Source organism: Wyeomyia smithii, chromosome 1, assembly GCF_029784165.1.
Source record: "Wyeomyia smithii strain HCP4-BCI-WySm-NY-G18 chromosome 1, ASM2978416v1, whole genome shotgun sequence".
Lineage (NCBI taxonomy): Eukaryota > Metazoa > Arthropoda > Insecta > Diptera > Culicidae > Wyeomyia > Wyeomyia smithii.
This window is the reverse complement of record NC_073694.1, coordinates 64944207-65088385: the sequence shown is the minus strand read 5'-3', so window position 1 is coordinate 65088385 and position 144179 is coordinate 64944207. Positions and strand designations below refer to the sequence as shown.

At 40.3% G+C, this 144179-nt stretch overlaps 1 protein-coding gene across 1 annotated transcript; it reads right to left on the bottom strand.

Annotated features, from left to right (window-relative positions):
* Positions 1–49249: 49249 nt before the first annotated feature.
* Positions 49250–50308, bottom strand: LOC129716789 (uncharacterized). Its single transcript, XM_055666625.1, has one exon. It carries the CDS (start codon positions 50306–50308, stop codon positions 49250–49252), a length of 1059 nt encoding a protein of 352 aa, XP_055522600.1.
* Between the last annotated feature and the right edge of the window lie 93871 nt (positions 50309–144179).

Here is a 144179-nt window from a genome sequence, read left to right as displayed (position 1 = left end):
GCAGCTTCCCGAGAAATGGCAGTCCGAAGTACCTTCTTTACCCGAAACGACATCCACAAAACCACCTGGAGATCCTCTGATCAACGTACAGCGAACCAAACTGACGGGTGGTTCACCTCAGACATTACAAACTAACGCACCAATCGCGGTGCTGATGTTGGCTCGGACCACTACCTAGCTGCCGTATCTTTGCGCTCAAAATTGTCGACCGTATACCACGCGCGACATCGCCAAACCCCGAAGCTCAACACCGAGCAGCTCCGGGACCCCCGCAGAGGAATACGCGCCACAGTTTGAAGCTGTACTACCCACGGGTGAAAGGCTTGGCGCATCGCCTCTCGAGGACGGATGGATGGAAACCTCCTAACGGATGCCAGGGAGGTGGTCGACAGATGGAAGATACTTGAGTACCAGCCCCTGATGTTCATGAAGTTTTTTGTGAGATCGGGAAGCTGAAGAACAAAAAAGGCGCAGGCAAAGACAGACGCCGAGCGAGCTCTTTAAACATGGGAGAGAGGCGCTTGCAAGAGCACTGCAATGGGTCATTTCCTGGATTTGGAAGGACAAAAACCTGGATGGAGAAGTCATCTGCCCCATTTACAAGAAGGGCGATAAGATGGAATGCCGCAACTACCGCGGTATCTCGGTTATCAATACCGCCTACAAAATACTTTCACAGATCCTGTTCCGTCGTCTATCACCTTTAACCAGGAGGATCGTGGGTCACAGGCCGGATCATTTAAATCCGACAGATCTCACAAAAATGTCGCGAGTACAACATGCCCAAACATCACATCTTCATAGACTTCATGGCAGCCTATGATACAGTCGATCGAGAACAGCAATGACAGATCATGAATGACAACGGGTTTCTGGATAAACTGCCTCGACTGATCAAGGCCACCATGGCATGAGTGATGTGCCACGTGCGTGTTTCGGGGTACTCGCTAGCCTCTTCGAATCGCGCAGAAGGTTGAGACAACATGTTAGACTTCTCTGTTTGCTGTTTAACATCGCCCTTGAGGGTGTGATCCGGAGAACGGGCATCGACGCTAGGGGCACAACTTTCACAAGGTCCGTTTAGCTTCGCGGATGACTTTGACATCATAACACGTCACTTTGCGATGAAGGAGGAAACATACGCCCGATTGAAAACCGCATCCAGACGAATCGGCCTGTAATAAATGCGTCAAAAACGAAATACATAAGTGCGAGAGGCTCTAAGGAGAACAACAACATTGAGTGCGACGACGCACGAAGTTGACGCTGTACTAAATCCTGATAAAATCGATAGTTCTCTACGCAATTGAAACAGCAACCCTCGCAACCCCTTCTCGCGAAGGACCTTAACGCTCTTGGAGTTTTCAACCGGAATGTCCTGCGGAATGTTCAGACGGACGACGGAGAATGGCAACGGCGAATGAACCATGAGCTGCACGCTTGGAGAGAACCCCATTGTACATCTGGCAAAAGTCAATAGGTTGCGGTGGACCAGTCACGTCGCAAGGATCCCGGACGATAACCTTGTAAAATCACTTCTATTCAGCAACTCTGCAGGCACCAGAAATAGAGGGGCGCTGCATGCTCGAGCTGACCAGATCTAAGAAGACTGGCCGGTTATCAGACGCCTGGGGAACTGGCAAAACACAGCTCAAAATCGAACAACATGGCGACAACTTCTTGATACAGCACGAGCCACCCCAGTTCTCGTCTGATTGGTTAGGTAAGGTATGAAAATCGCCAAATATTTTCCAAGTGCAATATTTTTTGTATCATGTAAATTCATTTGTCACTTTTGTCATTTTGCCTTAGATTTTTTTATTTAGCTAGAGAGCAAAATCATTTCAAATCGTTCGGAAATACGCGAAAATTTAATCGACCATTTTTGATTTGAATGAAACTTTGCACACGTATTTGGCTTAGCAAACTGAGCATTTTTCACAGGTGGAGAGATTTTTTACACCCATGAGTTACATTTTAAAAGGGCGTATTTTTTGGCATAGGTTTTATTCGAAGCATTGTAGCCCAGAAACCGTTGGTTGTATAGAAAAACTGTCTGAGAATGAGTTGTAGGGAATTGAAAATGCACCATAAAAAAATATACACTGTACAAAAAAAAATTTTTTGACCAAAAAAAATTAAAAATAAACATTAAATTTCAATTTAGAAAAAGAGTTGAATTTTTTTTTTCATTTATTTTTAAAGAAACTTGACGTTAATACGCAACTTTTAAAAAAAAGTCCAGGATGGAGAAATGAAAAATAATTTTTTTATGGTAGATTATTTTTTTATTAAAAATCTAATTTAAACATTTTTCAAAATATTTGTATTCTGATGATTTTAAACGATGCAGAGAGTCATTTTGAATCAAAAAGCTTTTGGTAGTAAACATTCTAAAAGCATCGGTTTTCGAGTTATTTTGAATTTAAGCTCGAAAAATTATTAATATTTCGGAAAATACACGTTTCTCTTAATTTGTCTATGGTTCTCCAGCAAAAACCATACGTTCATTGGAATGCTTGATCAAAAATATACAATTCATTCTTTGACAACAAAATGGTTGGGCGAACGGTTCTCAAGAAAAGAGTTAATTGTTCTAAGTTATATAAGTATATATAAGAACCAAATATTTATTTTCGAGTTTTATTATCTTAAGAACATATTTTTTTGTCATGACCTAGATACTTAACAGAACTAGTTTCACCTTATATTTTATATACATCATAGGTGAATGATTCGTCATCTTTTGAAAACAGCTTCGTTTGTATCTTATTTTCTGAAATCGGAACAAAAGAGTAATACTTTTGTGTGGCAGCTATTATTATAGATTTTTTGAAAATATTGCTCCATTCTGTTACTCCTTGTTTATATTCTTTATATGATACCCAACTAAATGACATTTTTGATGTATTTTTATTACTTCTCTGATTAGACCAATCATACAATTCTTTTGCGCTTGTAATGGGATGTTCATGTTCTTTAGCTAAACTTGCATTTCTTGCCATTCATTTCAATATGCCACCAACTGCATCGCATAGGCCTTTTCCATGAGAAGTCGCAAAAAATGCCACTCTGCATCGACGTTATATTTTGTTTTGAACTTGCAAAGACTTGCTAAGTTTTTTCTATTTTTATATTATGAGGCAGCTCCATCAGACATTAATATCGCTTTTTTCAACTGTATTGTTGTCTTCAAAAAAACTCGTTAATTTGGCAATGAACACCTGAACCGCAACAGTATCATGATGGAGTACTTCCGATATTATGATGAAGCTGATATTCTTAAGCGTTCCAGATTCTGAATAGTAAACAACGAAGGAATGAATGGTGGCTTGACTATTATTACAATAACCACACGAATCACAAATTGATAAAGACGTATTAAAATGAGCTTGACTGTTCAATATTTTTAATTTTGCAATAACGTTTTCGTTTGATTTGCGTAAGCTTGATGAGCACCGATGATCAGGAAAGGGTTTACAGCATTTGGGATTGGTGTATTCCATTTTCACTTTATTCATCTTCACAAAATACAAACTGTGACTAACACATCTGGAGCAGTGCAATCGTATTTATATACGAAAACAAATATTATAGGTAACCCAGTAGTTATTGGTTGCATACATTACAAACAGTTATTATTAGTAAACAAGTAGGTAGTGTTGCACGACAAACATATATTTTAATAAAACATTCGGCAAGGGGGAACGTGTAGGTAGGCTAAGGTTTTGCGCTTGAGTTATTTATCCAATCGTTTTGTTGTCAAAGAATGAATTGTATATTTTTGATCAGGCATTTCAACGAACGTATGATTTTTGCTGGAGAACCATAGACAAATTAAGAAAAACGTGTATTTTCCGAAATATTAATAATTTTTCGAGCTTAAATTCAAAATAACTCGAAAACGGATGCCTTTAGAATGTTTACTACCAAAAGCTTTTTGATTCAAAATGACTTTCTGCATCTTTTAAAATCATCAGAATACAAATATTTTGAAAAATGTTTAAATTAGATTTTTTATAAAAAAATTAATGTACCATAAAAAAAATATTTTTCATTCCTCCATCCTGGACTTTTTTTTAAAAGTTGCGTATTAACGTCAAGTTTCTTTAAAAATAAATGAAAAAAAAATTCAACTCTTTTTTTTTAAATTGAAATTTCATATTTATTTTTAATTTTTTTTGGTCAAAAAAATTTTTTTTGTACAGTGTATATTTTTTTTTATGGTGCATTTTCAATTCCCTATTACTCATTCTCAGACAGTTTTTCTATACAAACAACGGTTTCTGGGCTACAATGCTTCGAATAAAACCTATGCCAAAAGACATACGCCCTGTTTGGAATGTAACTCATGGGTGTAAAAAATCTCTCCACCTGTGCAAAATGCTCAGTTTGCTAAGCCAAATACGTGTGCAAAGTTTCATTCAAATCAAAAATGGACGATATTTGACCATAGGTCATTTGGCGCGATCTTCTTCTAGAGTAACAATCTAAATTTTTAGCAAATATATCAGTTCTAATCCGAGTTCTTGCAGTTTTAGTAACGCCATTTTGGGGAAACAAATCATCAAAGAACGTTTTACCCCAAATGGTGTATCTTCTGGTAAGGTAGTGTAATTTTCTAAGTTTTGAGCAAAAGCTATCAAGTCTAGCGGGAAATATTGTAATTTTAGTGATTTCGACGGTTTTTTGGAAAAAAAAAACCTTTTAATGCCGTTTCATTCCATTTGGCGCATTAGGTTTGTAAGGGAATTGTTCCATTATTCATCTCAGTCCATATATTCATCTCATACAACATGAAAACACAATTGAAAACAGGAAAAACTCATATTTTCTAACTAAATCAATCTACTAATCCATGGAATGGATTCTTCTTAGTTCACTTTAGATTTCTCATTAAGTAGAATCTTCAAAAACTCACTTAAAAGCTCTAAATTTAATATTATAGACGGGCATTTGCACTCGAAAACTCATATATTGGGCAGCCAACCAAAGTTTATTTCATCACTAGCGGACCACTTTTCATTTTAAGCACTAAACAAAATCACTCACTACATTAGGAATACTATAATCATTGAAATGTTCACATCGAATTTCCAAAAACAAACATGAATTAGCAGATATATATGAGATGAATTTCTACAATTCCTAAACTTCAACTGTATGTAATTTCATCTGTTTTCACGGCGTTGAAGAAAATTAAAAGTTGCCAAATCAGTTTCTGTTAATACGAATAAATCATACTGAAAATGTTGAATTATCGGACATAATTGACATAAATCGACAGCACTGTAGTGGTTACCTAGTGTACCAATTTTGCACGTAAACAACTTCATCGGATATCTAGGTAACCTACTACGACGGTCTGCGGCTACGTTCATTCATGATAATGTGATTCATTCATGATTAACAGTGTGCTAAATATGGGGGTATCGTGAGATGAATAATTGTGCAGTGATTCAAGTTTTGAGATGGATATGGAAGCGTTGTGAAAAATAGTTTGTTTTACAAAATTCAGAATAAATCTAGCTGATTTGACTAAATATACAATGCTGAACGATTCCTAAGAGCACGTAAGCATATTTAGTTTATTTGTTTAATGATTTCGTGAAAATTTGGAGTTTAATCTGTGCATTTTTCGTGAATATCGGTTTAATGAGATGAATAATGGAGCCGTTAAAGCACTTGAGTTACTCCCCAAAACTCTATACGCAGATTTTTTTCCAGCGATAATGAGAAGTGTAGGAAGACCCTGAAAATTGAAATTTATTTCTTAAATGAATTTTTTTAATCATGCTATTTATCATATATTGCGACCATGTGTTTTGAAGTACTATTAGTGTGAAATACTAACACAAATTTTTAGAAAAATGCATTCAGCCTAGCAGAAGTTATTGACTTTTCTGTGATTTGCACATTTTTGCTAGGGCCGTTTTACCCCACTTAACCTCAATGAAAACAATTGAAATTTTGCAAAACATTCTACCGCCATAATTTAACTCATATCGTGTCGGCTTGGAAGAAAGACGATCAAATTGTTCTCGTGTCGGGTTGAATCAGATATCAAGAGTGCAACTGTTGCGTGTTGCATATATCCGATATGCGACTAGAGCAAAATTCTGTTCGTGCTGACGTTAACTGGTGGCAGACATCACTATGAAGTTCGAAACTCTGCTTTTTGTTTTCTCAATAAAAAATAGATTTTGGTTTTAATCTACGACAACAATATCGGAAATCGTAGGAATTCCCGTGGTGTTTGAGCTGAAGTAGAGATAAATGGGGAACGATTTGAAGTGATTGACAAATTCGTTTATCTTGGTACGCTTGTGACAACGATATGAGCCGTGAAGTGAAAGATGAGTTGCAGCTGCGAACCGTCTACGGTAACCAAATAAGATCCCGTAGTTTGCAAGCTCGCACAAAACTAGCGCTGTATAGGATGCTGATACTCCCGGCGCCCCTTTACGGACATGATAGTCATGCAATCATAGTAACCCATGAGTTAGCAAAAAAAAATTGACAGCTCTATCAGTTAAACTCTAACTGTGATGGCAAAAAAATGAAGCTACTTCGTTCAGAAGTGTGCACGTTCAAAGAACGGTACCTCGCCGCGTCGAAAACGTACATCGTGCGGCATTGTGTGGACGCCAGGTATGCCCGTTCCGCCATCTACAACATCTTGACATTATTGGACAAGCATCAGAGCATCGAAAGAAATCCCGGATCCGGACGGCCGACGACCCTGAGCGACAAGAATCTTCAAAGATGCTGGAGAGGAAGACCGAGGAAAAAGTGGCTGAATCGCTGCGTGCACTTGGCCGGGAGATTGGTGCGTGCGGTAAAACAGTGAAAAAGTATCGGGTGAAAATGAGCATATATGTCAGGAAGCGGCAGTCCCGTCCACTGGTCTTGGAGCTGCAGGCAATGACGCAGCGACAGCGGTTGAATAAGATGGTCAAGTCGATTTTCCCGGCGAATCGCTACGTGGCAGTGGTGATGGACGACGAGACCTATCTCACCCTGGATGGCAATGACTGGCCGGGTACTTCGTATTTCACTTCTCCCACGAAGCAAGTGAGCTCCAAGGTGAAATTTATTTCACACACCAAGTTCCCCAAGAAGGTGCCGCTGTGGCTGACAATCAGCGAGAAGGGGATGTCTACGTTGCTCTTCTGTCGCTCCGGGCTGGCCTTGAACGGGGATTTATATAGTAGTATAAATACAGCAAAAAAAAAAAAAAGATTAAAAACATGCCCATACGCGTGTTTTCTTCCGCCATGGCGAATGCTCCGCTTAACTGCCGGAAGGCCGCTCGCAAGAGCGTAGAATTTTTTTGCAAATATGATAACATAATTACCATTAATGGGAAATTTATTCAACTCAACTATCTTTGTCCATTTCTTTACCGCAAACGATACAAACACGCTGATATAGTGAAGGTAATACAGCAGGACATGTTTCAATGGGCTGGACATGTAGCCAGAATGCCTGAAGAGAGAGCCGCCAAAACTATCTTCAGTAGAGAACCAAGAAGAGGCCGTCGACTTCGTGGTAGGCCTCACACGCGGTGGATGTGCGCAGTGGAAGAAGATGCACGATCTGCTGGTGTACGAGGAGACTGGAGAACGGCTGCCCGAGACAGAAAAAGCTAGACATTTCTAAGAAATTATGAGCCATCCTTATGGAATATTACAAACCAAATGATAACAATGACCGACAATGATAAATGAAGGGTTTTATTGTAAAATATATTCGAAGTAGTATTCTTGTGTTTTTTATTTTAGAATTTTTATGTTATTTCTTAAAATAATTTGTCTTACAGTGTTATTCTTTCTGGAAGGTTAATATCATCATCTAAAACTTTACCGAAGCCATCAACCTATCAAACGTATCATTCCTCGAAGGTGAAGTATTACAATCGGATAGCAATAGTGTTTTTTTTTTATCTTTTTCGTGAAGTAATTAAAACATTCACTTCACTGTGCACTTCGTGGTCTAATTATTTGAATATTTTATCTGTGTTTTTACCTACTGTTATTTATATGAAAAAAATCTTAACGAATTCTGCAGTAAGCAATTTTTTCGCGTTTTCTGCGAAAATATGAAATTGAGTCACTAGTTCTAAAATTGAGCATTTCAAGTTTGATATGTGAAAATACAGGTTACACGCACATAATCTTGGATAATTATGTCAACAAAACCTCAAGCTTGTCTTGGGCAGTTGAAGCCCACTCGCTTTGAGCATAAACTTGAAGTCTGGGTTTGAAAAGCTCATGCACAATTTGCATACCAGTTTTTATATCGCATCTACTGAGCATGTGTCATCTCACAAAAAGAAACAAATGCACATCGAATGAAGCGATTCAAGCGAAAAAAATAATATGTGACATTCAATTTCAAACAGACCGACGGAAAAAGCAGAGACACAGAAATGAATGATTTTAAATTAGCGCATCAATTTTCGCCCAATCCGTTCGTACCAGCACAGCAGCCCTGACGGCGAAGTGTGTACAGAAACCGTACGCTTTCGTGACTACAAGCTGAGCAGGAAAAAAAATAACAAATCTCAACACAGCGTCACTCGGTGAAACTTGAGCTTCGCAGTTTTTATCGTTTGGCTGATTTATTTCCTCGCAATCGCTTGGGACGATTTTTTCGATACTGTTCCGTGTGCAACTTTTTCTGACTGATGATGGTTCCATCACAACACAACCGGAGAGGGGATCATTTAGTAGCATTCTTCCGGCGTGTTTCCGTCGTACCTATTGCGCGCTGTGCGCGTTCAATCAAGCGTGGACAATGGAGCGAAATTTTATTTCGATTGGTGGTAGCAATCTTTATTTTCTATTCGACCACTGTTCATTGATATTCCGTGCGAGTCCGTATTGTTGCGGGCTGGGATGTGCGGTATTTTATTCATTTACATTGTCCCCGCGCGGGCACAGAACTCACAGGAGGAATCTGTCCGCCGGAAACGGCAGCGAGATTAATTTTCAATCATGCCACGCTCGGCGGAGCGGTAATTTTTTACCCGGGGTGGTGCACGGGCTGCTCGCTTGCGATAGTAATGAACATGCCCTTTCCCTCATTACAAGTGGCCACTTTGGCTAGGCTTTACGGTCGATTGAAACGCATACCCACAAATCAATATCCGCGTTGTATTAATTACCTGAATTAGATGTAGAATTTATCCGCCTTGTACTGTGCCACCAACCGGGAGCCCATAAATTCCAGACCGCAGGGCTAAACAATTTAGCAGAATCGAATTTAATCACAGAAACTGCAATTGATGCACAAATCGAGCATCAGTCGGACCACAAATTCGTGGTGCTGCGAGTACAGTACAGTGAGTTTGGAATTGCGGAAATTGACAATCGCAAATATGTTTTGTGATCTATTGAAATTTTTGGTTTAATATGATATCAAATAATGTGCCTATTTTGAGAAGAAAACAAGTTTCCTATCTGACTTAACGCACACTTTGAAGCAGTTGATAGAACTATCCGCATGATTCCCCATTTGGGGCATGACTCTAGTTAGATAACTGAAACTCCCGGTTCAGTCTACGATGCTCCAATGTTTCCCAATGGGACGAAATTATTATTCCGGCTGCGGTTACTGGCGGGCAAATGAAAGTGCAATTATTTTTTCTACTATTAAGGCTTTTCATACCACGAGTTTTTAGGGATTGAGCAAGTCCAGGACAGGAAGTTCTATCATTCAGTGTGTCTGTGTGTGCCAATTGCAAATCATGCAGTAGCGTTTCCTGGGGCTATAAGCGCTTGCTAATGGATGTTGGTAGAAGTTTTGCCGTAATTCACACGTCGAGTATACCGATAAAGCTCAAGTCGTAATTTTTATGCAACCTTGCCGGACACATTCGGGCTATTATTTTTATTATCCTGGCATGGCTTGGGCGAGGAAGTTTTGATGTGACATTCATTCGTCTTAGTTCGTCTTAGTACAAAACTACTACGAATAGCTGCACAATTTAGTTAAAACAAATCAAAAGTACTACCTTGTTTACACCTTCCACACTCTTTCACGTGGGGAGGAATTTTGTAATTTTTCTCCTTGTTCACCCGTTCATATTTGCAAAGTCATTCATTACACACCCACGCAGGCTGACAGAAACGCTTGGGGCAAAAAAGAAACGCAAAACGCGAGCAACGCTGTTGCAGCAGTTGCAAACACAATTTCACGCCTTCGAGGCGAATTGCTGACGTCGAGTAAGCATTCTCGCGGCAAGAGCGGAAACTTTTATATTTATCTTCTACTTACGAATCGTCGGTCCCATTGCTGCGAGCAGAAACAGGCGCAATAAGTGGCGAAGTGAGCTTCTTGCTGGCTGCCTGTTTGTGCGCGATTTCCGGGAAATTAGTTCGAGTTTGCATGAAACTTGAAAACGGTTTCGAAAAACTGCTCAACTACTTTCGAGAGAAGTGATTTCGCATCACTCTTCTTCACCTGCCCAACTCACAGCGCCTGTTTCGGGCACTTTCAACAACCAAGCGTCTCCATTGGCTTCGTGTTGCATGGAGCCACCTTATAAGACACACAGATTCCTACCGGATCCATTAGTGACTAATCGTGCCGCCATATTGAGCGGCTATAATAGGTCTATAATCGATACTAATTAGCGGTATCATCTTCGTCAGACTCAAATAACACGTTCGTGTTATCTGAGATCCGATGAGTGAGATTCCAAATTATATCCGCATTTGCTAGTTAGTTAGTGTGTAAATTACAGGCTGATGACTGTTTAATAACGATTGTGTACATCGGAGTAACAGCACAGGACAGATAAGTTATGTTACAACCGAACGGGATCCTTCTGTTTATGATCGAACCATGTTGTACCAGAGAAGAGAATCATCCCGATTGGGTTTGAAGTTGTGCACTTTCGAAGGCTTATCATGAATTCACTTTGCTTGCTTTGGGGAATAGGAAACAACTTAATGGTTATGGCGTGGTTATGGTGGATGGATAACAAATTCCATACCTTGTTTGGTGCCGGTAATTGGATAAATCAAAGGCTATATTTTTCATCCAATCTCCTCGTATTAGTCGTTATAATATCAAGACTTTTTTTAGGTTAGATAGTTAGATTTCGCCTTTGCTGTCCTAATCCGTCAAACCCCACAACTTCAGCTGTCAATAGGCTTTTCAGTACTAAGCAATTCTGCATACTTTTGTATACGGAAAATTATCTTAGAATGTACTTGAAAAAGTCTAAAATTGGTAAACCAATTTTTTAGTAAATCGATATATCTAATAAATCTTTAATAAATCGATATAATTAAATAATAATAATGAGAAATTATCAATGGATGGCTTTTAAGAATTCTTAATCAGAATGTTGTATTTAAAAAATATTGTATATAATATTTTAAGATTCCTCACTAGAAGATCGATTCTAAAAACATAAAGTGCTTTGAAAAACGAAAAAGCAAATATTAATACTAATATTTCTCAGAGAGTCGTTTATAAAAACAAGCAAAATTTGTCACAATTCTAAATTTTTTGGCCTCTCAAGTCGAAATTCATCAGAATTTTAGAACTATTCCTTGAAAGCACTGATTGTCTGAAGGCCTGAAGACAATTTCTACACTTTGAGAGGTCCCGAATGCTTAAACTCCTATTTTTTCGCTAAAATTAAACGACGCGTTAGATGTATGGGGGGCAGTTGTTTTGACAGCATGCATATTGTTTTGTAGGAAAGCCGATTGTTTAACTCTGGTTGTTTAAGGAACCATATGTATAGTACTGTTACAGATTTGCCGCGTTTTCCTTTGAATGAAAATATAAGGTTAATCTCCATGGTAGAGGCGGCACACAACAACGTCTGACCCAGAGCGGACGGCTAAATCATGGAATGTGTTGCCAGCTATATCAAGGATGCCATCACGGTCCCATCACGATTATTGAAAACTCGTTACTTGAAATGTAAGGACTCTACTCGAAGTCGGTTTAATGCTGATTGGGAAACAGATGAAGGTCGATCAGTGACCGTACAATTTATTTATTTATTTGGTATTCTGCCATAATGACATGGCCTGATTTACAAAAATTCTCCAATTCACTCGATTATTAGCTGCCGCTCTCCAATCTCTGGGACACCGTGTACTATCTGCCAGATCTAGCTCCACCCGGTCTACCCATCTTACCCGCTGCGCCCCTGGTCATTTTCTTCCTACCGGATTCGAGGCAAACACCATCTTCGAGGGGTAGTTGTCCGGCATTCTTGCAGCATGCCCTGCCCAACGTATCCGTCCAGCTTTAGCCACCTTCTGAACTCTGGCTTCACCGTGGAGTTGCGCGAGCTCATGGTTCATTCTTCGCCTCCATAATCCGTTCTCCTGCACGCCGCCAAAGATCGTCCTTAGTACTCGTCGTTCGAAAACTCCGAGTACTCGCAGGTCCTCCTCGAGCATTGTACACGTTTCATGCCCGTATAGAGCAACCGGTCTTATGAGCGTTTTGTACAGGTTACACTTCGTACGGGGGCTCAGTCTGTTCGACCGCAATTGCTTGTGGAGCCCATAGTAGACACGACTTCCGCTGATAATACGTCTCCGGATCTCTCGGCTGGTTTCATGGTCCTCAGTAACCAGTGAGCCAAGATAGACAAACTCATCGACTACCTCGAACTCATCGCCGTCGATCATAATGCTACTGCCTGGGCGTTGTCGGTTGGCTTCGGTTCCACCGGCTAGCATAAACTTCGTTTTAGACGTATTTATCTGCAACCCAATCCTCACTGCTTCGCGTTTTAGTCTGGTGTTCTGTTCTGCCACCGCCGCAGTTGTTCTGCCGACAATGTCCATATCATCAGCAAAGCAAACGAATTGATTGGATTTGTTGAAAATCGTACCCTGCGTGTTGATGTCCGCTCGTTTCATTACACCCTGTAGCGCAATTTTGAATAACAGCCAGGAGAGACCATCACCCTGTCGAAGCCCCCTGCAGGTTTCAAATGGACCCGACAATCCAACCCGAAATCCGCACACAGCACTGCGTTCCATCCACCGTAGCCTTTATCAATCTAATCAGCTTCCCCGGAAAGCCGTTTTCGTCCATGACCTTCCATAGCTCTTTTTGGTTGATAGTGTCATACGTTGCTTTAAAGTCGATGAATAGCTAGTGCTTGGGGGTTTTTTATTCACGGCATTTCTGGAGGATCTGCCGTATGGTAAAGATTTGGTCCGTCGTAGACCGTCCCTCCACGAAGCCGGCCTGATAACTTCCCACAAATCTGTTGGCTAGGGGTGAGGAGTGGCGCAAAATGATTTGGGAAAGCACTTTGTAGGCGGCATTCAGAACGGTGATCGCACGATAGTTCCCACAGTCCAATTTGTCGCCTTTTCTTAAGATAGGACAGATAACCCCATCCTTTCACTCCTCCGGTAGCTGTTCTGTATCCCAAATTCTTGCAATCAGCCGGTGCAAACAGGTGGCCAGCTTCTTCGGGCCCATCTTAATAAACTCCGCTCCGAGGCCATCCTTCCCAACCGATTTATTGTTTTTCAACTGGTTGATGGCATCCTTAACTTCGCCTATCGTTGAGGCTGGCACGTCTCCTACATTTGCCGCACCGGCGGGATCGCTTTCTCCGCCGCCATGGTCTCCTACCTGGGTGCCATTCAGGTGTTCGTCGAAGTGCTGCTTCCACCTTTCGGTCATGTCACGATCGTCCGTCAGAATAGCACCACCTTTACCTTTACCAGCAAAGCCTGTGCGGGATGCGTGGATTTTCTGGTATAACTTTCGCGTTTCCTGAGAATGATGCAGCTGTTCCAGCTCTGCAAATTCCTCCTCCTCCAGGTGGCGCTTCTTCTCTCGGATAATTTGGGTTCCCTGCATCTTAGTCGCCCGCGCAGCATTCTCCTCATCCATCATACATTCGTCGTCAAACCACTCCTTCCGTCGGGTTCGTCCCACATGCCCGATGACGTTCTCCGCTACGCTGTTGATGGCTGTTTTAATTGTGTTCCAATAGTCCTTGAGAGAACCTTCCTGCAGCTGGTCCTCAAAGGACTTTAACATGGGTTCGTTGTCAGGTTCTCTACTATATACTCTTCCTTCAAGCTGAATTCTATAGTACCCCTGCTGACTTTCATCCTAACAAATAAGTCCCTCTTATAATAAAACTGGTCGGAGTAACGTATAATAGTTCTCTTCGAGAAATTGTAATTATGGCACAGTCTTGGCTGGAGGAATGAGGTTTCGATAAGACCTACTTTCCTACTTATGAAAAAAACTGACCAGAGGTGAAGCATTAAGTTCCTCTTCAGGAAAATTGTGATTGTGTCGCGGTGTTGGTAGGAGGAACGAGGTTTCGATAAGACTCCTTCCTCTTAACAAAATAGGTCCTTCATATAATGAAATTGATCTCAGCAATAATAATTTTCTCCAGGGAATTGTAGTTGGAGATATTGGCACGGAGAACGAGGTTTCTATAAGACGCCTTCCCCTTGATATCATAAGTCCCTCTTTGAAATAACCTGGCTGTTAGGAACGTTAGGTGTAGTCTCACTCCAGGGAATTGTAATTTGACGATATTGGTTGGATAGAAAGAGGCTCGGTATAGTAGAGCAGTAAGCTTGAAACGTAAGGGTTAACTCTCACACACAACAACAACAACAATTTCGCACGCTAGCCTGGGGGCTAATGCGGTCTCGATCAACTAGATTAGTTGAGAGAATTCGTTATCGATATTGTTTTCGGCACATTTTGCATGTTGTAGGATAAAATACAACGATACACCGTGTCCCAGTGCCCCAGTGCTGAGTCGAGAAAAATTCCAGCTAGAAAAGTTCCTCGACCTGATCGGGAATCGAACCTGATATCACAACCGTGTGGGAGAGCTAGCCGACCGACATCGCTAACCACAGAACCACGGGGACCAACTCTCACACACAAGCTGGGATATAAATGAAAAGCGTATCATTTACTGCAATAGTGATACTGCCGATAATATTAGGTGCGGGGTACAGAAAACACCTGGGCGATATCATAATAGATCAAATGTCTCTGGCCGCAGTTATGAGTTCACACAGAGAAAAAAATGGGTGAAAGCACTGTAACAAGTAATTCCTCAATAAATGACACTGCAAAAAGGAAAAAAAAGTGCGAACAGCGACAAACGTTCGGATAATGCTTAAAAACATCAAAATTACTAGACAATAGTAAACGCGATGCCTCAAAGGTGATTCTGTGTTCTGTGATCTCTTTTATGTACAGTGAGTGCCCAGGACACAACGCCAAAAATCGTCATCGGAGATGCAAATGCTCAGGTCGGGAAGGGACTACTTTCGCCTCGTATTTGGCAGAGAAAGTTTTAACTCCCCTACGAACAATAATGGTTTGACGCTTACTCATTTCGCTGCAGCCAGAGGTATGGTTCTCTGTAGCGCTCATTGTGCACGCCAGAATATTCGAAAGCACACCTGGAGGCATTCAAATGGGGTGGCCTGCTTTCAGAATGGCCACGATCGACACTTTCCAGAGGTTAAAGACGTCTGATCCTTCAGAGGACCAAACGTGGATTCGGATCATTATCTTATGGTATGCAATATTCGCCACCGGTTGTCCAACATATTGAAATCGAGAACAACGAGGTTGAACATTCAGCGATTAGTAACTGGAGGAGTGACTGCAGAGTATCCGCCGAAAGTTGACGAGCGAATCGATAAGCAAGTTAGAGGGAACCTTAACAAACAGTGTAAACTTATTCATAGTTTGATCAGCACCACAGCGCGAGAAGTGTTGGGTACAACTGCGACAACCACGTCCAATAAGTGGTTTATTCTGAGTGACAGATAAAATTAACCGCACCGAATGTCACATGTTGGGTACGGCTGTGTTACGAAAAGTCGCTGAAAAAATGACTCCATCACCTGAAGAAATGTCAGCATTGGGAGCGTGGCTGCTTCTTAAGGCACGATGCGAGGAGCTCCTACCAAAATTCCGAGAAAAACAACGCATCAAAATTTTTCCGCGCATCGCAAAAATCTGAACTACTCGCACACCAATTTGGCAGCATTGTTTAATGTGGCCATATCAAACGACTTAAAGGCAATTAAGGTGTTTGGAGAACGTTTGTCGACACAGCCAGCCGGACTGTCGACTTATAAAATGGTGGCGGCTCCAAATCGTGACGATAAGCAAAACAAGTCGTCCAGACAACAATCGCGAAAGCTGACACAGTTTGATTATATGGTTCAAGATGATGAAACTTATGTCAAGGTAGAAATGGAAGACGGAAGGTGACCGAGATTTTCAAACACATTAAACTCTCGAAGTTTGCAAAGAAATATCTCGTGTGGCAAGCCATCTGATCCTGTGGTTTGAAGAGTTGCATTATTGTCAAGAAAGGTTTCGTCAACTAGAAACTTTATGTGCAGGAGTGCCTGAAAAAACGTCTGTTGCCTTCCCTCAAGCAACACAGGTGCTCCGCCTTATACTCGGCTATCGTCAAGCGGAATCTCAAGAAGACAGGAAAAACAGTTGTAAACTAGTTCTGCGGCGAACAAAGTGATTAAGAAGGCTGTACAAAACTTAATGGAAGGAGCAAGAGAAGTTCCGGCAATTCGCATTCGCTAAAAAAGATGCTTGAGTAAATATTTTTCCTTTATTCTGCACGAATTGAACAATGGAACATGATTTGATTTTTTGACGTAGAGCTACGTCTCGCAGGAAGTTCGGTTACATACTCAGCAACATAAGGATGTAAAATAAAAATCTAAAACCAAAAAAAAAGGTAAAATATGTTCAATAGTTTGGAAAACCTTCTGAGATACCTCCCAAATGCAGAAACTGTAATTTTATTTTTCAAACTCTTGTACTAATGAAAATTGTCAAAACGCAAAATTTGACCTCTGATTGCTTTCCAAGCACGGTCGACAGAATTTTGTACCTAGTAATTGGGAATGTGTTCTTTGGCCTATATAAGAACTTGTTTCAGCCGAAACCGATGCTCACAGTTTGTCGGTAAAAAAACGAACTTTAAGCGTGAAAGCGTATGATTCTATCGTCAACTATGTATCATTGAAATGGTACAGGAGACAAGCGGCGAAGCAACCCAAAAATCTGTCACAACCGGAGAAACCTTGTATCATTGAAATGGTACAGGAGACAAGCGGCAATGCAACCCAAAAATCAAAATCGTTACTGGAACTTCCCGTTTGGCGCATTACAACAAACGTTCTACTATTACTTCCCGAAAAGTTCAGCCCGCCGTACGTTTCTGCTCCTAGTAAACTGTTTCATTCCTCCTGCCAAGTACAAATTTCAATCAGTCCTTCCCAGGGCCACAAACTCGTTCTTGAAGCAATACTAAATTTTTGATGTGGGAGACGTCTCACTTAAATAGGGTGGCATCACACTTTCGCTGAGAACAAGATGATGTAGTGTAGAATCATACGTGCTATATGCCGTTTTGAAGGCATGTAATGTTACTTTCATTAAACAGATTCTGAACATTAATGTCTTAATCGATTGGTGAAGTATTTCCCAAAATTTTAATAAAACGATTGGCATTTTTTTTCAATCAAACCAGTCAGCTCACAAGCTCACTTTCTATTCCGAACCGCTGCTGCGCATTTGCAGCAGTATCAAACCACAGTTACAGGTTAATAATAACCATTCATTATAATCTTCCGAACACTACAACGTTGCTACAACCTTGAAAAAGGCCCATTACTGCAATCACAATTTTCATTCACTTAGCGTATAAATGGGTCACATGGTCAGACCGCGTGCAATGTCCACTCTGACACAATCAGAAGGGTAACGCCTTTTCGGTTGACACTCGCATTTCCCCACGTACGTAAATTTTTTTATTAATATGTTGGAACACTAATATATACGCCGCAGTCAAATTGCATATGATATCCGCACTGACAGGTTAGCAAATGGCTGGACACGTGTAACTTGAGACCCTAATGTGGCCATTCACCTCTGTCCTGCAACTTCTATCCCAACCTCCACGTGGTGCCGACCGGCATACGAGCAACCTTAGCGCAGATCGGGTAACCAACCCCCGGTGGAAACTATGGCCTTATGCTACCTGGGAAGGGGGCCATATGCGGCTGTATCCCCATAGAAGCGGCGTACAACAGCGTCTGACACGGAGCGGGCGGCTAAATTATGGAATGCTGTATCCCGCCAGCTACACCTAAAATGGCAGCCCCATCAGCAGGATGCAGGTATCGCGACCCTGGTAAGGTAGCATACCGAAACCTTTCATCAACCACGAACAATGAATTTAGAAATACGGAACGGATCAATCGGCTAAGACCTAGGCTACGAACACGGAAAAAGATTAAGGTAAACGATTGGAAATTGGGTACTTGGAACGTCCGATCTCTCAATGAACCGGCGCGGGCTGGCTTGCTTGCTCGAGAACTACAGCGGCAGGGAGTCGAAATCGCAGCGATTCAGGAGGTTCGGTGGCCGAATTCCGGAGAAAGGGAATTCCGTGCAGGAGACCCTATTGCACACAGTTCTTAGTGGCGGCAAAGCAGCGGAACGGAGCGTCGGTTTCGTATTGCGCGTTTGTAACGTTGGATGGACTGAAGCAGGGGGATGCGCTCTCGAACTTACTGTTCAACATTGCTCTTGAAGGTGCAGTACGAAGAGCAAACGTGAAAAGAAACGGTACGATCATCACGAAATCTCACATGCTTCTTGGTTTTGCGGACGACATCGATATCATCGGTATCAACCATAAGGCCGTGGAGGAGGCCTTCGTACCTTTTAAGCGGGAGGCAGCGAGATTGGGACTTGTCATTAACTCTGCTAAAACCAAGTACATGGTAGCTGGCAGAGAGCGTGAGAGTCCCCGTGGTGTTGGTGCTGAGGTGGAGATAGATGGGGAACGATTTTAAGTGGTTGACGAAATCGTTTATCTTGGTACGCTTGAGACATGTGACAACGATATGAGCCGTGAAGTGAAACGACGAGTTGCTGCTGCGAACAGGGCCTTCTACGCTTCACTCCATGGTAGGCCTCACACGCGGTAGAAGAAGAAGATCGATCTGCTGGTGTACGAGGAGACTGGAGAACGGCTGCCCAAGACAGAAGAAACTGGACGTCTCTAATTCTTTCGGCCCTAGACCGATGAACGGTCCGTTAGCCAACAAAGTAAAGTAAAGTAAGTATCCACACTTAACTAATAAATGAGTCACACCTTTATTTCCAGTTATCTTACTCTCCAAGCTTCGAAATGTTTTATTTTGTGTGTTGGAATGCTCATGTACAGGAAATAAATCTCATTTCATTCGTTTTAGAGCTATCTTCTTAATTGCTCCGCCTTTTTGTTAAGTTTCCACAGTTTGTCTCAGTTTCGTAATATGGATGTACAAAAATATGCTTTCTTGTGGACATCTTGCCAAGCCGGACGGATAGAGCTTTCACAAAGGCAAAAGTATAACATGTATCGTGTCGTTCATTAAGTAGACAGTATGTGAAATAGAGAGAACGAAAAATAAGCGAACTGGAAATATGCTACAGATTTGGAAAAATATACCGCATCCCGACGGGACATGAATCTCCCTGTCTCCGGCATGGTGTTTTGATCAATTAAACTACGGGGGACGGTGGTACTGTTCCACAATCTATATCGTATCACATTCCGCTGCCGACTTATTCTATTGCTCATCCCTAACTTCACACACACACACACACACACTGCTGTGCAAGCGTTATTCATAGACTGAAAGGAATGTCTCATCACACACAGAAGAGTCAGCTGATGCTTATAACTCTGATAGACCTGTGTGATCGAGACCAAAGTCAGTCTGCGTCGAGCTTGCAAGTGCGACACAACTACGGAAGGTGCTCCGTACGGCTAAATTTTTCGAACTAAATTTTTATTTTTAACAACGGCTTTTTCCCGTTAACACGCAAGTTCATTAAGCAGACAGTATGTGAAATAGAGAGAACGAAAAATAAGCGAACTGGAAATATGATACAGATTTGGAAAAATATACCGCATCCCGACCGCATCGTGTCGAGTTGCGGCTCAAAAGGAGACAATGTTCCCGATCCCGTGTCGGATGGAAGCAGATTGTTGCGTGTTTGATAGTGCCGATGGTAGACATGAAATTTTGCAGTTTCACGTTTGCTAAACATGATGAAAAACTAGGGTAGGGAACATATTCTAAGCAGCTTTAGGAACCGCCTGTGTATTCAGACGAAATACTCGAAATGTGTTGGGTGAAATTCAAATAGAAGTATATCAATCTGTTCTCTATCTTTTTCTCTGTTCAAACTTGTTTTCAGATTGTAAAACTAAGTTAGCAAACTTTAACAATCATCAATTAAAATTACCAATTGGGGGACACTATTCCAATCACCTCGAACCTATTTTAAGCAATTTCCATTTGTTTTGCAGGCGTTTCTTTTAGCACCCGAAGTGGCTCCTGAATGGCTACAATATTGGCCGATTTGTTTAGAATGATGTTTGTTCACAGATTTCTTTTTGATTAACGGTATTCCTTATATTCGTAAGACAGCTAGACAATCAAAGTTTTCGTTTCAATCATTGAAATTGTCGATATTGATCAAAATTCAGGAGTTTGAGGACTATTTTCTTCGACTGATTAAAATAGGCGCTACTGCTTAAGCCGTTCCCTACCCCACTTAACTACTTCAATTACAAAATTGTAGAGCAACGTCCCTGTAGTAACGGTATATTCATGGAATGAATTATACATATAACACAAAGCGCGCATTCCCAGTTAACCAGGTATATTCTGTCGACCTTGTTAGAGAAGGAAGCATTAAGCGACCAATCAGAAGTCGACATTTGCGTTTCGACAAGGCTTGACAATTTTCAATAGTACAGTAGTTCCAACAATCCGATAACAATTTTCTGCATTAGGACGGGAATCGGTTGGAAACTGACTGAGTTTAACCCAATTCCGGCGGAGAGAAATCAGTTTTTACCTCTAAAAATAAAGTTTAAACTCTTATTACTCATCAACTATATACACAATTGACACAAACTGTATTGTATATTGAAGATCAATCTGTGCTCTAACCATTCTTAATAGTTTTAACGTGAAAATTTGCAGGTATAATCGGTTAATCTATATGGCATAACCCACCGGGAACTGGGTAAAACATCTGAAAGTGGGCAATTTTCGTGACGCTTTAGATGTTTTCGGTTTTTGAAATTCGATCCCTGTATTGAAGTTGAACCCTTGTATATGTTGCCGTAAGAAGTATTCTACGTTAAAATCTGACACTGAGTGGACAGTAAAATACAAATTTGTAAATTAGTTTTGATAGGGCTCCAAGCTACCAGAGCGGGGTAATCGGCTATTACAAATCAACATATCGCAGCTTGTTTGCGTAAATCAAACTCGACGCAACGCGAAAATCTTTTCTCGGTGCGCGCGTTGAACAATCAACCGAAAAGGTAACCATCCGAGCCATCCGATACCCCTATATCATCACTAGTAGCTCAAATTTAAAAGCAAACTTTCTCGTTTGCAAATCTTCATAACTGTACACAAAAGTGTAGACGGTACACTTGAAACACGTAGCGTACCATTCGAATGCGTACTCTTGTGATTTCTGCCAGAACGCCACCAGGCAACACCAGTTTGAGAGCAGCAGGAAAATGAAAAAAAAGTGTGCTGTTTATCTGGAACATAACAGCTCCAGCAAAGAGTAGAGGAGCAACTTGTTTCATAACTATCCGGCTGTGAAGCTCAGAAAGAATATTCATAGTTGTTGGGTTCGCATAAAATGTTGAGCAAAAAAACGTGTATGAAAGGTGTTCTGCAGAGCAGATTGAATGAAGAAAAACGAAGTAGAAACGAGAAAAGTCAGTCGCTTGATCCTATATACTTTTTTTTGTTATACACAAGCAAATGCTGAAAAATAGTAGTAACATCTTAGGCGTTTTGCCACTAGTCAGTAGCTAGTTGATGTATCACAGTACTGGAGGTACTGATTGTCCTGCTAGGTAAAAGATCAGCAATTACTCACGGGCTTTTGCAATATAGCGAAAATTTTTAACAAAAACTCGCATTTCTGGCAGTTTCTCATTATTTCCGAACTCTCGAAAAACTCATACACAATAACATAATTTGGCAATCACTTCAAATTGAGTCTTGTGCGTATGTAACTACAGCTTCCAAGAACAGGGTACGGATGATTGCCTCGGTGCAGTAAGACAAATTATCCGCCAAATGGAATGAGCTTTTACACGTCGATTTGCTACTGACCAGAACCGAACAAAGCTTCCGTTAATTAAAAGTGCTGTAAGCTAATTGTTCGCTTCCTACTCGCCGTGCTTTTTTCTGTTTCTGCTCTGGTTTCACATTGTTTTAACATCAGGGAAGCTCGTATTTTTTCTTCCATTCAGTACCTACAATAGAATGGCGTACAGAAATGCTTACTTCATAATAGTTTTCCTCAATACCAAAGAATGGTCAGAACGAACGAAGCGAAGAATCCGAAGAATCAATGCACGGCTTTCGAAGAGTCGAAACTCGAGCATGGATAAAACCACCAAATCAAGTGGACGAAGACAGCAAAAACTGCGATTCTCACCATGAAGCCATTCACAGTATGAAAAGAGAAATTTATGTTTTTCTAATTATCCTATTGTTTAGCATTCGTTCCTTCTCTTCAGTGAAATTCAACAGAGAAATGTACCTGACATTTGATTGACACACACACATCTGTAGAATGTTTAGTGTTCCCTCCCAGTTTGATCAATCTTTGATCTATCGCAACATAAAAATATTAGGACAAAAGCAACAGAAACATTGAAACACAATTTTGCACATTTTTAATCCCAGCAGGTCCCAACAGAGCTGCCATTGTTTTGCGAGCCATCAGGTGGAAACCACAGTCTATACCTAAAACTCGTCGTAATTTTCCTCTCCCAATTCCTTCGGCCCCTAAGCTCCCACAAACCAAGCCCCAGCCAGCTAATTATCCTTCTACAGTGTAAAATTAATTATCTCCAAAACCGATCAGGCACGAAAATTAAATTAGTTGTCCATAATCCTGCCGATAATGCCCGCAATGGCTTCGTCGTGCCAATATCCTCCTCTTCGGCGTGTCGATGTGGATTGACGACCCGAGAACCGGGATCCGCACTGGTCTCTTGCAACGGCTAAACCCGCCCATCACCTAACCGTCGTCACCGTCGTCACCGTCGCCGCCTTTTGGTTCGACCGACCGACCGGTCGACCGGTGATTGATGGAGGACGTAAAATATCTGTGTGACAAACTTGGAAGTTTCGATCCGCTACTAACGAAGCGATTGTTTTCCGACCTGCCAGACTGGATTTTGTTGGCGGCATGTGGGATGGGAGGGGCAGCAAGCTATTATTAATCAAATTGCCCAAATCAATCAAAATTTGTCAGCGAGCGTACAAACAGCGCTCAAGTGGTGTAGACTAAGGACGGATGTTTGTTTATTTTTATCGGCATCACGTGCGTCGAAACGACAACGTGAGCCTAGTTAAGAGGCACACGAAAGATGGTGCCGTGATTACGAGATTATATTTATGCTTGGTCCTGGAAATAGCGCCCACGTTACTGCTGCCGGCGAAGGGCAGATAATATAACTAGAAACTGCTTGATTGGTTGGTGGGAGGGTGAATCCGCTGGGTGGTGATAATTTGTGAATCACGGCCTACTAAGTCTGAGAGCCGGTAGCGGCCACATTATTAAAACAGAATTGAGCTATAAATCAAAAACTTTGGCCGGCGCGGCTGGACTAACAGATTGTTGCTTCTGATTGTGTTACCGGTCCGGCCCGGTATTGTGGTTAGGATTATGTGTTTACACAATGGTAGGATTTCTTTTCCCAACAAACAATGTACGAAGAGCTTTGGAATGATAACGAGCAAGCGTGAAAGATATTATAACGAATATTGCCGTTGGGAAATGGTGTTACATCAGCGGGGATATTCTCTGATTCCCGTGTATTTTATGTATCGGATAGTTTGTAATAGAGTAATCGCAATTTGATGTTTCTACCTCTAGTTTCATGAAATAACATCTATAACACAGTGCAACAAAAATTTACTTCTACTTCTGCCTTGGCTTCTATATTGGATTTTTTTATTTTTTTTTCTTGACACAAAAACAAATTTCCACGAGTTTTAACACATTTCACCTTAAGGGACAACAGTGGCGCCATTTTGAATTTTTGAGAAATCTGAAATTTTCGTTGTTTTTCCGACGCCATTTTGTTTTAAGACCAAATATCAAAATTCTAAGAGTTTGTAAGAGTGATCTTGAATCGGACAAAAACTGAGCTCAAAACGGTGGTTCTACGAAAACGGTTTTGGCATGGTTTTAGTATATTTCACAAAGCGAAATAATATTTAAAAGTGGTAATCACATTATGTCTTATATTGAGTAAAAAAAGTTTCAAAAACAAATTTCAAATAACTTAATCCAACGTCGAGATAAAGCTATTTTAGTATTGTAGGGAAATTGGGGCAAAATTGACTTGTTGCCATAACAAAATCGTTTTCGTAGAATTACAGTTTTGAGTTCAGTTTTAATCCGATTCAAGATCTGTTTTTTATGGGAAAGAAGATGCCGATATGTGGACAAACTCTAAGAATTTTGATATTTGGCTTCAAAACACAATGGCATCGGAAAAACATCAAAAATTTCTGACAAAAATTCAAAATGGCGCCACTGGTTGCCCCCTAAGGTAAAATGTGTTCAATCTCGGGTGGATTTGTTTTTGCGTCAAAATACATGAAAATATTATACATAGAAACCAAGGCAAAAAATTGTTGCAATGTGCAATCTGAATTGAATAAATGAAAATAAATTACATTGAACTCTGAACAAACAATAATATCCAAGAAATTTTAATACAGTGATCACCCGATTATATCGCACCCTTATGATTTTTGGCGTGATAAAATAGGGAAAGTGATAAAATCGGGAAATTTTAAAAATTTTATTTTTTTTATTGAGGATGTTGAATCAATAACTAAATACGTAAAATCAGCGATTTTAATTTTTTTGGAAAGTTTACCTGTACAAACATATGAAAAAAGCTGCAGTTGTTTTTTCATAAATCGATGTATCTTAATAACGACAAAAGATAGAGAAAAGTTGTCAAGGGATGAATTTGAGAAAACTGTCTGAGCTTTTATAAAAAATATTTAAAAAATTCAATTTGAGATCCTGTACTGGAAAAAAAAAATCAAAAACAAAAAGTGACTATAAAAAATCGATTATCACTATTTTTTAAAACATTTTTTTTTAGATAGATAATTCAAAAAAACCTAAAAAAAATCGATGTTAAGTTGCAAATTATTTACAATTAAGTTTTTTATTCGTTCATGTTTTTGTTTGAATTGGTAAAATGAATCACTTGCTTTTTTGTAGCGCAGTACCATAAGCAAAATATTAGATGTTCTCACAACACTAAACTTTGCCGAAGACAGCATGCTCATATCTCTCACATATTGCAACCAGAAAAATCTTAAAACGTAAATAACGATTTTTAATGCCTTCTCATAGAAAACTTTATGTTGCTTGCAATATATAATAGATAGAAACATGACGTCTTCTGTAAAGTTTCTTGTTTTGAGATCACCTAATACTTTGCCTAAGACACCAAGCGTCTATCTTTATCTAGTCAAAAAGTAAATATTCTATCTCACTTTCAGCAGCGTTCTTTGTAGAAGGTTCACCCGTAAAAATCTGGGCGTAGCTTTAATTCAAGAGCCTTGGTCCAACTACAATAGAGTTAAATGAATTTCTACACCAAATTGTAAGCTTATTTACGACAGTACACAAACTAGTCCTAGAGCAGCAATTCTAATACGGGAAAATTTATCTTTTATCCCCGTTACTGAATTCATCAGTAGAGACGTCGTGGAAATTCAAATGGAGGTTCCAACGACCCGAGGGATAACGGAGATCATCGTCGCTTCTGCTTATTTCCCAGGAGATAACGTTGAGATTCCTCCCAAAGAAGTTGCCGCGCTTGGTCAACACTGCAAACTGAAAAACAAACAGTTCATCATAGACTGTGATGCGAATGCCCACCACACGGTCTGGGGTAGCAATAACATCAATGTTAGAGGTGATTGTTTACTTCACTACTTGATTTCACATAACATAAACATTTGTAATCAAGGTCTAACATTTGTTACCAGTATTAGACAAGAAGTTATTGATCTAACGCTTTGCAGCTCAAAATTATCTGGTATGATTGAGAATTGGCATGGGTCAAAAGAACAATCATTATCGGATCATAAACAAATTTTGTTCAACTACGTTTCAGGGGAACTGGTGACTGAAAGATTCAGGGATCCAAGAAAAACAAATTGGAATAGCTATCATTCCACACTCTTAAACAAGAATTCTATTTCAATGGACGACATCTCTTCCACCGAGAAGCTTGAAACTGTTTCTTCATCTGTTCTAACCTTCTATTATAGAAGCCTTTAAAGAAAGTTGTCCGTTGAAACGGAAAACTTCTAGTAAGAACGTTTCTTGGTGGAACAATAAACTTGAAAGGCTTAGAAAATCATCCAGAAGGCTTTTCAACAAGGCCAAAACTACCGGCAATTGGACAGAGTATAAGAGCTGTCTAACAGAATACAATCGAGAGATCCGTAAATCAATGAGAAGGGATTGGAAGCTTACATGTGAGAAAGTTGAAACCCTGCCCGTTGTAGCTAGACTCCATAAAGCCCTATCTAAAGATCACACTAACGGACTTGGCCGCTTAAAGAACGAAAACGGTCAGTTCACAACAGATTCTCGGGAAACACTTAGTATAATGATGGTTACACACTTCCCAGGCTCGACTCAATTGACTTCTGTAAACGCACAGGACTTCTATATAGCTCATCCTAGCTCAATTCATGATAAGGTTAAAGCTAAAGAATTAGCCAGTGTAATATTCACGACGTCAAGAGTTGAATGGGCAGTGGATTCCTTAAAGCCATTTAAATCGCCAGGGCCAGATGGGATTTATCCAGTGCTTTTACAAAAAAGCAAGGATATTTTAGTCCCCTCTCTGGTGGAGATGTTCAGGGCTAGCATGGTACTAAGCTACATTTCTAGTAAATGGCGAGAAGTCCGCCTCATATTCATTCCTAAGGCTGGAAAACGTGACAGGACAAGTCCCAAAGCATACAGACCAATCAGTCTAACTTCTGTCATTTTGAAAACGATGGAAAGTCATCAATACTTACCTTACCTTACCAGTCAGCTCCAGGCCGAAGTGTCCCTTGCTGTTCGAAGAAGTCGTCTCCATTCAACTCGGTCCATGGCTGCAGCTCGCCAGCCATGTCGTCTGCGGAGGCCCCGCAGGTCGTCTTCCGCGCCCCGTCGCTTGCGCGCCCCGTCGCCTTGTTCCAGTCGGGTTGTTATCAAGAATCATTTTCACCGGGTTGTCGTCCAACATCCTAACGACATGCCCAGCCCACCGTAGTCTCCCGATTTTCGCCGTTTGAACGATGAGTGGTTCTCCCAGCGGCTGATGCAACTCGTGGTTCATCCGCCTCCACCATGATCCATCTTCCATCTGCACTCCACCACAGAGGGTACGCAACACCTTTCGTTCGAAAACCCCAAGGGCGCGTTGGTCCTCCACGAGCATAGTCCAGGTTTCGGGGCCGTAGAGGACTACCGGTCTGATCAGTGTTTTGTAGATGGTTAACTTCGTTCGGCGGCGGATTTTATTCGAGCGGAGTGTCCTCCGGAGTCCAAAGTAGGCACGATTTCCTGCCATAAGGCGTCGACGAATTTCTCTGCTGGTGTCATTGTCAGCAGTCACCAGTGAGCCCACCGCTAATATGAATTCGTGGCGGGAGGTTGACACTGTCTTCTCTGGAACCCTTTTCCTCTCATGTAGGGTAACGGGGGTATTTTGGCCAGCTTTGGGAAGTGTTCGCACAGTTCATTAAAAACAAACACAATTTTTCAACATAAATACCTACTCTATTATACCATTGTTAAAAGCTAAGGGTCGATTTTAATATACACCGTTCAACAATGCAATATATTGAAAAATATCCTAGAAATATCAAAATTTCTACGAAGTACTAAAAACATATTTTGGTCCACCAAATTTTTACTTTGGCCCACCTTTATATTTACAGACGTGTATGGAAATAGTTCGGACTAATTATATTTAGGATCATCATCGGTATTTTTAGAGCAAAAATAGTGGGTTTGAGGAGAACATCCTTCTGCTGTGATTTTTTGTAAATTTTGGGCATCTAAAAATGAAATGATTTGGCTTATAGCGGTTTGATACGTATTCTCATCCAATTTCATATCGTTAAATGTGATAAATTAAGAAGTAATTACCTGTAAATTGTCTGAAGCTGCTTCTTTATTCACGTGCAACGGCCGAACGTTAATCAAGGGAGATGTTAAACTTGGCATGGCTAAAATATGTTTGCTTCAGAAAGAGGCAAACATATTTCGGCCATGCGTTTAACCTTTTTTTTCAACTTTTTCCAACATGTTAGAGTATACAAACTGTTTCTATGACATTTCATTGATGTTACTACAACAACGAATTGTTTCAAAAGCATACATATTTGTTACAATAGCTTCCGGACGTTGACTTGTATATTATCACTCCCTCTTGACTTTGGGTTGACTTAGCCATGACTTTGAATATGTATGAGCTAATTCCAAAATAACACTACCTAGAGCCAGTTTTTCGCCGAAAATTATAGTGTAGGTGTGTTATTTAATGTTACATGCATAGTTTTCTAATATTCATTGAATTCATCAGATAAAATGCGAAAATGTTACCGGGTGGGCCAAAATATGCATGTGGGCCAAAATACCCCCGTTACCCTACTTGGTCTTCGATGCGTTTATGGCCAGTCCAATTCGTCCGGCTTCAGCCTTCAGTCTGATGTACGTCTCCGTCATCTTTTCAAGGGCTCGTGCTACAATATCAATGTCATCGGTGAAGCCAAAGAGCTGAACAGACCTTCTAAAAATCGTGCCACTCGTGTCGATACCAGCCCTACGTATCACACCTTCCAAAGCGATGTTGAATATTAAGCACGATAATCCATCACCTTGCCGTAACCCTCTTCGAGATTCGAAGGGACTCGAGAGTGTGTGTGTGTTTGTGTGTTTTTACAATTCATCTCCCACTGGCCGGCAGTGCTTTTATGGAAAAAAACCTTTCTGCATCTATTTCTATTTAAAGCTGATTTATTTTTTTATTGATTTTTAATATGTTACATAATACAAAGATGCAAATATTTTTAGCCCTGGAGATGAAAGGTGACAGCTCTAGTGTTCATCCAACGACCCATTTCAAGAATGCCTGATAAAACACGTACATTCCGAGATCGTCTCCATAAACACTAAGCCCCGCATGAATACGTTGTTATATCTATTGGACATAACATTGTATTCACACTTCCAGACTAATTTACATTAGTGGCTCGTATTTAATATTACTTGATAATACAGTTACAACTCAGAACGATCTTACCACTAAAATTTTACGTTGAGGTAGAACGCGCAAAACACTCAGTTGGCCTTGTTGCCAGGCACCTTCGATTCGAAGGGACTCGAGAGTGTCCCCGAAACTCGAACTACGCACATCACCCGATCCATCGTCGACTTGACCAACCGTGTCAGTTTATCCGGAAAGCCGTAATCGTGCATGATCTGCCATAGCTGATCTCGAACGATTGTGTCGTATGCCGATATAAAATCGATGAACAAGTGATGTGTGGGCACGTTATACTCACGGCACTTCTGTAGGACCTGCCGTACCGCGAATATTTGGTTCGTGGTGGCGCGGGCACCCATGAATCCCGCTTGGTATTGCCCCACGAATTCCCTTGCAAACGGTGATAGTCGCAGCTCAGAATTTGAGGTAGTACCTTGTAGGCGGCGTTGATTGCAACGTGATTGCGCGGTAGATGCAGCAATCCAACTTGTCGCCTTTTTTGTAGATGGGGCACACTGTACCCTCCATCCACTCCTCCGGTACTACCTCCTCCTCCCAAATCTTGGCATAACCCAGTGTAGCGCCTCAGCCAGTGATTCACCGCCGTGTTTTAACAGCTCGCTGGGGAGTTGGTCAGCTCAGCGGCTTAATTGTTTTTCAGCCGGCCGATCTCCTCTCTAACCTCCTGGAGGTCAGGGGCTGAGATTCTGTCGTCATCTGCGCGTACACCGAGATCTACTACCACTCCGTCGTCGTCCTTTGCTACATCGCCATTAAGATGCTCATCGTAATACTGCTTCCACCTGTCAATCACCTCACACTTGTTCGTGAGAAGGTGGCCACCCAGGTCCCTGCACATGTCGGCTTGTGGCACATAGCCTTTGCGGGAACAGTTCAGCTTCTCGTAGAACTTTCGTGTGTCATTCGCACGGTACAGTGCCTCCATCGCCTCGCGATCTTGATCTTCCTCCTGGCACTTCTTCTTCCGTAAGACCGAGTTTTGCCTGTTCCGTGCGCGTCGGTAGCGCTCCACGTTCGCCCTCGTTTGGTGTTGCAGCATTCTCGCTCGTGCTGCATTCTTCTCTTCCTTTAACTGTTTGCACTCGTCGTCAAACCAGTCAAACCAGTTTGGAGCCATAGTACCAAGCGCCGCTACAGCAGTCCCAAGCAACCAGAAGTTCGAAATTCACTCAACAAACGAACTTAGAAGTTCATATAAGGTTCGGATTTGGTTCCGCGGAACTTTCTTGCTGAACAAGACACATTACTCACAAACCGAACTTCATTCTAAATAAAGTACCGTTAACACCTGAAAGCAACTTGAAAGTTCATGAGAAGCTGCTTGTTCCCCTTTATTGGAACCTTTAAGTTCACATAAAGTTCACACGTGAACTTTAAAATTAAAGTTCGGTTAACATTTTATCCGTACTGCTAATCAGCACGAAAGTTCAGTAGAAGCTGCTTACTACTCTTCATTGGAATTTTAGAGTTCACATAAAGTTCACACGCGAACTTCAAAACCCTTAGAATTGAAGTTCGGTTAGCGTTTTATCTGTACTTTTAATCAACACGAAGGTTCAAGAGAAGCTGCTTGCCCCTCTTCATTGGAACCTTGAAGTTAACACAAAGTTCACATGTGAACCTTAATGCCGCTGGAAATTAAAGTGCGGTTAGCATTTTATCCGTACCTTTAATCAGCACGAAAGTTCAGGAGAAGTCTATGTCGTACTTTATTTCCACTTCAAAGTTCATGTTAAGTTCTGACTCGTGCTTTGAAAGTGAAGTTTGCCTCAGGATTAGTGATAAAAAAAAGAGTTTTTCAAAAACAATAAAAAAGTGTGGGCTATTTTATTATCATCATATTATCCTTTATTATCCTAATTAATTTTATTATCCTAATTAATGGCAAAAAGAAAACAAAGCTATGATTCCAATAGGTAATATTAGGGTGCTTAAAGGTTTCTCTATCTAATCACTTTCTTTTGTTACCTTACAGGAAATCAGTTATGAAATCAGATACTCATGAATATGCAGGTCAAACGAGAAAATTAACCGGATGTAAGCTGTGAATTCCCGTTAGACACTTGTTGTGTGCGATGCTTTCATCCCTAAGCAATTTGCCCAAATCTTGGGTGTTTTTATGTAGGCCACAGCATGATGTGGCCGGTTTTGGAAGTCCGAATTCATTTCTCGGAGATCACCGAGAGTTCCCTGTGTTCCAAGGCGTTGGTCGTTTCGACTGCGGCACACAGCATATCTATTGAGCGAAAAAGTATTTATTGATTTTGAACATTTATCATATTTTGTATATACTGCTTACCAGAATAAGTTTTCGATAAGCGTTTGGAAGGAAAATATTGCGTACACAACCTTTTTCAATTACATTCCTGACGAACTGCAGCAAAATCAAAACAAACTAGAGAACTGTCAGACTTAAGCTCACATTGCGCTCTGCGTGTACTTTTTCTAAACTTGAAAGTTCAGAACAAGTTCCGCGTCAGCCTTTTCTGAACTTCCTAGTTCGCATGAGGTTCCACCTGTACTATATCTGAACTTTCAAGCTGAAAGAGAGACCCAAAATGTCCCTAGCTATGAACGTGTAGGTTATGAAGAGAAATCAGCACATCGAGTAAATCGTTCCTTATCTCATATAGCGGGAACGGAGCAATGGTATGAATCTAGGCTTCAAAGAGGGAGGACTCGAGTTCGAAGCTTTGTGTAGTAAGTGGCAAAAAAAATTATGAAATTTAATAATAAATGAAGCCAGACGTTATTCTTCTGATCTAAATTTCTCTAGTAAATGATTATCATGGGATTGAAGCAACACGAATGATGAGTGAGAAAATTGAAAAATTGCAAATTGATTTTTATTTTAAGTATTTTGAAGTTTTCTTTTCAAGCTGAATAGCGCTCCGTTCAGCGACCTAACCGAACTTAATGTGAACTTTTCAGTTCGGTTAGGAGCTGCTTTGCATGCTACTCGAAGTTTATTCAACAAATGCGAACTTGAAAGTACGGTTAGTTACTTAAAAATTGAGCTGAATAGAATTCTATTCATGATCGTTAGATTGGCTGATTAGTATATGAATTCTACTTTTATCCGAACTTTTGGTTACTTGGGGTACTACCTATGGCTGATCGAATGTCCCTCCAGTCATCTTCAAGAGTAGCTGCGCCAAGCTGCTCTTCTGTTGGTAATGCTGCTCCCAGCTGCTGCGCGTACTCCCGTGCAACCTCGGCGTCCCGTAGTTGCCCGATGTTTGGTCGCGGTGGGCGACTTCGACGCGTGTTTCGCACCGTCGAAAGTTTTGAGCGCATGCATACGGCAACAAGGTAATGGTCCGAATCAATATTCGCACTGCGGTAGGTGCGAACGTTGATGACGTCAGAGAAGGATTTACCATTGATTAGAACGTGGTCGATTTGGTTCTCCACTTGTAAGTCTGGCTTTGTGGATGTCTTTGCGGGAGAAGAAGGTACTTCTGACTACCATACTCCGGGAGGCCGCAAAGTTCACACATCGTTGGCCGTTATCATTCGATGCGGCGTGCGGGCTATTCGGCCCTATCACCGGTCTGTACATTGCCTCCCGTCATATCTGAGCGTTCATATCACCGATGACGATCTTAACGTCCCGTTGCGGACAGCTATCATACACCTGCTGCGCATAAAACGCTTCTTTCTCATTGTCGGCTCTTCCTTCTCGTGGGCAGTGCACGTTGATGATGTTGTAGTTGAAGAACCGGCCCTTGCTCAACTTACACATCCTCGCACTGATCGGCTGCCACCCGATCACGCGTTGGCGCATCCTACCGAGCACTATAAAGCCCGTTCTAAGCTCGTTGGTAGTGCCACAGCTCTGATAAAAGGTAGCCTCTCGATGCCCGCTTTTCCATACCTTCTGTCCCGACCAGCAAAGTTCCTGCAGTGCTACGATTTCGAAGTTGCGTGGATTTAGTTCATCATATATGATCCTGTCGCAGCCGTGAAAGCCTAACGATCTGCAGTTCCATGTACCGAGTTTCCAATCGTAGTCCTTATTTCGTCGCCTAGGTCTATGCCGATTGTTCCGATCCGTGTTAACTTTTTCGATATTTGCAACATTTGGTGTTTTTCGGGGCAGCTTGTTGGGCCTTCCCCAACCCCCTGTCTCGCCGGAGGGCCATCGTGTCAGCTCTGGTTAGAGTCCCACGCTGACACCAGGACGTTGATCAGCCGCTCCTATCATGGAGATCAGACGCTGTTTTGAGCCGCACCATCTTGGTGGACAGACGCTCGGGTTGGCGAAGCATTTCCTCTACCGCCGAGATATGGTTACCGCGCCAACGATCGCGTCGCACCTTCTCACTTAGCTATTGTCGGATGTCAACATTGCCCAGGCAACGACAACCAGTTGTGTCCATGTTATAACTGGTAGTCTATTGTACCATATGACTCGTGGAGGCGTGAGATAGGAACTTGTGAGGACCGGAGCTAAGTTTGACGCTCCTTCCAAGCTGTCGACTCACCATTTGAAGCAATTTGACCTTCAATCTACATATAAAATTATCATATTTGAACAGTAGACCATTGAGCAAATTCCAGTTTGCCTACCAAGCTGGTAAATCAACTGAAACAGCACTCCACACGTTGGTTTCAAAACTAGAGAAGTCTTTTGATGTTAAAAAATCTCACTGGCAGCTTTTCTTGATATTGAGGGAGCATTTGACAACGCTTCCCATGAATCTATGAAGAAAGCTATGTTAAATCGAGGGTTTGACATGTGCATCTCGAACTGGACACCTGCTATGTTAGATAATCGGTTAATCACAGCCAATTTAGGAACATCAACTTTAACGACAAAACCAACAAGAGGTTGCCCGCAAGGAGGGGTTTTATCTCCTCTATTGTGGTCTCTTGTAGTCGATGATCTTCTTAACAACTTAACAAACCTAGGATACGAAGTCATTGGGTTCGCTGATGACATTACTTTTTTAGTTAGGGGTAAATGCGAGTCTACTATTACTGATAGAATGAAATCCGCCCTAAATTACACACTCAAATGGTGCAAGTTGGAAGGACTAAACGTCAATCCATCTAAAACAGTCATAATCCCATTTACAAGAAAAAGAAAATATAATATTGCAACTTTTAAGTTGGGAGAAACACAGTTGGTGCTATCCAAGAGCACCAAGTACCTAGGTGCAATGCTCGACCATAAGCTCAACTGGAACGACCATCTAGAGTATGCAATCTCAAAGGCAAACAACGCTCTTTGGGCTTGCAGCAATACATTTGGCAAAAAGTGGGGACTCAAGCCGAGGATGATGCGTTTTCAAATATTTTGAAACTGGATATACTCAGCAATAGTGAGACCCAGAATAACATATGCTTCGCTAGTGTGGTGGCCCAAAACCACACAAATATCAGCTCAGAAGAAGCTAGATAAACTACAACGACTGGCATGCTTATCAACAACAGGAGCAATGGCCAGTGCTCCATCCAAAGCCTTAGAAGCTCTTTTATATCTTCTACACTTGCATCAATATGTACAACTTGAAGCCGAAAAAGGTGCTCTTAGGCTCAAACGTGTTAAATTTTTTCAGGAAGAAGATCTACAGGGACATTTACGAATCCTCAATAATTTCCAACTGAACACCTTAGTAACAATGAATGAAGATCGGATGGACTCTAGGACTAACTTCAGTGTTCCTTTCAAAGTGATTGAATCCAATCGCACCGAATGGGAAAAAGAAGGTCCTAAAGTTCGTCCAGGATCAGTCATTTTTTATACAGATGGCTTTTAGAGCCAATCGAATCGAGCGAATCTACAGGCGCTGGGGTCATTGGATCAGGAATCAATGTATTAATTCCAATGGGACAGTGGGCCACTGTTTTTCAAGCTTAAAAAAAGTTATTTTAACATGCACAAATATTTGCTTAGCTAGGAAATATAAGTATGGCAATATCTGTATTTTCTCAGATAGTCAAGCAGCTCTCAATGCTTTAAAAGCATACACATGTCAGTCGAAGTTGGTATGGGATTGTATTCAATCCCTACGAGAACTAACTGTAACAAACGTTGTTAATCTATACTGGGCGCCTGGTCACTGTGGTATAGAAGGTAATGAAAAAGCCGATCTCTTAGCAAGAATTGGTTCTTCAACTGCTTTCGTCGGGCCGGTGCCATTCTGTGGGGTATCTTCATCTTGTTTGAAATCTGAGCTAAGAGGCTGGGAATCAATGATGATTGATGCCAACTGGAAGGCTTATTCCAAAGCAAGACAATCTAATCTATTCATTACACCATGTAATAGAATAACACGGAACCTACTCAGTATGAATAAAGCTGATCTGAGTAACTTAACTGGCCTACTGACTGGACACTGTCCGAGTATGTATCACCTTAAAAAAATAGGTAAACTGACAAATAACATATGTCGTTTCTGTAATTCTGAAGTAGAAACCTCAGAACACTTACTATGCCAGTGCAGCGCAATGATTCAGCGAAGACTGCGTATTCTTGGAAAAGGTGTCCTTACGTCTAAAGAGATATGGTCTGCTGAACTAACGAAGGTAAGGAACTTCATCAAAGAAGCTATACCTTTTTGGGGTGAAATGCAAAGTCTGGGGGCGACTATCACTGATACCCATAGTGATTGAACGAACTGACAGTGCATATAAAGTAACGCGGAGTATAGCACAATATATCTAACTAATGGTAGCAGTGGTCATAGGCTCCTACAAGGGAAAAAATCTCACTTTTAGGAGGATTGATCACCCAGCTTTCTACATCAAAAGATGCGTTTTTAAATATTTTGAAACTTCTCCGAACATATTATACGGTTATAATAAACATTTGTATCACTATTCAATTAATCGCACGATCACAGCAAAATGTAACATTGTGCATCGGTTGAATTTTTAATGTAAACTGCATCCAGAATGATACACAGAATTATGAAAAATATCTTAAATATTGAAGCGTAATAGAAAATCAGTTCACCCTGACATTTTTTTAATGAAATGTTTTATGATGATAAAATCGGGTGAAAATGTGATAAAATCGGAGGCAGGTAAAATCGGGGGCAAATAAAATCGGGTACAGATATAATCGGGTGAATACTGTATTATTTTTCGTTTTATGGTTTGTTCCTCATTAGATACCTTTCACTTTTTCGTTTTTACTTTTTAACCTTTACTTTCTGTTTTTTCGATTTTTCGATTTTAACTTTGACTTATTACTTTAATTTTTTATTCTTTTTTAATACTTTTTTTCTTATTACATTTTACTTTTTACTTTTTACTTTTTACTTTAAACTTTTTTTTTTATTTTTTACTTTTTACTTTTTACTTTTTACTCTTCACCTTTTACTTTTTACTTGTTACTTTTTACTTTTTACTTTTTACTTTTTTCTTTTTACTTTTAACTTTTTCCTTTTTACTTTTTACTTTATACTTTTTACTTTTTACTTTTTACTTTTTACTTTTTACTTTTTACTTTTTACTTTTTACATTTTACTTTTTACTTTTTACTTTTTACTTTTTACTTTTTACTTTTTACTTTTTACTTTTTACTTTTTACTTTTTACTTTTTACTTTATACTTTTTACTTTTTACTTTTTACTTATTACTTATTACTTTTTACTTTCACTTTTTACTTTTTACTTTTTACTTTTTACTTTTTACTTTTTACTTTTTACTTTTTACTTTTTACTTTTTACTTTTTACTTTTTACTTTTCACTTTTTACTTTTTACTTTTTACTTTTTACTTTTTACTTTTTACTTTTTACTTTTTACTTTTTACTTTTTACTTTTTACTTTTTACTTTTTACTTTTTACTTTTTACTTTTTACTTTTTACTTTTTACTTTTTACTTTTTACTTTTTACTTTTTACTTTTTACTTTTTACTTTTTACTATTTACTTTTTACTCTTTACTTTTTACTTTTTACTTTTTACTTTTTACTTTTTACTTTTTACTTTTTACTTTTTACTTTTTACTTTTTACTTTTTACTTTTTACTTTTTACTTTTTACTTTTTACTTTTACTTTTTACTTTTTACTTTTTACTTTTTACTTTTTACTTTTTACTTTTTACTTTTTACTTTTTACTTTTTACTTTTTACTTTTTACTTTTTACTTTTTACTTTTTACTTTTTACTTTTTACTTTTTACTTTTTACTTTTTACTTTTTACTTTTTACTTTTTACTTTTTACTTTTTACTTTTTACTTTTTACTTTTTACTTTTTACTTTTTACTTTTTACTTTTTACTTTTTACTTTTTACTTTTTACTTTTTAATTTTTACTTTTTGCATTTTACTTTTTACTTTTTACTTTTTACTTTTTACTTTTTACTTTTTACTTTTTTTTTACTTTTTACTTTTTACTTTTTAGTTTTTACTTTTCACTTTTTACTTTTTACTTTTTACGTTTTACTTTTTACTTTTTACTTTTTACTTTTTACTTTTTACTTTTTACTTTTTACTTTTTACTTTTTACTTTTTACTTTTTACTTTTTACTTTTTACTTTTTACTTTTTACTTTTTACTTTTTACTTTTTACTTTTTACTTTTTACTTTTTACTTTTTACTTTTTACTTTTTACTTTTTACTTTTTACTTTTTACTTTTTACTTTTTACTTTTTACTTTTTACTTTTTACTTTTTACTTTTTACTTTTTACTTTTTACTTTTTACTTTATACTTTTTACTTTTTAATTTTTACTTTTTGCATTTTACTTTTTACTTTTTACTTTTTACTTTTTACTTTTTACTTTTTTCTTTTCACTTTTTACTTTTTACTTTTTACTTTTTACTTTTTCCTTTTTTTCTTTCGTAATGACACGCCGGAAGTGTAAATCTCACTAGTCACGTATTTGAGCTAGCACGAAGGAATTTAGTCTTCAAATTCAAATAACTGTGGGAAATGCTATTAAACCAGAGTTGAAAATGAAAAGTTTAACCCGTCGCCGCGTTGGAAAAATCATGTGTATATAAAAGAATGCTTCATGTTACAATTATTATTCTCATTTTATGTCATCCTTCTCCCCCCCCTTTCCGTTCTAAAATGTTGAATATTGGAAGAGAAAGAAAAAAGTTTAAGGCAAAAAACAAGCCCAGTGCTAGTGTGAGTGTCTACAGACGGCAAGCCTTATAACTAATAACAATGCAGAAGTGCTATCTTTCAATATTCATTTAGATGCAAGTCATAACTTGCATACACATTTTTATTCAAGATAATCCTAGGGGCTAGACACCTTCATTTTCACGAAAATTATTTCGATAATAATACTCGATATTGGTTGATATATTTGATATTTATCGTTTATCTGTCAATTGACAACCCTCCAACGATAAGCTGACGTCAATGAGCTAAGATATAAAGGAGGGGTGCCCTAAAAATGTAAAGATAAATACTTTGTAATATTGAATATTGGGAATACTTCGTAATATATCAATAGTGTCTTGCCCCAAGAGGTAATCCGTTTTTTGACGTAGAACTACGTTTAACCGCACTATATGGAGAAACATTCTGCGGAAAATGAAACCAAGGTGTAACGTTGGAATGAAATATTTCAAACGGTAATACTGATGTAACCAAATGATGGATTACAATAATCAATATGTCATTGGATTGATAAAATGATGGACAATTTTGTGATTCCTCAATTAGCATTATCATTTCATTGTTAAACAGTGAAAATTGAATAAAAGTTTCAAAATCGAAGCACGCCTGGCACAGACTGCCTGCTGTGATATCCTGTATAGCAGTAGCAAAAAAATTGACAGAATCTCCCCGTCCCAATAGGTCAACTAATATTCGCTTTCATGAGCTTAGTCTGTTTTGAGGTCTTGAAGGTGAAGCTTTTTTGGAAGGTCTAGAATGAAAGGTATTCATTAATGTTAAAGAGAATATTTTTTCTACTAAAATAGAGAGCTGCAAAAAATAATCAAAATACAGACCCCGTTCGATTTTGCCAAACACGACACGGCAGAATTTTCCTGTTGCCAAGATTGAACCATGCCAAAAATGAACGGTTCTCTTTTCATGACTTTTTTTCATAGATATTTTCACTAATAAACTAGTTTTAGTTCCAAGTCGTTTGAGGTGTCGCTTAATGAATCGATGCTGACAACCTAGATACTTGATATACCTACCCGAGTAATTAGAGGCTTAGTACTACTTGGATCATGTCACCCATTTTCTGGACCACGAATGTTTTAGGCCGATTGCAACTAAATTTAAATAGAAAAACTTCCGTATTTTCATCCATTTTGATCAATACTCCATTGTTTGTTGCCGGCGGAATCCTATAGCGGAAATAATATCCATCGATTTGATAGTAATTTTCCACCGAATGGGAGAAAATAAATCCCCATTACTGCTAAGCCGACAAGAGCAAATTGCTGAAATCCTCGTCGCAAAAAAGCAACAACTTCTAACGGCATCATCGATTTCCCCCCCCGGGAAGAACCGAGCACCGCTCGGTATGGCATGAAATATGTACACTTGTAAGTAAGTGAAAACTGCAATAATAAAAGAAAATTATTTCCTCCTCCACCCACATCTGTCGTCTCCTGATCCCAGTGGCGATTGAGAATCGATGGAACTTTCTTTCCGTGTTCAAATCGTACTTGGGGCAGTGACAGGAAACGACGAACGACGAAAGGATTTACTTCGATGACACACAGCAAGACAGAGAAATATGAACCGGTAACCGGTTCGACTGGCAGAGTAAATAAATGGGAATTATATTGACAAACACACATCATCAATGAGATTGTGCACTCCCGAATGTGTGTGTGTGGTATGTGCGGAAGGGCGGTATCCAACCGACCTAAAGTGCTTTGCTTTTGCTGTGCAATGTACTTTTCATGATTTATTGACGGAGGCAGGATTCAATGCCACTCGAATGGAAGCTTTTTCATTCCGAGATAATGTATATTTCCTGTTGTCTGCAACGGAAAATACATCACGGAGAGCTGATGGTGCATCGCAGCAGGGTGCTGGGTGCGAGATTTCAAACAATTCGACCGGCAACAAAACAATCCATTGCGCCCAAGATGACAACATTATCCTATATTAAACCAAATCATTCTACTTTTCCTGTGAGGGGACGACATCTGTCACCTGCTGTGGCCACGAAAGGCAGGAATAAAAGTTGCCGACCTCTTATTTTTTGGAAAATTGGCTTGTCGCATTTTTCTCCCCGACAACGGTGGGCGGAATGGAAAAATGGCAAAATTTGCTGATTGCACATCAATGCTACTTTTTCGGACAGATGGCCACAACGACGATTGCTGAATGTGGTAATAATGCTTCTAAAGACGGGGTTTGCCGCTAGTGATGACGGTGATGATGATGATGATGATGATGAAGATGATGATGACAAAATGGAGTTAAACGTTCTATTTTTCCATTCAAGTGGTGGGAGAGTTTCTTGCAAAGTGCATTCCGACTGGCAGCTTGCTTGATTTCCGAGCGTGCCATGTGAGTGTGTGTGCGATCCAGGCATGCTGGAGCACGTGCTGAAGGAAAAGTTCAAAATTTCAAGTCTTTTCCGTTTACGTCTGATTCCGATGTGCCTGTCTGTAGCGTTGTACTTGCTCTCTGAGTGGCTTAGACAGTGGTAAAAGGAAAAGTTTTCCGGGGCTTTCCGCTGTCTGCCACTGTCCTGCCCGACCGCCCGAAATTTGCACTGGAAAACTGTTTAAACAATAACGACAAGCTTTCAAGTGCGGTTGCCGTTGGTGAAAAGCAAGATCCTGAGTACGCTGCCATGCAGCAAAGCGGGACGGGATAATCAACTTTCCTCGCTGTGCTTCTTTTGCTTCGAATAGAATCTACAGCGAACGGATCTGGGGGAAAAGAGAGGAGCAGATGAGCGCTCGTTGAAACAAAAGCATTTGCTAACGAAGAAATGTCAAAAGGGTGAAAATTAGTTGGATAAATAGTTTCAAGCTTTGTTTGCCTTCGGCGCGCATTTTTCGAGTGAAAAGGCAGACAAAATACCATTTCAACACCTTCTTTCACGAAAGAAAAAAACAACTTCATTCGCCGTTGCGAAGTCATAATTACACATTTGCGTTCCCTCGACAGACGAGTGCATAAAGTGATGGAAGTTTAATTACGAGTGTAAGTGACAGAGTGAAGTAAGTCATGTGTAACGAAATTGCTCTTGAATTTTCGTCACGTTGCCAGGAGCCGTGTTGCAACTACTGTACAGCAACAGCGAGCAATCGACAAAGTAATGGAAAATGTCTGTTGTATGTAAATTACTGCCATTTATTTCCGAAATCTTCTTGCGAAAGCGTGATATTTCAGGCATTAGAAGACGCGCTCAGACCCGTTTTGCGTGGTGGCTTCGTTTGGAACTGATAAAGAAAGTTACAAATCTACAAACAATCTCCACCGTCTTTAATTTTTTAAATTTTGCAAAACAGTAAAATACTGAAGACTAAAACAATAAAAGAGTGAAATAGTAAATATTGTAAATCAGAAAAAAAACGAATCAGTATATCGGTGAAACAGCCAAACCGTGAAACAGCAAAACAGAAAAAAGCAGAACAACAAAACAGTGAAACAGTTTAGCGAAAAGAAGTTAAAATCAAAAGTTTAAAGTTGAAATCAAAAAATAGTTAAAACGTAAATTAGTTAAAACGTTCAATTAAGAGTGAAGCGATTTCACCTCCGCCTGCAATGGATTCTTTAGTACTCGTACGAATGAACTTGAACTATTGAGAACCAAAGCAAAGGGTCCAAAGCCCCTGCAAAGGAAAATAGTTGTAATGGCTACTATGCATGGCTATGATGTAAAAAATGGATAATCCCCTTATTTAAGGTGTCATGCGATTCGTGCCGGAGGATTAATAAATTAATAAAATATTCTAGCCGCAAACGGAGCCAGTGGAGTTCCAGGGCACTCTCCACTGTACCTCTGCCCCTACTGCCTTAAGCGGGGCTCTGACGCAGCGGATCTATATTATCCTAGTTTCTCGTGAGATTCACATGGACAATATAAGCAATACAAACAATTTTAACAAAAACAGTCAAAGGAGACGGAGAAAGTGGTCGAACGAACACTTCCTAATCAGGAGAAGAAGGCAGGACACAGGGCTACAAGAATGTCCATCCGCTTTCTCCATGAACCTCGATTCCCCAAAGCACACGCATTTTCTAGTCTGTTTGCTCCGCGTAAGGAGAGAGCGAAGCGTCTCTCCAACGCACAAAAGCGCAGGTACGGGGCATATTTGAAACAAGGCCACCTAAGGGATTAAGTCAAAATGCACGTCCTCCGATCCTCCGGCCGACCAAACCTACAAGGTCAAGCTGCTGTTAAGCGACAACGATCGGATGACTTCCCGTCTCCAAATAATAGCGCCGATCGTCCAGCGAATGCAAAATTTCGAGTCCACAATGGGGATGGTCCCTCATTCCCTAGACCCTCGGTGGGAGTTGCTTACAGAGAAATGGTTGAGGCTATTAACATCGCCATCACGAAGGCACCCAACCAAACTTCTATCCAAGAAACAGTTTGCGGATGGGCACGATTCGATGCAGGATGCTAGAAGAGTGCGACAAACGATTTTTATCTGTTGAGCTACCTGAATGCACTACGGTGAAATCTTAAATCTCTCTCTTGCGAGACAATGAACTATGGTGTACTTTCTCACACGTGTCGACATCACGCACAATAATTACACTGCAGAGCTATCTGCGGTGCGTTTCACAGTTGGTTTCTTGAGCATGGCAAGAGAGGAAAAGAGATTGGGAGAAAAAAAAATAGACTGCGTTGCTCGTGCCGCTCGTGCCGGTCGAATTTACTCTGGTGGAATTCGTTTTCGCAGTGTAGCTACACGAGGACTACACTTTTGCCCGGTAGGTTTTTTTTCACCTTCCGGACTACTCGCCAGTGGACACTGTTGTGCACTTCTGCGTTTTCTCTGTAGATTGATTCACCCCTCTTGTTTCTATCAGATGTGAGGTGAGCTGGAAGTGTGTTTGCGTCTCTGTGAGCTGGTTGAGACTTTTTGGAGTGAGAAAGAAGCAGTGTGGTGAAAACATTTGCTACACGCAGGCACATACTGGAAGGGAAGTGCGCGGTGAATTTTTTCTCCTCTCCTTTCACATACTGAGGAGAATGACAAGCATGAAGACATGCGATTCATCCAGGATCAGACCGACGGCATTTCTGCACTGGAGTGGCGCGTAAACCGCAAGGTAGCAGGGAAAACCGTCCAATTTTCTCTAAAGATGAAGAATTTTCATCACTCTAAGGGGTCTCCAGCGTTTTTAGAAAAAGAGCAACAAACCGTTGCTCTGGTCCAAGAACATCACGAGGGTTCTTGGACTTGCGGACTCAAAAACTAGGTTGATCAACTCCAACACTCAGCCTAGACCTAGGACGGCAACTCTGTTTAGTAGAGTAATCAAATACACACAGAACTACAGAATTGATTCAACGTAACGGTCGTTGCCATAATAGCGGAAGTCCAGACGTCCAACGAGAAACAAGAAATGGTCATCGCATTCGCTTACTCGGTGACCCGACCATATTCCGCCTCTCAAAATCTGCGCACTTGTACGGTACTACCAAGCAGTCAACAAGCCGTTCATCATCGGATGAAATGCTTCACATGACACAGGAAGGGTCTTTCTGAATATCTTACTTTCAACGAGGTGAATATGTATACAATGTAGGTCAACGAGGTCAGATATGCGCACTCCTGCCTGTAGTGTCTTGTCCATCCATTTTCTGGATTTTCGACAATCATGATCGAAACGTCCTTCTCAGTGAATGTTAATCATACGACTGACTTTTATTTTTTGTTGCTTTTCCTACGCTCTCTCTTTTGTAGTCTATCTTTCTCTCTCTCACTCTCTCTCTTTTCTTTTCTTTTATCAGTGTTCCCTACACTGCCAAAATGGACATTGCTGCATGCAGGACTGGAATTTACCGTAGTGCAGACAGAGCCACACAAATTTGTACACAACACATTTGCCATCAAACCGTGTGTGCCACTCCCGATATTTTTTCGTGTTCTCTTCTTTCGCTCTTTTGTATTTCTTTCGCACCAAAAAAATATTCTTTGTGCATTAGCCAAAATGTGCGACACTACACATTGTACCTTTCTTTGTTTGAATGATTGTCGGATTTGACTAACGTGTGCAATAACCTATGACACTTATATGTATGCTAATGTTGGTTTATGTTGCTTTTTTTGTTGGTAAATCAAAAAATGACTAACTACTGGAAGTAATGTACAGAATATAAGAAAACGTTGTATTATTATAACTGTAGTCTACATTTGCTTGACGAAATAAATAAATTCATTCACTCGGGTCTCCTGATGTTGGATGTATTGATGCGGTGTAATTATTCTATTTTCTACGCGGTATGTTCGTTTTGGTAAAACGATTATTGTGTTAAATTTAAATCATTTTACTGGTTTGGTGGCAATAGAAATCGACTTTCCGAATTTCGTTTAGAAGTAGGGCTCAAAAGTTTTGTCTTCGAAAAAAGTACCCATACTAAACTTTAGCTAAACTAAACTTCGGGAACACGTAAGCATTATTTCGTCTACTCAAAAAATGTTTTCAATATCAGCTCAATCGGACTCCGGGAAGAGATGCCTTAAAGCGGTCGAAGTTTCACTTTGCGACTGAGCAAACTCCTAAATGCGACGAAGGGAATTTTTTGCCATACATGTCATTACCACCCAAATGAACAGTATCAGCATGCATGTAGCCGGGATAGTAACATGTCTGGACGTGCATAACATGTTCTAAGAAACACGTCCACGCCATAGAGAATTGTGTTTAAATGGATTATCAAAAATATATATTGCCCTTGTACATTAATCTACTTCCCTCTCCTTCTCAACTTCTTTTTCCATTTTCCGAAATCCATTTCTTTCGGCTGAAAAATTCCGAAAAATCAATTTCTTGGTTCCTTTTCTCTGCTTTTTTTTTCTACCCGCAACGCAACGCAAACTGCTCAAACTGAAGCTCTTTGTTCTTACACAATGTGTCACAAAAAGTTGCACAAAGTGTTGTTTACGTTCTTCTTCTCTTGAAATATGAAGTCGCCATCTTACAATTCAAAATGTTGTCTGAGGTCTATTTGTGGCTTCTGTGCATCATAACAATTCCGGAAATACCCATACTGGGTGGTATTTGGTCATTTGCCGCTGTTTTTCGCAAACCAGAAACCGCCATTTTGGATTTTTTTTGGTTGAAGAATATTTCGAAACGGAATTTGTAGACAATTTCTGGCTCCATAAGCGACATTCTGGTTTAAGAAACTCCCATATTGGGTGTTATTTAGTTATTTTCGGCTGTTTTCCAGAGACCGGAATTCGTCATCTTACAATTAAAAATGTTGTCTCAGGTCGATTTGTGGCTTCAGTGCATCATAACAATTCCGGAAATACCCATGTTGAGTGGTATTTGGTCATTTGTCGTTTTGTTTCAGAAACCGGAAGCCGCCATCTTGGATTTCGAAATGGTATTTGGAAACATGCCAGAAGAAGGAAGGGTGTCGGAACATTATGGACATGTTTGTTACACCTAAAAACATTCACTTGCCAAATTTGGTTATATTTGCTTGATTGGTTCTCGAGCTGTGCGAAATTCGAGCTTCATTTGTATGGGACCCCTTCCTTGTAGAAGAGGGAGGGGTGTCATACCATTATGGATATGGGTCATTCCATGTCAAGTGATGAGGTAAATGCAACGACCCTCTCCGATTCGCTTCAAAATGAATAAAATGGCTTGTTTTAGGTCGTAACTGAAAACGACAAATGCTTTTATTATGGACAGCGAGAGTCAACCGACTCTCGCACAAGATAAGTACCGTACACTTTACGCTCCTGACAACCGCCAAAATCCGTGTTTACATTTCAGAACACTTGACAACTCGGCGTCCCAGCCGATTATTGGACCGAGGATTTCGTATTCACAAACTCACCTCTGCACCTGTACTACCAAAACGCTTGCGGCATGAACTCGAACATCGATGACTACCTGCTCGCCTTTTCTGACAGTCACTACGACTCCGTCGCATTAACGGAAACATGGCTTGACGATCGCACCTTATCTTCCCACCTGTTAGGAGCCGAGTATGAGGGTTTCCGTTGCGATCGCGGCCCCCAAAACAGCCAAAAGAAGACCGGTGGAGGTGTACTCATCGCTGTTTGTCGCAGCTTGTAGCCCCGGAAAATCGTCGACGCGGCCTGGAACATCCTCGAACAAGTTTGGGTATCGGTCCAGTTATCCGGTCGAAAGTTATGCATTTGTGTTGTTTACCTTCCACCGGACAGAACACGCGATAAGCAGCTAATCGACACTCACATCCAGTCCGTTTTAGCTATCCACGATAGAGTAAAAAGGTGTGACGAGATCGTAGTCATCGGAGATTTTAACTTGCCTAATTTATACTGGGCCCCTAAACGAAGCGGGTTCCTTTATCCCGATCCGGATCGCTCCAACTATCATGCTTGTGCACTTAATCTTCTCGATGGATACAACGCCGCAATGCTCGAGCAAATTAATAACAATGTGAACGAGAACGGACGCTGCCTTGATCTTTGTTTTGTCACCACCAGTGTGTCGAACAGTTGACATTTTTGTATGACACCGTATCGAAAAGAATTGTTGCCTCTCTTGCAGACTTCGACAGCAGCGTTCGACTGTACGCTTCTCTATTTGAGAGAATCGTTTAACTAGAAGCCAACACCGATGGTTAACGATTCTCTTTTGTGCCGATCTCCGGCCGCTTCGATATCTCGACTGTAGCATTGTGCGAATGACAATAATTAGCAATCATGCGACAGTTTAGTACAGCAATAAGATGGAAAATAAATAATTTCTATATATGTACTGCCGAAAAATATCATCAATCGTGAACACCAGAAGATTTGAATCCCAACTTCTAAACTTTTTCATTCGAAAAGAGTTCGCTGTAGCGAAAGTCTCATCCAAATTTAGCATATTTAAGCAAAAACAGGACAATAAAAGCATGAATCTTATAAATTCAATTAACGTCCTCGATGCTAAGTAAATTGATTCCACTTCAATTCGTAATAAATGCAATAAATAGCACAGACAGCTACAGTCAATAACACACGAGCCAGAGATTGTCTATACAATGACAACAATATAAAAAGAAGTGAACGAGAGAAATGTTGTTCATATTGAATTCGTGACAAAAAGCAAGAGATAAAGCAGATCGTATGCAACTTCGGTAGCGGCTACTGTCGCGTAGTGTTTCATTCCACAGTGGTAATTACAAAAATCTTGCTACTGTCGTGTGAATACTGTAGCGTACGAGTACATTTCCCCACCCTGGTCACCACCAGGGACATCGCACCCAGGTTAACCTATGCTTTGGCACCATTGGTTAAAACAGTTTCCCACCATCCGGCTCTTCTTCTTAATTTTGATGAGCAGAATAGCCTAGACTATCAGGAGCCTGTCCAACAGCCTCGTTATGACTTCAAGCGTGCTGATTACGACGGATTGCTAGAAGCACTGATAATTTTCGACTGGGCTAATAATCTTAATCCCACTGATGTCGATATGGCTGTAGATGATTTTCTTTCCATTGTTACCGGAATGATTGCCCGTTTCGACCCACGAATGAGAGTACGACCCCGAAAATATTTTCCCTGGCAGTCAACAGAGCTAAGACACTTGAAACGAATTAAGAATGCCACATTCAAGAGATATTCTGTAAGTGGTATGTTATCTTTGCGAAATCGCTACCGGTCAGTTAACCAAGAATATAAAACTCGAAGAAGACGGTGCTACGCCAATTATAGGCGGAAAATTGAGAGAAAATTAAAAACCGACCCAAAACAGTTTTGGAATTTTGTGAATGCTCAGCGGAAAGAATCGGGACTTCCGTCTGTCATGGAACTTGCTACTGAAAAAGCTGACAATTCGTCAGATATTTGCCGACTATTTGCTGCTAAATTTGCAAGTGTTTTTGTTGACGAATCTCTCACCACTACCCAGATATCCGCAGCCGCCAGCAAAGTCGCCCTTTCAAGTAGCTCCATCGCCTCGATCGATATCGACGATCGCGCAATTCTCGCCGCTGCGACTAAGTTGAAAAACTCTAACTGTCCCGGCCCTGATGGGATCCCTGCCACATTACTGAAAAAATGCATTCCTGGACTAGTAACTCCTCTTACGCATTTGTTTCGCCTATCCATGTCCTCTGGAAGATTCCCCTTAGCTTGGAAACAGGCGTACATGTTTCCGGTACAAAAAAAGATGATCGTAGCAATATTGACAACTACAGAGGAATATCGGCGTTGTGTGCTACATCCAAATTGTTCGAGTTAGTCGTTATGGAACCAATATTTGCTCATTGTCAGAACGCCATCGCGGAGGAGCAACATGGATTCCTCCCTAAACGTTCTTGTGCGACGAACCTTATCTGTTTCACCGGTTATGTAATCGATAGCGTCGTTGAGAGTTCTCAAACCGACGCGATCTACACTGATCTAACTGCTGCATTTGACAAGATTAACCACCGTATTGCGATTGCAAAACTGGACCGATTTGGTTTCACTGGCAACCTGTTGAGCTGGCTGGATTCTTATCTCTCAGGACGGACGACAAGTGTGAAAATTGGCGACGATTTGACTGGATCATTCTCTGCAACTTCAGGGATTGCACAAGGAAGTCACTTGGGCCCGTTAATTTTTTTTATTATTTTAAAGAGATTTTATATATTAATTCATTCATCTCCTAAGACTAGAAGATATAAAGTTACTTAATTAAAAGATGATTTTTGTTGCCTTCACCTATTCTAATACTGCTTTTTCTTTTGCATCGTCGTTGGCTAGAATCTCTGTCAGTGTTCCATTTATACCATACTTCTTCCTTTTTTCCTCCAAGCCTCGACAGTCGATCAATATGTGCTGAACTGTTAATTGCACTCCGCAGTATTGACAGGTTGGGGGTGGGGCCTTCTCGATTAGGTGGACATGAGTCGGTCGAGTGTGTCCAGTTCGTAGTCGTGTGAGGGTTCGTTGTTCTGATGCACATTTGCGGTCGTTAAATTTATAAGGTTTCTCCTTGATTTTTCGCAGTTCTGCCTGAGTACGGTGCCATGTTTGTTCCCATGTTGTCCATATTTTTGTTTTTATTCCCCGTATCACATCTACAGAGGGGACAGGTATATTTAAAACCGTGCATTTTCGTCCTTGGTTTGCTAAGAAGTCTGCTTCCTCATTGCCTGGTATGCCAGCATGCCCAGGTATCCAGCAGAGTGTGATTTTTCGTTTCAGTAGATCTCGTTCGATTGATTGGATCCACGGGTGCTTTGATTTTCCACTGAGGAGTGCGTCAAGACAACTTGCTGAGTCGGTTAGTATAATTGCTTCCTCTTGTTCGTGAACCATCGTGACAGCGGCTTTTATGGCGAAAGCTTCTGCTGAGTACACGCTGCAATAATTTGGGAGGGAGAAACATCGCTTTTCGTGAGTGTCAGTTATTCCGGCGCCAACCTCGTCACCGTCTTTAGATCCGTCAGTGTAGATTTGCTTATGATTTGGGTAATGGTTCGAGATGAGACTTTGGAACATAGGTCTCACTATCGTACTGCTTGTTCCAGCTTTGATGTTCTCCTTTAATTCGTGGCATATTTGTGGTTTGCTAATGTACCATTCTCTGTCGGTTTTTCTTTGGACGTTGCAAATCTTTGGCAATTCTGTGTCCGTACATTCTAGCAAAATATCGTTCACTCTTCTGGTCACAGGCAGGTCGGCGATGTTTGGGTCTTTTTCTGTTAAGCGTGTCGTAAGTTGTGCTAGTCGCTGGGTGAGTAGCAGTTTAAACGGCAGGCAGCCGGCTTCAGACATGATGGATAAGACGGGGCTTGTTTTGAATGCACCTGATGCCTTCCGAACGACATCGTTGTATACAGGTGATAGTATGCGTTCCATGGCTTCAAAAGTTTTGCTAGTTAGTATCGCACCAAATAGCAGCTTAGATATTATTAATGCTGTGCCTACGTTTATTAGTGTCGATCTGTTGCTCCTAATTAGGCGCGAGCCTACCATGGTCAGTATTCTCATACGTTTCGAGCAGCTTTGTTTAATTGCCTCGAAGTGTTGTAGAAAGTTGAGATTCGAGTCAATTAGAATTCCGAGAATTTTCATTTTCCTAACAAGAGGTATCTGGACCTTATTAACTGAGATAGCTCTACCACGTTTACGGTGTCGTTGGTTACAGATATGTAAGAGTTTCACAAAACCTACACTGTCGGCCCATTCTGTGAAAATTTTAACAGATTTTCTAAGTAGTTGGCGCACTCGTCTGGGGTTTTTCTCCTCAACCATGAGTAGAACATCATCCGCGTATAGTAATATTCGGGTGTGTGATGGAATTATTTTGAAAATTGGGTCCATTGGTAGGATAGAGCCCTGCGGTAACCCATTTTCTGCTACGCGAGCGCTCGACAATTCTCCGTTAGCGGCTACGTGGAAACTTCTGTTACTGAGGAAGCTGGAGAGGATGTTAATTATTCTACCTGTGATTTTCCATTTTTGCAGTGTTTATAAAATAGCTGGTCTCCATGTTGTGTCATATGCCTTGGAAATATCTAGTGAGACTATTTCCGTGTGTTGATTTTCGCTGGTATCAAGAAAGGGTTCTACATGAACTAAATGAGAGTCTACTCCTTTACCGGCACGGAAGGCGTGTTGACGTTCGTCTAGCCTACCAGAGATTTCGAGTTCAGTCGTTAGTCGGCGGTTGACTATGCGTTCGAAAACTTTTCCCATACAGCTCAACAGGGTTATTGGCCGATAATTTTCAGGTTTGCTGCGGTCCGTATCTGGTTTTGGGATTGGGATTATAATACCTGTCTTCCATTGGTCCGGGAAATTTCTACTCTGCCATATGCGGTTGTAAAGTTCTAATAGTGATACTTTTGCTGAGAATGGAAGGTTTTTGAGTAGTGGGTATCCGATATTGTCCTCGCCGGTTGATGATCCTCCACGCCTGTCCAGCGCCCATATTAGTTCTTCGATTGAGAAATCTGCATTGTATTTTTTGTGAAGATTAGGCCGTTGGTGCTTAGAAAGAATATTTTTATCAGGAACAATTTTTTTCTGGAATTTCTTAGTGTAGTTAGCGTTAGAGGACATTTTTTGGTATTCGTCTGCGAGTGCATTTGCAACAACCTGACCCTTGTTGGTCGTACCACTCGGCAGCTTAAGAGTTATTTTATTTGTGCTTCTTTTTCCCTGAAGCTGATTGATTCGGTTCCATATTTGAGCGGTTGGGCTGTTCGGATTAATACTTCGTACCAGCTCTTCCCAGCATTTTTGTTTTGCATCAGAAATTATTTTACGACACGCCGACCTCGCCACCTGAAAATCTTTTAGGGCTTTATGTATACAAGGATCGTCGTCATCGATTCGTCGAAGCGAGCGCAAGAGTTTTCTCCTGGTTTTTATTGCATGCTCGACATCTGGGCTCCACCATACAGCAGCTTTTCGTTCGGGTTTACCACTCGATTTTGGAATGCTCATTTCTGCAGCGCTTAGTATTTTTTTTGTAAATTCATCGACAGTCAGGAGTTGTCCTGGCTTAATGTACTGAGTGACAAGTTCTTCATACATCTGCCAATTTGCCTGTTCGAAGATCCATTTTTTTCTACGTCTCGGTTCATCTGGCAAACCAGGTGTGTCTAAGAGAATGGGGTAGTGATCGCTATCTGATGAGTCGGGTGAGATTTTTCAAACGAATTTTTTGGCGATTGAGGAAGAGCAAATAGAGATGTCGAGAGCTTGTGTTTGGCCCGTGACTGGATCGATACGAGTATGTGATCCATCATTTAAAACCAGCATGTTGCGATTTACAACCGTTTCCAAAATTTGCAACCCTCTTTGCTGGGCTGTGCTTTTGGTTCGTGTAGGCCTACTCCCCCATGCGGAATGATGTGCATTAAAGTCGCCTAGCATGAGTACTGGTTGCGGTAGTTGATCTAACAGTTCATTGAGATTTTCATTGACATCATTCTCTTTTGGCGGAAGGTACAGGGATATAACTGTTATACTGCTAGGTAAATTGATCTTTGCTGCTACTGCTTGGATAGGAGAGTTTATCTTGAGTCTCTCGAATGGTATCCAGGTTTTTATCGCCAGCCCGACTCCTTGCCTATCATTCGGAAAGCATGGTCCGAGCAAGAGATGATAGTATTTGCCGAGCAAGGTTGACGGTGTTTTGTGTTCGTTCAGATTTGTTTTTTGTAGGCAGACTACTATGGGTTGGTATTTACAGAGTAGTAATTGCAGCTCTTCTCGGTGGGAGCGTAAACCACAAACATTCCATTGCAGTGCGAATGTATTCGTTGTCTTTTTTCCAAAGTCGCTAGATTCCGAATCTGTGGAATGAGACCGAGGTGCGAGTGCTGGTGGGGTTTTGTTTGTAGATGTGCGAATATTTTTAACTTGAGGAGAGTTGTCTCTTTGCAGATTTATAGAGTGAGTATCTGCTTGCGCAGAAGCTAAGCAGATCGTACAGGGCACTATTGTGTTTTTTGAGGTAGATGGCATCGAGAAGCAGTCGTGGTGTGTCCTAGTTGGTGCTGGTGTGTTGGGTTTTCCATGTTTCAGGCGCGCGTTGTGATATTTCAGAAGAGGATTGGTCGGGGCTGCAAATTTTCTAGCTTTTGTAGGATCAGTTACTAAAAAGGAGGAATTTTTACTTGCCTGCAGTTGAAGCAAGTGCCCAGCACCAGCAGCCGCCAGGGGTTCATCGGTAGGGACCGGGACGTCCCTGGTCAGGGCCAGTGCAGGGCAAAGCTCATTTTTTGGGTTTCCTTGGTGCTTATTGTTCAGTGGCAGTGGATTTTGCTGGAAGTTTTTTGTTGATACTGGCGTTGTGTAATAGTAACGGCTTCGATTTCGGTTGTTCCCGGTGGCGCTGGGGGTTATTTTTTCCCCATCTCCAAACCGGTTGGGGTGATTTTTTGGTGCTTCGTTGAACATGTTTTCTGGAAATATTTCTGTCTGTGGCCAGCATCATTACTCGGCAATATTTTAGGGATCGGCAGGGGATGTCTCCAGCCAAATATCGTTGATAATATGGTCGTCGTTCGTTATGTCGTAAACAGGATGGTTGTGTATTTTTGCATTTTGCTTTCTTGGGGGCGATTTTACTTGATCTGTGTCGTTGGATCTGTTGGAAAGATTTTTCTTCTTCAGGGCGGATATCTCTTCAGGTCGCGATCGTTTTGGTTTTGTTCCTTTGGAGGTGCTAGCGATTTTGGTTGTTAGTTGATTTGTATCAGTATCGATTTTGTTAAGTAATTATTATTATTATTATTATTATTATTTGCATTCATCTGACATCAGGGTCTACATGAATATGACTTAAACTAAACGAACACGTTTGTGCGCAATAAGCGTTGTCTAAAACTATTTGTACTCAGAGAAAAGTCGAATAAGGTGTACACATTGTTAAATAAAGAGCACATCATACGTAAAGGTTCATTCTGACCATATTCGGTGCGTCCAAGATCTAACCTGATAAAATCAAAACTTCTTAGATTACGCGGTGGAACATTCACATTAACATGCGCTAGAATACGAGCTGAATCTATACTTCCAGTTAGCAGTTTTTGTATAAACAATACTCTTTCCAGTTTACGCCTCCTTTCCAACGTGTCCATTCCCAGAAGACGGCAACGATTTTTATAGGGAGGCAGTTCATTGGGATTACTCCATGGAAGAAACCTAAGTGCATAACGTACAAAACGCGACTGAACTGCTTCAATCCTTGATGTCCAGACATCAGCATACGGACTCCATACCACAGCAGCATACTCCAACACAGATCTGACCAGCGAGCAGTAAAGCGCACGAAGACAATAAGGGTCTGTAAATTCTTTGGAGATCCTGATTATAAACCCTAGATTACGATTAGCTTTAGCTATTACAGCGGAATAGTGCTCCCTAAAGGAGAGCGTCGTATCAAGATGCACTCCAAGGTCTTTGATCACAGACACTCTCTCTACCTGTTCGCCTCCAATGTTGTAGTTCCAGCTAATCATATTTTTTCTACGAGTAAATGAGATCACAGAACATTTGTTCGTGCTGATGACTAGCTCGTTAATTCTACACCATTCAGTGAAAATGTCAACAAGTTTTTGAAGCTCTCTACAGTCGTCGATTAATTTAATGATGAGATAGATTTTCAAATCATCTGCATACAGAAGTCGACACCCTCGCGGAAGTATCGTGCACACGTCGTTGAAAAATAAAGAGAAAAGCAGCGGGCCAAGGTTGCTGCCCTGTGGAACACCAGAGAGATTTGTAAAATAGTCAGACTGAGCGGCTCCAATCTTCACAGACAATCGGCGATCTATCAAGTATGATTTAACCCAGTTAACGAAATTAGGTGCAGCTCCCATCCGTTCAATCTTTGCAAGAAGCAAATTATGATCAACGCGATCGAATGCAGCTTTCAAATCTGTGTATATGGTGTCTATTTGGGCTCCTTTCTCCATATTTCTTAAGCAGAATGACGTAAATTCCGTTAAATTAGTAACTGTTGATCTTCCGGCGAAAAATCCATGTTGGTCGCACGAAATGTGATTTTTAACTTCATGAAATAAAACTTTGTTTACAAGAGTTTCAAGCAACTTAGATCCTACACATAGAGATGTTATTCCGCGGTAATTGGATACATTCTCACAATCACCTTTCTTGAAAACAGGAAATAATATGGATTTTTTCCATTCATCAGGGAAAGATGCTTCAGCCATTGATTGATTGCAAATTGATGTTAGGGGAGCGCAAAGTGCAGTTGCACACATCTTAAATATAATTGGTGGAATACCATCGGGCCCTGGCCGACAGGAGGATTTCAGTTTTTTTATGGCAGCATTAACATCCGTTTCAGAGAATACAATATTTCGCATTTCTAGTACTCCCTCTGGTACATTGCAAATAGCAGCGGCTACGTGCTGTGGAGATGCAGCCTCCGCTTTGAAGACACTAGAGAAATGGCATGCAAATAGTCTGCATATTTCACCAGGAGTGGCCGCTGAGTCTGTCCCATAAGTCAAAATTGACGGAAGACCATTCTCCTTACGTTTTTCGTTTACAAACGCCCAGAATCTTTTAGGGTTTCGCTTTAGATCGTTTTGCTTTCGCCTCACATGCAGTGAATATAGCAGGCGATTATAGCATCTATAACTATTGCTGGCAGTTTGAAATTCTCGTTTGGCTATCATATTGCGGTTCATAGTGTAATATCGAAGAGCCCTAGCTCGACTTCGCTTTAAAGTCCTGAGTCGATTATTTGACCAGGGAGGACATTGAGTAGGACGGGGAGCAGGAACATGAAGACGGAACAAATCCAAAAGAGTGGTAGTAACAATTTTGACCGCGTCATTGATATTATTTGCTGTGTACAGTGGTGTCCAGTCAGTTTGTGTGAGAGAATGGCTTAGTGCTACAAAATTTGCTTTTCGAAAGTTAAACTGTGGTGTCTCTACAGGATCTACGAAGGTAACTGCCTTCGGACAGTTTAATGAAGCAGACAGAGGAGGGTGTAAAATATCCATTTCAACAAGTGGTTCTATGGCTTCCGAAACACTGCATTGCCTAGCGGCAATCTCGTTAGCAAAAACAAGATCGAGTATAGCATTCTTGTGATTCACAACCAGATTCAACTGCTTCATACCAAGAACTGACATGCCATCAATAAGTACAGAACTAGAGCTACTAAATGTTGATTCTGATGGATCAGGGTATATATGGCCATTGGGAGCATTTTTCCATTTAAGTTTAGGTTGATTAAAATCGCCGAATAGGAGATGAGAGTCGTGTGGCCCAAGAGAATCTGTAACGTGACTAACACTTTCGATATGTTGCTCAATATACGTCGGATCTGCAGCGTGATTACGGCCAGGAGGTAGATACACCACACCAATACAGACATCATGACCATCAGTAGATACGCGAACCCATAGTTGTTCCAATTTGCTGTCTGTTGAGTTTGCTACAACATTAGATTTCAGCTGGTTCGTAACGGCAATCAGAACGCCACCACCGCGTTCTTTCCCAGTAAGCTCAGCATCACGATCCTTTCTATATACAGTATAACGATTTCCGAACAGCAGCGCCGAAATGAACTCCTCGTTCAGCCAGGTCTCGGTGATAACAATCACGTCGTAGTCCGAATATTCGGTAACGGCCAGGAAGAAGTCGTCTATTTTTGTCCGGAGACCGCGGACGTTCTGGTAAAAAATCCGTAGCCCAGGATTAGTCTCGATAACGGGTTGGTTTTTCGATGGATGACTAGAAGGTGCGGGAATATCAGGTGTTGAATCGTTAAAATCAGTAAAATACTTGCCGATGCTAGCAAGCTGGAAGACCCCTTCCCCATACTCAAACACAGGACCGGGACGGCTGATGAGCGCAGGCTGCAGAGGCACGACTGTGATGAGCGGGTCAGGGGCTTCCATATTGCTTAATTCGGTGCGTCCCGGGCCGGATCCTAAAAACACAAGTTGGTCGTCAGTGGAATTCGTCAAGTCGATTGAAGCGGGGAAGTCTTTATGCGACGATTTGGCTAAGCATAGCGTTGTCTGGTCACAAACATCCATCGATGATTTCACGGTTAATTTAGAGTTGTAGCGTGTGTACTGTCTGAAGCTGTCGGTTGAATTCCATGTATGGTGCGAGGCAATTTCGGTGCATTCGGTCTCCCAAAAATCCTTTGTAATGAGTGGGGTTTGGCTGTATGTGCTAAAGGAGTCTGGCCACTGGCGCTCTGGGGAGTCGTGGCGGTCGGTTTTGACAGGTTGCCTACCGCAATTTGTTCTTTGATGAACATTTGCATATTTGTTATTGTTGCTTCTAACCTTGCTATTTCTGTGCTTTTTTGTTCCATTTCTGCGACAAGCTCTCTGATACGTTTGTCCTTCTCCTTCTCTGGTTCTCCAGTGGAAGCAGGTTTTTGCAACTCGATTGTTTGTGCGTAGCTTACAGTGGAGTTTTGTACCTTTTTTCTGGCTTCTGGGTATGAGATCCCCTGGTCAAACTTGATCTTGATCACCTCTCGTTCTAATTTATATTTTGGGCATTATCGGCTGCTAGGTCTGTGATTTCCGTGACAATTTATGCAGTATTCACTGGCAGGGCATTGTGTTGTATCGTCGATCTCGTGGGATTTGGAGCAGTTGTTACACCCAGCGGGTCCAGGACAGTTTTTTCTTGCATGGCCGTAGGAAAAACAGCCATAGCATAACAACGGGTTTGGGTAGTAAGGCCTTGTGGCACATCGAATAACACCAATGTATATGTATATGGGATATGTCGTTTTTCCAAACGTTAAAATCAGGGTGGGTGTATTTATTTCACGCTCTTTTTCCCTTCTTTTGATACGTCTAACCTCAACAACATCTTGGTCTTTGAGGTTAAGGCAAATATTTGATTCATCGACATCTATTATTTCACTGCATGAGATTGCACATCTACACCTGTTGAGAGTGGTGTGCTTTTGTACGATAACTTCTGTGCCGTCTAATAGATTTTTCATTTTCAGTAGTTTTTTTACTTGGTCGGGCTTTCGTACTCGGAGTACGTAACGGGTCATATTTGCTTCACTGTATCCACTTTCGATATTTCCACCAACGATTCTTTTGATGGAATCGCCGACAATAAACGCATTTGGGAGTTTTGTTTGATTCACTGTTTCAAGTTGTAGTATAGTCAGTTGTCCGAATTCGTTTCGAGTGTCCATGAATTCTGGCACTAAGCGGCCTGGCCACGGAAGGCCACCTCCGCTGGAGGAAGCCATGGCTCAAAAACAGCGCCTCGCAAGCGATCACTCTATGCCGATTCCGATATTGTCGTGATTTAAGTGTAAGTACAATCCGGTGTTGAAGCGGTACGGTAATGCGATATTATTCACTGCTTTGGAGAGGAAGATATTTACACGAGGCTGTAGCTGGACACAGAAAATAAAAACTTTTTGCTAGCTAAGCGCGGTGTGCTCAACGTCTGATCGCAGTGGTGTTCACGATCTAACTGGGGCCCATTAATGTTCCTGCATTTCTTCAACGACATTATAAAATCATTAAAATGTCCCCGACTGGCATTTGCGGACGATCTGAAGTTATTTCTCAAAATCAATAATAACAGCGACGCTCTATTTCTGCAACAACAGTTAAACGAATTTTCACACTGGTGTGAACTGAATTGCATGGTTCTTAATCCCACCAAGTGCCAACTAATTACTTTCACGAGGAAAAACAACCCACTGAGTTTCGAGTATAATCTGAACGGCGCACCATTACAGCGTGTAGACCATGTTAAAGATCTTGGAGTTATTCTCTACGCAAAAATCAAATTTAAGCAACATGTCTCCTTCACCGTTGCGAAAGCTTCCAGGCAGTTGGGACTGATTAATCGAATGACACGCGAATTCAGGAACATTCACTGCATGTTTTTTTCTTTACATTTCACTGGTTAGGTCCTGTCTGGAATACTGCTGTCCAGTTTGGGTCCCTCATTACAACAACGCAATTCATCGCATCGAAAGCATCCAGCATCGGTTTATTCGCTATGCCCTCCGTTTGCTCCCTTGGAGACAGCCTATGCGGAATACTCGGTACGAAGACCGTTGTCAGCTCCTTCATATTGACACACTTCAACTGCGCCGAGAAACAGCACGCGCCATGGTGGTTTCCGACGCCCTCACCGCTAGGATTGATTGCCCTACAATTCTCCGTCAGATCAATTTGAACGCACCCTCAAGAGTATTACGCAGAGTTTCATTGCTTCACATTCCTTTTCGCCGCACCAACTACAGCGCAAACAGTGCCATTATTGGCCTTCAAAAAGCGTTCAATCGTGTTTCACAAGTGTTCGATTTTCATCTGTCTGCTCGCGTCATCAGGTCTAAATTTGTTTCAATGTTCCGTAGTTTATTGTATTGATGTATTAGTTTATAAATGCTTTATTAACAACTAGGGCTATTTCTGCTTGTTGGTAATTTATAAATAAATAAATAAATAAATAAAAATCCAGAGTTTTGGGTCAATCGGACAACCCCCCTCCAATTGCGAGGCCCTCCATTTTTGTATTTTTTGACAAAAAATCATTTTCGATGTTTTAGAAAAACATCATATCTCAGAGACCGTGAGAGCTACAGACAATATAAGACACTCTTTTAAAAGGTTATTAAATTTACAATCGAATGGCATCATCAGATTTTGCAAACAGTGTTGCCAGTATTGATATTTTTACGTTTAAAAGCTAAAACTTCGTTTATCTCAAAACACCCCCATTTTTTTAAATTTGATGTCACCAATGCATTCAGCGGAAAATTTTACATAAGAATCACCTACTCATAAAATGCAATATGCGCCGTTGCGGAAATGTTCAACTTTTAAGAAAACGAGTTCGTTAAATTCAAACAATACGCCTACAAATGTGACCATATGTTGAAAACGCACTCGAAACTAAATCACCGCTTCGAATCTCAAAAACTGGTTTCATGGTATTCTTTTTTATGGTACCTAAAGTAAAGTACAACGTGCGTTTCATAAATTACATTTATTTAAGAAGTTGAAAAACATTAACGTTTGATTTTTGTAGTACGTGACGATTTTTGTTTAACTTTTTGAGATAAATTGAAATAGGTACCCGATTCAGAGCTTGACAATGTCTTCATTAAAATGGTAGTGTCAGCTTGAGGTGTCGCCGAATGCATTCTTCGGATCCCTGGAACAGATTTAACTGAATCGAACCTGGCTTCGAGAGTCCTTTTTGTCTCCATACATTCTTCAGCGGTTACAAATTGGACATTTAATTTGCTACAGTTACAACGCGAGTTAACAACCGAGCTACCAAAGGAATTTGCTGACAATTCAGACAATGCCATCGAAGAGCAGGTTGACGACAATCGAACGATCGGAGCCACCACCGAGCGATGCGGAGTCAGCGGTTCATATTCTGACCAACGTGAATCGAACGGCGGGCACAAATGTAATCGTTAGAATTAATAAAGTTAGTCTTAATTGAGCAGTGAAATGTGTCAGTAGCTTTTTTAAAAACTCCGAACAACACCCAAGTGTTTAACTGGCACCCGAATAGGGACCCAGAAGTCGGGAAAAGTATAAGTGTTTCAAAGTGTGAAAATCTTCATATTCGGTTAAAGCAGCCGGATCACAACGGTGGAAAGAGCCACACACCAGAAACCAAGCGATCTGCAGGACACTGAGGTAATCACCCGATCAATGTGAGAGTCCCGAGTACCGCTAGGAAAAAGGAGCAACTCGTAGCATCTGCCTGCCGATCCCCCGACGATAAAGGGATTCCCGTCAACCCAGGAAAAGAAAGTCCAGATATGCTAGCATTCATGTAAGTGATAGTTTTAATAAATAGTGATAGTGTTTTAGTGCAACTGACAAAAGTCCAGACTAGCTGGCATAGTGAAATAAAAAAGTGTGTTTAATTGAGCCTCAAAGAAAGCAAAAAAAATAATAAGTGTTAAATTCAAAAAAAACTGAAGAAAAGTGGATTAATTTTTTATTTTGCAAGAATAATGAATCCACCTATACCCACGTCGGTGAACTCATTATCAAACCAACAGCTCTACGAACTAGGTAAAATACCGGATCTTCTAAGAGATCTTCAACCGTTTGACGGTAGAGCACAAGAATTACTTGCATGGCTCACAGACGTAGAAGATATTTTTCGACATTATCGGGAAGAACACGCAACCCCAGATCAGGTTGCAATTATAGAAAAAACAGTCAGACGTAAAATTCGTGGTGAAGCCGCAGATATTTTGAACGCAAATAATATTACTTACGATTGGCTCGAAATAAAAGAAACTCTCTTACTTTATTATCGAGATAAAAGAGATATCAAAACATTGGACTTTGAACTGACGACAGTGAAGAAACACCCGTTTGAAAGCCTCAGCAGCTATTACAGCCGAGTAAATGAGCTGCTCGCTTCTATTATCGTCCAAATTCAAACAGACGAGAGAATGAGTCAAAATGCCGATTCACACACCACATATTTTCGAGAAAAAGCATTAGATTCATTCATTAGAGGATTAGAAAAACCCCTCAATGTGTTATTGAAAACGGCTACACCAACAAGCTTGGCAAAAGCATACCAATTTTGTATAGATTTTTACAACATGGATGCGAGAAGCGCACCATTCAGAAATGAACATTCCAATTATTCAATCCCCAAACCCAGAGAGCTAGACTTGCCTCGACATCCGCTAAAAATTCCACCACGTAACTAAAACTTTCCTCCTCCACCACCTAGAAACTTTCAAAATTCTTGTTTACCCCAACAGTACCGAAACCCCTTCATATCAAATCAGAGAAATAACACGAATCCATTTGTACAACCTCAACCCCGTTTCCAACCAAACTTCAATCCATTTTTGCAACCTCAAAATAGATTCCAACACAATCCAAACTCCTTCAATCATCCACCGAAGCCTCTCCCGAGACCCGAACCAATGGAGGTAGATCAAAGTGTCCGATCTCGGTTTTTAGATTATGGAAACCGACCTACCTTTCCTATCAAATGCCAACATCCCCCATCATCTAAAATACAAAATTTTAAAAGACTAGCTCACCCCATAGAAGGAACATCAACATTTAACGAAGTAGAAGCCAATGACGAAACAGATGCTAAACAATATCCCGAACACCAGTTTGAAGAGTACGAAGATTATCATGATTTTTATGCATACGATAGCAATAGTCACCCCCCCCCCCCCCCCCCCCCCCGAAAACATAGATCAAACTGATGCAACTCAAGAAACCAATTTTTTAGGATGGAACCCGAGTTGGTGACCGGTTCAACCTAAAAACAACAATTGGAAACTTTCCCTTCCTCATCGATACCGGAGCGAAAATCAATTTGATTTATCCTAAACTAGCCTGGAGTTATAACATTTCAAGACCATATAATTTCTCAGCAAACCAAATATCAAGTGCTAATGGAAATTTCGATGCCACATCAGCAATCGACATAAATTTCTTCTACTCAAAAATAAACTTCAAAACGCAATTCCTACTTTACAAATTTCATCCGTTTTTCCGTGGAATTATCGGTACGGGTATTTTAAAAGCACTTAATGCCACAATCGATATGAAAAAGATGACTCTTACCTTATGTAGAAATTCTGAAGAACTAGTAATCCCTTTACAAGATCATATACCTCAGAAACAAATAGCTAATAATGTAGAGCAGTTTAGAACTTCTCATCTAACCTCCTCAGAAAAGAAAAAAATGGAAGAAGTTTTGAATGCCAACAAAACGGCATTCCATGAGCCAAATTCGAAACTTACATATGCGACAAAAATTGAGTGCACCATCAACACAACTGATGATATTTCAGTACACCAGAGAGTTTATCCATACCCTGCAGCCTATACAGAAGAAGTCAACAAACAAATTAAAAAGCTTTTAGAAGATGGTATTATTCGACCTTCTCGTTCAGCCTGGACAGCCCCAGTTTGGGTGGTCCCGAAAAAAAACAGATGCCTCTGGCGAAAGAAAATTCAGAATGGTCATTGATTATAGAAAAATCAATGAAAAAACAACTTCAGATCGATATCCCATGCCAGAAATGAGCTATGTAATTGATCAACTCAAAGGCCAGAAATACTTCTCCACTCTCGATCTAGCTTCCGGCTTCCATCAGATCAAGATGAAAGACGATGATATACAAAAAACAGCATTTTCTATAAACAATGGCAAGTACGAGTTTTCTCGAATGCCATTTGGCTTAAAAAACGCCCCTGCAACTTTCCAAAGAGCAATAGACGACGTTTTAAGAGAACATATTGGAAAAATATGTTATGTGTACATTGACGACGTCATAGTCTTTGGAAAGACTCTCGAAGAACATTTGGTGAATTTGAATATTATTTTGAACACGTTGAATAGAGCCAATTTCAAGATTCAGTTGGAAAAATCCGAGTTTTTACATTCTGATGTAGAATTCTTAGGATACATCATAAGCTCAGAAGGTATCAAACCGAATCACAAAAAAATTGAAGTGATTCAAAAATTCCCAGAACCCAAAACAATAAAAGACTTGAAATCATTCCTCGTAATGATGAGCTATTGCCGTCGATTTGTAAAGGACTTTGCAAAAATCGCAAAACCTTTGACAAATCTTCTACGAGGGGAGAGAAATCCGATGTCGAGCAAAAAAATTTACCTTTGTGATACTGAAAAACAATGTTTTAATAAAATGAAAAACATACTTTCTTCCTCTGATGTGTTGATATACCCTGACTATGAAAAACCATATTTATTAACTACAGACGCTTCAGACTTTGCTATCGGAGCGGTACTGTCTCAAGGAGAAATGGGTCGAGATAAACCAATACATTTCGCTTCAAGAACCTTGTCTGTGACAGAAGAAAAATTTTCTGTTCCTGAGAAGGAAATGTTAGCAATTTATTGGGCTTTACAAACATTTCGGAATTATTTATAAGGAACCAAGTTTAAAATTCTCAAAGAGCATCAACCCCTCACATTCGCACTCTCGCCAAAGAATACGAATGCCAAATTGAAAAGATGGAAATCGTACTTAGAAGAGCACGATTATGAGATAATGTATAAACCAGGAAAAACAAACGTTGTTGCGGATGCTCTAAGTAGAATGGTATGTTCCATGACAGGAACCCAACATTCTGCCGATACTAGCGACGATTTCTACATCATATCAACAGAGGTACCAATTAATGCTTTCCGTCATCAAGTTATCAATAAAAACGGTCCGAACTCAGTAAAAGTTGAACACCCTTTTGAATCATATACAAGAATTACTATAACGATTGCCGATATTAATGAAAATTCTATTTTGCAGATCCTAAAAACTCACTTTAACATAGGTTTGGTAAATGGATTATTAACAGACGAAGACACCATGGGAAAAATTCAAGAAACATATAGAAAATATTTTGGCCAACAAAGACTGTTAAAAATCCGATTTACTCAGAAGCAACTCGAAGACGTTCAAGACGAAAACGAGCAATGGAACGTCGTAAGGAACGAACACATGAGAGCCCATAGATGTGTTCAAGAAAATAAGCTTAAAATCATGCGGAAATTCTACTTTCCAAAGCTGCATCAAAAACTCAGAGATTTCATTGTGAACTGTCGTATCTGTAACGAAAACAAAAACGACAGGAATCCCATTAAATATCCTCTTCAGAAAACCTCGATACCGAATGCTCCTTTTCAAATCGCTCATGTAGACATATTATTCCTCGAGAGCAATCATTTTCTCACCTACATAGATAAATTTTCTATATTCGCTCAAGTGATGCATGTCCAATCCCGAGCAGCAATTGATATTGTCCCAGCCCTCAAGGAACTCCTGTCCAAATACAAACCACCAGATATTTTAGTCATGGATGGTGAAAAATCATTTATGACCGGAGACCTGGGTAATTATTACAATGGTACTGGAATCACCCCCTACATTACGGCAACAGGAAGAAGTGAGATGAACGGAACGGTTGAACGGCTCCATTCAACTCTCTTAGAATTATACCGAATAACCAAAACTGAGAATCCCACTAAACCTCTTATTGAACTCATGCACATGGTCCTTCATAAATAAAATTCATCCATACATACCGCAACAAAATTTACTCCTTACGAAATTATCCTTCCATCTCCCCAAACACCCGAAATCATCGAAAAAGTATTTGAAAATTTAAAAGGAAGCAAAAACAAGATCTTGACCATCATAATAAATCAAAGAAAATAAGAAATCCTAAAGAAAATAGCGAAGCATTTGAAAAAACCCGACAAAGGCTGAAACACAAAGCAAGATATAGAAAAGTTAAAATAGCAAAAGTTAATAACAGTACAATAACCACCGATGATGGAAGAAAAATTCATAAACGACATTAAAATTCGAGAGATCTAACTCAATGCACTTCAATTACAGACTAGGACTTTTAATCCTACATTCAGGATGGTCATCAGAACAAACTATATCACTCCGGAACCTAACTAACCAGCCAATCCTAGCATTCGACTTTGGAACTAGCAGAGTAAGAATTGACTCATATTTTTATATCCATCATTTTAACATAAGTTCATATCAATACCATGTAGGAAACCTTAGAGACATGTTTGACGAAATAGCGACTAACCAGTTTTCCATATTAATTATAGAAGAATTTAAACAAATCGATCAAATACTGAACAACCTTATTTCAATTAAAAGATCAAAACGCTGGGATAGCCTAGGATCAGCATGGAAATTTTTAGCAGGTAGTCCAGATGCTAACGATTTAAAAATAATTAACTCCTCTATCAATAATCTAATTCAGAATAATAATGCTCAGGTAAAAATTAACCGGGAATTAAACCTACAGATGAAGGAATTCGTACGTAAAACTACTCAAGACATATCATTGTTCAATACAAAATCCATAGAAAATCATTCCATTAATATATTTTTGAACCTAAAGTATTTACATGAAAAATTAGAGCAAATTGTAGACAGTATAAGTTTAGCAAAGATAGGAATCTTAAACAGCAAAATTCTAAGTACAGGAGAAATACAAGTATTAGTAAGAAGACTACACGACGAGAACGTGACAACCAACTCTATCAGCAAAGCACTATCATATGCAGAATCATCAGTGGCAACCAACAGCAAGGAGGTAGCTCTGCTTATCAAAATTCCTAAACTAGACAAAAGAATATTCAGGAAAATTCACATTTATCGGATTCGTCATAAACAAAGACAAATTTATCTTGAGAGACAAAATTATTTGAAACACAACAAAGAGATCTATGCCGTACCTTCTTTGAATCCAACGATATTCAACATAGAAGACCTAATACCCGAAAACTCAACATGTATTTCGGAACTCTTAAATGGAAAACCAGCCAGTTGTAATTTTACCCTCAACCTCATACAAGAAGAAATCATCACCGTTAACGACAAAAATCTGATCATCAACTATGATAGAAATTTTTCACTTACAATCAACTGTGGAATTTTTAAAAGGAACCTATTCGGTCCATTCTTCATCTCGTTCGAAAACTGTAATGTTTCGATTGACAACAACACTTTTAGCAGCAATATTCATAATCTCGAAGAATCACCCTTACAGATACCACTAGAAGGTATCTCTGTGGAGCAAGGACATCTCAATGTTAACTTGAGCCTCGAACATCTCCATGAACTACATCTCGAGACTAGAAAAGAACTGGAAAATATCAAATTGCGAACAAACAGCTTTCACTGGCCAAAGTTAACCATTTTCGGAGGATCTACTTTCCCTCTAACCATAATCATCAGCATTGTTCTCCTCTGTAATTTCATATCAAGCAGATCCACAAAAATCAAAATTCAACATGACGATCCATTAAAGGACATTCCAACGATCTCAGATGCAAAACCAATTAGAAGATTGACCATTGCGGATGTGATTTCCCTGGAGTCTCATCACTCAGCCGGGAGGAGTTAACAACCGAGCTACCAAAGGAATTTGCTGACAATTCAGACAATGCCATCGACGAGCAGGTTGACGACAATCGAACGATCGGAGCCACCACCGAGCGATGCGGAGTCAGCGGTTCATATTCTGACCAACGTGAATCGAACGGCGGGCACAAATGTAATCGTTAGAATTAATAAAGTTAGTCTTAATTGAGCAGTGAAATGTGTCAGTAGCTTTTTTAAAAACTCCGAACAACACCCAAGTGTTTAACTCGCGCCCAATCGTAGAGATCTCTAGGGGTTTGAATTGTGGCACCTTGCAAACTGGCTCGCGTTGCCAACCGCTTGAGAGTACCACCCAATCCATCACTGGACTCTTATTGGCCGCCGTAGCGAAGAAGTGCCATTCAGCAGGAATTTGAAAATCGTTCTGGTGGTAAAGTAAATTCATCATATTAAATCGATTTTTATATTGCGGAACAGCACCATCGGAGAAGTAGATAATCTTAACCAGCTTTGCGAGTTGATGTTTTAAGAAACCAATGAACCTTTTCTGAAAAGCGTGGAAAGTTTCCGTATTATGTCAAGGCAATCGTGTTAATTTGAAAAATTCTGTTTGTTTTGCTGCAACGAAATCATGTTTGCGCACATTTGGGATGGTGTTTCTAGAAACTGGTCAATAAATGTTTCAGCGTCACTTACTACCGTTTGCAAGCTACAGCGTTCTTGCTGAGTCCATTGCTTGCAGGTAATCTCATCAACCGAATTATTTTCAAAAAAAGAACAAATCATATGGAATCCATGTTGCCACATGCTGCGTCCGCACATTTGTTCAGGAAACACATCTCCGTGGGTGGATCGCACAGGTTTTGCTTCAAAACCTCGCGATACGAATTGAACATACTTAGCTTGGCACCCAAAAAATTTAATTTGAAGTTCTGGTGAATCGAGCAAACACACACTGTGTGTGTTCCAGCAGCTCCTGCCAGCACACATTCAGGTGGCCGTAGTTCCGCAAACTTCGAAAAACCGACTTTGATTTCGGGAAACTTTTCCTTGAAGAACCTGTGAATAATATTTTCACTATTAATATTAATTAGTTTGGAGTTCGTTTCGGACAAAAAACCTGTAAGTTTCTTTAAGATTTGCCAGCACTAATCGCTTTTGCTTGGGCACACGCAAATTTCCTTCTTGCACACTTTTGTATTCCTTTTTTCCAGCCAGTTTTTTGCTCACATCAATTTCACGATAGAAAGCCTTCACCTTTTGCGCCACATCTTCAGAGAGCCGATGACCTTCTTTGGGGTTGGGCGAGCTTAGTATACCGTTCTCTTCAACACACTTTTTCATGTTGCGTACTAACCGCGCTGAGCATTCAAACTCTTCTGTAGATTATAACATGCAAATAAAATTGCACTTAAATTTATTCACAATCAAAAACTTACTCTAAATTTTCTGTATAGACCACGATTTTGACAGCACTGACAAAACGCGAATTTTATCGCTCGTTTTTTTACAAATTTGAAATTTTTCCTTGAGTTGCCGTTGCCGAACCATTTCCTCTCCAGCACTTTCTAGACCTTCATTTTTCTGACTAGAAACTGCCTCAAAAGATTTTTTTAAGCTTTTGATGCCTTGAGCAGTTTTTCTCCACTGTATTTATTCGATCGTTTGACCTTCGACTCACTAACGGGTGATTGACCAAGAAATTGCAAAACCGTGTTAAGGCAAACCAGCTGTGTCTTTACTATACAGGTAAACAATTAAAATAGAGTTAAAACAATTTCAAATAAAATAAAACAATAATGACATCGCTGAAGTGAGCTAATCATTTCATTTCCAACATTTTCATGTTGTAAAGAATATAGTGTGAAAAGTCCTCTTACCCAGCTCATGCGGAGTTTCCAATTCTTCGTCTAAATGATCCAACTCACCAGTATCTACAACAAGGAAATAATGAATGTTAACTATAATGTTTGTAACATGCTTGTGCTGAGGTATACTATCATTCTATCTTGCGAATTAATCCTTACAACCTCCGCTCTCAGTGCTGCGTCACATTGGATGCATATCTTTCGACCTTCTACTATTTTCTGATTGTACTCATGAAACCTGCCATGAAAAAGGGGCGAAATGATTTTTAAATTTTGAACAAAATCCATTCCCGCGATGTGAAGTGCGATCGATTGTGATTTTCAGCTGTACACTTACTTTTTAAACTCAAACCTATTGAATACACCATTTTTCACTGTCGTGAAAACTCAAATGAACCTGCGTATGTTTTGAAAGAAACCACAATATGAAAACAATGAAATAAACCATCAAGAACGCCATGAGAAACCCACATTTGAGATGTGAAATAGTGCTTTTGTTTCGGTTGCGTTTTCAACATTTGAGCCGTTGAGAGCAAAAGTGGTACATGTGCCATTAAGTAAATTTTTCAGGAGACGCGATAAACGAAAACACTCAAATAGTAAATTATTTTTAACCATTTTTCCCAACATAACTGCACTAAATCATCGCTGGAAAGGTTTCAAAAGACGGTACATGAAAGCATAACGAGTTCTAGTTGAGAAACTTACACAAACTCAAATGGAAAAACATGTACCACTTTTGTTCTATGGGAAAAATAATGACAACCAGAAAACGTTGAGATCAAAAGTGGTACATGTCCAGTCTAAGCATGAAGGATGCATTATAGCTCGCTAATCTTAAAACATAGAACATTCATGTCTTTAAACTCAAAAAAAAAAAAATAAATAAAAAAGTCACATACCTAACCACAGAGTTCAACTCAGAACTATTTATGTTATTTGCATCATTCATTTATAGTTTTTTTTTATTCTCGCTTATTTTCCGTCGGTCTAGTTCCGCCACTTTTGTTGTGCCAATCACCGACGCCCAGGGAGGCGGCTCCACTCAGGACCCTAACTTACGACCCGTTGCACAGTGGGGCGACTCCATACAAATGCTGGCCAAGAAAAAAAATGTCTTCATATCATGGAAAATACATGGTTTTTATATAATTTTGGGACGCTGAGTCCGAATTTAACGTTATTTTTGCATGAAAATGTGTATTTTTGACGCCAGGGGAATGTTTATGTTTTTATATATATTATATGAGGAAAATTTTACGTCGGTTTAAATTTTTTGGAGAACAAAATGCATGATGCTTGAAAGACTTTCATATGCCATGAAAAAATATAGAAATATTATTCAGTTTTGAGAAAATAAAAAAATATCAATTGAAAAATATGCTTCGTGATAAAAATTACTGACTATATTACATTGCGTCTTTTTATCGAATTCTTCTTTTTATTCTCTTCCACCTTCATCTTAATTTTTGTGTTCATTTTCAATATAGTTTTAATATCTTCAAGGAGAGCTTTAATATCTTCAAGGAAAGCTGCAGTTTCTAACGTCAGAATAATAATTCACAATTTGTTCTGTAGAAATTAGCAGCCGATTGATTATTTCATGGTTTGTGTTTACACGATTGTTTTTACATGGTATGATACAAACTTAAATTATGATTTTGGTACTCAGTGCAGGTGATACGAAACATAAACAATGTTTAGTTTTTGATACTGATGTTTTTGAAAGCTTTTTTTCCAAGCTATCTTTTAAAACTAGTGCCAATAGTGCCAAACCCTGCCGTCTAAACTTTTAACGGTGTTCTATTAAAAAAATACGTAATTTTTTGATTCCGCCTAATTATTTTTAGTATTACAACGATATGATACATCATCCAGTAATGAGGATATATTTTCCACTATTTCACAGACAACTTTTCAATAGACGTCATTAAGATATAAGTTACCCTTGGGGCTCCAGCAAATTCCGCAACATTGCATTTTTTTCAAAAAAACGCAAAAAAACACAGAATCATTACACTTTGAAAAATCATAGAAAATTCAAATTTTGTCGTAATGCTCTTAAAACTTGGATTCTGACACTTCAATAGTATACAACTATAGGAGAAAAAAATTGAAATGAAATTCGCATTTTCATTTTTGGGTCGATGGCCAGCGATTTCTCACTGTGCGTTGATTAACGAACCGGCGCCAACGGCTTTACTTCCCCTCATGCGATGGAAGGCGTGATCCCAGAGATTTTTCGCCTCATAAAATCTCCCGGTGTCGGCTAGAATTGAATCTAGACTAGTTGGTGTGGTTGTGAGTGGATCACTCCACCCCACAACCATCGACACCTATGTCGGCGTTGGGAATCGAACCCAGGCGTCGTCGAACGTGACGTGATTAAGGGGAGGGGGGGGGTCAGGGAAGTTGTGACAAGGGGGAGGGGGGAGTTAATTTTTCCCAAATTTTGCGTGACATCATTAATGGATCGTCCCTAGAATGATGATCTGTTTGTCGGAATTCTGTCACTTTGTGGCGCTAGTGTATATGTAACAGAAGACATTTTAAATAAACTAGATCGACTGGGACCAATTCAAAGGAAAATACCCTGGTACCTTTAGAATTGCTATTTGGTCAATGATAACTACACGATGAACCTAGGTTCAACCTTCGGTAGACTACCGGTTCCAGAAATACCCTCCGGATCCAGAAATACCGTAGAAGAGGAAAACTGAAAATGATTTTGGGTATAACTCTGGTCTAAGTTATCAGATCTCGGCTTTTCTTTGATATTATGGTATATTATTGCATGTGATAGTTTCGAAAAAAAAAAAAAAACACCGAAAATACTAGGACCTGTTCATTAAAGCAGACAGTGTATGTAGTTATAGGAGCGACAAATGAGTGAATTGAAAATATGATACAGCCTTGGAAAAATATACACCGTATCCAGATGGGACTTGGACCTGTTTTTCAAAATTAATCTCGTTTACGGTAACTCCGGATCTTTCGGAGGGCTATCTGATGGTAAATTTGAGTAGTATTCTGTCATGAGACCATTTATTCTCGTCTGGGAGTGGTTTAGAAAAAAAGTGGGACTGTTCTTAAAAATTAATCTCTTTTATGGTAGTACCGGTGGTTCACGTGGTGGCCATCTTGGAGCATATTCCGTTAAAAGATCATTTTTTTTCTAGAATTGATCTCGAAAAAAAAAACAGGAAGCTTTAGGAATACTTTTGAAAATTGACATTTTAAGCTAGTTCCGGATCTTTCGGTGAAATCATTTCGTTTCTAGTCAATCCCGCAGAAGCAGTTTCGAAAAAATTAGGAAGCTCTAGGATCACTTTAGAAAATTGACCTCAGTTACGGTATTTCTGGATCTTCCGGAAGGCTATCGGTGGCCTGCCTAAAGCCAAACCTGGGTCCAGTGTGTAAATATATATCTATCTCAAAGACTTAAGAGAGTTATCTTCTAAATTGGCCACAGCATACGAGTTGATACTGAAATAAATAAAACTCTTTCTGTTACAAAATAGTCACGGGTACACTAGCGCCACGTAGTGAGAAAATTTCAAAACAGACAGATCTTCATCTGAAAGTACTCACTCACTTGACCAACTTTGCTGAAGACATGATTGTTCTATATCCTCAGATCTTCGACTTACAATTCATGTAATATGCACAGACTGGACATGTACCACTTTTGCTCTCAACGAAATGGTGATTATGTTAATTACCAATAATTGTTCTGGCTATAACTTTGGTTTAGGTTATCAGATCTTAGTTTTTCTTGGATATTCTAGTAAATTATTGCGTTCTGCAACAATTTATGCAAAAAACCCAAAAAGTGTAAAAATGACACATGTACCACTTTTGCTTTCAACGGCTCATTTGGTCACATTTGTAGGCGTATTGTTTGAATTTAACGAACTCGTTATCTTAAGAGTTGAATATCTCCGCAACGGCGCATATTGCATTTTGTGAGTAGGTGATTCTTATGTAAAATTTTCCGCTGAATGCATTGGTGACATCAAATTTTAAAAAAATGGGGGTGTTTTGAGATAAACGAAGTTATAGTTTTTAAACGTAAAAATATCAATATTGGCAACACTGTTTGCAAAATCTGATGATGCCATTCGATTGTAAATTTAATAACCTTTTAAAAAAGTGTCTAATATTGCCTGTAGCTCTCACGGTCTCTGAGATATGATGTTTTTCTAAAACATCGAAAATGATTTTTTGTCAAAAAATACAAAAATTGAGGGCCTCGCAATTGGAGAGGGGTTGTCCGATTGACCCAAAACTCTGGACTTTTCAGTTTCGACCTAAAACATTCCATTCGCTTGGTTAGTTTTTGAGATGTGCAGAAATTTGTGTTTCATTTGTATGGGATCCCTCCCTTCCAGAAGAGCGAGGGGTCTCAAACCATGATAGGAATCTTTCTGGGCCCCTAAAACCCCTACATACAAATTTTCACGTCGATCGGTTCGGTAGTTTCCGAGCCTATATGGATCAGACAGACAGACAGACCGGACCGCATTTTTATAGGTATAGATTCGAACCCACGACAACTAATTAGGTGTATCATTTCTGCCAACAAAGACCCTCCATTGGAAATGTGTGCCTCTCAATTGTCACTCTCGAGTCAGCCATGGTTCAGTTGGGCAACCGCACAATTTTGCATAAATTAGATAAATTGGGATCCTTGATTGACACTGTTCAAGTAACAATTTCGAGAGCCCATTCTTCTACGGTCAGTCGGGCTGTCTCGCATAGCCCCGCCTCGCCTTGCTCCGCCATTCTCGGTGATACCAAAATCGTTGACGAGCGAGCGACCGGTTGGCTGATGCTGGAGACAGCTTGATTCAATTGCTGCCATTCAGCTATCAATCCGATTCGAGCAATGAAGAGTGACAATTGAACGGATGCTGAATGGATGCTGGGCAGGATATGGGGGAGGGGGAGGGGGGTGGGGGTTCGAGAATTGATTGCGGGGATCACTGACCGGTCGGAAGTATGGCTTTTTGATTTTCGGAAACCTGCAGTGCGGTCAGCCGATGGTTGTGTTAGTCGGAGATGAATCCATCGAACACGATTGTTCGCAGGCAAGGAGCAGCATTCGTTTCGCATCAAATCAGCCCGACTTTGTGCCGTGCAATTGACTTGTGGTTAAGTGAACCGGAAAGGGAATTAATTACACCAGCTGCAAAGTTTGCGGTAATTGAATGCAGCCCGTTAATTTGATGAGTGGGGCTGTTTTGGGAATTTTGGTAAATTAGGTGTAGTAGTCGATGATGTTTTTTGCATTTTTGTTTTTTTCAGAACAATTCACAAAGCTCAGAAAATAATTTACCGCTTCGTTAAGTTTCTAAAAATGAAAACTAAATTTTTTAGATGGAATCAAATTTTTTAGTACACATGAGCTTGGTTCTCGAGTTGAAAATGTCTTTTCAGATAATACAAATAAAATCACCCGGTATCACATCGGGATAGGGACTAATTAAATTGGAAGAATTAATGAATTATTAAACTATAAATAATATTGTGTCACTAGGATTTGTCGTAACGTCATACTGAATAAACATTAAATAAAAACTCAGAAGCTAATCGTTAATCTCATGTAAAAATTTATTCGAAGAGTATTCCCTAGATGCAGTAGGTAGTTCAATGTAAAACACACTGTTTTCTAAATTCGATAAACCAAATGCAGTAAACCGGTGCCTCTGCCGGCATCTTGTGGCGAATTTTCACAGCAGCCAAATCCAATCAGGACTCACAAAATGTGATAGTCGCTGTATTATATTATCGTTGCTATGCCAAGCTGCAGTCACGTTGTGATATTTTTACAGGTTGGCAGAGAACGTAGCTACAAACAGAACCAAAAGAAAAAGATCACAAACACAGCACACAAGTACAAACCGAGGTGACAATACCAATTTGCATCCGCAATAATTCAGTTTTCCTGATGTTGGCGAATTGAGTTCATATTTTCGCTTCCGGATTGTGACTTCCGTTGCCGGGGACACCGGGCGGTGCTGTGGTTTGATGAGAAAAGTTTGCAACTTCTGTTTCAACCATTATTCTCTAGTTTCCAGGCTCTGATGTTTTGGCATATTTATTGCGTCTTTTGCAGCAGGTATACCAAGCAGCGGGTTTTTTTTTCCTATCCCAAACTAACAAAGTTTTTCTACAGTATCTACGGGGAGTAAACTTTGATTCGACTTGGTGCCGCCTGATCTCCGTCAGAACATTTTGAACTGGGGAATTTGATAAATCAACGTTACATATGCATGTTTCCTGCATTTCTTAGGTTGTAAATTGAAACAGACAAAAGTTATGTAAATTCGAAAATGAGTAAATTCATTGTTTTTCTGTGCCCTTAACGGACAGCTGTTTGGAATTCATGAGGATGTGTTTTATTTTCCTCAAGACTTCTTACAGTATTAGGTATATTTTAATTTTCCAATCTGGAAATATGTACGACAACATTTTTCCTGGCTGCTGTGTGCGGCCTGAAAGTGAACCGGTTGAAGAGACGAACCTGCAAAAAATGAGGTTCAATTTCGGTGTATAAAAAAAGAAGCACGAGCATAATTGAATCGGAAATAAATCTACTTATGTCGGGTTTGAAGTAAATTAAATTTCCAGTGTTTCGGGGAAAGGAACACTGCCAGAAGTAAAACAAAAAATCAGATAAAAAGCAACACGTGTCGGACCAATCGAATAATTTTTTTTAATTTCCGAGAAGCTTTCAGCATCGTAGTACGATTTTTTTTTCAAATTATCGTCTGGATATAAATCATAATGAAAACATCCAAGCTTTGAATTGATTATAATGAGCTTATGATTTTCAGTACTCTTAAGAGTCCGTAGATTGAAGTTTTCCTAGAGTTAACTCGAATGATACCCGCGGTAAAGTCGGGATTGGTATAAAATAAAATCATCCACTCCGGCATTCACAAATCCATTCATACGCTCCCATTCGTACATTTCAGCATGACCATGAACACATTTTTTACTGTTAGACTATTGGTCCATCCGAATTCTCTTATGGTTCTTTAAGACACAAATAAATTGAATTTTAGACAGCGCGGATAGCGGTTGCGAGTTTATACCCGCTTCGACTTGGACCAGGACCGTCGTCACATCATCGAAGAAGAACTGTCGTTGAGCCAAGACTCGGATGAGGGACGTTTTTACTGATGTTACGGCTGCCTTCCAGATGGCCTTGAAATTGGGTGGTCGTGACTAGATAATCCAGACGATACCACTTACGTCATACCAAATAAACTTCCAGACGATACCACATGCGTCATACGAGGACCAGAATGGAGCGAGATTTTGTGATATGCGATTGTTAATTGTCGCAAAAAAGAATGATTCCCAGAAATACTCATGGGGTGCCGAACAGCGTACGATTCTCCGGCGAATTTGAGTCGGCCACCAACTCGGAGTATGCCGAGCTGGTTTAGGAAAAGGTTGAGTAGCTTCAACAATGAACTAGCAGGAACAATACGATGATTAACAAGCGCCTTTATTTCCACAGTCCTTCCAACAAGGTCCACGCCGTCAGCGAAGCAGAGTGGATTTAGGTGCCTCGCATGCTCAAGGCTCAATATTGAACAGGAGGCATGAAAGACTTTCGCCTTCTCGAAGTCCCGTGCGTGTTTCAAATGAGCTTGATAACACAAATCTTCATAAAGGGTGTCCACGATGAAACTGCCACACCATGAAAATGCTCTAACTTTTTAACCGTTGGGTAGAATTTAATGAAAATTTGGGTGGATTTAGTTCATAGTGCATTATTTAAAGACCTCGATGACACGTCGATCTCTTCGGCTGATACTGACGACACTATTTTAAATTCTGACTGCATCCGCTTATACTATCAGAACGTTAGGGGACTCCGTACTAAAATCGTTAACTTTTTCATCTCAGTTAGCGACGCAGAAATCGACGTGGTGATTCTTACCGAGACTTGGCTTAACGACCGTTTCCATTCATCGCAGCTGTTTGGAACTGGTTATAATGTTTACCGCAAAGATCGTGATCCTGTTAGTACGGGCAAAGCAAGAGGAGGAGGTGTACTTATAGCCGTATCCAAACGCTACAATTCAACCGAGTCAGTAAAACGAGAAGCAGTTAGTGATAGTGATATCGAACAACTTTGGGTTAACGTGAATGGTGGTAACCGAATTGTTTGTCTTGGCGTTATTTACATCCCACCTGAATTTTCTACCTCCTCAAAGAGTGTCGATCGCCATATCGGTTGTGCATTTAAAGTATCTAAGAAACTGAGATCGCAGGACTTTCACCTACTGTTTGGCGACTACAATCAACCTGGCCTTCGTTGGAATTGCTCTTCTAAAAAAGTTCAACTCGATTTGCTAAACTCTGCATTCACTACTGCAAACAGTGCACTTGTGGATGGAATGGCATTACTAGACATGCATCAGATTAATCCGTTCACGAAAAACCGTGATCGAGCCTTGGACTTAGTATTCGCTAATATTAATGCAGTCAATCAGTGCGAGGTACTGCTACCACCTGAGGCTGTTACCAAAGTTGATCCGTTACACCCTCCCGTTCTTGTCACGCTCAGCTGTCCACCACTAGTTAGATACAACGAGGCACCTGATGATAGAGAGTTTGACTTCTTGTGCACTGATTTTGCAAGATTGAATGAAGCTTTGCACTCAACAGACTGGTCGTTCCTGGGTACAAATGATATTGATATGGCTGTAACACTTTCCAACCAACGTCTTTTGTCACTCTTTCGTGAATTCGTTCCTCGACCCAGGCCAAAGCAGAAGCCACCTTGGTCAAATTTACGGCTTCGTCGTCTCAAACGTAAGCTAAACGAGAGTTTGCTAGAACTAGTCGTCAATACAGAACATATAATCGCTTCCTTTACTCGAGATACGTGAGGCAAAAGAAATATGACCTTAAACAAAATCCTAAACGTTTTTGGTCATTCGTTAACGAGAAACGCACGGAAACTGGACTTCCTGCTCAAACGACACTTCACGATCAATCTGCCAGGAATACTGACGACATCTGTAATCTTTTTGCTCAGCAGTTTGCTAGTGTTTTCGCTACCAGTAGTGCCTCAATTCGTGATGTACAAAATGCGCTAAAGTTTGTTCCTGCAAATGTATCTGATATAAACTTAACTAGTTCCTCACAAAATGAAGTTGTAGAGGCTCTGAAGCAGTTAAAATCATCATTGACCCCCGGACCGGATGGGATACCATCAATCATACTGAAAAATTGCGCATCTGCTCTTTCAAAACCATTACAGTTAATTATCAACCAGTCGCTTCATCAGGAAACATTTCCTGAGTGCTGGAAAAGGTTCTATATTTTTCCTGTGTTCAAGAAAGGAAATAAAAGTGATGTTACAAACTATCGGGGGATTACATCGCTTTGTGCTGGGTCAAAACTGTTTGAGATTTTGATCGGTGGCTCGTTGCAAAGGAGTGTTACGCAATACATTTCAACGGATCAGCATGGCTTTTTTCCTGGTCGCTCAATTAGCAAAAATCTAGTTGAATTCAGTTCTTTTTGTCTGCAAAATATGGAAAATGGAGCACAAGTCGATACGGTGTATACTGACATTAAGGCAGCGATTGACCGCGTTGATCACAATATACTGTTAGCCAAATAAAAGCATCTTGGAGCTTCTACTACCTTCGTCCGGTGGTTGAAATCGTTCCTTGAAAACCGCTATTTATCTGTAAAATAAGGGAACGCAGAATCTCGCGGTTTCCGGAGTACTTCAGGCGTACCTCAAGGTAGCAATGTTGGACCTTTACTGTTCTCGCCGTATTACAACGATGTCTGCTTGGCACTTCCTCCAGGATGTAGAATCGTGTACGCTGAAGACCTAAAAATCTACTTCGTAGTTCACTCAGTTACAGATTGTATTGAGTTACAAAAATTGATTGATATATTCCATGAATGGTGTGTTTGTAACCGTCTCAGTATCAGTGTTGCCAAGTGCTCCGAAATCAGCTTCAGCCGAAGAAAAGCCCCTATCGAATACAACTACTCTATTAACGGTCAGGATATTGTGCGAGTTACGATTGTAAAAGATCTCGGTATTCTGCTGGATACCGAACTCAGATCATTACAGCAGTATCATTTCCAAAGCAAGCAAGAACCTGGGATTTATAATGAAAATTGCTAATGAGTTCCGTGATCCGTACTGCTTACGAGCATTGTACAGGCAAACTTCGATATAAGGTACATTTCGAATTTTGATTTGTACTTTATATCGCATTGTACCTTATATCGAATCATGAAACATTTCCAACAATAGGGCTTCAAACACTTTATTTTGTTGTCTTTCGTCTACGTATGGTTTATTTTGGAAATAGAATCCAATTTTATGTGTGAACCAACTTGTTTTAAGTACAATTCAAATCACATATTTTTATTTTTGCTTCTTAGAAAACTTTTAACCGCGTCTAAAAAATAGGTAGTCTAGAGCAATCAAAGGTGAAAAAATTTCAAGCCGTTATGTTATTATTACTAGTTTTTATTTACCATTTATTTACAAACATACAAATTTTAATTGAAGCTTCTTCTTTTTTTTTCTTCTTTTTTCTCAATTTTTGGTCCGATGTATAAAAACCTGCATATCTGTTCATGGATTAAGATCTTTTTCAATTATTTCTCCGTCCTTCAGGATTCCGAAACTTGCATTTTTCTCGCTGAATTTAAAAATGACCGTTTAAACAAACTTTTTATTAAACATAAAAGTGGCCCAGAAATGCACTTTGCATAGTGGTTTAAAACGTGAAAAACGTGATCGTCAGTGTAAAATTTTGAGTGTAAAAATACCATTTAATCGCTATAGTGTATTCAACAATTTTTTTATATCTTAAGGAAAAACTTTTGATGCAAATAGAATTTTGATTAATCTGCCTAAAAGTGAGATGAAAATTTCAATTATTTTATTACTTTTCAAACCAAAGTGAAATCTTTAGCAAAGTTGTAGGTAATCTTATGTAGAAAGACTTTGCTGAAGACACTATGGTTCTTTCTCATGAAAATAGACCACATATAGGTAGTTTTACATGACATTCTCAAAATGTAAAAAAAAAACAAATACCAATTAACTTGTAGCCAGCCCTGGTCGATCCCTAATCAGCGTGCAGCTTAAGCGCCACTCCGTTAGGAGACTGCACGCCACGCTATGTTTGCCCGGTGAGACTGTAATCGGAATCGTTTGCCCGGTGAGACTACCCTAAGGGTCAGTCAAAGTTGCCATGAAGAAAAGGAATCAGGATCGGACCAGATAGGCTAATAAATTTAAGGCTCCAAAAGCGGGTAGAAAACCCTTTTATCAGCCAGCAGAAATCTTCAATACCAAAGTGAACTTAATAAAAGCTTACGGTAAGGGATCACCCATACCTTGATGTTATCATCACGGGCAAAGTCGCTATTTGCCGCTAGACGGCGCAAACATCTCGAACAGTGAGCTTTGCTCGACATTCAAATCCCGCCACGCGGAAGACACAACGAACCAAACTAAACGAATACGAATGACGTGAACATATTAGAACGTACTAAATCCTTCCAGTAAACACATTACATGATTTGTTTAACCAATAAAACCATTTATTGGAGACTACAAAGAAACAGGTTTGTATTTTATATTAATAGCATGCTTGAATGTGTATTGTATTGGTATTGGTATTTCTTAAATCTAGGCCTATCTTCTATTGTTCGTGTGCTTTTATTCCCTACTGTGCTCGTGGACCCATGTGCTTTAGATTTCAATCAGCTGCTTCATTAAAAATCTACAGTGACGTCACCGGCTTAAGCAAGTGCTTGCACCCGGATGTCTAATTCGGTAAGGTGGCGTTCATAAAATATTATCTATCATAATTGCGTGCACGTCAAAATTTGCTCACCTTATATTTTAGAGACACGGCGGTAGCATGCCGGTCGCGGCCGACTTAAGTCGGAAAAATTAATACAGGATCTACAGGGCGTCCTTTAAGGAGGCCTCTTCAATAGAAAGAACGATACGACTCACCGAGACTGCTGCGACGGTCGCTGTTGTTGCTGCTATTGGTTGCTTTACTGGATACTGCTACGGCTGGCTGCTGATGATGATATTAGTTGCTTTGCTGGCTACGGCTGGCTGCTGGTGATGACGATCGCATGTGGCAACGGGCGTGCGATCGGTCGGCAAACGCCGACGGGGGATGAACTGCGGCGGGGATAAACTCGCTTCCTTAGTGCCGCTTACTGGGAGATATCTCGACCTGAAACGGACACTAGCTCACCGGAGGGCCCCGGTCTACAGGATGTTACACGATGATGCGGATTTTGGGAATACCGCGTGTCTTCCGACGATGTAGCGCTGTCGGGAATTTCGTCCGATGGGGAAAAAAACCAGTGCGCGGTGCGCCTTTCGCTGCCCCTTTCCTCTCGTTCGTCTTGGCTGTCGAATAAATTGTGAGTAGCCGGCTGGCTATTGTACAAAGGGTCATTAACACGTGAGCGGGTCATTGACATTATTAAATGAGCACATTTACCTATCTGAATTTTCTCGCACACTTTATTGAATTGGCGAAACTATTTGCACACGTTATTCGACTCTATCTAATTTTAAAATAAAGAAATTTAATACAACTCTACTATGTTCACATTATATAACTTACTATTAGAAACTTGAAGGAAAAACGCGGACAACAGACACAAGCGCGACACTTCCGAAATGCTTGGCGGACTAGGACGAAATGAACGAGCAATGTAAGTCCTCAGATAAGGGAAGGTGATTCCGTACGACTTACAGGAAATACGTAATGTCCCGCCAACTTCTTCGGGTTACTTCGGAAATCTACGATTCTTTTGGCTGTTTCATTTTGGAATCTTAAATTGGCTCTATCTGTCCCTTTCCAACCTTTCTTTGAGGTTTCTTTAGAGACTATCGCGCTAAGTGAGTCTGAACGGGATTGTGAGCGGCTGAAACTTAGAGAGAAATTATGCGATGGGATTGCGACAAGTGTACCGAAATAGCTAGCCTACATCATGGCGCCAGCAGTTATGTTGATTTCGAAGTTACTAATAAATGCTACGGCTACAAACTTTTTTAAGTGTGATTTCAAAAGCCAACTATGTTCTAAACATTTTTTCATATTTGAGAAATACATTTTTCTGCCGAACATACTTTAAACATATTTTCAACTTTTTTCTAGGTTCTATGACGTTTTTGATAAAAATGCTCTTTTTTAAATCAAAACTTGTTTCAGCTGAGAGGGTGTTCAAGTGCGGTTTATGAAAAAAAAACTGGGTTTGGAAAATTTTTTGAGCATTGTATTTTAAATTTCAAACAGAGGTCAAACTTTAAGTTAATTTTCTTTTATCAGCTCCCCCGTTCTCATCCACACTACATCAGGTTTTCTCGGCAAAAATTAATTTTTGTACTTTTGTTCAAACTTCCGCTAAGTGTGACGTAATTTATGGAAACTCCCTAAATGATCAATAGTAAGCAGAGATGTTGACAATATAACCAGTATGTTGTTTATAAAAGTTTCCATACCAATTTCGGAGTTATTTGTAATAAAATATAAATATGTACCTTATATCGAGGTAAAATGTACTTAATATCGAGTGACGCTATATCGAAGGCACCTTATAACGAGGGTACCTTATATCGAAGTTTACCTGTACTATGATCTTGTACGCTCTATCCTTGAAACAGCGGCAGTTGTTTGGAGTCCTTATACTGGGCTCTGGACTGCACGAATCGAATCGGTACAGAGAAGGTTCAACAGATATGCACTTCGAGGTCTCCCTTGGACAGATTCTATGGAGCTTCCTCCATATATAGATAGGTGCAGGTTGCTGGATATGGACACATTAGAGAAAAGAAGAGATGACATGCGTGCTGTATTTGTTGGAAATGTGCTTTGTGGATCAATTGATGCGCCATGGATTCTAGCCAATATCAATGTTAACGTGCCCTCCAGAATTCTCCGGACAACTGACTTTCCCAGAATCCCTTTTCATCGGACTGCAAAACGAATCAATTACTGCCATGTGAAAAATTTTTAATTCCGTATTCCATTTGTTCGACTTCAATATTAGCTGTGAAACGTTCAAATGTCGATTGCGTAGCCGAAGCTCTTTTTAATTTGTTAGTTTTTAAGTTTTATTTTTTTCATGTAGACCCTGTTGTCCGATGATGCTAAGTAAAAACATAAAATGTAATTTACATCCTGCAAGTTTTAAAGTCCTGTGATTAAAACTCGCGGAAATGGAGAAAGAACAGCTCGTGCGTGATAAAATCTTGCGCGTTCATCACGAGAACAAGGATCTCTCGTATCGTTCCATCGCTAAAACGTTGGGAATCGCGAATTCCACGGTGTCGCAAGTGATTAAGCGGTTCGAGGAACGATAGACCACCGATCGGAAGCCCAAAGTGAAGGAAAAAGTATTCCGTACAACACCAAAAATTACAACCGCGTAGTTGGGGCCTTCAACCGAAACCCGAACGCCTCCGTTCGGGATGTGGCTAAGAAGCTACACCTAACTAAGGCTGGGCTTCGATCGTTTAAGATACAAAAGGCCCCAAATCGCGACAAGAAGCAAAACAAGTCCCAGAAAGTTGTATCTCAACATGCTGACGAAAGTTGAATGCTGCATCATGGACGACGAAACATATGTGAAGGCCGACTTCAAACAGATCCCCGGCAACCTGTTTTCCACGGCCAAGGATGAGTTCAGCGTTCTGGAGCATGTCCGCACTCAGAAGATGTCCAAATTTGCGAAGAAAATCCTGGTTTGGCAAGCCATCTGCACGTGCGGGAAGCGGAGTGCACTTTTCGTGACCCAGGACACGATGAACGGACAGGTGTACATGTAAGAGTGCCTCCAGAAGCGGCTGCTTCCTCTCCTGAAGGCCCACAACGTCCCAACAATCTTCTGGCCGGATTTGGCCTCATGCCACTACTCCATAGACGTGCTGAAGTGGTATGCGGACAATAAGGTCAATTTCGTGCCGAAAATGTTCAACCCTCCCAACACTCCGGAGCTCCGCCCCATCGAAAAGTACTGGGCGATTATGAAGTAGCACCTTCTTAAACAACCTAAGGTAGTGAAGACAGTCGAGGAACTGAAGAAAGTATGGGTTTACATGCAAAAACGGTTGATTCACAGGTTGTGCACAATCTTATGGCCGGGTTAAGGCCAAGATGCGGGCATTTGGGTATGGACGGTAAAAAAAATACGAGCAAAATGGTAAAATGAAGTTTAATAGTTATTTTTCAATCCCTGAAAATTTGACGGCAATCGGATGAAAACTCGAATTTTGCGAATCAATTTTGTATGTAATAAAATAGGTAATTTCAATGTGGACACCTTTTAAAGCACTATACATCATGCATCATGGATAAGTCTTGTTAGTTCCGCAGGGAAGTCAGTTTCGTCCGCAACTTTCCAAAGCACTACACGATAGTGTCGTATGCGGCTTTAAAATCGATGATGGTGCGTGAGGACTTCGCATTCGCGACACTTTTGGAGGTACTGCCGCAGCGTTAGGATCTGGTCCGTTGTCGCTCACCTATCCACAAAACCGGCTAGATAACATCCCACAAACCTTGGTGCTAGTAGTGAGAGATAATATAGGCGATCAACTTGTAGGCTGCGTTGATAATTATGATCGACCGGTAGTTCTCATAACTTGTCGTTTGTCATCGAATATTGAGCAAATTACTACATACCTCCTTCCATTCCTCCGGTAGCTGTTCTGTATCCCATATTCAGACTATCAGCTGATGCAGACAGGAAGCCAAACTACCCGGGCCCAGCTTTTTTTTTTTTTATTCTCGCTTATTTTCCGTCGGTCTAGTTCCGCCACTGTTGTGGCCAATCACCGACGCCCAGGGAGGCGACTCCACACCCAGGACCCTAACTCACGACCCGTTTATCAACGGACCGGTGCCAACGGCTTTACTTCCTCATGCGATGGAAGGCGTGATCCCAGAGATTTTTCGCCTCAGAAAATCTTCCGGTGTCGGCTAGGATTGAATCTAGACCAGTTGGGTTGGCTGTGAGTGGATCACGCCACCTCACAACCATCGACACCTATGTCGGCGGTGGGATTCGAACCCAGGCGTCGAGCGTGGTTGGCGGAGACGTTACCAACCACACTAGGCCCCCGCTCTGCCCGGGCCCAGCTTGATGAGCTTCGCTGCGATGCAGTCCTTTCCAACAGATTTGTTGTTCATGAACTGCTTGATAGCATCCCTAACTTCACTTGTCGTGGGGAGCGATATGTCTCCCTCATACGCTGTGCTGACGAAGTCGTTTCTCCTATCGTCTTGGTCCTCTGCCTCTGTGTCATTCAGGTGTTTATTGTAGTGCTGCTTCCAACTGTCGATCACCTCACGTTAATCCGTCAAAATTCCTCTATCTTTATCAAAACACATATCAGCTGCTTTCTCAGTACTCCAGCAGTCCTAAAGAGGGGCTTCGGTAAGCTCTCCCTCACTCGGTAAGGCTGCCTCAATGCTTTGCGCGTGGTGAGCGGATGTTGTTGTCAACCAAAATTGAATTCCTTCTCCTGGCCAACATGAGCGTCGATATCTGCTATAACGATTTTGATGTCATGTTCTATCATACGCACGATCCAACTCATACTGTTTTTAAAGCTACAAAAATGTGATTAAAATTATTTTGACTTTAAAAAGGGATTTTAGTGCCGTAGCCGTACTTACTTACTTTGTTGGCTAACGAACCGTTCACCGGTCTAAGGCTGAACGAATCAGAGATGTTCAGCTTCTTCTGTCTTGGGCAACCTTTCTCCAGTCTTCTCGAACACCAGCAGATCGTGCATCTTCTTCCACCGCGCACATCCAATGCGTGCGAGGCCTACCACGAAGTTGACGGCTTCTTCCTGGTTCTCTTGTGAAGTTAGTTTTAGCGGCCTTCTCGTCAGGCATTCTGGCTACATGTCCAGCCCACTGAAGCCTGCCCCACTGTATTACCTTTACTATATCAGCATGTGTTTGCTCTTCGTACTGTACCTTCAAGGGCGATGTTGAACAGTAAGTTAGAGAGCGCATCCCCTTGCTTTACTCCATCCAACGTTACGAATGCGGCTGATAACTCACCAGCCATTCGCACGCATGATTTAGATCCCTCCAGCGTCATACGACTCAGCTTTATTAGACTCTGTTGACTGTTATATAGCAGCTCCGTACTTCGTTTTGAGCATAGCTGTCCTCTGAGCTAGCGAGCCCCTGCTCCTCGTACTCGCGCTTCTGCCGACGGTGGACTCGTTTTTCGGCAGCTCTTGCCTCCCTGTATCTCTCTCTGATCTGACGCGTAGCCGCAATGAGCATGCGGCTCCTGGCACGGTTCTTCTCATCTGTCGCTCTCTGGCATTCGGCATAGAACCAGCCGTTACGCTGTCTTCCACGCGTCATGCCTACCACCCCTCTCGCAGTCGTTTCGATGGCACTGTGGATACTGCTTCACAGCACATTTATGTCTTCCGCTCGTTCATCCTGCTGTTCTGCGATCCGTTGATCCAGCTCTCATGCATATCCTGCTGCCACGCCATCAGCTTTCAACCACTGAATATTGAAACGCGTCGTCCTCTTAGTACAAGATTTCAGCACGGTCGACAACTGTGCGCGGATCTTACAAACGACGAGATAATGGTCAGAGTCAATGTATGGTCCCCGAAAAGACCTAAAATCAGTAACATTCTAAAAGTGCCGACCGTCAATCAGTACGTGATCGATCTGGGAGAAGGCTTCTCCATTTGGATGCCTCCAGGTGTGTTTCCGAATATTTAAACGTGGAAAATAGGAGCTACATATGGTCATTCCTATGGCCGCGGCACGGTTTATCAGCCTCAGGCCGTTTTCATTGGTTGACGAGTGAAGGCTATGCGTTCCAATGACCGGATGGAAGAATTCCTCCCTCGCAACCTGTGCGCTTGCGTCTTCGATGACGACTTTTACGTCGTGTTTTGGGTACTCGTCATAGGTTCGTTCTAGCTTTTCATAGAACTCATTTTTGACTTCATCGGATTTGTCGTTTGTCGGTGCGTGGGTGTTGATTAAACTGTAGTTGAAGAATTTTCCTTTAATCCTCAACATTCATATACCGTCATTTACGGGCCTCCACCGGATGACTCTTGTTTTCTGATTTCCCAGCACCACGAAACCGACGCCCCGTTCCGCCACTGTAGTAGATGTGGTACTTGAAAGAAGTGTGTGCAATAGGGTCTACTGTACGGAATTCCTTTTGTCCGGAATTTGGTCATTGAACCGCCTGAATCGCTGCGATTTCGACTCCCTGCCTCTGTAGTTCCCGAGCAAGCAAGCCAGCTCGCGCTGTTTCATTGAGAGATCGGACGTTCCAAGTACCCAATTTCCAATCGTTTACCTTAATCTTCTTTCAGGTTCGTAGCCTAGGTGTTTGCCGATTAATCCGTTCCGTATCTCTAAATTCGTTGTTCGTAGTTGAAAAAAAGGCCTCGGTATGCTACCTTACCAGGGTCGCGTACCTACGTCCTGCTGATGGGGCTGCCATCTTAGGTGTAGCTGGCGGGATACCGCAGTCCATAATTCAGCCGCCCGCTCCGGGGCAGACGCTGTTGTACGCCGCCCCTATGGGGATAGCGACCAATGTATAGCGTACAAAAACAACAACTTGAATCAGCGTTCAAGTTCAGCGTTCAGAAGTTCAGCGTAAGTTCGTAAAATTTGCTTTAAGGCACCTTGGATGAAATGGTGAACTACCATAATACGAAAACCTTTACTGTCAAGTAGATCTTGAAACTATATGGTGTACTTCTGTAATATACTCAGTGGACAGATCGAAAGTTCTTACCTGTTACACCAACTCAATTTCAACGAAAGCCCGTTTTCACTTCGTCGTCGGAGGGTCTTTGATCCTCCATTGTGAACGATGAACTACACACAACATGAACCCACCAGCAGATTTGAGAACGAGTTCAACTGCTCGACAATCGGCAATAATAAACAATAGTACTATCAACAACAGCCTGATCAACATTTATGCCCCAACGAAAGGTAAACCCGTTGACATGAGGAACGAGTTCTATGAGAACCTTGATGAAGCCTACGGAGAGTGCCTAAAAAACAAAATGTGAAGATTGTCATCGAAGATACAAACGCGCAGATCGAGAGAGAAAACTTCTTCCGTTCTGTTATTGGAACGGAAAACCTTCATACCGTCACCAATGACAATGGTCTGCGGCTTGTGTCCTTCGCCGCTGCTAGGCAATCAGCAGTACCTATTACGCATGCGAGAATATCCGCAAAAACACCTGGCAACACCCTAGTGGTGACATTTGCTTCCAGATAGACCACATACTGGTCAACGGTCGACTCTTCTCATTCGTGATGGATGTGAGGTCCTTCAGAGGGCTTAACGTCGACTCAGATCTTGTAGAGGCAAAAATTCTGGCGCGATTATCCAACGTCACGCGTCCAAGAAACAACGTAACGATGCGTTACAATATCCGACGCTTATCAGCTGCAGAGTAACACCAGAAGTTAGATTGAAGGACTGGAGAAATAAACGTAACTGGCAATAGCAACAGTTTATGGGAGTCTGCGGGGGAGCTGCGGCTACAACAGCGCAGGAGGCGATAGCTACTGCTCAGCGACACCAACGAAACGGCTGATTTGATGAGGAGTGCCAGAGAGTGACGTACGAGAAAAATGCTGCCAGAAGCCGAAAGCTAGTGTCTGGTACCCGTCTGTTAACCGAAGCGCAAGCAAGAATGGATCAGAATGATATGCAGAGGTTTTATGCAACTGTCAACGGCGCGCGGCACAAGACTTCACCATTGCCCGCCATGTGCAATAACCGAGAGGGGAATTTGCTGACAGACAAAACAATGGTGGCAGCCAGATGGAAGGAGAACTTCGAAGATTTGTAAAACGGTGATAATGAAGGTGCATCGAGATAAACATAATTACCTTACCAAACAGTCCCAAGCCGTGGTGTGGCCTTTGCTGTACGTAGGAGTCGTCTCCATTCCACTCGGTCCATGGCTGCAGTTCGCCAACTCTGCAGTCTGCGTAGGGTCCGCAGGTCGTCTTCCACCAGATCGATCCACCTGGCCCGCTATGCACCTCTCCTTCACGTCCCTGACGGATTGGTTTCAAGAACCATCTTCACCGGGCTGTCGTCTGACATCCTTACAACATGCCCAGCCCACCGCAACCTGCCTATAGTAGCGGTGTGGACGATAGATGGCTCCCCAAGCAGCTCCTGCAGTTCGTGGTTCCCTCGCCTTCTCCACACTCCGTTTTCCATCTGCATCCCACTGAAGATGGTATGCAACACCTTCCGCTCGAAAACCACAAGGGCGCGTTGGTCCTCCACAAGCATAGTCCATGTCTCATGCCCGTAGAGAACTACCGGTCTGATCAGCGTTTTGTAGATGGTTAACTTGGTGCGGCGACGAATTCTACTCGATCGGAGCGTCCTCCGGAGACCAAAATATGCACGATTTCCTACCATAATGCGCCGTTGAATTTCTCTGCTGGTATCGTTGTCGGCCGTTACCAGTGAGCTCAGATACACGAACTCATCCACCACCTCGATTTGGGAGGTAAGCACTGTCCTCTCGTAAACCTCTTCCTTTCATGTACTTCATCTTCGATGCATTGATGACCAGTCCAATCCGTTTGGCTTCAGCCTTTAATCCGATGTACGTATCCGCCATCTTAACAAAGGTCCGAGCCATCGTCGGCGAAACCAAACAGTTTAACCGACTTTTGGAATATCTTGCCACTCGTGTCAATCCCCACTCTTCTAATGACCATCGAGATAAACATAGATGACGACGGTAAAGCTGTGGAACCACCAACACTGGATGAGGTTAAGAAGACTCTGAGCAAGCTGAAGAATAGTAAAGCTACCGGGAAGAACGAGAGCCCGCTCGAACTTTTCAAACACGAGGTAAGCAGCTACACCAATTGATCCACCGTGTTCTTCTAAGGGCATGACAGGAGGAAGAACCTGCCTACCAGTTGATGGGATGGCCTCATATGCCCAGTCCACAAGAAAGCGTACAGACTAGAGTGCGCCAACTACAGAGGGATCACCCTTTTGAACTCGTTGTGCAAAATACTGTTGCGTATCCTGTTCAACAGCATGAGACAACGCTGGTTGGCTCGAAATCGAGTGTTTGTATTGCATGCCAAGTGACGAGGTGAACCGGAAAGCTTTCGGAGTTTTTGAGCGAAAAGTGCTGCGTACGATTCTCGATGGGAAACTGGAAAATGGTGTGTGGCGCAGACGCATGAATCACGAGTTGTACCAAGTGTATAGAGAAGTTAATATTATAGACCGTATTAAGCACGGCAGACTTCCGTGGGAACCAGTTAGAGTTCGGCGGCTTCGTGGAAGGCTACAAACACGCTAGCTGTAGGTGGTGGAAAAGAACATTGGAGCCCTGAACGTATAGGGGGAACGGGATGAGTTATTGCCCGAGACCGACGAAGATGGTGCTCTACGATACGCTCGGCATTGGCGTGAGGAAACGCTGTAGCCATTAAGGTATCAAGGTAAGTATCCATTTGTGCGGTCTGAAGCCACCTTTTGACAACAGCTGTACCTATTCTTGCCGTAGCAAGATAACCTCTTCTTCGGATTCTTCCCTTCCGATATAATCGTCGACGTGAAATCCGAAACGAGCACCGCCTTTTCTCGTGGAAAATGATCACCTCCGTCGTGCGTCAGTAGCTGTAAACATCATGTAGCGAAGAACGACGATGAAGATAACCCGAAAGTGACCATGGAAATCTCGTACGTTGAAATTGGTTCCGATTGCGAAAACCTCCATAGGATCCGGAGTAAAGGAGTTCCATCCGGGTGTGCTATCACCTGCAGGTACATCTTCGCGATGTTTTGCAACGACAGCCACTAAATGCAATAAACAGAGCGAAGAGTGGTTCCTGGATCACCGGACCCGTCATGAGGGCATCATTGCGTGACCCAGCCGTCAAATACTGGCCGAATCTTTGTTGTTGAGCTTGACTCCTTGAAGACAAGATGATGATGCAGATAGCAGGCAATCCGTTCATCGTGCTTCAGTTCCTCCTCCGGAACGATTGCCATGTGATTTTATTCCAAGTAAGCTTGTATTGCTTCGTTGTCACACTTTTGAAGATCCGAGTCCTTCTCGAATCGCCATTAAAGCTGAATTAGTTTCCGCAAGGCAATGTTTTCCGATTCGTCGATTACCTGCTCGAAACCCATTCGCTTTGGCAGACGCACCACGTCGAGTAACGGGAGAGAGTAGTTTGTGTAGTCTTGCTCTTCCTGTATCAGCTTTGGCACATCTTGTAGCTCTTCAAGCGTCCAAAACCGCTTGATCTACTCTGCCAAGGTGCTTGTGGTGATCGTCACGTGTCATCAAGGGACGCCATGTTACACGGAAGATTCCAATTACCGATTGGAATTCTAGATCAACATTTCAAAAGGTTCTATCTGCTTTCATCGTTTTTCCGAAGCGTCTTTTCATTTTGATAATGGTTTAGCTTAAGTCACTCTCCCAAGCGTAGTTTTCGTTCAGAAGGCTAGAGTGATCTCTCCGCTATCAACTTGTGCAAATAACGTGCCATAAAAGATGTATTATAAGTTGTGGTGATTGAATAAAAGTGATCGATCAAAAAATCGATCAAAGCAGATAGGACCTTTTGAAATGTTTCTCTAGAATTGTTGTCAATGGTTGGTCTTCCGTAGCCCTTTTGATCACCAGGAAGCTTATCAGGACCCAACAGTTCATAATTCGAGAACTGATCGTGGCAGATAAAGAACAGTTTATCCGCCAACAACAGAGATTGACACACTAACTTCCTTATTTGGTGGCTTCGACAGCTGGCACAGCCTCTTCAATGTGAGATTTGCTTGCGATCCGCTGTCAAGTAGCGTGTGCACTCGCCTATTGCAATCCTTCATCGATACCAGAACCGTTGATAGAAATATATGCCCCTAGCCTCGTAGGTTCTGGCCGCCGAGCTTTGCAGCGGCTGCCAAAAAGTTTCTATTATAACAGGCGTAGTCGAAAAGGGAAACAGAACCACCTTCTTGAGACTGATCAGAGACCTGAGCACTAGCCGCAGAACCTGCACCTGGTGTTACTAGCCCAGGATGAAGTAGAGTGTGGTGCTTCTTGCTACATGTACGACAACAAAGGCATCTTCACGAATTCTAGGTGTTGCAACTCATGCAGCCTTAAGAACTCCGTTGGCGAATATAGCAAAATCACCAGTCTCTGCGCGGACAGCTTTACACTCTCGTTTGCCTCCCAACCATCAAGACAGAACCGTCAGATATGGTGACTAGTTGAATTAGAGCAGTTGTAACCCGCACCCGTGAGAATTGAAAAGATTTGTGAGCAAGTTTGCGACCTACTAGTTTAATATCAGGCAGTATTTAAAATTATAATCGTTCAGAGCAACACTCGTGAGTAACTAAATTAAATAAATAAGTTTATGGAAATTCATTACACTAAATTTAGTATAGGGAAAGGCAGACAGTAAAAAGGAAAGTGCATACACGAGGAAGTGATAGAAGAAACTTGTTATTTGTAAGTAAATTAGAAACATTTAAATTGATCCTTAAGCTAGAATAAATTTATTCGCGGTTGAGCTGCACTAACCAGTCCGCTACAAAAACAGCAATGGAAGAAGCGTATTCGGATGGGAATTTGAATGATGAGGGGTTACAGACTTTAGTCGTGGAGGCAGAGAGCTTGGTGAATTCACGGCCTCTGACCTACCTACCGTTAGATTCTGAAGAGTCCGAAGCTCTCACGCCAAATCACTTCTTACTCGGGTGCTCGGGAGGGGTGAAACAACCAGTATCAATTACCGGGATATCTAAGCCAAAGCTCCTAATGGAAATGTGGGAGCAAATTCAAAACCAACTTACCACGTTTTGGAACCGTTGGCTGGTAGAGTATTTGCCAGTAATCCGAAGACAAACAAAGTGGTTCGACGAAACCCGTCCAGCCGAAGAAGGGGACTTAGTCTTGATTGCCGATGAGGCAAAACGCAATGAGTGGATACGAGGCCGAATAGTTCAGGTGATAAAAGACAGCGAAGGTAACATTCGACAGGCAGTTGTGCGCACCTCCAAAGGTGAACTACGACGCCCAATGACGAAACTGGCTTTATTAGATGTGAAAGAGAGTGCACTCCTGACGGGCCGCAAGATGCACCGGGGGGAGAATGTTGCAACTCATGCAGCCTTAAGAACTCCGTTGGCGAATATAGCAAAATCGCCAGTCTCTGCGCGGACAGCTTTACACTCTCGTTTGCCTCCCAACCATCAAGACAGAACCGTCAGATATGATGACTAGTTGAATTAGAGCAGTTGTAACCCGCACCCGTGAGAATTGAAAAGATTTGTGAGCAAGTTTGCGACCTACTAGTTTAATATCAGGCAGTATTTAAAATTATAATCGTTCAGAGCAACACTCGTGAGTAACTAAATTAAATAAATAAGTTTATGGAAATTCATTACACTAAATTTAGTATAGGGAAAGGCAGACAGTAAAAAGGAAAGTGCATGCACGAGGAAGTGATAGAAGAAACTTGTTATTTGTAAGTAAATTAGAAACATTTAAATTGATCCTTAAGCTAGAATAAATTTATTCGCAGTTGAGCTGCACTAACCAGTCCGCTACAAAAACCTCGTTTCGTTCTCCGTGTATCGAACACTAGGAAATTACTCAAGTAATGAGGACCGCTGAAAGAGACTCATTATGGCGAATTACTTTCCGACGTTGCGTGGACTGACATTTTCGGTGCTGACGGAGTGGTCGTAGAAGATGGTGGGGAATAAAATAAAATCATTTATTTCAATATAACTTTTTATAGGGGTTTCTAGAATTTTTCAATGTTCTACAATGTTGTTTACTATAGTAAAATGTACAAATTCACCAAAACAAGTTCATTTTTATCTCTCATATTTATTTTGTTGTTGAAGATTTTTATTAAACAATGCACTTATTTACTTACAGATCATTGAAATGTGGTGCCTCCGTACACGGCATGACTGAAGAGCTGCAGCTATGAATGGAATGGCGACAACATCTTCGAACAGCAAGGGACATTTCGGTCTGGAGCTGACTTGTAAGCACTCAACTCAACAAATTTCAACTAAACTTTTGGGTTACGGTATCGTAAATCTTATAGTTTTAGTAAATAAAAAAATCAGTATAATAACATAAAAACACGATTAGATTGTTATTGAAAAAAAAAAAACATTCTTTTTCTGTAAAACGCCTATCGTTTAATGCTTGTACAATTTTCAATTCATCATATGAAGAAATAGAGATTTGAATGAAAATAAAAAAGTAGGAGGGTGGTATTCAAGACACGACCGCATGACGTTGGACTACGGTATTCTTATATTCCATTAAAACAAATAATAGAGAGAATTGCAACTCTAGTATTTGCTGCAATTTTATCTAACAGTGCATTTCTAGATGCTGAGACGTTAAAACGTTATACATAATAATATATACTAAAAGAATGGATATCTTTTATTTAATCGCTGTCATTTCATACATATTCGAATCAACCCTTTGTTTGCTGCACTACCAAGACAATCATTTAATTGAGCCCAAGCGCTTTGGATCTATCCTTATGTTCGACGTCGCTACGGTTGGATTGCACATGGAAGGTAATCCTCGATCCTCACGGTAGCGACCATCTGCCTATTCTTATTTCAATTAATAACGGGTCAACTCGCATGCGACCAATTGACATTCCGTATGACCTCACACGGAATGTCGATTGGAAGTTATACGAGGAAATGATTTCAAAAGCGGTCGAGTCGATTCAACATCATCCACCACTTGAAGAATACAACCTCCTCGCGGGTTTGATTCTCGACGCCGCGTTGCAAGCCCAAACGAAGAAATATCCCGGCGTAACGATCAAAGAACGGCCTCCCACTCCGTGGTGGGACCAAGAGTGCTCCGATGTCTACACGCAAAGATCCGACGCGTTTTTGGCCTACCAGAAGGGAGGTATACCCGACGACTATATACGGTATTCGGAGCTTAATACCAAGCTTAAAAGCCTGGCTAAAGCAAAGAAACGCGGATATTGGCGTCGGTTCGTGAACGAGACGTCGAGGGAGACATCGATGAGCACATTTTGGAACACAGAACGAAGAATGCGGAATCGCGTAACGGTCAACGAAAGCGAGGAGTCTTCAAGCCGGTGGATATTTGATTTTGCCAGGAAAGTATGTCCGGACTCTGTTCCTGAGCAAAACATTGTTCGCGATGCGTCTCCGGGCCACGACGCGATAGAATCACCTTTTACGATGGCAGAATTTTCAGTTGCCCTCCTGTCCTGTAACAATAACGCGCCTGGGTTAGATAGAATCAAATTCAACTTGTTGAAGAATCTACCTGGCAATGCCAAGAGGCGCTTGTTGAACTTGTTCAATAAGTTCCTGGAGCAAAACATTGTACCGCAGGATTGGAGGCAAGTGAAGGTGATCGCCATCCAAAAACCAGGGAAACCAGCTTCTGATCACAACTCTTATAGGCCGATTGCAATGCTATCCTGTATCCGGAAATTGATGGAAAAAATGATACTCCGTCGTTTAGACCATTGGGTCGAATCAAATGGTCTACTATCAGATACTCAATTTGGCTTCCGCCGTGCCAAAGGGACGAATGATTGTCTTGCGTTGCTTTCAACAGATATTCAGCTGGCGTATGCTCGCAAAGAACAAATGGCGTCTGCGTTCTTGGACATTAAGGGGGCTTTTGATTCCGTTTCTATTGACATTCTTTCGGGTAAACTTCACCGACAAGGATTTTCTCCAATTTCGAACAATTTTTTGCACAATTTGTCGTCCGAAAAGCACATGCATTTTACGCACGGCGATTTGTCAACTTTTCGCATTAGCTACATGGGTCTTCCCCAGGGCTCATGTTTAAGCCCCCTTCTTTACAACTTTTATGTAAATGACATCGACGAATGCCTCAAATTCATGCACGATAAGACAACTTGCAGACGACAGTGTAATCTCTGTTACAGGAGCCAAAGCTGCCGATTTGCAAGGACCATTGCAAGATACCTTGGACAATTTGTCTGCTTGGGCTTTACAGCTAGGTATCGAATTCTCTCCGGAGAAGACTGAGATAGTAGTTTTTTCTGGGAAGCATGAACCTGCTCAGCTTCAAACACAATTAATGGGTAAAACGATTTCTCAGGTTTTGGTACACAAATATCTTGGTGTCTGGTTCGACTCTAAAAGCACCTGGGGTTGTCACGTGAGGTATCTGATGAAAAAATCAACAAAGAGTGAATTTTCTTCGTACAATAACCGGACAATGGTGGGGAGCCCACCCAGGAGACCTTATAAGGCTTTACCAAACAACGATACTGTCTGTTATTGAGTACGGGTGTTTCTGCTTCCGCTCCGCAGCAAACACACATTCGATCAAACTGGAGCGAATACAGTATCGTTGTTTGCGTATCGCCTTGGGTTGCATGCAATCGACCCATACGATGAGTTTGGAGATCTTAGCTGGAGTACTACCATTGAAAAACCGCTTCTGGAGCCTGTCTTCTCGTATTCTAATCAAATGTGAGGTCTTGAACCGTCCCGTGATTGAAAATTTAGAAAGGTTAATCGAACTTAATTCTCAAACCCGTTTTATGACATTGTATTTCAATCACATGTCCCAAAATATTAACCCTTCATCGAATATTCCAAATCGTGTCGACTTATCAAATACTTCTGATTCTACTGTGTTTTTCGATACATCCATGATAGAAGAAACTCGTGGAATCCCGGATCATTTACGCGTGCAGCAGATCCTTAAAAATTTTTCCAATAAATATCGAAACATCAACTGCAACAATATGTTCTACACTGACGGATCACTTCTGGATGGGTCCACTGGCTTCGGTATTTTCAATAACAATTTAACCGTCTCCCATAAGCTTGATAATCCTGCTTCTGTTTACGTCGCAGAATTAGCTGCAATTCAGTACACCCTAGGGATTATCGAAAAAATGCCCACGGACCATTATTTCGTCTTTACGGACAGTCTCAGTTCCATTGAGGCTCTCCGATCGATGAAAGATGTTAAGCACTCTCCGTATTTCCTGGGGAAAATACGGGAACATCTGAGTGCTTTATCCGAAAAATCTACTCGGATTACCTTAGCGTGGGTCCCTTCTCACTGCTCGATACCGGGCAATGAGGGAGCGGACTCTTTGACTAAGGTGGGCGCAACAAATGGTGATATTTATGAAAGACCAATTGCCTTTAATGAATTTCTCGCATTTGTACGTCAGAATACGATCATCAGTTGGCAAAATTCTTGGACCAAGGGGGAACTGGGAAGGTGGTTACATTCCATAATCCCCAAGGTATCGACGAACCCGTGGTTCAAGGGGTTGGATGTAGGTCGGGATTTCATTTGCGTGATGTCCCGGCTTATGTCCAATCACTATAGATTTGACGCGCATCTCCGTCGTATTGGGCTCGGGGAGAGTAGTATCTGTGCCTGTGGTGAAGGTTATCACGACATAGAGCACGTTGTTTGGTCATGCCCTGTACACCGTGACGCCAGGTCTAGATTAATAGCTTCCCTGCAGGCCGAAGGTAGGCAGCCGGCTGTTCCTGTTCGTGATGTCTTGGCGAGCCGTGACCTATCCTACATGTCCCTTATATACGTTTTCCTGAAATCCATCCACGCCCCAGTTTAGTCCTATCCCCTTCCGTCTACTTCCAACCAAACGACAAGAACACGTTAAGACCCCGGATCTGAAACAGCAATCAGACCCGCACGATACTCTCAAGGCCCGATGGAAACAACCCAATATGCCAGTCCGTAATATCTTGGCCCAGCAGCGGAACAAATTTAATATGCTGCTTACCTAGGCAATGAAAACCATCAAACAGCAAACCTGTGCTTTTGCAAAATGCAAAATATTCTAGCTTTAAGTTAGATTTAGTTTCAGCTCGTAGTCGGCAGCGAGGATAAAAAAATTTGCTTTTAGTTATTAAGATACTTTAGAAAGTAAGCTACCAGATATAATTGGCGCCGTTAAACATTGAATTGTATTTGTGCCGTGTCAAATAAACTATAGATGAAGAAAAAAAAAAATAACTATCTAAACACGCGTTAAAACTATTCATACACACGCTGTAGCTATAGCTATCCATACACACGCTATTCCTTTCCATACATCCGATACAACTATCTATACACACGCATAAGCTATCCAACCATGTGCTATTACTATCCATACATACGCTATAACTAATCATTACACACGCAGCAGCTATCCACACACAAGCTATAACTATCCGTACACACGCTGAAGATATACACGCAATAGCCATAATATGCTACACATGCTAGTGTCTTACACACGCTATAGCTAGCCATACACACGCAACAGCGCCATCCCTATCATCGCAAATGTCATAGCAATACAGATGCACATACGCTATATGTGCACACTGCACACACACCCAACGTTTTCACCCAACGATATCTGAATTAGAATACCGCTGGTGGGGTCCAACTCAGATCGAAGGAGCACCGAACTGAATGAAGAAATGCAGCTTCCCACTACCTCCGTCGCTGCTGCCTGATACCACCGCTCTGGTTCTGCTGCAGCTCAGTTTGGCCGCTGATGACTGCTATGAGACGACACAGGCTATTATATAGCCCAAAGCAAAAATCCATCCGCGAGCAAACAAGAAGCGAGCTTGTGATTGGTTGAATGTGCACGACTTTTAACACAACTTTTAACTAGTTTAGTATCGAAAACATATTTAAATTATTATATGACAATCTTGCGCAATATTTCCCCTATCAATCAAGCCATTGGTGTTTAGAATCTGTTCAGTGGTAATGATAAAAGAAGCATTTTAAAACGGTGTTGAAACACCTGTTGCAGCTACCGAAAGCGAGCTCGTTATTGGTTGAAAGCTGTGAGACTGTTTACAAAGTCAGATCGGTTGTATCCGTTAGTGTCGACTGTGCTTGTGAAGAGAGGTGGTGATTGGTTGCTCGGTATGATTTAGACAATCGATGTGATTTATCAATTTTTCAATAGTGTATCTCGAACAATAGGTTATTTTTGTTACATAAATTCAACCGTAAAAAAATTTCTGATCGGTTGATGCCAAAACCTCGAAATTCTGAAAAGAAATGACTGATATATAAGCGCTCAAAACCTGACCACCTTTCCCTGGTTTTCCCCGGTTGAATTACTAGATTTTCAAATTCAGGTGCCTAACTTCGATATAGACGTTAGTCCAACGTCAAAAAAAACGCATCGTGTTTTTAACGTAAATATTGATAGTAATCGTTTTTGTAAATAAACAACATTTACCTACTATGAAAATTGAAACAAAATTAAGCTTTATATAATGGCGTGCAATCCCTCAATTTATATTCGTTTAAAAAAAATATCTTGCGCTTCCTTGTAAAACGAAAATCTTTGTAATTCTATGAAAAAAAAAAATGTAAAAGCATTCTGACCTTCTCATTTCAAATACCATTGTAAGTTATCACTGTGAACAGTCCCCTAGGAGCCGGCCGCTTTGAGTGAATCAAATTCCGGTAAAGTTTCTACCGACTGGTTTAATTATGATTACGAAACTCGGCATCCTCACTCGTGAGGTAATGATGCCAAAGGCAAGGCAAGCTTACCCGTCATCCTAGAATACTGCCACAGCTCTAGGCTAGGTCAACTTAATGAGAAACAAGTGGCTCCATGTATGCGCTCATTCAACGCCCACGCTCACTGTCAAGCGTAGGACCAAGCAGTTGGAGGTTTGTTTTCCTTCAGCCTGCGATAATAATCGAATTAATTACTAGCAGTTATGATGTAGCACTGTTTCGACAACTTTGCCACTAGGTTCTGTCGGTTGTGGAATCCTTTTCCACTAGCTACGAAAGCTTGTTGATTAAAATGATTAACGATGATGAGCGTCTGGTCTCGTTTTATGGTCGGATTATTGTCGCACAGTCTAATCGGTTACACTGCATGCGTCATCAACCATCTTTCCACGAAGTAGCAGATAAGAGGTTTATAGTAATGTTGAAAACGCTTTACTGTTTTAATTAGATTTTTTTTAATAAAAGTCATTTGTGAAGTACAGAAAAATTCAACGTGGAAATAACGTTGATCGTACACCAACATAAAAACATCAATGAGCTTGTCTCAATAAACTGAAGTCCCATCAGGGCGTGGACCGGAACTCTCGCTTGATGTAGTAGTTGTTTTGGTGCGCGTGTAAACTTCCGATACATGATGAATCATAGAGTCCATAGTAACAAAAAGCTCAAAAAGCTGCAACTTAGATGTGTTTGCAGTTTTCCCGATGGTGTGCTACGATACTGTTGTACCACTTGATACCGACATATCGAAATTTGAACAACAACGCGCCAGAGCGCCGTAAAACTTTCATCATCCTTTCTGTGCTGTTTGCTCGAATGGACTGTTTTGGTATTTTTGCATGGGAAAAAACATTAGCCATATTCGCTTTGAATTTATTCAACAGAGAGTGTTAGTTCCGTGTGTTTCGGCTAAGCCATTGAAAAGTTTCCTAGACGGCGCGCTATCGCAAATGCAGCATGGAGTGGACCAAAGCACCTCGCGTCCACGCCACATTCATTCCCACTGCCTACAATAACCACATAACGAGTATTGACGGTGTAACCGTTAAAACGTGAAAGCTAATTCGACACGGCATGCAGCTGAGTCGGCTGAGAGATACGTTTGTCTGTGATATCCGCTTGCATGCGATTAGTTCGAACAAGAGTTCGCTGAACCGTAATTGATACCACGCCCGGAAGGGTGAAAAATTTTCGTCCCTTTACTCCCGTGCATAATAAGAACGCGGAAAAAGCGCGAAACAGGATAAATCCACTTCGCTGAATTTAGTTACCCGTCTAATTTGGGCATGTATTGCAAATTTTAGCTTTTCGTTTGACCGCACGATAGCCCTAGCCGACGGACCTCCGGGACTTGTTTATCTCTCGCTTCGTTGGCAGTTCAATGAGCAGCACTGAGGGGCGCGCGCGTTTGTGGCAGTGAATAGATCGCAAAGTTCAAAAATTTACAATACAGAGTCACGGAGGCAGAAATATTTCGCTTTTGTATTGCTAACTTGAATAGGTGCACTCATCAGTAGCTAACAAGAGCCGCGTTGTTTGGCAGGTTCAGTCCCGAACAAAGCGGACGTCAGGCCGCAGCTAGAGTAAAACATGTAATTGTTTTACTGCACTGGAAGTCCAGAATATATTATATTTGATTGTCATGTCGTGGCTAGCAAACTTTTAATACATTTTTGAATAACGTAATTCAATTATTGATTAAAATGTATTATACAATAAAATAATACAATTTTTTTTAACAATAAAACGTTCATGCCAATAACACAAAAATAGATCAAATATGGAAAGGGTTACGATAGCTAAAGCAAACATCATAGGGTAATCGCTCTATTATTCATCTCAACAGCTTGGTGCACTTATATTCAACTTATTTCTCTCATTTCTTCAATTTACCGTCAAATTTCTACAAATTTTTGAAAGTGAATCTATTTGCTTCTCGATTTTCTCAAGTGGCTGAAAGTTTTACGTTGAAAAAATGGTGAAATTTGACGATAAACTGATCAAAAAGGCGTGATGAGATGAATATAGGAGCGGTTACCCTTCATGTCTTGCACTAAAACTGAAATTCATGATAAAATCGAATTGATGCCTCACCAAAATTTCCGATGTTGTCATTATTTCCGTCGTTTTCCGAAAAGTTAATAGTTTAATCGGAATCGCATCGTGTAATCAATTTCTGTGCGAAAATATTTACCGCACATAGAATGCATCCTCTGTCACATGAGAACACTACACCATCCATCCGAATCCGGCAGTATTTATTGACTCACAAAACGATTGGGAAAAGGCGGTGTGTGTGCCCGTGAATGTGTGCACAGAACAAACAGAACGTTTCATTTCCACCCAAAAACGGTGGTCCTACTGCGGAAAGTATAACCCGTAGCGAAGGGCCAGCCAGAGCAAACGGTAAATATTATTGCAACAGTTTTTTTTTCTCTTCTCCGATTGCAAAATCGATCGTTCAGAGCGTAAATTGTATCGGTTTGAACGGGACAAACGCTACTAAATTCCGGTGCAGAAACGGAACACCAGAACAAACCGCTCCGACAATGCCGCTGGCCGGACACGTTCGACGGACACGATGTCCCTTTATGCGGTTTCACCGGCTAGCCAACCGGTTTAGCTCTGTGTAGTGTAGGCCAACGATTCTAGTCAGTCAGTCAGTCGGTTAGTCAAAGTACCGCAAATGAATCGTGTTACTCCCGGAGGGAGGGGACCAGCTATCGATACAGCCTTCAAACAAGGCCATGATGCGGAAGTGTTTTCCATATTCGTGCCACAGACAATCGTTTGCATATACGGGACAAGGACGGTCAGTGCTGTGCCGTTCTGTGAAAATTGCTAGTTTACTTAGTGTGCAAACGGTGCATCTCGGTACCAGACATTTTGCCAACTGTTGAATAAACGTGTTTTGATTCGCTGTAGCCAATGCTGACAATTTTTGGCAACTGAGAAACTCTGTGCTGTTGGTTTTATAATTGCTCATAGTATCTTGATGCTCAGTTTGGCAGAGAGAATGGGTTTCAGTTTACATACGACCTATGGTGCACAATTTTATTTCATAGAAAAAATTCACGCGATTTTTTTTTACTATTAACCCTCTAGTGCCCATGTTAGTTTTCAGACGGACTTTGGTAAAATTATTATGAATCTTTACAAACATTTTTTAAGTATTTATCGAAGCTTTTTAGAGGTTTGACTGAAGCCCGTCTAAAGACGGCATTGGGCACTAGAGGGTTAAAAATACTATTGGTGAACCACTCTATTGGAGCGGGTGTGCTCTCTTTGGCGCGATGCAAGTAGCTCAGTACCAATATAAAAACAACTCGAGTGATAGTAGCAACAGCATCAAATGTCTAATATTTAGGTTTTATTTTGGTACCTGTTCTATATTTTCGCGGTATATTTTAGTTTCGATTCGAGGCTATTAATGCGCTTATCGCAGGTAATTTTCGGTCACATTCACTGCTTGTTCCGCTAAACAGAACCTAATATACTAATTGGAATTGAAAAAGTAGCGTATTTAATAAAATTATAGTACCAGCACAGTGATAAGTAAATTAAAGAAAATGTCTTTCCTAGAAATGTGACAGAACGGCTCTCGTGAGTGCTGGATAATACGTTTGGCTGGAAGACCGTTCTATTTATCCGTTGGCTGATTTCTATCCATCCAAGTTCAGGGCCTTAAGAACTAACGCAAAACTGGTCCTTCGAATCGAATGAAGGAACCGAATTACCTCATCCGAGAGACATAAGTAATCGCCGTTGGAAGAACTAATTTCAGATTGCTCAGTAGCAGACGCCATCTTTCTAATTGGTGTCGGTCTATTCGCAAGAGAGAACCCCTCGGAATATTTTATACAAGGCTTAATTTCTTAAAATAAATCGGTAAGTGCGATTCCAAGATCCTGCAACTTAAATTCCAGTGCTCTCAGAACTTTCGTTTCATGGACACCCACGTTTCCGTGACTCGATTCTGGATTTCATTCATCATTGTACTAGTTACGCTTAGCTACCTGGAAAAACGCGAGCTGCAACTGCAAATAAGTCGGTACAAGAGGATATCCGCGTTCTCAGTTATGTACAATCCAAATCAGCAGATCGATCACTATAGTTTAAGTTGGAGTTTGTTCAAGGAGCATTTTCGATTTGTTAGAGGCAAAGCAAAGCCTTGGTGCTACATTCCGATTCGGAACTCGACCTTCTGTTTGTTATACATACACAGACTTCGCAGTCAACTGTTAAAGTGTACAGGACAATTGTGGGGCTAGTGCTACGATCCTACTGACACAGAGTCTCCCGCCCGTTGGCAGAGCTGCATGCCACCACGAGTCGGCGCGTGGCGATCGCCGAGGTCACGTTATATGAGGGTGACCGCTGACAGTACCTGACAGCCCCGGACCAGCAGCGGGAGATTGCCTAGGGGGTGGTGGAGGTAGGACACTGGGCCGTCGACTCCTCGTAAATACCACGAGTACCCGAAAGCATCTCTGACGGAGCGAGTAGTGCCGCTCCCATCAACCAAATGCACTCCCCCGCCCATTGGGGCCGTCACCAGTAAGGACCAATTATGGCCAATTATGGCAACTGGCAGCGAACGAAACGGATTCGAGTCGGATACGATAAAGAACCATGACCAAGGGCTGGCACCTGCATCGAGCTCCCTTAGTAAAGTCGCGTGACAGCGGCTTGAAACGGCGAGATGGTACCCGGTGCAGGGGTGTCCGTCCCGTAAAACCTGGCAGGCCTTCCAGAACGTTCCGCGTCCATCGCCTTCTGGGAATCAGGCAGAGAAGGATCAGATGGGGGGGGGGGAACTAGTCCTAGGACAAGATGCCCCTTTCCTGACATACGCGGGCGGGGGCGTCATAGTGCTCATAAGGTGCTATGGCGACCCCCCTTACCCATGGCCTCACTGCTTCGGCATAGATTACCATGGGACCATACAAGCGACTTCTCATCTACGGACAAGGATAGCGGCTGGAAGGAGGTCCCAATTAACAAAAATGAGCTAGAAAAACCAAAAAGAGACGGATGCAGAGGGGTTACCAAATCCCTTCGCACGAGGTGGCATCCAGCGGTCTCCGCAGATGAAGGCGGAGACGGATGCGGCGAAGTCTGGAGTTAGGAAACTGACGAATCCGTCGCTGTCCACACCAGACATCTCGGTAGACGGTCCCTTGCTAGTCAAGGCCGTCGAAAGGTGCATGGACACGCGGCCAAGAGTGGCGGCGTTGTCCGAACAACTCGACGCTATAATCGAGTTCTCGGCGAATAGGCGGTATATCGCTGGCGACCTGAAGCAGAGCCTCCTCCTGCTTCGGGCCACTATTGATGAAGCCAGAAAGGAGCACGAAGAACTCCTAGCTCGGGTGAAGGCGGCCGAGAAAGAGGTAAGGACCAGGAGGGCGACTGCATCTAAAGAGGTGCAGACAGACGCCCCCTCGTTCGCGGCGGTCTGCTCTACAGGGCAAGTCGCTAAGCGAACGAGGCAGTCCCCGGGGGAAGCGGCCCCCGGGAACCCCAAGAAACGGTTGGTCGCGCTACTCCCACGAGAGAACACACCAACCGGTTCAAGGTCCGCCGCGGAAACGCCACAAGTGGGATTACGGGCAACCCTTGGACTACTGTAGAGGGTGGGAGGCGTCCGGAAGGTGCGACGCGCCAAGATGGCGGAGTGGCCAGAGGACCGAAAAAGGTCAAAAAGGCGTGGAATAAGGGTGATGCCCTCATACTCAAGACGGACGGGTCGAAATACTCAGAAGTCTTGAAGAAGATGAGGGGGGAAACCCAGCTCCAGGATCTGGGGGCGGAAGTGCGAAGTATCCGCCGATCTCGCACTGGCGAGATGATACTTGAGCTCCGGAAGGACGCCAAGAACAAGTGGGCTACCTATAAAACGGTAGCTGAAAAGGTCCTAGGGAAGGAAGTGCAAGTGCGGGCACTCACCTCAGAGGTGACTCTCCAGCTTAAAAACCTGTACGAAATCACCGAGGGGTGCGACATTGTACAATCCCTCAAAGCGAAGTGCGGGGACGAGGTGGCTAAGGAGTCAATCCGCCTCCGTAAAGGTCCGGCGGGGACCCATATAGCTACCTTCCGACTACCCTCGGCGGATGCTAACCTGGCCCTGGAAGAAGGCAAGTTTAAGGTCGGCTGGTCTGTATGTCCTCTGGGCATACTACAGCAACCAGACATTTGCTTCCGGTGCTTTGAGGGTGGACATAAGTCCTGGACCTGCAAGGGGCCCGATAGGAGCCAGTTGTGCAGGCGATGTGGAGGTGCAGGCCATAAAGCGACGGCCTGTGGGGAGTCTCCTAAGTGTATGGTATGCTCCGGGAAACGGGACGCCAAACACTTTATGGGAGGCCCCATGTGCCCAGCCGGTAAGCCGTCTGTGAAACCACGGGCGTAAGGGTGACGCAACTGAACCTGAACCATTGCTTCGCGGTTCAGCAGCTGCTACACCAAGCAGCCACTAAGTCGTTGTCGGACATCGCCATCATATCGGACCCCTACCGCATCCCTCCCGGAAACGGTAACTGGGTTGTGGATAAGTCCAGTATGGCGGCCATATGTACGACGGGCAAGTTACCGGTTCAGAAGAAGGGTACGTAGTTGCTAAGATGAACGGAGTGTTCTACTGCAGTTGCTATGATCCGCCACGTTGGTCTACCGAAAGGTTCACCCTGATGGTCGATCTCCTATCCATGGAGCTAACGGGCCTAACGCCGTTGGTGGTGGCGGGCGACTTCAACGCTTGGGCTGTTGAGTGGGGAGGTCGCTTCACGAACCAGAGGGGCCAGATCTTGTTGGAGGCTTTGGCAAAGCTCAACCTAGATCTGGCCAACGTTGGGAACAAAAGTACATACAGTAGAAATGGCGCGGAGTCGATCATCGACGTGACGTTCTCCAGCCCAGGACTGATCATGAACTGGAGGGTAGACGATGGCTACACCAATAGCGACCATCAGCCGATCTGCTATAGTGTAGACAACAACGAGAGGTGGCAAGCGACGAGTAGGGCCAACACTCCGTTCGCCAGCGGGTGGAAGACATCGCATTTTGATGCCCAGCTATTTGAAGAGGCAATGAGACGGGAGCGCGAGGGGGGCAGTCGGCTTCGCCCGACGCCTGACCAACTAGTTGCTTTCTATCTCAGGCGTGTGACGCCACCATGCCTAGGACTCGCCAACCCACAGTGGGGAATCGCTGGCCATCGACCCAAATATGAAAATGCGAATTTCATTTCAATTTTTTTTTCCTATAGTTGTATACTATTGAAGTGTCAGAATCCAAATTTTTAGAGCATTACGAAAAAATTTGAATTTTCTATGATTTTTCAAAGTGTACTGAGTCAGTGTTTTTTAGCGTTTTTCTTGAAAAAAATGCAATGTTGCGAAATTTGCTGGAGCCTCAAGGGTAACTTGTATCTTGATGACGTCTAAGGAAAAGTTGTCTGTAAAATAGTGGAGAAAAAATCCTCATCATTGGATAATGTATAATCTCATTGAAATACTCAAAAAAAATTAGGCGGAATCAGAAAATTACGTATTTTTTGCATAAAACAGCGTTTCAAGTTTAGACGGCAGGGTTTGGCACTATTGACACTAGTTTTAAAAGATGGCTTGGAAAAAATGCTTTCAAGAGCATCTAGTCCGATCCTGCGCAGAGTTGCGCAGAGTACCTTTCTTTCGAAGAGAAACAACAAGTGTTCGGCACATATCGCATTTTAAAAATGTAAATTTGAATTGCACACTGCAAACAATCAACATAACAACGAATGGCTCGTATTAGTCTAATAATAACAGAGTTTTTGAACATGTTTCAGTATGATTAATCACACTGTTTTCATATTAACAAGTTTAACCCATCAATATTCCGATATTTAACGCAGCATTAAAAACTAATCATTGTTTATGTTTCGTATCACCAGCACAGCGTACCAAAATCATAATTTAAGTTTGTATCATACCAGTCACATGTAAAAACAATCGTGTAAACACAAACCATGACATAATAAATCGCCTGCTAATTTCTACAGAACAAATAGTGAATTATTATTTTCACGTTAGAAACTTCATTTGGAAAATTCTCCTTGAAGATATTAAAATTGTATTAAAAATTAACACAAAAATAAAGATGAAGGTGGAAGTGAATAAAAGAAGAATGCGATAAAAAGACGCAATTTAATATAGTCACTTTGGAAAAAAAAAACAAGTCAAAAGTAATTTTCATCACGAAGCATATTTTTCAATTGATAGTTTTTTATTTTCCTAATAACTAAATAATATTTTTATGTTTTTTTATGGCATATGAAAGTTTTTCAAGTATCATGCATTTTGTTCACCAAAAAATTGAAACCGACGTAAAATTTTCCTCATATAATATATATAAAAAACTTGAAAATTCCCCTGGCGTCAAAAATACACATTTTCATGCAAAAATAACATCAAATTCGGACTCAGCGTCCCAAAATTTTATAGTAACCATGTATTTTCCATGATTTGAAGACATTTTTTTGATTGGCCAGCATTTGTATGGAGTCGCCCCACTGTGCAACCTAGGAATGGGAAGCCACCAGTCTACTGGTGGACTGACGAGATAGCGGACCTTCGCAGTGCGTGCCTCCGTGCGAGACGGAGGATGCTGCGTGCGCGAACAGACGAATAGAGGACAGAGCGCCGCGCAGCATTCAGTTCTGCCAGATCGACGCTGAAGAGTGCGATTAAGGCCAGCAAGAGGGCCTGTTTCGATAGGCTATGCGCGAGTGCCAATACGAACCCGTGGGGTGACGCCTACAGGATCGTAATGGCCAAGACCAAAGGCGCGCTGGCGCCTGCAGAGGGATCACCAGCGATGCTGGAGAGAATCATCGAGGGACTCTTTCCGCGCCACGAGTCAAGTCCTTGGCCTCCGGCGGTCGAGTCCCACGTCCGACGTTCCAGTATCTCAGACATAGACCAGGGATGGTCGGCCAACCTGCCAAGCATCCAATCCGTGGGCGACGACAGCCGTGTCGAGGTTCACGAGGAGGCAAGGGTTACGGATGAGGAACTCGTCGTGATCGCCAACTCTCTAAAGGTGAGCAAGGCACCGGGACTGGATGGTATCCCTAACCTGACAATCAGGCTGGCGATAAAAAGGGCCCACGGGCTGTTTCGAGTAGTCATGCAGAGGTGCCTGGATGACTGCCTCTTTCCGGATAGGTGGAAGCGGCAGAAATTGGTCCTACTGCCGAAGGCTTCGAAAACAACCAGGTGACCCATCGGCATATTGGCCTATCTGCCTGCTTGATACGTCGGGAAAGGTACTTGAGTGGATTATCCTCAACAGACTGGTGAGGTACACAGAGGGTGTAAACGGTCTGGCAAGCAACCAGTTCGGCTTCCGGAAGGACAGGTCCACGCTGGATGCCATCGCCTCCGTCACCGAAACGGCGGAGATAGCACTTCAGCGCAAGAGAAGGGGAATACGCTATTGCGCAATCGTCACGCTTGACGTGAAGAATGCGTTCAATAGCGCCAGTTGGGACTCCATAGCGCTCGCGCTCAGGAGCATCCATGTACCGGTGTCGCTGTACAAGATTCTGAAAAACTACTTCCAGAATCGAATACTGGTTTACAACACAGAGGAGGGTCAGAAGTGCGTTCCAATCACCGCGGGGGTTCCGCAAGGTTCCATCCTGGGTCCGGTGTTGTGGAACGTCATGTATGACAGGGTGTCGAAACTAAAGTTTCCTGTAGGGGTTGTGATCGTCGGCTTTGCAGACGACATAACGCTAGAGGTTTACGGCGAGTCGATCAAAGAGGTCGAGTTGACGGCTGCGCACTGCATAAGGAAACTTGAGCTCGCGCACCATAAGACGGAGGTCACGATTGTGAACAACCGAAAATCGGAGCAACAGGTGGTGGTCAGAGTCGGAGACTGCACCATTACCTCAAAGCGATCGTTGAAGCTTTTCGGGGTTATGGTCGACGACAAGCTCACGTTCGAGAGCCATGTCGACTATGCCTGTAAGAGGGCCTCATCGGCTATTGCAGCACTATCTCGTATGATGTCCAATAGCTCAGCAGTCTATGGCAGCAAGCGAAGACTTCTTGCCAGCGTGGTTTCGTCCATACTTAAGTATGGTGGGCCAGTATGGTCCAGAGCGCTAGGTACTAACAGTTACCGTGGTAAACTGGAAAGTACCTACAGGCTCATGTGCCTGAGAGTTGTGAGTGCGTATCGTACGGTGTCATACGATGCAGTCTGTGTCTTGTCCGGCATGATGCCCATTAGCATCGCCATCAAGGAGGACAGAGAGTGTTTCGACCAACGTGACACAAGGGGCATACGAGGCACCAGAAGGTCATTCTCGATGCTCCGTTGGCAGAGGGAATGGTCTACTTCCACAAAGGGCAGATAAACGCACCGACTTATACCGGAGATATCCGACTGGGTCGGGAGGCGACATGGCGAGGTGAATTTCCACCTGACACAGACCCTGTCAGGCCATGGATGCTTCATGCAATATCTGCACAGGTTCGGGCACGCGGGGTCCCCCATGTGTCCCGAGTGCGTGGAGGAGGAGGACACTTAAGCCAGAGACCATTTTAAATTCGTACAGCTATGCAAGTCGACTTCCACTGAGAGATCGTCAGCCAGATTTGCTCTCAGCAATCGTAGATGTTGCAATGCACGGCTCACGGCTGCGGAGGAACGTCAAAGGGAGCGATATTGTAGCGGGACGACGCTTTCAGAACTAACTGAAGCTATGGGACCATAATTTTGTCGTGGCTTTGGGACAAAAATGTTGTGTATAGTGGACCTACTTACGTTGCAGGACGCTCAAGAGTTCGACAATATTATTCGAAATCAAGGAGCGATCAACTTAATAATTAATAATCATTACCATTGAAAGGGGTTCGAATAAAAACTTTCGATTTAAAATGTTTTTAGATATGGCTATTCATCGTTTCTGGGAGTTCGACGTCGATGCAAGGATTATTGCCACTAATGCCTCCGGAGGCAGTGCATTCAATTGAATGCAGCGGCGCACAAGAAATACTGTAAGGAACCAAGGAGTAGTTATTTATGAGTCAACCAGCATCAATTCATATCTTCTCCTGCTTGAAGGCACCAAGCTGTTTATTCGGAACACTGTTATCTTGAGAAATATTCTCCCAGGAACACTGCTTGCTCACAAAGAACTTCCGTTCATATTGTCCCTCGTTGCAGTCACTTCTGAAGGCAAGAATTTGCAAAACGTGCTCACTACATTTTGTATCACAAATTATGCTTAAAACCCATCGGAAGGTGCACAAGACTGGAGTCCTTAAGTAACGTCGACACACCAAGGCAATTACATGAGAAGTAAGGAGATGCTGGTTAAGAGAATGATGTGCTTGTTCAGAGTGATGATGACACCGAGGTAGAACAATCTATTAAAAAGAATGTGCTTGTGGGTACTAATACATTGTCTGTTGTTACCGTTGATATTGAGTGTAAGCATAAGCATTGCGTGAAATGCCTCAATAGAAACAATCAAAATTTATTACATTTCAACGATATCTAGCATTATACAATGCTCCTATTCAAATTCCCCACTTCATTTTTCGCTAGCGGCAGTTCGTTGTCTGCTACGAAAACGCTACCATTCCGTAGAAAAAAGAGTCAAATGTTAGGCATTGTGCTGGGAACGGTGAAACAATTCAGCGGGGTCATTAAATTTTAAATCATTGTTTGACGACCCAACCAGCAATTGATTTCCATTCTTGATGAACCGCACAAAGCCAGAAGCAGCATCCCCTCACATCGCCTTCTGAAAACGCGCACTCCAGTGAAGTCCCAGCGCCCCGATTCGTTTTGTTTAGCGCCCACTGGATAATTTAAAATTCATATTAACGGAAAATCTAGCTGCTGGCAAATTTAAACACAGCTCTATGTTGTGTTGCTGCTGCTTCAACAGCAGCAGCAGCAGCAGTCTGCTCCTAGTTTGGCAGACATTCGCCAGCGCACTATAACGAATGTCTCCTCCGGGACCGGAACACGATTTAGCTGCTTTCGAACGAATTCTGCTGCTGCTGCTGCCAGAAACGAGGCAAGTGACAAAGCAACCATTGTGGGTCATTGTTCACAGTTTCTGGCTCTTGTCTCAATGTGAGTCTCTGTGTCTTCTTGTGTAGATGTGTGTATGTGTGTGTATTTTCAAGAAAGACATTATGCAACAGAAATGGCAGCACCCAGGGCCCTGAAGGAATAAATCAGGTGAAATGGTGGCACTGATGAGCAAACAGTTCAGAGGTTGGACTATTTCGGATTCAAGATAATATACTTTACTTATGTTTAGCCAGCAGCAATTGCTATTGTGACGAATTTATACAATTTATTATACGAAGGATGAGACCGAAACACCAAAACCGAATTATTTTTAATCTGCAATTGATTACCGTACTTGGAAAGTCGAATACTTAAATTCTCTTCCTCTCTCTTGTAAATGCAATCACAAATTATTCGATAAATCCACTTCGATTGCGTAACGAAATGTATCTTTTTTACCGATACTGCATTTGCTACTGTATGGTAAAGCTGTACTGAATTGCGTTAAAATCACTGCAAAGGAAATGCAACTCAGCAATTACCGGATTGACTTCAGCTAAATGAATCCATTAGGGAAGTGTTGCTCATGATGTGTGTAATTTATATCTTAATTGGTCTCGAATGAGATAAACCATTTCACATTGCACGACACGTGGGGCGCAATTATTAAATTTTAAGTTAATAATTTTCGATAGCAGCCATAAATTGTGCCGACGATTACAGGCGATGATGCATGGGAATCGGAAACTCGATAACTAGCGATTAACATCATCACTGCGAGTATTTTACAATTATGCCCATCTTATGTATCTTTTTCATTAGAATGATAATTAGGGCTGTGCTTAATATCTGCAGGATTATTGATGCGCAACTAAGTTTCAGCTATTTTTTAATAAAAAAGTAACTAAATTTAGAACTAATTTTGAAAATAGTTACCACGCATCATTAAAAGTGATTTCATTCAGGTTTAACAGCTCATAATAAATAACACCGACTTGGTCCCACTAAACACACAGCATGAAATTTGCAGGCTGGATATTCGGTTGAGCCGACGATGCAAAAGCATGAATGAACAGTCCGCATGACTATCTTTTCTTTCAGTTGCTGTGATGAATCCATTTTTATTACCCGTCATGATACGATTATGAAAACTCTTCTTTTTTGCCGCTGGAGCATTCATAGGTGAAAAAGCGATACTCAAAAGTCCTCGGTTTCTTGAATCATTCGCAACGCGTACAATCGCTTGGAGGTGGCTTGACGGATAAAGTGCTATTCCCTTTGCTTCCGTGCCGGGACCGGGCCGTGTCTGTGCCGTGTGTCGTCCGTGCCGAGACTGGGGCAGCGCCGAGTTGCCGCTGTGCCGCCACCGTGCGAGAAAAAAATATCGTTGTCGACGATATTTTGTTGCCAGGAGATTGCACGGAAGACACTTGGGTAGACGCATGTATGTTGTAGTGATATATTTCGCGCGGAGTGCGCTGCGGTATGATAGAAAGTCGAAGACGTTCTTTTACATACACACATCAACATTTCTTAGCCGGAGCACGGCGCAGGCACGGTTCAAACACGGAGCAGTGTGAATGCATAAAAATCCCGGAGATAACACGGACTCGGCCCGGATGCAATGGAAATAGCACTTAACTCTCTATACTGAAGCAAGCTGTTCCTGCATTTGGCATGGATTGGCATGTCCTTTCTTCTCGTGGAAGTTTGACAAAATTGTAATTACCGTTTTATAAGTCTTTGAATCACGAAACGTTTTCATCTGAAGCAGTATATCCGTAATCATTTTGAAACTCTCGGTGCCCTTTAGTTGCCGTGTAATTGGAATGAAATGAAAAAAACAACACTTTTCGCAAATGACGATGATTTGGCACAAAAACAGACCATTTCACACAACTAAGCTACCATTCCAAGCATAATTGTCCCAGTGTGCATAAGATCTGTGTAGAACATGGGACAGCTATGCTTGGAACGGCAGTAAAAGTATAAAACACCACAATAAAACCACTGTGTCAAAGAGGTTTGATAACCATATATCTCACCTTGCAATATTGACCTACACTTACTGCGGTCACTATCTATTGACAAATAGCGAGTATTCTGTTTCGCACCTAACCAAAGTTAAAAACTGAAAACTAAAAGCCAAAATCAAAAAAACTAGTCCCTAATGCTAAAAGTAAAAAAGCTGCAAGCTAAATGCTCCAAAACTAAGAGCTTATATCTAAAAACTAAAATCTAAAAGCAAAAATCAAAAAGTTAAAAGCTAAGAGCTGAATGCCAAAGAATTAAAGAAAAACGCGTACAGCTAAAAGCACAGTTTAAAGCTTAAAACTAAAAACTGAAAGCTAAAATTGAGAGCTTAAAACTGAATTTGAAACAAAACGCTAAGAGCCAAAAGCTAAAATGTTCAATACTAAAAGTAAAAAGCAAAAGTTAAAAGCTAAAATAAAAAGATCAAAACCAATAGGTAAAAAATCAAAGCTAAAAAGTAAAAGTAAAAAGTTTAACTAGTACTAGTAGCTTATAGCCAAATGCCAAATCCTAAAAGCTTTAAGCTTATAGCTGAAGGCTAAAGGTTAAAAGATAATAGCTAACAGCACAAAGCTAACAGCTAAAAACTGAGGGTTAAGAGCTGAAAGCTTAGAGTTGAAAGCTAAGAACTAAAACTAAAATTTAAAGTTGTGCTGTGCAATGTGAAATTGTGTAAAGAAAAAAACTGGAAACTGAATGCTAAAGCCAATAAGTAAAGTGTAAAAGATGAATGCAAAGATATAAAAGCTAAAAGGTAAAGACAAAAGTTTGAGGTCGATGTCTCTAAAGCGTTCATTGATTAAAAACTAAAAACTAAAATATAAGCGTTCAAAAATAAAAGCTGAAAGATAGGAGTTTAAAGCTGAAACATCAAAGCTCAAAGCATACTGCTAAACTCCTAATTTTGAAAGTGTGAAGCTTAACTCTAAATTCTGAAAGTAAGCAGTTTAAAGCTCAAAACTGAAATCCTAAATCTAAAAGCTAAAAGCTTACAGCCAAAAGCTAAAAGCTAAATGCTGAAAGCTAAAACTTAAAGCTGAAACCAGGAAACTAAAAGCTAAAACAATATGCAAAAAGGTAAAGCTTAAGCTAAATTCCAAACACAAGAAGCTAAATGACAAAAGCTAAATGCCAAAAGTTAAAAGCTAAAAGATGAAAACTGATTACTAAGATCTAAAATCTAAAATCTGAACACTGAAAGCTCATGCTAAAGCTTAAAGCTTAGAGCTTACAGTTAGCTTTATGATAATAGATCGAAATTCTCTGTTCGCAGTGCTTAGTTCACACAGAAAAAAAGGTTAAATCTAAATGCTAAATTTTTAAAACTAAGAGCGGATGCCGAAAAACTCAAAGCTAAAACGTAAATGCCAAAACCTTAAAACAAAAATCTAACAGCCGAAAGCTAAAATCGAGAAGTTGGAAGCACACAGATAACAGTTCAAAACTAGGAGCTAAAAGCAAAAAGTTAATATGTAAAATCTACAAAATTTCAGCTAAATGCCTAAAGATAAAAGTCAAACGGTAAAAGTCGAAAGCAAAAATACAAAAACTAAGGGCTAAAGCTAAACATTAAACACTAAAAATAATATCTAGAGCTTGAAGCTTCAAATCGAAAACTAAATACCAAAAGCTAAAAACCAAAGGCTAACAGCTAAAAGTTAAAAACTAAAAACAAAAAGCTTAATTCAAAAAGCATAAAGTTTTGAGCTAAACGCTAAAACCAAAAAACCTAAAATTGAATCTCAAGCAAAAAGCTAGATGCTTAAAGCAAAAGCAATCTGTAAAATAGCTAACATTAAACACTAAAGCTAAACGTTCGAAACTAAAAGCCAAAATCTAAAAGCTGAAGGTTAAAGCTTAATGCTAAAATTTCAAAGCTTAATGCTAAACTCTTAATTATGAAAGTCAGAAGCCTAACTCTAAATTCTAAAAGTTAGAAGTTTAAACCTAAAATTTAGAGCTTAAAACTAATAGCTTAATGCTAAAATCTAGAAGCTAAAAGCCAAAAACTAAAAGCTTAAGAATAAAAGCTAAAAGCCAAAGGCAAAAAACTTCAAGTTGAAAGCTTAGAGCTAAAAGCTGAAAACTAAGAACTAAAAATGAAAAAGGTAAAGTTTAAGCTAAATGCTAAACGCAAAAAGCTCAATGACAAAAGCTATAAGCGGAGCGGGGGCCTAGTGTGGTTGGTAACGTCTCCGCCAACCACGCTCGACGCCTGGGTTCGAATCCCACCGCCGACATAGATGTCGATGGTTGTGAGGTGGCGTGATCCACTCACAACCAACCCAACTGGTCTAGATTCAATCCTAGCCGACACCGGGAGATTTTCTGAGGCGAAAAATCTCTGGGATCACGCCTTCCATCGCATGAGGAAGTAAAGCCGTTGGCGCCGGTCCGTTAATAAACGGGTGGGAGTTAGGGTCCTGGGTGTGGAGTCGCCTCCCTGGGCGTCGGTGATTGGCCACAACAGTGGCGGAACTAGACCGACGGAAAATAAGTGAGAATAAAAAAAAAGCTATAAGCTGAAAACTGAATGCTAAGATCCAAAATCTAACATCTAAACACTAAAGGCTAAAGCTAAAGCTTAAAGCATGAATTTAATTATATCTCAATAGATCAAACGTCTATGGTCGCAGTAATGAGTCCGTACAGAGAAAAAAAGCTGAAAGCTAAATGCTAAATTCTGAAAACTAAAAGCACGAACCTCAAAGCATAAAGCTAAAACGTAAATGCTAACAGCTAAATTTTCAAGTCAAGAAGTTAAAAGCTCACAGTTAAAGCTTAAAGCTAAAAGCAAATAGTTAATATTAATAGTTCTAAAAACTTTTGGATAAATGTTAAGAAATAAAAGTCAAAAGGTAAAAGCCGATTCATAGAGTCTAAAAACTAAGAGTTAAAGGCTAATTATTAAATTCTTTATAATAATATCTAAAGCTAAAAGATTAAAATTAGAAGCTGAATGCTAAAAGATTAAAATTAAAAACTAAATGCTATAAGCTTAAAATTGAGAACGGAATGTCAAAAGCTTAGAACCAAAGGCTAACAGCTGAAAGCTAAAAACTGAAACCAAAAAACAGATAGCTAAAATCTACAAGTTTAAAGCTAGAAGCAAAAAGCTACAAGCTACAAGCTAGATGTTTAAAGCTACCAGCTAGAAGCTAAAAGCTACAAGCTAAAATCTAAAAGCAAAAAATTAAAAGTTAATAGCTGAAAGCTAAAATCACAAAAGTCATCACAAAAGTAAAAGCTAAAAATCAAAAGCTAAAAGCTTTTATTGAATGCTAAGATCTCAAATCTAAAATCTCAACCCTGGAGCTAAATCTAAAGTTCAAAGTTGAAAACAGAAAGTTAAAAGCTTAAAGATAAAATCTGATAGCTTGAAGCTAGAAGTTAAAATTCGAAAGCTCAAAGCTGCAAGCTAAAGTTTAAAGCTATTAGCTAAAAACTAGAGGCTAAAAGTTGCAAGCCAAAACGCCAAAAACGAAAAGGTAAAAGCTAAAATTCCAAAGCTAAAAGTTAAATGTATTAAGATGAAAGCTTAAAGCTTTCATATTAAAATCTGAAAACTTTAAGGTGAATGTTTGAATCTGTATACTTAAGCTGAGAGCTCAAATCTGAAAACTCAATGGTAAAAGCTTAAAACTTAAACTGAAAAGCAAAGAGATTGAGCTAAAAACCCAAAAATAAAAGCCTAGAGCTAAAGGTTGAAAGCTTAAAGCCTAAGTTTCGAATATATAGACTGAAAACTAAAATTTAAAAGCTAAAAGTTAAAATTAAAGAATTATAAGCTAAATGTTAAACATTCAAAGCCAAAGGCTCAAACCTGAAAGCTTTAAGGTAAAACTTTGCCGTGTCAAATAAACCAAACTTAAACCTTAAGCTCAAAACTGTAATTTGTAAGCTTAAGGTTTAAAGCTCAAATCAAAAAGCTTAAAGTTAAATGTGAAAAGCTGAAAGCTAAGAGCTAAAAGTAAAGAGCTGTGAGCTAAAAGCTAAAGGCCCGAAGCTAAAAGCCAAAAGCTAAAAGCTTGAGGCCAAAAGTCAAAAAATAAAGCTAAAAGCCAAAGGCCATAAACTGAAAGCTAAAAGCTTAAGGCTTAAAGCAAAAAGCTGAAAACCGAGAGCTAAAAGCAAAACGGTAAAGCTTAAGCTGAATGCTTAACGCAAAAAGCTAAATGACACAAGCCAAAAGCCAAAAGCCTAAAGCTAAATGGTAAAATCTAAGGGCCAAAAATTAAAAGATGAAGAAATTATAAAGCTGAAAGCTAAATACTAAATACTAATTGCTGTAAGCTAAAAGCTGACAGCTAAAACTTAAAATCTGAAAGCTTTGAGCTATTAACTTAAAGTTCAAATCTAAAATTTCTAAATCTTGAACTAGAAATTATAGGTAGAAGATTTAAATTATAAAGCTAAATCTCAAAGATTAAAACTAAATACTTTAAGCACAAAAATGCTTAGGACTAAAAGCTCCAGATTAAAAATTGATAGCTCAAAGTTAAAAGCTGAAAATTATCACAATTTTTGAAAGTTAAAAACTAAAATCGAAAGGCAGCGAATATAAATATTGAAACTTAAGCTAAACATGAAGCTGTATCACTTAGACCTAAGAGTAAAATGCTAAAAACTAAAAGCTGAAATCCAATAGCTAAAAGTTTCAATTTGACGGATTTATCGGCTTAATCACGGACTGATTAAGCCGATAAATCCGTCAAACTAACCGTTCCAGTCGTTTTTTAAACAAAAGTTTTAAACTAATAGCTAAGCACTAAAAGCTAAAACTGAAAACTCAAAGTTGTAAGCCTAAAGTTAAATCATATAGGTAGAAGTTAAAATCTCAAAATTAAGTATCAATAGCTAAAAGCTAAAAGCTAATAGATACTCCCCAGCTGGTCTCGAGGTACGATGCTGGCCTAACAAGTCAGTCGTCGTAGGTTCGAGTCTCCACTCGGGAGAGACTGTTAGTGTCAGTAGGATCGTAGCGCTAGCCCCGCAATTGTCCTGTACACTAAACGGTTGCTGCGAAGTCTGTTTATAGTAAACAGAAGGTCAAGTTTCGAGACGGAAAGTAGCACCAAGGCTTTGCTTTTTAGCTAAAAGCCAATAGCTAGAAACTAAAAAGTGAGAAAAGGAAGCGCACTAAGAGCTCAAAAAAAAAAACTTAAATGTTTAACTATAACCTTTAAGCTTAAAGATAAATGCTTAAAGTTAAAAATCAACAGATTGCATAAACCTATAATTATAAGCTAAATACGAAGCACAAAGAGCTGAAGTCTACAGGCTGTAAGCTAAAGATTCACTTTTGGCAGAAATTTCAATAACTAAAAGGTAAAAACAAATACAGGTCGGACTCGATTATCCGGAGAATCGATTACCCAGCGACTCATTATCGGGAATTCGATTAACCGAAATTTCAGACTCGATTATTCAATGTCCAATTTATTTTTTGCTCCTCAAGAATTTACCTCTCTTCACCTCAGAAATAATTTCTGGCTACGCCACTTCATCATGCAAGTAAAATAAAAAAGGAAGGAAATATTTATTTTATATTCGTTTATCGCAAATTTCACTATTTTTTCTGTGATTCGATTATCCGGAAAACTTGATTATCCGGAATGAAAATATTTTTGATGTTCCGGATAATCGAGTCCGACCCTTACTTAGAGCTTGAAGGTAAGAGGAAAAAACTGAAACGTTTAGAGCTAAAAACCCAAAATTGAGAATCTTTTAGTGGAGAAGTAGAAAGCTCAATGCTGATAGAGAAGTATTAAGAGCTAAGAATTAAACGCTGAGAACTGAAGCTAAACACGAAAAAAGGTCAAACCTGAAAACTGGAAACTAGAACTTTAGAGCTAATTTAGGTTTTAGGTAAAAGCCAAAATTTGAAGCTCAATGGAATGAATTACAATGTGTAAAGTTAACTATTAATAGCCAAATATTAAAACTAAGCAATTAGATACTCAAATTTTAAAGTAAAAACTAAGAATAAGAACACAAAAAACTAAATGCCGAAATCTTAAAACCTAAAGCTAAAACTTTCAAGTTTAAAGTTCGAAGTCAAAAGTTAAAATTCGAAGCTAAAATCTAAAAACTAAAAGCTAAAAGCCATGAGCTAAAAGCTACATGCTTAAGGCGAAAGCTAAAAGCCATGAGCTAAAAGCTACATGCTTAAGGCTGAAAGCCAAAAGCTAAAAGCTAAATGCTGAATGCTAAAAGGTAAAAGCCAACAGCTAAAACCTTAAAGGTAAAATCTGAAGTTCGAAAGCTAAGTGCTGAAAGCTAAAAAATAAAAACTCAAAACTAAAAGCTGAGAACTAAAAACATAATAGCTAAACACCATAATTTAAAATCTAAAAGCTAATAACAACATCCAATTGCTTATAGCCTAAAATAGGCTAAGAGCCTAAAACTACAAACTATAATTTACAAATTTTGAATGTAAGCAGCATTTAATGGCCATGTGCGGAACACAATTAGCTAGAAAACTGACAGCTCGAAGCGAAAAGCTCAAAGCAAAAAACTTAACATCGAAAAGCTGACAGCTGGGAACTTAAGGCTAAACATTTAAAGCTTAACGCTGGTAGTTGATAACCATGAGCTAGAAATTGAAATGAAAACTTACAAATTTGGAAGCAAAGGGTACAAGGTTAAGAGCCGAAACAACGTAATGTTAAAAACTTTTACTTAAAGTTGAAAGTTAAGACCTAGAAGCTAAACAATTAAAACTGAATATCGAAGCAATTAACAAAAAGCTGGAAGCAAAGAGATAGATATTAGAAGATAAAATTAAGAGGTACAACGTCATAGCTGAAAAGTAAAAACCAATAACAAAAAGTGAAGAACTAGACAATAAAAGCTGAATTCTTAGAGATGAAAAAAATTCTTATGAATGCCTACAAGGGGGAGAGGGAGAATCGAGAAGATCCTACGTATGATTGAAAAATTTAAAATACGAACAAAAACTTACAAAAAAAAAATAAAATTAGTTGTATCATTTCTCGTTGAGATCTTGATAGTAGAACCTTGAGAAAGCGTTAATTCGCCTTAGCTGAACTATTATTCATTAAACTTCGTTTACTTTATTTGCAGTTTCATTACCTTTAACATGGTACTGACTGAATTGTTTGATTGTTTTGTTTTTATTCTTCACTAATACGCCATATGTAAAAAAAATGTTACTTCTTCATGAACACATTTTTCCTGTAAAAGAAAATCTTACATAAGATTTATGAGGGAAGGCGGGTTATGCACGCCACAGACACTGACCAAAGAAACCACAGATAACTAACTCAAGTGAAAAACATTTGAAAAGACCTGGCATGATACAAATCAAATTGCCTGAGAAATCAGTGAGCACTAAAATCTAGAATGAAACAGACGCGAAATTGAGTACACATTTAGGTAATAGCGTGATTGGAACACAGAAAAATACAGGAAATTCAATCGAAGTAAGTTATAACAAGAATTGTTCAAAAATGCATTGAACAAACAGTACGAAAGCAAAACTCGTGTGCCTCATGGAGTCGTGAGATAGAAACTTGTGGGGTCCGGAGCTAAGTTTGACGCAATTTCCAGGTTGCTGTTCACAGATTTCAAGGTGGCGTACGATTCAGTGAAACGCAAGAGCTGTAGCAGATAAAGATTTCATTGGTTTTCCAACAAAACGTATTAAGCTGATTCGTGAAACTCTTGACTCTTGTGACGTTGGACGGTCTAAAGCAACGGGACGTGCTCTCGAGCTTACTGTTTGTCATAGCCTTGGATGTTACTATGCTGTCACATGCTTCTGGGATTCGTGAATTACGTCGTCATTATCGGTGTCGATCGTAAAGCTATACACTCGACAGGCGGCTGATCCTGCCGGTGGCACTCTGCAGACATGAATCGCGAATAAGTGTGTTTTTTTCAGAAGTTCATAAGGTCATAACCAGAAACATTCTCTCGTGAATTAGAAACGCTTCAACTCCACGTATCTAGATGTGGATATTATCTTTAATAATACCTATTTGTTAACTTGATTTAATATATCAGATAATGCAGTTCAGCAAAAAAAACACAACAAGACACGTTTTCACATCAATGTGCCGACTATGTAATCACGGACAGAACAGCCGCATGTAATAAATCCGGCCAAATCTCCAAGGACCTGCGACCTGCGCTGCTGACAGTTAGCGTAACTACAAACAGCAACCGGGAGGCGACTGCCGAATTGCTCTCATTATCACGTTTGTGTTTTTACGGTTTGTTTTTCCCCGAAAGGGCAATAAAGGGTAGCCCTAAAGGAGTCCGCGTTACGGGTCATATAATCAGAGTAATGAGTTTGCCCGCTGCGGACGATTGCCGTGCCGTGGCTCTATGTCCGAAGTCCGAAAAAGTCTGTGCGGTGGTACACTTGTTTTATTAATTTGGTTTTATGAGCTCGTTCGGTAAACATTGTTGTCTAGTGCAGTCGAGTAATGACCTGTGGTTTGATGTTTGATGATATTTTTCTAATTATTTTTTATATAGATTTGCGATGTAAACTGTATTGTATGATAACGGATTAAATTATTATTTCTGCATTTCAATAAACCGCGGTGAATCGATTCTAGGAACCAATTTGCTACCGACACCTAATCACTGAGTGATTTGTTATGGTATACAAAGCATACAGCCTTGAGTGTTGACTCATGAATGTTAATGAGTGATTTCAATGCGGTAACTCGAAGCGCCAGACTGTTCTACCAACTTCAGTTTTCCTTTGAAACAATGTTAATCAGAATAAAATTATAGCCTTCATCGTTCCGGAGAAGGGACAAATAATTATATTTTTCAATAAAAATGGTGATGGTATAATATTAAATCTTCTCAATAACTGGAGCCCCCAAGAGCTATCGCATCTCTCGAGAGTTGACTCCCCATTAATAGCGAGTCGTGGAATTATCTTGAACTCACATTGAACGCATGAATAACTACAAGTACCACTCGATGAAGTTTCCCGACAAACGCTTTTGCTTCCCCCATTCACAATGGATATTAATGAGCACGTCAAAGGCAAAGCCTCTCAATGGAATCGCTCATTATATTGTACGTGGCGCTCTTCATTGTCCGAACCAAGTGGGGGAGGTAGAGAAACGAACCCCAGAGCTCTCGGTGCCGTGGCTTGGGCACACTGGTTGGAAAGTTTCAAGTACCTTCCTGCCGTTGGTTAGTGCCTACTCGAAAGAAGATTCTTTGAACGAAAATCCACTTCGCTTCAGTTAAAATAGCTTCTGAAAACGATGGCAGCCCAACACTCGAAAGACGGGTTTTATACGGTTTGGGGTTTTGAATGAATTTCGGGTAACGTTAGAATCCCCTAGACTAATTATATCTGCAAATATTATTTCGTTACCACAACTCAAAATTTGAACAGCTTTCAAAATAATTGAGGCCATCGATTGTCGTCGGATGTCTTTCACCGTGGCTTTAAGCAGAGAGTAAGTTGATTACCTACCCGTTCCTTAAGAGAGGATCCTTAATAACAAACTACCCGCACGCCACATAAAATTTAACCTTCGCCATAAGATGGCCAGCTCTCAATGTCAGCTGATTCCGGTTTGATGATTCCGCAAGGCGCCGATTTCACACATTAATTAGCATAATTGATAGTTATCACCTCAAGCCACCAAACCGGCAAATTGAACTGACCAACTCTCTCCGGGTGTGGACCTGTCCTCGTGCTACCGTGTAATCCATCAAAGCTGCTTACGGCTGGCGTGATTCCTCGGTGTGTTAAACGTTGTGGTCAGATAATTAGTTTGAGTGAATTACTTGTGGTGTCTTCCGGTGCTCGGCCAAAGGATGACCACTGAATTATAATCACTGAATGACATCAAATAGTGTAACTAACGAATTCGGAATTTCTGACACACATGCGACACATGCGAGGAGTGATTAGGCAAATGACATATGCTTTTAATGAAAGCCACTGATGTTCGCTGATAATTTAGATAATTAAATTTTCACCCGGATACGTCAAAAAGGTCGGACACGATTATCCGGAACATCAGAAATTTTGTTTATCCTGGATAATCAAATCACAGAAAATATATTCGAAGTTAACGAACATAAAAGAAATATTTCATTTTTTATTTTACTTGTATGATGCAGTGGCGTAACCATTAATTCTTTCTGAGGCGAAAATGGCTGAAAAACAAAAGAAATTAATCCCCCGTAGTTTAATTGGTCAAAACACCATGCCGGAGACAGGGAGATTGCGGGTTCAAGTCCCGTCGGGATGCGGTATATTTTTCCAAATCTGTATCATATTTCCAGTTCGCTTATTTTTCGTTCTCTCTAATCACATACTGTCTGCTTAATGAACTTGCGTGTAAACGGGAAAAAGCCGTTGTTAAAAATAGAAATTCAGTTCGAAAAATAAATTACACATGAATTATTTTCACTTAATTCGAACATGCCAAAAATGACATTAATAGTAACAAATATGGCAGAAGGAATGGTAAAAATAAAATTTTGAAATTAAAATTAAAAGCGATTACCGAAAAAATTAAATAATCGAGTCTAAAATTCCGGATAATCGAGTCTCCGGATTATCAAGTTTCCGGATTATCGAGTTTACGGATAATCGGGGCCGAACTGTACCAGTTATTAATCTTATCTCAAGACCTTTCTTATTCCTTATTCCTTATCCCTCATTCCTTATTCCTTATTCCTTATTCCTTATTCCTTATTCCTTATTCCTTATTCCTTATTCCTTATTCCTTATTCCTTATTCCTTATTCCTTATTCCTTATTCCTTATTCCTTATTCCTTATTCCTTATTCCTTATTCCTTATTCCTTATTCCTTATTCCTTATTCCTTATTCCTTATTCCTTATTCCTTATTCCTTATTCCTTATTCCTTATTCCTTATTCCTTATTCCTTATTCCTTATTCCTTATTCCTTATTCCTTATTCCTTATTCCTTATTTCTCATTCCTTATTCCTTATTCCTTATTCCTTATTCCTTATTCCTTATTCCTTATTCCTTATTCCTTATTCCTTATTCCTTATTCCTTATTCCTTATTCCTTATTCCTTATTCCTTATTCCTTTTTCCTTATTCCTTATTCCTTATTCCTTATTCCTTATTCCTTATTCCTTATTCCTTATTCCTTATTCCTTATTCCTTATTCCTTATTCCTTATTCCTTATTCCTTATTCCTTATTCCTTATTCCTTATTCCTTATTCCTTATTCCTTATTCCTTATTCCTTATTCCTTATTCCTTATTCCTTATTCCTTATTCCTTATTCCTTATTCCTTATTCCTTATTCCTTATTCTTATTCCTTATTCCTTCGTTTTCATTTTTCATTTTTCATTTCTCGTTCTTATCCACTCATTTTCATTACTCATATTTCATTTCTCATATCATTACTCATTTCTCTTTACTCATTTCTAATTGATCATTTCTCATTATTCTTATCTTAGTTTTCTTTTCACGTAATCATTTTTGTATCTTATTTCTCATATATAATTTCTTTTGTACCATTTTTCATATTTGGTTTCGCATTTCTCATTTTTAATTTCTCATTTCACATTTCACATTTCATTTCTCATTTTTCATATCTCATTTCTCATTTCTCATTTTTCATTTTTTGTATCACATATTCCATCTCTCGTATCGCATTGCTCATTTCTCATTTCTAATTTCTCATTTGTTATTTCTCATTTATCCATTTCCATTTCACATCTCTTATTTTTCATTTTTGTTTCTCATTTTTCGTTACTCATTCTTTTTTTTTCATTTCTCATCATCATTTCTCATATGCGATTTTACATATATCATTTCACATATCTCATTATATGAGAAATTGTTTCTCATTTCCTATATTTCAATTGTCATGCTTTATTCCTTATGTCATTTCCGCGTTGTTTATTTCTCATTTCCTATTTTTTATTTCTATTTCACATTGCTGGTCTCTAATTCCACATTCTAGTGGATTTATTTCTTATTTATTTCTCATTTTTCATTTTTCATTTCTCATTTTTCTTTTTTCATTTCATTTTTTTTTTATTTCACATTTTAAATTTTTCATTTCTCTTTTTCAGTTCTCATTCGCTTATCCTTTTTTCTTCCTTTTCATATTTTACTTGTCATATCTTATTTCTCATGTATGTTCGCGTTGTTTGCTTATCAATTCACGTTTTTCATTTATCATTTCTCATTTCTCATTCGTCATTTGTCGTTTTGCATTTCTCACATCTGATTTTTCATTTCTAATGCCTCATTTGTCATTCCTCATTTCTCATTGCTCATTTCTCATTGTTAATTTCTCATTTCTCATTTCTTATTCCTCATTTGTCATTTGTCGTTTGTCATTTCTGATGTAATTTGTCTCATTTCTCATATCTTGTTTCTCATTTTTCATTTCTCATTTCCCATTTTTCATTTCTCATGTCTCATTTATTATTTTGTATTTTTTATTTTTATTTCTAATTTCCCATTTCTCATTTCTCATTTTCCTTTTTTCATTTCCCATTTCTCGTTTCTCATTTCTTATTTCACATTACCCATTTCTCATTTTTCGTTTCTCTCAACTCATTTCTAATTTCTCATTTTTCGCTCTTTTATGTTATTTCTCATTTATCATATTAATTTTTATATCTGATTTTTAATATTTCATTTCTTGTTTCGTATTTCTCATTTCTCAAAGAGCATTTTTCATTTCGCATATCTCATTGCTTATTTCTCATTTTTTATTTCTCATTTTGCATTTCTTATTATACATTTCTCATTTCTCATTTCCTATTTCTAATACAGTCATATCTCGATATAAGGCAACTTTATTTTTATTTTCGTTACGTTATATCAAAGCAAGACAGTGAATTGTTACCTATTTCCCATCACCTATCAGTATTATAAACCTTTCTTATGCCCTAAAGAAAATTTCAACAAGCAAAAACAATTTTTTTTTAATTGTCGCAAGACAGTGAATTGTTACTGAGGGATGCGTGAAAACCTACTTCCTATCACCTATTAGTATTTTTAAAGCTTCTTTATTCCCATTTTGGACAATTTTCGCATTGATTTTTTTGGTTTCAAAGCTTGCTACAAACATTTTTTGCAGCAATTTATAGCTTAAAAAACAATTGCTGCATCATTTATTTTCAATTTCAATTCATTTTTTAAAGTTATCGAGGTAAAAGTTTCATTATATCGACTTACGTTATATCGAGGTTGCCTTATTTCGAGGTTGCCTTATATCATGGTATGACTGTATACCATTTCTCATATCTCATCCATCATTTTTTTTTTCGCATTTGCATTTCACATTCCTCATTTTCCATTTCTCGTTTCTCATTTCTCGTTTCTAATTTCTCATTTCTCATTTCTTATTTCTTGTTCCTCATTTCTTATTTCTCATTTTTTACATTTTCTACGCATTTTCAGTTCTCATTTTTCATTTATAGCCTCTCATTTTTCATTTTTCATGTCTTTATTTCTCATGTTTTTTCTCATTTAATTTGCTCATCTTCATTTCTCATATCGCATTCCTAACTTATTTTTCTTTTTCATTTCTCATTTTTTATATCTTATTTCTCATTTCTTATTTCTTATTTTTTATTTCTCATTTCTCATGTGTCATTTCTCGCTTCCCATTTCTAATTTCCCATTGCTCATCTATCATTTCTCATTTTTTGTTTCTCACTTTTTATTTTAAATTTTTAATTTTTAATTTTTCATTTCGCTTCATTCATTTCTCATTTCTTATATCTCATTTTACATACCTCATATTACATATCTCCTTTTTCGTTTCTCATTTCCCATTTCTTATTTCTCGTTTCTCATCTTACATTTTTTATTCCTCATTTCTCGTTTTTCATTTTTCATTTCTCATTTCTTTGTACTTATTTTCATTTCTAATTTGTCATTTATGGTCTCTAGTTTTCCATATCTTGTGTCTCTTTTCTCATTTCTCATTTCTGATTTCTCAATTTTTTTAACTTATTTCTCCTTTTTTATTTCTCATTTCATTTGGTCATCTTTATTTCTCATTATCCATTAATATATTTATTTCGTCATTCATATGTAGACTGGTTACATTATTTTCTTAACTATACATAAACATAAAACAAATTAATTTAAAGTCCAAAGCCCCAAAGCAAAGCAAATTTCTTATTTATCATTTCTTATTTCTTATTTTTCATTTCTCATTTCTCATTCCTCATTACTCATGTCTCATTTCTCATTTCTCATTTCTCATTTCTCATTTCTCATTCCTCATTTCTCATTTCTCACTTCTCATTTCTCATTGTTTATTTCTCTCAACTCATTTCTCATTTTTCATTTCTCATTTTTCATGTCTCATTTCTCATTTCTCATTTTTCATTTCTCATTTCTCATTTTTCATTTTTCATTTTTCATTTCTAATATCTCATTTCTCATTTCTGATTTCTGATTTCTCATTTCTCATTTATCATTTCTCATTTCTCATTTCTCATTTCTCATTTCTCATTTCTCATTTCTCATTTCTCATTTCTCATTTCTCATTTCTCATTTCTCATTTCTTATGTCTCGTTTCACATCTATTTTTCGTCTTTTCTCTTTTCTCATTTCTCATTTATCATTTTTCAAATTATATTTGATATTTTCTTATTCCTGTCTTAATCTTGATTTCTCATTTCGCAATTTATATTTCTTATTTCTCATTTTTTATAATATATTTTTCATTTTTCATTTCTCATTCCTCAATTCTCATTTCTGATATTTTCAGTTCGCGTTTTCCTTATTTTCAGTTCTCATTTCTTATTTCTTATTTCTTATTTCTCATTTCTTATTTCTCTTTTCCATTTTTTTCCCTTTTTTCTCCTTTCTTATTTATTATTTCTCATTTCATATTTCTCATTTCTCATTTCTCATTTCTAATTTTTTTTACATGTTTCTCATTTTTCATTTTTCATTTCTAATTTCCAATTTATTATTTCTCATTTCTAATTTCCAATTTCTCATTTCTCATTTCTCATTTCGCATTTCTCGTTTCTAATTTCTCAATTCTTTTTTCGATTTTCTCATTTTTCATTTTTTATTTCTCATTTCTCATTTCTTATTTCTTATGTCTCGTTTCACATTTATTATTCCTCTTTTCTCTTCTCATTTATCATTTTTCAACTTATATTTTATATTTTCTTATTCCTGTCTGATTCCTGATTTCTCATTTCGCAATTTATATTACTTTTTTCTCATTTTTTATTTTATTTTTTATTTTCCATTTCTCATTCCGAAATTCTCATTTCTGATATTTTCATTTCGCCTTTTCCTTATTTTTAGTTCTCATTTCTCGTTTCTCATTTCTAATTTCTTATTTATTATTTCTCATTTCTCATTCCTCAATTCTCATTTTTCATTTCTCATTTTTCATTTCTCATTTCTCATTTCTCATTTCTCATTTCTAATTTCTTATATCTCATTTCTCATTTCTCATTTCTTATTTGCTCATTATATGTTTTTTAGTTTTCATTTCTCATTTATGATTTCTCATTTCTCCTTTCTCCTTTCTCCTTTCTCCTTTCTCCGTTCTCATTTCTCATTTTTCGTTTCATATTTTTCATTTCTCATTTCTTATTTCTCATTTCTCATTTCTCGTTTCTCATTTCTAATTTTTTTCCCATTTCTCATTTCCCATTTTTCATCTCTCATTTCTCATTTCTCATTTCTCATTTCTCATTTCTCATTTCTCATTTCTCATTTCTCATTTCTCATTTCTCATTTCTTATTTCTCATTTCTCATTTCTCATTTCTGATTTCTCATTTCTCATTTCTCATTTCTCATTTCTCATTTCTCATTTCTCATTTCTCATTTATCATTTCTCATTTCCCATTTCTCATTTCTCATTTCTCATTTCTCATTTCACATTTCTCATTTCTCATTTCTCATTTCTCATTACTCATTTCTCATTGCTCATTTTCCTTTTCTCATTTCTCATTTTTCTTTTTTTTCTCATTTCTCATTTATCATCTCACATTTCTCATTGTGTCATTCCTCATTTTTTCATATCTCATTTCCTATTTTTATTATTGATTTCTTACTTTTCATTTCCTATTCTCATTTCTCATTTCTCATTCCTCATTTCTCATTTTCTATTTTTCATTTCTCATTTCTCATTTTTCATTTCTCATCTCTTTATTTATCATTGTGTCAATCCTCATTTCTCATTTTTTTTTTATTTCTCATTTCCTACTTTTAATTTCTGATTTCTTACTTTTCATTTACTATTCTTCATTTCTCGTTATTCATTTCTTATTTCTTAATATAATTCCCCATATCTCAGTTTACATATCTCATTTCTCGTCTATTACTTCTCATCACTCATATTGTCATATTGTCATCACTCGTTTCTCATGTCTTAATATTTCTCATATCTCATTTAACATATCTCATTTCTTATATATTATTTCTCACCTCTCATATTTTATTTGTTATATCTTATTCCTTATGTCTGTGCTGCGGTGTCTATTTCTCATTTTTTCCATCCTGTCGATATCGCATAGCTTGTTTCTTATTTTACATTTCTCGTAATTCATATCTCATATTTGTTTTTTTTCTTGTTTTTTTTTTTTTTTTTGATAAATAAATGTCCTCGTTTTTTATGTTCTATTCCTTACTTCGAATTTCTCATTCTCATTGCCTGTTTCCAAGTCTTTTTTTTCCGGAACATGAAAAAAAATTCTCCCCGGATAATCGCGTTTTCGGAAGTGACACATATGGTAACAAATATTTCAGAAGGGATGGTAAAGGTGAAATTTCGGAATAAGAATTAAAAACGAATACCGAAAATAATAAAATTTCGGATAATCGAGTCTGAAATTCCGGATAATCGAATTCCGGATAATTGAGTCCGACCTGTATTGTAAATTTCATTGGAAATTAATCGAATTTCTGTATTCGGTCAGTAGAAGTTACTTATGAGAAATGAGAAATAATTTTCTCTTATTTTGTTAATTTTCGACTAAATTTTAGCTGCGGAGATCATGCTCTACGTACTTGTACATAAAGTCGAATACAAATGTTGTTTGAAATATAACAAAAGGCCAGTAAAGTTGTGGTGAACATGCTACCGTAAATGGCAGATCTTGCACCTGGTAATACAGCTTGTTTTCGGCATATTTGTGGTCAGTAACAGCACTATCACGACAGTGCTAATGGCGACCACTAGCAATGCCAAAGGCTAAACGATATCAACAAAGCAAATAGTAGTGTCGTATCAGTCGATTAAACCGAACTCTCGTATCAAATCGGTTGAGAAATTCCAGCGTCCGTATGGAACAAGAATGACATCAGAGTGTATGGGGGTGGAAATTGATGCTAGAACGAGGGAATTTGTCACATAGCTTGTTCCTCATTACTGACGGAGAGAGGAACGAGTGTGACATTGCCGCAGTACATGGCATTGCTCGGAACGGAATTTAGGAAATTTCTTTCATCTCGTTCTATTAAGTGCTGGTGTGGCTTTTTATTCTGTCACATATGACGTGAGAGAGAAATAAGATTTTTTTTGGAATGCGTTAGATGATTACGGGGGATTGTTTCGATACCTCAAGCTGTGAGCATAATCACATCATAACAGTCCTTGTTTTGTTCGAGTAGACTGAAGCTTATAACGGAGATGCTGTCACCAACAGTCCAGAGCCCAAAGCATTGAAATAGAAATACAATGTTACGCTCACATGTACAAGCAAATCTGAATAAACAATAATATTAATAATCTACACAACAGCAAACTTTCAAAACTACAATGTGCCTGAAACTGCTGTTCAAAATGCGTCCAAAAAAGCACGTTATAGTGCGTATTACATTTTACTACACAGCAAAAAAAAGTGACACAAAGTTATGCATAGTTTCAGTTGCAATGGATTATAAACCATGAAGAGAAATTGGAAACGAATTGCCAACGCGGTGCAGTACAGCAGAAAGGGGGAGGAAGGGAGGAATAGAGGTTTGTCGGTATTATTAATCATCCATGAAAACCACCGTCCGAAAGCCAAACATTATTCAACATGTTGGGAAAAATAAAACCACCGTCGATTGGTTGGTGTTCAAAATGGAAGCAATTACGAGTGCTTTGCTAGTAAACTTTTTTTTTGTCGCAACAAATACAGGATTTCGCTATATATAAATTTGCTCAGTTTCTATACATTGATGGCGATTCGGACTTGCGGCTTTTATCGTTTAATAGCAGAAAGCAATCATTCAGCGCGCGGCAATTTTTGTTTTCCTATTTTCTGATTTAAACAGCTGTTAACAATATAATGGCAAAGTGATACTAAATAAGAGAAAATATTGAATGGAATAATTCCAATTCGCTATTATTAACATGTAGAATGTACCATCATGAAAGTACTCGACGCCATGAAAGTCTCACTTTCTCGGCAGTTTAATTTTTGAATCGCTTTAAAAAGTTTTGTTTTAGCATTGTTTGTTCACTGCAGTTGCGTATTTGGAGTACAAATGGATGCGAGTGGTTGTTTATAAATCTTTGTGTTTTTTGACCTAATGTGATATTATTTTTTTCTGGCCCAAGACACATTCTTTTCATCGGTGTATGGTATATGGTGTTATGGATAAAATGGAATTAAAATTTTGCTCAGACATTCGTTCTGGTATACATCTTGACTAGTAACCAAATCATTAGGTTTGAACCAAAATTTAGACTGGAAAAAAACGTCTTTTTCTGTCCACTACTCTGGCCTACCTTCCTGGCGGATTATTGTTGATGTTTGCAGCAAATTATACACACTCGAAACCGGAAGAATCCCGTTTCCGAAGCCGCGTGAACTTTTTACCAAAATTGTACAACGCGCTTGCAGAATGCTCCTTGTTTTGACGTCATTTTAAACAGAACCAGAGACCTCAGGTACTATCACTTTTCTAAGAGCATCACAGGATAGGAATTGTACAAAAAAAGGGGAACAACTTTGATCATTTTTTTCCAGCCTTTAGTTTTTCTTTAGAGATTCTAATTGGTAACATTTCAATGAATTTTAGGTAAAACCCACTCTGGTATACACGGCTTTATCCACAATAGATGTGAACCGGTTTTAAATTGCAATGTTCAATTGGATCATCAGAATAATCTAACTAAGGATTGGGCTTTTCAACATTAAGATGCTCCCGATAGTTATTACCTCGCTGATACAAACTTCGTTCCTTTTTTCTTGCATTCATATCCCTTACACCAGTCGCCAGTTGCAGTCAACTGAGCTGTTCAACTATTCACTGGTTTTATAATCAAAGTTGGAAAGCAGTGCAAACTGTACAAGTTGCAACTGTTTACCGGAAGCGGGTGAACAAATACGAGTCGTTAGAGAAGTCAGCAGCTCTTAGTTTCCAAAGACGCGCTCGGAAATGCAATGCGAGCGATTGAGAGCAATTACGATTGGGTGGGAGTAACGCTTTTAACGACCCACTCCGGTTGGTTCGTGGAATGGAAAAGAGGTTTAGTTTCACTTTGTTACCCAAGTTCGTGTGCATGTCTGTAAGTGCGAGCGAGCACCAGAATTCCGAATGCGAAGCTAATTTTGCTCATTTGTGTGTGCTTCATGGCTGGTGATCAAAGCGAGCGCCCAAAACCGATTCTGATACCGACAAAAGGAACGTGTTTCCACTTGCTTTGTTTTAATCCGACGATAATCCATGCTTTTTACGTCTCAGTCCGCTGTTCGTTCGGTTTTTTTTTTTCGGCTGCGTTGTTTGGTATGCATAATTCACGCCAGCTTTTAGCGTGAAAATTTGCTCTCTCACGACTCCGGGGCGGGTGGTGGGCTTCTCCGAGATCTTTCACTCATATTTCGCGTGACGGGGAGGGCAGGACAAGTAAGGCCGTGTAACACTGAGTCGAATGGATATAAATATTTGTGAGTTGGGCACTCGTGGAACGCGATTATGATGAAACATGATGCGGTGGATTTACAGATATAACAGCGTTTCGGATTGTTTTCTATCGCTGGTGTGCATGAATATTTTATGCTACGTACTTAAAACGCTTCTCGGACAAAGAAGGGTGTACTCGACCGCATAACCGCCAGCTAAAGTGTAAATAAAGGTTTGTAAATCATGGTGTATGCTTTTTTTAAGTTAAGAAATTAGCTGTATATTTTCAGCATGACTTAGATATATGAGATGCTTGTAGACCAATAGGCATCATTGTGAACTAACAAAAAATATTGAACATTTGAGAAAGGTCCTGTACCGGCCTTCCGACGAAGCTTACTTATGATGCCGAAACAAGACCGTTGTACGGCCTTCAAGTCTGCTTTCCGAATAAATCTATTGATTCTACCAATCTACTGTTCGCAACTCGTTGATCTCCAGTTATTTTTGCACAGAAGGAACTCAAAATCCCAAATGGGCGACACTGAGGTAGATTCATTGTGTAGCGTATTTGGGGTACAAATCAATCGAGTGGTTGTTAAAAAACGTTTGAGTTTTTTGACGTAATGTGATGATATGGCCAAACCACATACTTTTCATCGGTATGGTGTTTTCGAAGAAATGGAATCATAATGTTGTTCAAACATTCGTTCTGGTATAGATTTTGATTGATAGCCAACCCACTAGGCTTGAACCATGCCTTTGACAAAAAGAAATAAGTCCTTTTCTGCCCTCTATTGTGGTCGGTCTTCTACTACCTTTCTGGCGGATTGTAGTTAGGGTTTGCAAGAAATCATACACAATAGAAACCGGAAGATTTACGCTTTCAAAATGGTGTACCGTGAACTTTTTTTTATTTCACAGTAAATCACGAATAACTCAAAATCAAGTAATTTTAGAGCCGTGTAGTCTTTGGCAATGTTCTTCCGCATAAAATTTCCCAAATTTTAATGGTATTCAGTTGGTGAGAGCATTAGGTTTAATATCCACTTTTATTGATTGAATGTCAAAGTATACTTGAAAAATCTCTTTTCCAAACGATAGAATTTTTTTTAGGAAAATAAATTGACGACAAACAATCCGAAACGAATTTTTCCCTTACAGTTTGGACCCTAAGGAACCTGTAAAAATATTAAAGGATTAGGTTTCATGGAAAATTGAATAATTGGACATGTTTTTTAACATAAGAAAAACCGATTTTTTCAAAAAAGTCATCGGGGCTAGTTGAAAACATCATTTCCTACAGCTGCCGCTGAACAAAAGTTTGTTCGTAACACCATTTTCTATTATTTGGAGGGTGAGCCTCAGACATGTGCAATTTTGGGACACCCTACTGGGCATGCATGGCCAAAACAAAAAATACTGGCAAAAAGTGGAGAGAGAGAGTTTTCAAATTCATATTATCATTTCGCTCTGAGCGTGTTTGTTATGGAGTAACAGAGCCTCTCAAAAATTCCCAGATGTTTAGTTGTCACCCGTTATGTCTACCTTTTTGATGTTTTATTTACACAAAACTGTGACGGTAATGAAAAGTACACTAAAAAAAGATTGATATTTAAATGACTCGTGTTACGATAAATTATAAAAACTCGTTTTATCCGATGCCAAGACCTAGAGAATTTCAGTTTTGTAAAAGTTTAGTTTTGAATGGTTCGAATAACAATATCTACACTGAAAAAAAATCACACGCTCATACCAAATGCTCTTTACACATGAATACCAATAAACCAACCCAATCGTTTTAACAGGTCGACCTATATCGATTTTTAATGGAATTCGCGGTATTTTGACGTGTTTTGGCATTTGACGCGTTCTACCATTGAAATCTGAGTGTAAAAAGATTGATTTTGGTATGGATGACATGGCAAACCGAAGTGTAAGATACTTGGTTTTGTGCTGTGAAGTGAAACGCAAGTGTATTCCACTTAGATATGAAATGTTTCGTCTATTGGCACAGAAGTAAGTGGAATCCACTTGGCAGTAACGAGTCGATTTTTATAGTGTATAATACGACCGCACTATAGACTTTGGACCAAGCAAATCGAAACTGTAATATGAAGCAAATACGATAAGGAAGAATGGTTTTTCACTCAACCTTGTGTATGAATGAAGTGTTTTCCAAATTCAATAATTTAATTATTTTTTTTTTTTTAATAATTAATTAATTTTCGTTAAGTAACGCAATGAAACTAACAGAATAAAATAATTTGAAAAAAAGGCCGGTACCTCTACGTCATAGGTTTGAAATACACGTTGCGTGTCGGGATTCCTGGAGGGTAGTAGAGTGGAAATAAATGATAATCTTCTTGGTCGGTGGTCTACACCTGATGACATAGTAAGCGCGAATTGCGTCGCGAAGCAATTGACGTTGCCGTGGTTGAATGTACAGCTCTACTTACAGCTTACGCAATAGAGTAGGTCAGCGGTTCTGAACCTTTTTTGACCGCGTACCCCTTGGCGATATTTTCCAAATCAATTGTACCCCCTGGCTTGGAATGATCTAGTAGAGTGGGAGAGAATAGTGGTTGTTTCAAATTGAATTATGGTTTATTCCATTGCTACACTGCCCATAAAAGCATAAGAGTCCCTTATGACTTTTAGGCAAATTTTAGTTTATACTGTCAATGTATCTAATTTTATTCAAATTTTCGTATGCCCTAATAAAATTTGAAAGTTTGTTCTGAAAAATACTGGAAAAATACCAAATCTTGTCTGTCCCATATTGAAAATAAAGGCATATGAGTCCCATCCTAAGTTTAGCCTTCTAAGCATCTGGAATGAGTGGAATTAAAGTGTTCAGTTGTGTGGCCTAACGGTCTGCATCGATTCCTAGTGAACTGTTTGAAGATGATGATGATTGTAGACTCTATCTCGAACGAGGTTTCATCTATCAGCTTTAGTTACTTTTTGGCAAGTAACATCCACCGGTCCTTGTTGCAATCTGTTAAGGAATGATAATAAATGCTTTGGCCGTCTTAGAATGCGTGGAGACTGAAATGCTTTTATTTTTTATATATAGAGAGAAAATAAAGGTAAACGAGTCCCATCATTTATTTACAAGTCTGGAAATCATGTAAAAGTTCTTAAAAAAAACATACTTTTTGTCAAATCATAGTTATTTGCATCAAATTCAAGATTAGAACTTCAATTGCGATTTTCTCAATTGTGAGCATTTCCATATGGGACTGTTATGCTTTTATGGGCAGTACAGTCTTAAAGAGCAAATTTGAACAACAATTGAAGTATTATAAAACAAAATTGTTTTTCCCCCTATTAATGATTTTTTTTTCGCGTATCCCCTGAAGGCTTTCGCGTACCCCTAGTGGTACGCGTACCCCAGGTTGAGAACCGCTGGAGTAGGTAATGTGTATTTTTTCACAAATACTGATTCTCAAAATGATGGCGAGCTTTGCATCACACTTGGAAACTTCTCCCTTTAATATTCATCTTCAATGACAATGCGCTCAGCATACTGATTCTATAGGATGATCACCAGCTGCTGTATACCTTCGCTCATCCCGCGTCGGTGTTGCCGTTGAAAGTACCGCCATCTTCTCTTTGCAACTTGAGTCCAGTCGTACCCTTTCAAAACTAGGATCAAGGATAGATGTCGTGATTGCGAGCCTCGGCCGTACGCATACGGCGTACTAGAGTAAAGTTCCATTAGATTCTAGTATTTTTTTATGATAGCCACTAAATTCTTCTCCTGACGGTGACGGTGACGTGGCCAGGATTCATCAGAATCGGCTTCGCCTGCTTCAACCAGAACTTCTTCGGCATTCGTTCGATGTACTTCTTTGTCTACTTACTGCTCTTTTAAACATCCAGACAAGAAATTTTGAACTTTTTCTCCAAGTGTTTTGGAGCTTGGTTTGCAAATGGCTAGACACGTGTAACTTGAGACCCTAATGTGGCCATTCACCTCTGTCCAGCAACTCCTATCCCAACCTCCACGTGGTGCCGGTCGGAATACGAGTAACCTTATCGGGTAACCAACCCCCGATGGAAACTATGGTCGCATGCTGACTGGGAAGGGGGTCGTAAGCAGCTGTATCCCCATATTAGGGGCGGCGTACAACAGCTTGTGACCCGGAGCGGGCGGCTGAATTATGGAATGCTGTATCCCGCCAGCTATACCTAAGATAGCAGCCCCATCAGTAGGATGTAGGTATTGCGACCCTGATCAGGTAGCATACCGAAACCTTTTCTAAACCACGAACAACGAACTTAGAAATACGGAATGAATCAATCGACAAAGACCTAGATTGAGGTCTTTGATGAAAAAGGATTGAGGTAAACGATTGGAAATTGGGTACATGGAACATCCGATCTCTCAATGAACCGGCGGGGGCTGGCTTGCTTGCTCGAGAACTACAGCGGCAGGGAGTCGAAATCGCAGCGATTCAGGAGGTTCGGTGGCCAAATTCCGGAGAAAAGGAATTCCGTGCAGTAGACCCTATTGCACGCACTTCTTCCAAGTACCATATCTATTATAGTGGCGGTAAAGCAGCGGAACGGGGCGTCGGTTTCGTAGTGCTGGGAAATTATAAAACAAGAGTCATCCGGAGGAGACCCGTAGATGACCGTATATGCGTGTTGAGGATTAAGGGTAAACTCTTCAACTACAGTTTAATCAACACCAACGTACCGACAAACGACAAATCCGATGAAGTTAAAGATTAGTTCTATAACAAGCTTGAGCGAATCTATGACGAGTGCCCAGAACACGACGTAAAAGTTGTCATCGGAGGCGCAAACGCACAGGTTGGTCGGGAGGAATTCTTCCGTCCGATCATTGGAAGGCATAGCTTCCACTCGTCAACCAATGAAAACGCAGGCTGATAAACTTTGCCGCGGCCAGAGGAATGGCCATATGTAGCTCGTATTTTCTACGTTTGAATATTCGGAATTACACCTGGAGGCATCCAAATGGAGAAGCCTGCTTCCAGATTGATCACGCACTGATTGACGGTCGGCACTCTTCGGATGTTTATTTGTTTATTTAGGTATAATTTTCCGATGGTTGGTTATAATTTCGGCTTAGCAGTCTTGAGTAAGTAGAACGATCTGGTTTTTTACTGTCCGACGTTTCGTCACTGATCAGTGACTTCTTCAGGGGAAACTGTTGGTGTTTATTAGCGATTAGTGTCTGCTTTAATTATTAAATTTGTTAACAATTGATAAGAGTTTAGCTAGTTGTCTGTGGTTGAGTTGTCTGTGACTTACATAATTCTTGTTCGATCCTTGTCTGGATGCTTTTTAGAGCTTATCGTCAACATTAATTGGAGTGATTCGGGGTACATTCTACAATATTGGTGTTCATAAAAGTCTATGGTACAATTTTTCTCTTATAAATATTTTAAACAAACTTACAAATCTCTTTGCTGTGGACCTATTGCGATGGCGGATGGTAACGTTATGGGGAGTAGTTGGGATTCGGGGGGATAGGAAATCTGTGTTACTTGTGGTGATATTCGAAAGACAGGGACAGAGAAGGACCTAGTTGGCTGGTGCATTGGTATTCGGTATGAGACTCGACAGCACTGTATACAACACAAACACAGCTTTGGCTTCAGTCGAACCACTATTATCGACCATAGCAACCGCACCCATATTCTACCATTCTTAGAAATGTGTCATATACACAACACGCCCAATACTGTCAACAAGCGAGTCGATCTCGATGGACTCAACACAGCTTACGCAGCTGTGCTGTCGAGTCTCATACCGAATACCAATGCACCAGCCAACTAGTTCCTTCTCTGTCCCTGTCTTTCGAATCTCACCACAAGTAACACAGATTTCCTACCCCCCCGAATCCTAACTATTCCCCATAACGTTACCATCCGCCATCGCAATAGGTCCACAGCAAAGAGATTTGTAAGTTTGTTTAAAATATTTATAAGAGAAAAATTGTACTATAGACTTTTATGAACACCAATATTGTAGAATGTACCCCGAATCACTCCAATTAATGTTGACGATAAGCTCTAAAAAGCATCCAGACAAGGAACGAACAAGAATTATGTAAGTCACAGACAACTCAACCACAGACAACTAGCTAAACTCTTATCAATTGTTAACAAATTTAATAATTAAAACAGACACTAATCGCTATGAACACCAACAGTTTCCCCTGAAGATGTCACTGATCAGTGACGAAACGTCGGACAGTAAAAAACCAGATCGTTCTACTTATTCAAGACTGCTCAGCCGAAATTATAACCAACCATCGTACAATTCCCAACAGTCGAACTCTCATACAACAATCATGGTATAATTTTCATCTGACTCGAAGTCTCAATAAACTATGGTATATATGTCTAGATTACTAAAAACTTATCCTATCTAGCTTTTTCTTCAATTTTTGCGGAGGCTCACCAAATTCAAAATGTTCTTCTATACGACTAAACATATTAATACACGAGGCAACGGGTTCATTGTGACCAAAGTTCGTACGACAAGAGTTTTGGAGAGTCTACCTGATTATTCAACAACTTTGCCACAAATAATACCTGTTGTATCTTGCGGCGGCGTTCCAAGGTATCCAGATTGAGTAAACGACAACAGTCTGCATACGCTGGAAGATTGTCAGGTTGTCGCCAAGGTAAGCCGCGAAGAGCTATACGTATGAACCTACGCTGCACATGTTCTAATCGTATACTCCAATACAGCTGGTGTGGCATCCAAACAAGGTTGGCGGACTCGAGGATAGGACGGACAAGTGCACAATAGAGTGATTTGAAGCAGATTGGGTCTTTGAAATCACGTCCAATTTTCGTTATGAAGCCTTACTGGCGATTGGCTTTTGAAATAATCGTAGTACGATGACGATCAAAAGACAGTTTTGAATCGAGGATCACGCCAAGATCATTCACGCACTCAACTCCATTCAATGGTTGGCCATCTATTTGGTAATTGAATTTCATGGGCGATTTTATACGATGATAAGTTATTACGTTGCATTTAGCAATGCTGATTGTCAGACAATTCAATTTGCACCAAAATGCACAAAAGAATTTATCATTTCCTGAAGACGATGACAATCCTCGATGCAACGAATCGTCAAAAATACTTTAAGGTCGTCAGCATGAAAAAGCCAACATCCAATTCCTAATACAGCAGCAGCGTTGTTGAAATATAGTATAACCAGTAGTGGTCCCAAATTACTGCCCTGTGGTACCCCAGATTTATTGGTGAATGGTGGCGATAGTTATGATCCTAATTTCACTTGCACTAGTCTACCACACAAATATGAGCATAGCCATTTTACGAATTGTTGCGAATCACCCATTCGTAAAATCTTGTCTAGAAGTATTCGGTGATTTATGCGGTCGAAAGCAGCCTTCAGATCAGTGTACATCACATCCACCTACGCTTTACGTTCCATTTCGTTAATACAACTAGAGGTGAAGTCTAGGAGATTCGTAGTGACGGAGCGGCCAGTCGTAAAACCATGTTGGTAAGACGAAATATAGTATCTAGTGCTACGTTGTATAACTGCACTTACGATAATTTCAAATAGTTTCAAGCCTGCGGATAAATTGGTGATGCCGCGGTAGTTTTTTATGTTGTATCTGTTTGTGGATTTCAGGGCGGCATACGACTCAGTGAAAAGAAACGAGCTGTGGCAGATCATGCTGGAACACGGTTTCCCTACTAAACTAATTAAGCTGAGTAGTACGACGCTGGAGGAATGTAAATCGTGCGTGCGGATAGCTGGCGAGACATCAGTTGCGTTCGTAATGTTGGATGGACTGAAGCAGGGGAATGCGCACTCCAACTTACTGTTCAACATCGCTCTTGATGGTGCAGTATGAAGAGCAAACGTGGAAAGAAACGGTACGATCATCACGAAATCTCACATGCTTCTTGGTTTTGCGGACGACATCGATATCATCGGTATCAACCGTAAGGCCGTGGAGGAGGCCTTCGTACCTTTCAACAGAGAAGCAGCGAGATTGGGACTTGTCATTAACTCTGCCAAAACAAAGTACATGAAGGCGTGGGAGTCCCTGTGGTGTTGGTGCTGAGGTGGTGGAAGATGGGGAACGATTCGAAGTGGTTGACGAATTCGTTTATCTTGGTACGCTCGTGACATGTGACAACTATATGAGCCGTGAAGTAGAACGACGAGTTGCAGCTGCGAACAGGGTTTTCTACGGACCAAGTAACCAGCTATGGTTCCGTAGTTTGAAAACTCGCACAAAACTAGCGCTGTATAGGATGCTGATACTCCCGGTGGCCCTTTACGGACATGAAGCATGGACGCTGAAGGAAGCTGATCGACGAGTGCTCGGAGTTTTGAGCGTAAAGTTCTGCGATCGATTCTTGGCGGTAAACTAGAAGATGAAGTGTGGCGCAGACGCATGAACCACGAGTTGTACCAGTTATACAAACCTGCTGATATAGTGAAGTTAATACAGCGAGGCAGGCTTCAGTGGGCTGAACATGTAGCCAGAATGTCTGACGAGAGAGCCACTAAAACTATCTTCAGTGGAGAACCAGGAAGAGGCCGTCGACTCCGTGGTAGAAGAAGCCGAACATCACTAATTCGTTCGGTCCTAGACCAGTGAACGGTCCGTTAGCCAACAAAATAAAGTAAGTAATTATTAAAGCTCACCATTGGTGACGATCTGTATATTATGTCATTATATTATATTGGTGTCAAAAAATATGTCACGAATGGTGTCAAAAACATTGCCAAACTGATAAATAAATGACTTAAAAAGGATTTCAGAAAAAAATAAAACAGTGTCAAAAATGATGTCAAAACTGATATAAGAAATGATGTCAAGAAATAATGTTAAAATGATATTAAAAAAGATGTCTAAGATAATGTCCAAAATTGGTAAAATGTGATGTAAAAGTGATGCTTAAAATGATATAAAAATTACACTGGTCAACACAGGTGCAAAAACACAGGTCCAAAAGTTCAAATCAAAAAAATATGTAAGATTATGACTTTTCAATCATTCCTGGGAATCATGGTGTCCCTAGCCACTCACTTTTGGTCAGACACTTAAATGAGTTTTTTCGTAAACATAACGTTAAAGCGACGAACCCGGCGAGCAATTACTATGCAAACCCTCACGTGAGTTGAAGCGTTTTGGTGATGGCTATAGGCACCAAAATTCAGACCATTGTTGAATAGCTATTATCAGTGGTGTGCACCGCTAACTAAAAATTTAGCGACGCTAATCGCTAATTCGCTAATTGGAGAATTTGGCTCGATAATGGCTAAACGCTAAACGCTAAACTCATATTAGCGAAGCTTTTGCTAATTGCTAATCACTAACTTATTATTACATTGATTGTTACATGGTTGTATATATAGACTGTTCCGAAAATTATAAATACATCTTCTTTCTTGAATAAAACAAAAAATACAGGATTTTCCGGGTCATTTTTTTCTGAAATATAGATAATAAGTGTTTTCTTTCCAGTTTCAATTCAAGTTGGGATTATTTTTCGTAGGATACGCGAGTTCTCTAACTTTTCTCTTAACACTATTCATAAGCTTTTGCACAGTGTGTTCTCCGACCATTTTTACCACTTTAAGCCAATCTTTTTTTTAAATTTTTCAACATTGTCCGCTGGTTTGACATATTTCCTCAGCTTTGCCTTGGTCAAAGCCCAAAAAGTTTCAATAGGGCGAATTTCAGGGTAGTTTGAAGGATTCATCTCATTTGGGACACATGTGACATTATTTGTTTTATACCAACCTAGTGCATCCTTAGAGTAATGGCAGGAAGCAAGATCGAGCCAAAAGATTGGAGGATTGTTATGCTGCTTAACCGTGGGTAACAACCTTTTCTGCAAATACTCTTTCACATAAATTTTACCATTCATTGTGTCATTCGTAATGAATGGACGAGATATTTTCCCACATTCACAAATGGCCTCAGTCATTACCTTCTTGCCGAATTTTTCGGTGTAAATGAATTCCACTGGTCCAGGGACATCCTTTCCTCTCGGTGATGTATGAAATTGCGGTCCTGGCAGAGTCCTATAGTTCAGTTTTATGTAGGTTTCGTCATCCATGATAACACACCCCATTTTTTTGGTCAGAAGTTTTTTTTTTCAAAGGTGTCCGGGAAATCTGCAAACAGACACCTGAGAAGAGAACTCAGGGTGTAGGGATGAGACTAGGGGAGAGATGCTGGGGTAGTTACACTCCCCCAGACACCTACTGATCCCTGTCCCGACCCACTAAAACCCCTCCAGTCTCTAGCCCTGGTCTTCCCGGAACGACGGTTAATTATTACGTCGGGAAGTGGCTTTTGTGCGTGATGCACCCTCTTTACTCTTATAACCTCCTAGCTAACTACTTGGAGACTGGTAGTTAGCTACCACTGGCGTGTTGGTGATTGACCCGCCACACACGTTGTAGCTCCAGGACAATCTGGGAGGCGGCCGCACAGGCCGCGTTCCAGATGTCCGGGTCGAAGCACATCCTCCGGACAAGATTGTCCGGAGTAGTGCCAGGCCCGCTCACAGCCATCATGTTGCTCCTCGCTCTTAAGAAACGGGGGCATGCGAAGAAGACATGCTCTGCAGTCTCCTCCTCTTCCACGCACTCGGGACACATGGGGGACCCCGCGTGCTCTGTGCAGATACTGCCTGAAGCAACCATGGCCTGACAGGATCTGTGTCAGGTGGAAGTTCACCTCGCCCTGTCACCT

Coding starts and splice junctions, on each gene's coding strand:
- LOC129716789 (XM_055666625.1), bottom strand. CDS start 50,308: ATGTCTGAAGCCGGCTGCCTGCCGTTTAAACTGCTACTCACCCAGCGA.